The sequence below is a fragment of the Oncorhynchus tshawytscha genome, linkage group LG18 (genome assembly GCF_018296145.1).
Source record: "Oncorhynchus tshawytscha isolate Ot180627B linkage group LG18, Otsh_v2.0, whole genome shotgun sequence".
NCBI classification, from domain to species: domain Eukaryota; kingdom Metazoa; phylum Chordata; class Actinopteri; order Salmoniformes; family Salmonidae; genus Oncorhynchus; species Oncorhynchus tshawytscha.
The window spans coordinates 11,542,404-11,664,299 of record NC_056446.1 but is presented as its reverse complement, the minus strand read 5'-3'; the positions used below and the strand labels follow the sequence as shown (position 1 = coordinate 11,664,299).

Here is a 121,896-nt window from a genome sequence, read left to right as displayed (position 1 = left end):
TGTGCAGGTAGACGTCTCAGATACGGGGCTTGGAGCCATCCTAGCTCAGGGTGAAGGCAAAGCAGAGAGGCCTATTATCTTTATAAGTAGGAAGCTCAGTGATCGGGAACAGAGATATGCTACCTTAGAGAAAGAGGCCATAGCTATTAAGTGACCTCTTGATTATCTCCGGTACTACCTAATCGGGCGTAGGTTTGCCCTTGTTTACTGGCCATGCTCCCCTCACGTGGATGGCCGGTAAGAGAAACAATAACAACAGAATAGCCAGATGGGGACACACCACCTCTTGGGAATGGCCACCACGGATCCGGACGACCACCCATAGGGAGCTCTCCATGGATGGATCGTTAAGGCGGTAACACACCCGTGATTTATATTATAGTTTAAAGATACTCTCCTTTTTGTTCCTTGCCCTTGTAAAGAAGGAGATTTGTGTTTTCCTTGGGAGATCATCCTTGATAGTGTTGGAGTGTTTGAGAGGGGAAAAAAACCTCAATAGAGAACTTTGGTCAATTAAGAATACCTGCTCCTGACTCGTTTAGTCCACCTTTCCGTTTTTGAGCAACCTCAAAGTACTTGGTCCGGTCACATCTATGAAAAACCGCATATGAGAGTAGCTTTTTTGTAGGTCCACCACAGTGGCGGTTGGTGCCGTTTAAGATGAGGGAGGACAATAGTTTTTTTTAATGAGCATGGCCTTATTTCTATTACAGCATATTGGAGGACTGTCTTTCATATTCCATTCACCTAGTTCAAAATAACATTGATAGGTTCAGGCTACTGCAAATTTTCCCTATACCCATCATGAGGTTGCCACAACCTAGCCTGTGAATTAACGTTTACAACGTAGGTGCACACAGGTCCTCTCAAATTTTCCCTTGACTTGTGGACTTCAGTGCACAACAAATCAGATGTCGCCCCCCCTCCCCGATCGTCGCTGCAGGCTCTTGACTGGGGACTGTCGCTGGAGGCTCCGGACTGAGAACCGTTGCTGGAGGCTCCTTTCCCTGGATCATCACTGCAGGCTCCGTGCCATGGATCATCACTAGAGGCTTCGGGCCATGGATTTTCACTGGAGGCTTCGTGCCATGGATCATCACTGGAGGCTTTGGGCCATGGATCATCACTGGAGGCTTCGTACGTGGAGCTGGAACAGGTCTCACCAGACTGAGGAGACGTACTGGAAGCCTGGTGCGTGGAGCTCCCACAACGCGTCCTGGCTGGATACCCACTTTAGCTTGGTGAGTGTGGAGAGCTGGCACAGGACGCACTGGGCTATGAAGGCATAGTGGGTAGAGCCGGTGCAGGATATACTGGGCCGTGGAGGCGCACTGGAGGTCTGGAGCGTAGAGCTGGCACAACGCGTCCTGGCTGAATACCCCCTGTAGCACGGCAAGTGCGGGGAGCAGGCACAGGCCACACTGGGTTGTGCTGGTGAACTGGGGATCCCAAGCGTAGAGCTGGCGCAGGATAACCTGGACCGAAGAGACGCACCGGAGACCAGGAGTGCTGAGCCGGCACAATCCGTCCTGGCTGAATGCCCACTCTAGCACGGCAACTGCGGGGAGCTGGCACAGAGCGCACCGGGCAGTGAATGCGCACTGGGGACACAGTGCGCATCACTGCATAACACGGTGCCTGACCGGTCACACGCTCCCCACGGTAAGCACAGGGAGTTGGCTCAGGTCTAAACTCTGACTCTGCCAATCTCCCTGTGTGCCCCCCCCAAAAAAAATTTGGGGGGCTGCCTCTTGTGCTTGCTTCGAGGTCGCATACCCCAGTGTCAACCTTGTTCCTCCCTCGCTGCCTCCGTCTGCTCCCATGGAAGACGATCCATTCCGGCCTTGATCTCCTCCCACGTCCAGGATCCTTTACTGTCTAAGATGTCCTCCCATGTCCAGTCCTCCTGGCCACGCTGCTTGGTCCATTTTTGGTGGGATCTTCTGTAACGGCTTTCGTTGGTAGAAGGAGACCAAGGCGCAGCGTGGCAGGCATACAGTCTTTTTATTGATGACACCAAAACAAAATAACAAAGACAAAAAAAATGAAAGTGCACAGTTCTGTAAGGCTAAGAAACTAAACAGAAAACAAGATCCCACAAAAACCAAAAGGAAAAATTACAACTTCTGTATGATCCCCAATCAGAGACAACGATAGACAGCTGCCTCTGATTGGGAACCACACTCGGCCAAAAACAAAGAAATAGAAAACATAGACTTTCCCACCCGAGTCACACCCTGACCTAACCAAACATAGAGAATAATAAGGATCTCTAAGGTCAGGGCGTGACAATATCATAAATGCTACACACAGCCTATATAGTTGTCACAATATTAGCTAAAGTAACATCATAATCACATAGCTAATAGAACTAACGCGTTAGTAAACCCACTACAATCATGCAGCACCGTGTACAACTAGTAAGCAGTTTAACAGTTACACCGGCGGGCCCCGGTGGCAATAATTAGTCAAACCAAAAAGCTTACCTTGCCTGGGAAGGGTTCCGGTGTTGGATAGTCATAGCCTGCTAGCTAACATAGCATCCATCCATTTGAGCCGGGTGTTTGAGTAGGCTAAACTAGATAGTTGCATTTGATAGCTAAGTAAGTAAAAGTTTTTTTTGTACAAATTATAGCTAGCGCTCTCTCTCTTGCTCCTCCTTCATTTTTGAAGAAATGAATCTGTTCAAAACTGTTCAACGATTGTCTTTCTCTTTGAGTCAGCTCTCACCACATTTTATGCACTGCAGTGCTAGCTAGCTGTAGCTTATGCTTTTAGTACTAGATTCCTTTTCTGATCCTTTGATTGGGTGGACAACATGTCAGTTCATGCTGCAAGAGCTCTGAGAGGTCAAAGGAGGTCTTCCCGGAAGTTGTCATAATTACTGTGTATGTCCATGGAAGGGGGTGAGAACCATGAGCCTCCTAGGTTTTGTATTGAAGTCAATGTACCCACAGGAGGACGTAGCATAGCTGTCCTCCGGCTGCACCATGGTGCTACCCTGACTGCTGTTGAGGCTTCTATGTACCTTCGTTGCAAAAACAATATGTTTTAATCAATTATTTGGTGAAAATATTTTGTATAGTTTTCTCAAAATAATAACTTTTTAAATGTTTCACGATCTTTAGGAAATTCACTGAGGAGGATGGTCCTCCCCTTCCTCCTCTCAGGAGCCTCCATATTCCACTAAGGCTCTACCACAATGTCACGAATGTGTTAATGAAATGCTTAGTACTTACTTTATGTTTCGTTCAATAAATTCAATAAAGTTTTGAATTCCATCTCATAAAAGTTTGACGAGCAGACTGGTCACCCCGATCCAGAACATCAGGTACTTCTCGTTATATCTGTGTGTATAATGAAAAAAGGAACACTAGTAAATGGGTAAAATGAACAATTATAAACCAAGAGCTCATTTTTTATTTCAGCCTGTCACGGCTAACCTAGCTGTCACCTGCCGCCCACAGCCTATTAAAACATCATTTAGAGCTGTGTTGACTGTAGAGAACATTGTGGACACTCACTACAGTCTCCTGGCCCAGCCACATTTGTGATTAACCCTGCTGTCACAATACTGAGAGAGCCTCTCTCTCTATCTCCCTCTCTCTCATTGCTGAAGTGGCAGACAAGGTTGTCACGCTCTGGCGAGGCTGCCTATGGATCCAATGTCCAATTCTGTTTTTGTTCTGTTTTTTGTGTCTCCAACCGACCATTCAATTCATTCTTCCGGCTGGTTTAGGATGCAGAATAAAATATAAATTTCCACGTATATGAGGTTGGTCCACTCAATGATGACAATGGACAATGAAATGGAAATGAATCCATTCATTGTCTGTGCTTATAATCATGATTAAAGTCATAAAGAGAGCCAGCCTTATAATTCATTGCAGTTAAATATTTTTTAGATTTCTAATTGGGCAGGCTGTTGAAATCGCAGTATTTCCTGAAGGAATTTCAATCCTTCTGAGACTCTGTTAGAGTATTCTTCCCTGTGCTCAGACCCATTTTAGATGTATGCCCTTTGAGGTCAATATCTACAGAAATTGATCTTAAAGACAGACTGAAAATGTGCTATCCCACCAGCAATGTCCTTAATCAATAACATGACTGTCTGAGAAGAAACAGATAATGTACCTGAAGAATGGCAAAACATGGCCTAATGATGCAAATAGCCTAATGATAGTTTGACATGCTGTGCTACTGAGGAGGTCATTAACAGTGCTCCTATGGCCCAGTTCATGAACACACACTGACTAGGTTACAATGCATGGTCATTTATATGCAGTGTGTTCCACTGTCTTTAAAACACCCAACAGATCACCCACTGGTGGGATTCACAATCAGCTTGTTTAATCCAAGATTTTCATTCGATAATGATAGTAATGAACAATGGCTTACCAAATCAACCAAGTTAAATTTCAAGAATATTGTAAATGCCGTTTTTCATTATGACAAATCAATGACAGTGAAATGATGTGAAAATGACTGATTGTCTTATACAAAGCCTATCTGTAAGTGAACCTATTTGAGCCATAATGCACGGAACCTGTAACAGTAGGCTATGTGCAGCTGTCCTTTTGTCCAATGGCATGGGTTTTGGGGACTAAAATCCGTGTTTTTATTGTGTCTGCATGCTCCCTTGTTCTTGCACTTGACGGCACCAAAATCCCTGCACTTGGTTATAGAAATCTATGCATAGCGCGTTTCATAGCACGTGATGTGGCTTTCTAAAGCAATGCTTCATAAATACGCACAAAAAAAAACTCAGACATCGCAGCAACCAGAACTTTAGACCAGTGCGAAGGGCGCACATGAGAGCGCAGATGCCAAAGGAAATGAGCGCCCATCAAGAAACCTTATAAACCAATAAATTACCACTTAGATACTTATATAAATATATTTTCTATATAATGTTAAATGTTTTTACCTTTCCTTGTTTCGATGATTAAACGTATATTTATTTAGTCAGATACAGCGCGTCAAGGTTGGATTAATGATTGGAGACAGTTTGGGTGGAGGGAAGTCAACACCTGAGCGAGCGATGTGAAGGTAAATACATGCTTTTGTTGTATTTCATTTACCGTTTTAATTTAATAAGGAATCATTTCCCCCCAAATTACAGCGTCATGTATAATTAAATGTATTGCGATTTATTCGGCTAAAATAAATTATTTAGGCCAATGTGTCCTAATTCAGGACTCTCATTCATTTCACAGTACAAAAACGATACAAACAAAAAACATTTGTATTGACATCAACACATTAACCTAAACGTTAACGAAGCCTATACAATGGCATTGAATAGTAGATCTAGAATTAATTTGAAAAATAAAAGGTGAAACCCATTGAAAGAATAATAACCAATTTAAGGGAAGCCTATAGTGGTGAAAGTGAAACTAACGTTTACAAAGTAGGGCATTTAGCCTGTTAGTCTAATATTGTGAAATTGTAAATGCAGTTAAAAGTTAAGATAATGAATTTAGGACTCTTGAAATACATTTAGTAAAATATAAACCAACGTTATAAAGGCTTCATTCACTTTTAGATAACAGTACACCCCATCAGTATACCCCATCAGCTTCGGTATGACTGCACCTGTGTGCACCATCCTATGGCGACTGCTAAGCATGAGAACGATAGCACAGAATAACAGTAAAGGGAATGTATAACAGGAGCCGTGTTTAGTGATCTCATGTATTCAAACGTGAACAAAATCGACTGTCTCCTGTTGCACATGAGTTATCTGACAGGAGTGGCATTTTCTCTCTGTGTGACATGCAGGGCAATAGCTTATCCTTTGCCCATCCCTAATGGTTAGCATACTCTATCAACATTTTTTTTTTAAAGAAGGCTGCCCCTCAGGCTAATGATTATCATGAGATAATTATAAAGTAATATAATTTATAGAATGAGATATAGCAGGTTGGAGTTAAAACACCCTGATGATTTTGCTCATTCAAGCAATGTGAGAAAAACCCAATCTAAGACATGGTTTCATTTTGGCCACGGAATATGTGATTCAGTGCCATTCAATGCCAGTTAAACTGTCATAAAAGAGTATCAAATAACATTCAGCTCAGACACCCATACATACCCCACAAGACATGCCACCAGGGGTCTCTTCACAGTCCCCAAGTCCAAAAAGAATTCACGGTAACGCACAGTATTATTCAGAGCCTTGATCGCATGGAACTCCATTCCATCTCCAATTACTCAAGCAATAAGCAAAACTACCATTACAATTTTATTTAACAGCATCTCATGGAACGGCGGGGACTGTCAGGGGACACACACAGACACTCTAACACACACATCATTGGTTGTTGTTGTATTGTTTGTATTATTATTTTATTTGTTATTGTGTGTGTATATCATGGTATTTTTTATTTGTGTGACTGTCCTTGTCTATTAGTGCACCAGTGTTTTGTTACTTGTCATGTTCTGTGTTTTTTGTGGACCCCAGCAAGAATATCTGCTGCCTCTGCAAAAGCTAGTGGGGATCCAAAGAACAAAAAGAAAAACATAATTATGTCTGTCCACAAATATTTCTCTCATCATTTCATAGGTTAACCAGGAATCATCTTAAACCGCAGTGTTCACCTCTCAGGCCCAGTCATGAAGTCTGTGCTAGATGGTGTGGCTGACACCACCTTCCGGACTATAACATCTGGACTGCAGTACCTGGGCTCCAACGATGCCATCTATGATGACACCACCATCAACGCTGACTTCACTAAGGGTGGATTGTCCGTCCAGAAGCCTCTCTCTGCTTTCCTCAGTAACTCTTTCCCAGACAAAATGCCTGGAGATGAGGAACTCATCCTCAAAGGCATCCCATTCTTCCCTACCAATGCCACAGACCTGTTTGGCAACCGGAGTGGCTTTGGAGATGAGGGAACCGGAATCCAGTGTGGGGAGAACTTCATGGATATGGAATGCTTCATGATCCTTACCCCTAGCCAGCAGCTGGCTGTGGCGGTGATGTCACTCACCCTGGGCACCTTCACGGTGTTGGAGAACCTTATCGTGCTGTGTGTGATACTCCAATCCCGCACCCTGCGCTGCCGCCCCTCCTACCACTTCATAGGCAGCCTGGCTGTAGCCGACCTGCTGGGCAGCGTCATCTTCGTCTACAGCTTTCTGGACTTCCATGTGTTCCACAGAAAAGACAGCCCCAATGTGTTCCTCTTCAAGCTGGGCGGAGTCACCGCCTCGTTCACAGCCTCTGTGGGAAGCCTGTTTCTCACTGCTATAGACCGCTACATCTCCATCCACAGGCCCCTGGCCTACAGGCGCATCGTCACGCGGACCAAGGCTGTCATCGCCTTCTGCGTGATGTGGACTATCTCCATTGTCTTCGCAGTGCTCCCTCTGCTGGGCTGGAACTGCAAGCAGCTCAACTCGGTCTGCTCAGACATCTTTCCGCTTATCGACGAGAAGTACCTGATGTTCTGGATCGGGGTGACTAGTGTGCTCGTCTTCTTCATCATCTACGCCTACATGTACATCCTGTGGAAGGCCCATCACCACGCCGTGCGCATGCTGAGCCGCACCTCCCAGAAGAGCCTGGTGGTGTACTCGGCGGATGGGACTAAGTCGCAGACCATGCGCCCTGAGCAGACGCGCATGGACATCCGCCTGGCCAAGACACTGGTCCTCATCCTGGTGGTGCTGGTCATCTGCTGGGGCCCTGTGCTGGCCATCATGGTCTACGACCTGTTTTGGAAGATGGATGACGATATTAAGACAGTGTTTGCTTTCGCCAGCATGCTCTGTCTGCTCAACTCAACCGTCAATCCAATCATTTACGCCCTGAGGAGCAAGGACATGCGACACGCCTTCCTAAACTCATGCCAGGCGTGCCGGGGCAGTGCCCAGCAGCTGGACAATAGCCTGGAGTCTGACTGCCAGAACAGGCACATTGCTGCCAACAGGGCTGCAGAGAGCTGTGTGAAGACCACTGTGAAAATAGCCAAAGTGACCATGTCTGTCTCCACTGAGACATCTGCAGAAGCTGTCTAGCTGGTCATCATCATGTCACAGCGATATTGCGTCACGAGATGGGGATGGACCTTCCACAGGATGTAATGAATTACACACATAGCTAAATGCTTCAGCGGTTCATTACTTAATTGTTTTATGTTTACGAGGTGTGCCAGTATAGTGTTCCAGTGCCTAAGTGCCAAATAGATTTTTTAAAGGTGATGAAGACAGTGGGATGGGGACTGTTGGCCATAGACTTCATGATGATCAAACTGTTGAAGGCTTAGCATATTTTTTTGTACTGTGAATTCAGGTTCTGAACCAATGATATATTCATTCATGGGATAAGGGGCTAATTAAGTTTTTGAGATTAGAAGTATGTTTCAGTATGTTATCAAGATGTCAATATGTGTTCCATAAAGAAGATAAATCATTTAGGCTTTGAGAAGCCAGAACAGGCATTGGCTTTGTCTAGGCGTTATGTACAAATATACAGTGTTGTGTGAAGAGTTCAATTTTATTTATATAAGGGCCTAACTTTAATTTACTTAAGACATGTATGATCCATAAAGCGACAGAGGAACTGTTGCCTTTGTATTTTCTCTTTATACCGACCGGTCTGAGTTTATTTTTTTATACAGAAATAACTAACAGGAAATCAAATCTGACCTGACTTTGTGTAGACAGCTCCATTGACTGTTTGAGTCATCTTTCATATAGAAGCTGGATGAATCTGAAAACCATAGTCTTCAATTTAATGAAATAAATGTGCCATTTGAGGCCACAGTAAGCTAAATCTGCTTTAAATACTTATGAGATGTGTTCACGAAGTCAAAAATCTACAATGTCATTATAAGGTATTGTGCCTTTCATATCTTTGTCTCTACTCTTGGGTATAGTGGTATGTTTTCAATAAAAAATGAATGTATACCAAACAATTTTACAGTGTTACATACAATACAGTTCCAAAAAAATGATTTCATTATGAGTCTGTCTTTAAAACAGTTTGTCAACGCAACAACGTATTGTATGGCTAAAGCTTGAGCACAGGTCATGAAAATTGAAATCTGGTTGCAGTGTGCTGGCCACACTACCATACTAATCATAGAACTACATGCAATGGATACATTTGTGAATAACTTTACAATTTGATTTAAAAAAAAATTAAAATCTACCTTCTGTTCGACACCTCATCAAATTGTGTCAGTGTTACCGTAAACATAACTTAACTTGATTAGGATTATTTTGATATTTGAGGAGATCACAATAGCTACCCTAGAGTAGACATACAGCACAGCTTTTAGATAAACAAAACAAGAAGATAGCCTGTCTGTCAGTTTTTAGGTTGACTGCAGTTCATTCTTATCAAAGGCAAGCCTTTCATTCGTTAGCAGACAAAACATTAGAATGAGTCTCTTACCAGTGTTGATGAAAATGGTCATTTTCAATTATATTATATAGGACTTTTAATCTAGAACTATCACTCAGTTAACATTGTTCTTTAGACATTTATCTTGGTGTTAAACTACTACCGACAGCTGTTTACCAGTATGCTTTGCTGCCTCTTGTAATGTTGAGTGTTGGAAATCAAATGTGAAACTGTTAAGTGGCTTCTGTACTGTGGTGGCATCTGAGAAGTCTTTGGGGGGGGGAAAAAATCTGCGGTATTCAACAGTTTTCTTTCATATTGCAATGTAATGTTTCCAAGCTTTTGAATAAAGTCACAGCTGGTTATCATGTCTTCTGCCCAAGTTCATGATTATTTGATGAAAAGCTGTAGGCTAGTAGGTATAGTGTGTTCAGCGTACAAAAGAGAAGAAAATCGCAATAGAACAAATTTGATAAACTGTAATAAGTGACCCCAAGGTCTTGTTCGAATAGCACCCTTCCTTCCTCTTTTCTTTGAAGTAATCTCTGACAACAAGGCGTTAGATCTGTCACAAATAGGTGTAAGCAGAGATCCACTCATATAACTTATACAACCATACACCCATAGCTTATACACCTACACCAACCATGTCAGGTACGGTATGTTATTACTCCACTCAAGAAGGCAATAAAGAAAGGACACTGAACAGAAATCTATTTTTTCCCAAGAATAGAACGCTATGATGCAGCCTGCAGAAGTCAGAGAAAATACACCTTTTGGCTTCGTGGAGCAGAGCTGTTGTGAAGGAAGTTTTCAAGGAAGTGCATTTGTGTTTATACAGGACCTTCCGCACCCACCTACCATCAACCAATTATGTCAATGTGGAGCTATTACAGAGCCCTCCGCATTGTTACAAAATTTGAGAGGGCACGGTGATGCGATATGGAGCTTGATTTGGCCTCTGCACCCCTCTAGAGGCTTTGGAATCGCATCACACCCCCATACAAAGCTTATGACCACATTTTTGGATAAAGTATAAGTTGGCTTTAAAGGGAAGCATGGACTCCTGACGCTTTCCCGCCCTCTTGTGGACGATATACAACACTGCCCTCACTGTCTCACATCCACAGGATGGGAATTTCCCAGCAACTCTGCATTGTCCACTTTATAGGCCTTTTTGGAAGATAGTTAATCAGAACAGGCCTGCTGGGATTACAATCCTGCAGGATGAATAATTATAATACAGTTGTTATAATACAATACAATATAATTCAATACAATTGTTATAAACTGAGGGCTTTAGGGTTGTATGTATAAAGCACCTCCGATTGAGCATTGATCTCCAATCAGTTCCCACTCTCCATGTAATCTCATCCATTGTGATCTAAAAATGGCAAAACGTATCCTTAATTAGCACTCATACTCTAAGACGCTTGATACATAGGGCCCCCTACGTGGAACTTTGACAGTGCTAATAGCAGTGCTATGCATATTATAAACAGACAATACTTTTTTTTTTAACAGTTCAGATTTACAGATGAACAGAGACACATGAAAGAGGCAATGCTATGAACATGATTTCATAGGATGTCAGTTCAGGTATAATATCTTGTGGACAGATTTTGCATGCCAGCAAAGCCACTACACAACACAACACTAAATAATACATTAATTGCACTATAACGGTGACAAACGGTGCCCGTAAACAGTTAGGGCTTGCATACAGCTGTCCCAACAGCAGTGTCGTGTCAGTAGTCCCAACAGTTTATCACTGCTACACCTGGCTATCAGCGGAGCCTTGTCTGGCAGTGAAACAGTTCATTCAGCCTCATTTACTGCCTTTTAAAAAACATAGCTGATATGGCTGCCTTGCTTCAACAAATGTGATTTCTACTGACAATTGAGATGTACATGCTGTTCTGTACCATCACTCATTCATATATCTTTATGTACATATTCTTTATCCCTTTACACTTGTGTGTATAAGGTAGTTGTTGTGGAATTGTTAGGTTAGATTACTTGTTAGATATTACTGATTGTCGGAAATAGAAGCCCAAGCATTTCGCTACACTTGCATTAACATCTGTTAACCATGTGTATGTGACAAATAAAATTTGATTTGATTTGACAAACTATGGCATAAGGGGACAACAAGCAGATAAGAGGCAATCCGTAATTTCGATTAAGACATTATTGAACGAGCTAGGACGGACGTAGTCAATAACTATTTGTTCAGCACTTTTGAAATGTACAGCGACAGAATTCAGAACATCGGCCATTCTTACAGTGTTCTCCCTGTACACCAAGTCAGAACCGTAGGATAAATAAAGGGGGCATATAAGCAGACAATGAAAGTTCTTACAATATTCAATGATTACTTTTCTCTAAAACAGGTTATAGGCTACATGTGTACTAAGAACAGTAGGCAAAATGAAGAAGGGAAAATAGACCAAATTATTAGGGTGAGGCACATGGGCTACAAACAGCTTACTACACAACATAGTAATTAGTATTACTTTCTTAACTACCGTATACATATCTCCCTGGCATATTACATAATTTATGCAGCAGCATACATTAAATGTTTGGACTCAATGTCCAGCATTCTCTGGATTTATGGTGCTTTCAAGACAACTGGGAACTCAGAACAAAAACAAGGTTGAATCATGATGACGTCAGTGATCTTCAAGTTGTAGCTCTAGAAAGAGGCCCGGGTTCTTGACTTACAATTCCGAGTTGGATGACCGTTCAAAACGTATTTTCTAAGTCGGAGCTCATTTTTTCCCAGAGTTCCCAGTTGTCTTGAACTCACTGAAGTCAGATTTCCCAGTTCTGAGTTAACAGTTGTTTTCAGCGGGGCAGAAATCGTGCTGGATTGACAGCATGGCCAATGGTGAATGTTTATAATTTTAAGCTTGGAAAAGAGACCCTTAATCCCAGACTTGGGACCACACAGCCACTCCACTGAATAGCAGGCTAGTGATTTCTTTGCAATGCTTGCAGTTAGCTGCTGATTCCTTCCAAACCACTAAATTGTTGAATTTGCGATTTCCAACTTGTTTATGTCCAATAGCAGATGAGCACCGATACGTTTTATCTATAATTTCTCTTTGTTATTTCTCTTCATATGGCAAGGATTAAAAAGGATTTGCCAGTAGATTGTAGACTTGATTCATGATGATGACTGCTAGCTAAGATTTTGAAAATATCAAAGCTAACGTGATTTGGCATCCTTTTACCTTGAGACTTCTTGGATGGGCACTTCTAATGTAACTCTATGGCAGCACCCAAGGGGCTTGAATTTTCAAGCTCTACCCTTAGATTTGGTGGTGACATAGAGTCACCATGAGTGACAGAACACTGAGCCAATCACGTCACAACTAGTGAACATTACCACCCCCTACTCTCAGTATTTTTCGTTTGCTGCCCCACCACCACAGAAAGCACTAAGCTTGGCTGAAACACCTGCATTTTGGAGCTGCCTTACTCAAGGGAGCAAAAAAGAGACAATGTTTGTAAGTGGCTTTACAATGAATTATTATTATTTTTACATTGTTTGCAAACTGATATGTGACACGTAATAATGCTAAAATAACATGCAATCCCCCCCCCAAAAAAATATATATATTTATTTTATTCTGCCCTGAATGAGGGGTCACCGCTGCCTATATAGCCAATTTATCTTTACTCATATTTTTTTTCTCTACATGGTTGGGAAGATCACGTAAGTAAACACTACACCTGTTGTTTACAAAGCATGTGACAACTACAATTTGATTATAGTTAGATTTTTCGTCACTGGTTTCGACAACTCATGGTTTTGCTGGTGTTAGCATCTTTCGAATTTCAAAAGAGAGAACATTCGGCCTGTAATTTGCAAAGAGAGACGTTTTTGTGCTCCTCCTCGTCTCTTATTTTAACACATGAACCAGGAATTTAATCGAGCAGCTGATGTATTACGTGAGACTTTAGTTCTGGTATAACTGAGATTAGTTCAGGTATATCTGAAACTGGACATAAACAACATCTAAATAAGGAAGTGCACCTCAAACACAATTGGGCCAGTCCTAAACTGAAAGTATGTAGTTTGCTGACATGGGGATGTCCCATATGAGCGAGAAACGTTTAAGGAATATGTTACTTTGTCCAATCTTTTGAAAAGTCTGTGGGATTAGCTGTAATAATAGATTTCCTGCAAACTTCACGGGCTGCGTTTAAACAGGCAGATCTTTTTTCTCTACTAATTGGTCTTTTGACCAACCAAATCAGAGCTGAGTAAAAAAAAAAAAATCAGGATTTGGTCGCCTGTCTAAACGCAGCTCATGGTTCTTTCTTCCTGCTGGTAAATAAGTCACATTGCAGCACAGAACAATAGAGAATAGATCTAGCAAAGTACTGTTATTTACAAGAACAATAAAATAAGTTGAATCAAATATGCACATTCAGAAATGAGACAATGACTGGAGGACACGTTTTCAAACGTTCTGTTCTTCGTTAGGAAATAACTAATAACTTTATTCCAATTCTGTAAATAATTTGAAAGTATTGTGGCATTTAAATTGGTCAATGCTATGTGGAATCCTTGGGACGTCCCTACCCGAAATCCTTACCCTAACTTTAACCACTACCCTTAGCCTAACCCTTACCTAACTCTAACCCTTATCTAAACCTTAACCTTAACCTTAAACATTTCAATTTCAATGAACGTCCCAAGGATACCAGATTGCACACACCCATTTCAAATTGGCGAGTGCTTTTGGCATTCACGGTTTATGTGGGGAATGTAGTGCAAAGGCGCCAAGTATTGCATATGAACAAGTATAAACTTTATACAAAAATAAACTACATTAACTAACACGAGATTCGTTAAGTGCGCATGCCCATTAGCTCAGAATGTAAAATGAACGTTGTTTTGACGCCATGTTGGTTGTCATCGAGGAGAGAATTTGACGACGGCGCTGGGAGAAGGAAATATTTGTCCAAAATCTACTGTCATCTGGTTTTATATGATCATTCACATACAATAATTGATTGGATGAATTTCTACTAACACTATGCCATTACAGGGTCTGCGTTTTGGATGGTATTAAGACTCGAGAGGTGAAAAACGAAGCAATTTGTGCATAACCTGAATTTTCCCTTGAGCGTAGTCGAAGAAAGCCAGCGGAGGGACCCAGTCACAGGAGCTCTGGTGTGCCCTCTGATAGCGAAAACCACAGTTTTATCTCGTTTTTATAGATCCATAATATTGCCAACGGAATGGCTTGTGGGGCTACTTTGAAAAGGACTATGGATTTCGATCCATTGATGAACCAGGCGTCCCCCAAAAGGAGGAGGTGCACCCCAATGTCTCAAGCCGCCTCGACTTCATCACCCCAGAAATATCTGCGTATGGAGCCCTCACCATTTGGAGAAGTGTCGTCCAGACTCACAACGGGTTAGCAACAGTTAATAGCTACTAGATTTTAAGGCAGGAGTGGGAATCTATGAATGAAAGGTGTTGTTAGGGCACCTTGGTGAGATTAGCTATGTTAGCGTAGCTAACTACTAACTAGTTGGCTAAGCAATATCAAATACATGACTAGTAGCTACAGTAAGTTACCGATAAACTTGTAAACACTTCTTGCATTTGTTGTTGAAACCTGTGACTTAGACACAGCAGTTTGTTCAACTAGCTTGCTAACTAACGGCAGCTAGGAGGCCGGTGCTAAACCTTCAAGCTAAGCTAGCTAGCATAGGTCTTATAAATGAGCATTTTACATTTCGCCAGACATGTATCTGATAAATACTTCTTTAACAGCAACAGGATGATGGCATGGGCAATATATTAGTCAAATACTGGTGTAAAGTACTTTAAGTAGTTTTACTAAACCTAACTTTTTTTTATGGGTATCTTTACTATTTTATATTTTTGTTTACTTTTACTACACAACATTCCTAAAGAAAATAATGTGCTTTTTACTCCTTACATTTTCCCTAACACTTGTTATAGTTTGAATGCTTTAAAGGACAGGAAAATTGTGTAATTCACACACTTATCAAGAGGTTATCCCTACTGCCTTTGATCTGATGGACATGCATAGTTTGTAAATTATGTTGGGAGTGTGCCCCTGGCTGTCTGTAAATGTACTTAATATAATGAATTATTTATACTTTTGATACTTAGGCATATTTTAAGCCATTACATTCACTTTTGGTACTACTTCCATTAAGTTATCTTTTACTCAAGTATGACAGTTGGATACTTTTTCCACCACTGGTCGAACATGGCCTAGTCTGTGCAGTGGAATTACTTCCTGCAGGGGTTGGGATGGGGTTCTCATTTGCTACGGAAGTGGATAGCTCGTGTTTTGTAGCCTTTGTCCTTGAATTAAGGTCATATTGTTGTTAGTTACTTAGTGAAGTATCAAGATGACTCACAAGGTATATTGTTTGAGTATGATGTGCAATTTCTTATTTGGAATGATTGATTAGCTTGCCCTAACCACATCTTGCCCTTGTTTTCCATTCCAGAGCAAATCCTGCACAATATCAAGCAAGAGTACAAGCGGATGCAGAAGCGAAGGCACCTGGAGAACAGCTTTCAGCAGACAGAGGGCTGTTGTCCCCTGGAGTCACAACCCCATAGCTCCATCCTTAATGGATCCAGTCTGCCAGGTATGTCCAGTCTGCTTTTACTCAGGAAGGACATCAGGAGGAATAGACACATCTGAGGGGGTTCATCAAATGGAAACCATTGGTTACCTCACAACAATTGTTATCCCTTTTGTTAGCTTGCAGTTGTATGTCGCTTGGCTTCATTTAATGTCATCGTTTTTTTTGGTCAAGTTTCACATGTGGTTTTGAGAATGTTCTCTTTGGTAATGGATACTTATTCTCTATATAGGAACATCTTCTGGTGCCGTCTCCCCATCTAGAAAAGAGCAACCTCTATTTACCTTGAGACAGGTTGGGATGATCTGTGAACGACTACTTAAAGAACGAGAGGAGAAGATAAGGGAAGAATATGACGAAATATTGACAACAAAACTAGCAGGTGTGTTGGAGAAACTGCTTTTGTGACCTCTGCAGAATATATAGCACTCTATTTATTGTCAGACCTTTTTCTCTCTTTTTGCAGAGCAATATGATGCTTTCGTTAAGTTCACTCACGATCAGCTAATGCGGCGATTTGGAGAGCAACCTGCTAGCTGTGAGTAATAAACTTCCCTCTGTCAGTGCAGTGTTTCCCATATTATTTTAGCAGCATCGCACCGCCGCTGCTTAATTGTTGCCACCACACCCCAAGACTTTGACTGGGGTAGCGACTAATGTTTTGGTGGATGGAAAGGCTTTCCCAAAAACCTTCTCAATTAAATGTTAACTTGCTATAAAGTAGCCTATGCCTACCTGGTAAAATTATATCATGATTATTTCCATCAATCCAATGGGCAATTGTTTTTCAAATGCCATCACATGTGCTACAGAATCATTGCTAACCAAACAGTCCTAGGTGTGTGATGACTTGAATAAAAGGGTAACATTAAATCTAAATATCTTAATGTTTTCCAGACCTCAAAGGTGGTCTCCTGGTGTGGTTTTAGGATTTCTGTGTACTTAGAACATCCAATTGTGTTACTTTTCTATGTAAAAATAGTGATTGGCGAGTGAACCTGAACACCCCCTCCCCCTTTGTGACTCTTGCCACTGCGGAAAGAAAAAAAACACCTAGGGGAAACACTGACATGCTTCCTCCCTTCTTTATAAAGATCCCTGTCACTTCTGTATCATGCTTAATGTATTGTGAACTTTGTTCCATGAATCTGTATTCATAGCTGCTCTCTCTTCCTCCCCAGATGTTTCCTGAGTGAAACCTCATATTTGATGGATTACCAATTTCCCATTTTATTATTGCTCAAAGCTTCCCATTTGATTATCTGCCAACCGTGTTCTCCAGAGACTCACAGGCTCTATTTGGACTTGTAGCAGTGCCGTATCTCCCCTGTGGGCTTAGGATGCCTCAAGCTTCTGTCAGTGGCAACTACGTTCTCTTCAGCGACTGGTATTTGTGCTACGGCTTAACTGGCACCCAATTTACTACTTTTGGCCAGCGCCCATAGAGCTATGGTCAAAATTAGTGCACTATATATAAAATAGGGTGCCATTTTGGATGAAACCTTGGAGTGCTTCCTGCTGTCAACACATATATGGACCTCTGCTACCTATTACTCTACCAGTGGCCTCTGTTGTTTTAATTGCTGTATTGATATTTATTAGGCTTTTTTCTTAGGCCTTTTTATAAAGTGACCTGCCATTCCCAACTCTGCTAACCTCGTCTTAGATCTGTTTGTGCTCTTTCCAACTACATTGCTGTCCTTGTCAAGCTAAGACAATGAGTGACAAGGAGTTGGCATTATAGCCCAAACAGACTGGCACTCAGGCTATGACTCTGCCACCACACATTTAGATTTATTTTGTTCCATAAACATGTTTCTTTGTTTCAAAAATGACGAGACACAACTATTTTATTTTTTAATCAAATCAACTTATACAGTTGGGAGGGGTGGTCCACTACAAAAGAGCAGATAATCCAAGGAAGCTTCTGGACTGGACTCCAGGAGAGGACATCCTATGATCTATCAGCTATGGTTACATTGTAATGGTAAATGGCCTGTGTAAATTATGTCGTTTTGCCTGACCTTTGTTACAGTTATCCTTTAAAAAAAAAAAAAATCTACAAAAAAAAGTGTTTTTATTTTTTTCCCTGTTCCCTATGTAGCTTAATGGCTATGTAGCTTAATGGACTTGGGTTGGGTAAAGCTAATGAATAATAGGTTTACATTAAAGGATGTTCCATTTTCACATTGTCTTTTTCATAGTTAAAAATGCTAGAATAGTTGACATCTTTGTTCAATTTCTCTTCCAAGTGTGCCGGAGAAGGTTCCACTTCAGTGATTGCTTTTGATGGTGTTGATTTTGGGCTGTATAATCCATCTCCTCCACCATTTGAGAAGGAGTACTTTGAAGGTATTTTATCTTGTCCAAACACATAAATGTTCATAGTAGCTAGGTTTCCATCCAATTGGTGATAGATTTTCAGGTGACTATTGTATAATCTGCATAAAAACAATGTTCATTTTTCCCACCAGATGTGTTTTCATTGAATTGACTTGTTATGGATAAAAGGCTGTGCGTGATGACGTAGTGGACATACAAATGCATATTGTGGTTAAATTCCCATGTATCGAATAAAAATGTTAAAGTTAAATGGGTTTCTGTCCAAAAAATAAGAAATGTATGTCGTGGTGCTCATTGATATTGGCATGTGCGTTCTAGGCAACAGCTCGCAGATCCAGTGTGGGTGGGTACATGAGATTATTATGGACAATTTTTTTAAATAAAAAAAAAAAAACTTTATTTTACTAGGCAAGTCAGTTAAGAACAAATTCTTATTTTCAATGACGGCCTAGGAACAGTGGGTTAACTGCCTGTTCAGGGGCAGAACGACAGATTTGTACCTTGTCAGCTCGGGGATTCGAACTTGCAACCTTTCGGTTACTAGTCCAATGCTCTAACCACTAGGCTACCCTGTCGCCCCAAATGAATGAGTTTATTTTTTTTAAATTTCAAACGGAAGCCGAGCGTCTTGTGTCACCAGAATAAAACCCTCGATTTATTGAAATGGAGCATCAAGCTCATCACCTTGCATTTTCACCACCCTGTGAAGTTCATAATTAGTTTAATCTGTAGCCTAATAAACTGCAAGCTTTCCCAACCAGTCAAAGTGGGATGGGAAAGGGAGATACCTAGTCAGTTTACAACTGGATGCATTCCACTGAAATGTCTTCTGCAATTTTACCCAACCCCTCTGAATCGGAGAGGTGCGGTGGGCTGCCTTAATCGACATCCACGTCTTCGGTGCCCGGACCACCTCATTGTGTTTACTTTGATATGATTTATTATATCAATAAAAGCGCTCCATCAAAATTTCTCACATACATTTTATCAACACAAAAATATCCAACCTTGTCTAGCATAGCATTTTTTGACATTTGGAAATTTTACTGACACATTTTCTGTTTCTATCAGGCCTGTCATGACATTTTGTCATCCAACATGTACTTTACTTGTATAAAAAGGTTGGATGGAAACCTAGTTAGCGGAAGGAACATGAAGCCTATGACTTCATGTTCTCAAACATAAAACACTGATAGGCTACCCTGAAAGGTCTGTTTTATCTGTTGAGTTATTACCTACTGGTCAAATAATCACTGCTCTCATAGCAATTGTGTGGTTACAGTATCAGGTGTATTATTGACTTTAGAAATATACATGTTCTTAATTATTATTCTATGGTATTGGAACATATATCTGACCTATTTGAGCCAATTCATTTAAGTAAATGTATCACTATGAATACAAAATAAATGAAAAAGTTAGTACTGCATAAATATATCATTATTTGCAAGAGCATTTTTTTATTTTTTAAATTTTTTTACAGTTTTTGAAATATTTTTTATTAACAACAAATCAATACATAAAGCACATGAGGGAACACAAGCATACATAGATTACAAACAATGGACAATCGCGCTAGGGGGTACAATATCACATTACAATTACACAAGGACCTTAAGGGACATGCATATACTTACAATTCTAACAGCTTTTTTGTTAGTAGAGCATTTAACCGTCTTAAAATACAGTTCAATTTCTTTTTGTAGGGTACGAAAATGTGGTTTTCTGTTTGTAAATTTACATTTGTGTATATGAAATTTGGCCAAAAGAATAATGAAATTAATTACATAAAAATGATTCCGCTTATTTCTATTGTATGTAAAGAATCCAAACAGTACATCTCTCCACAATAGTGTAACATCTTCATAAATGTGTTCAATTATAAACCTACTGATGTCTTGCCACAGTTTTCTTACATGCAAACAATGCCAAAAAAGATGCACAACTGTTTCTGGGTGGTCATTACAAAAGGAGCAATTTGAGTTGATGTTTTCCTTAAATTTCTTCATATTGTGGTTGGCAGGATAATATTTATGAATAATTTTAAAGGAAACTTCCTTAATTTTGTTAACAAGTAGGTATGTGTGTGGCAACATCCAAACTTTTTTCCAACAGATATTATCAATAAATCCATTCCAATAAGGCATGACATAAGGTATAGATACAACATCCTGCTTAAACAAGGATCGTATCGCTCTGTTGTTGAATGAACCAAAAGAGAAAGAAATCTTTCCTACTGATGAGTCAACAGGGTCAATAGAAGGTAGGCTCTGGGGGTCAGGTCTTGACATGTTCCTGAATAACATAGCAACACCTGAGGGAATGGCATCTAAAACAATTGCAAAATCTTTAGGTGTTACAGGGACCTTGTAAAGTGATAAGAATTCTTTATAACTGAGTAAAAGACCCTCTGCATTTACCAGTTGGCTCACTAATAGGATATTATTTCTGAACCAATATTCTAAAAACATACAATATATCCCGATTATTCCATATATAATATCTGTGTGGAGAAAAATTGTGTTTATAAATTAAGGACCATGACAAGAAAACCTGCCGATGAAAAGCAGAAAGTTTCACTGGAACTTTGTCAATATTATAATTGCAAAACAACATGAAGTTAAGGCCACCAAAAGTAGAGAAGACATGATGAGGAATAAAATTCCAGATAGAAGTGGGTCTTCTTAGGAATTGTTTTATCCAATTGATCTTGAAAGTATTATTTAAAGTAGTAAAATCCAGAAAATTCAGTCCACCATTCTCATAAGTGTTCATTACAACAGTTTTCCTAATGTAATGGGTACGGTTTCTCCAAAGAAAGTTGAAAAGCATCTGGTCTATCTCCTTGCTTATTTTACGGTCAAGATATAAAGATAGAGCACCATATGTTAGTCTAGAGATACCTTCAGCCTTGGTTATTAGGACTCTACCTTTTAAAGATAAGTCCCTCTGTAGCCATTGATTTAGTTTCTTCTGGGTTTTTTTAATAAGAGGGTTAAAATTTAGTAAGCCTCTAGACTTCTGATCCTTTGTAATGGTTATGCCTAAATATGTAAGTTCTTCTTTTACTGGAATACCATAATATGAAGGTGTCACACAATCTTTGACAGCCATGAGTTCACATTTCTTAATGTTAAGATATAGACCAGACGCTTTGGAAAACGATTGTATCACATTGATCGATATGGGAATTTGGTTAGCGTCTTTCAGAAAAAGTGTAGTATCGTCAGCCAGCTGGCTTATAATAATTTCTTTACCAGCTATGGAAATACCTTGTACAGGACTATTATTTAAAGAATTTGCAAGAAGTTGGGTGATTAATAAAAACAGGTACGGAGAGATAGGACAACCTTGCCTAATTCCTCTCTTTAACTCAAATCTAGGTGAGGTGCCATATTTCAATTTGATAGAGCTGTTACCATTTGCATAGAGAGTCTTAATAGCCTTACAGAAAAAATCCCCAAAGCCAAGTCTCTCAAGGGAGTGGAAGAGAAACTGATGCTCTACTGTGTCAAATGCTTTATAAAAATCTAAAAATAATATGAAGCTATCCTCAGTTATTATGTCTGAGTAGTCAAGTACGTCTAATACTAGTCTGACATTGTTAGAAATATGTCTGTTCCTCATGAAGCCAGACTGTGTTTCATCAATGATTGCATCCAGGACTTCTTTAATTATTTTTGCAAGTAGTGAGGCTAATATCTTATAGTCATTATTAAGAAGACAAATTGGACGCCAGTTATCGATGAGCAGCACTTCTTTTTTAGGCTTAGGTATCAGTGTTATTAACCCCTGACTCATTGTAGGAGGGAGAACGTTGTTTTTGATACTCTCTAAAAAGACTTCAAATAGGAAGGGAGCTACTTGTTCAGAAAATAATTTGTAAAATTCTGATGTAATTCCATCAACACCTGGTGATTTATTGTTCTTTAGATGTTTGATAGACTCTATAATCTCTTCAACTTTGATGGGTTCATCACACTGTTTAGATTCTATATCACTGATAGAGTATATTTCATTTTGGTATCACAGTCTGTGTGACGACAGACGACGCCACAGAGAGCTTCGAAGTGGAAATCTAACGTGCCCACTCTTCTATGACGTAGTCGGCAAATACACCACTTCGATTGGATGAAACGTGTGCGGTTGAGTTCAAAGATCACTTAAGCAGGAAATGAGTGTTTGAATGTCATCAGCTGCAAAAGCACGCATGAATGTGATATGGAATAATCTATTTTATGACCATTGAATGTAATTTATTAAAACACGGCATTGATGTCGACGTATGCACATGGCTTGTTATTTCAGAAGAAGTATTGCATCGAAGGTAGTGCATGTGTTCTGTGTAATTTGTGTAGTTAGCTAACGTTAGCTATGTGGGGTTTCATTTCGTGCGTAGTGTTAGTATCCGCATGTTTGTGCCTGTCATTATTCTTAAGAACCAAGATGCCCTCGGTTTGTTTAAATTTATCGGCGAATTAACATTGATAGCGGAGTATTCTGAATATTTCAAGCTGGTCAATGTTGGTTATCATGACTTCAAAACATACCAATAATCTATGCTATGGGGTTCAATTGACACAACAACAATGTGTATTGCAGTTTTCATATTTGACCTCTCTTGGTTTAGCTCTCTAGGGCTTTGGGACGGTCTGAAGATGCCTTCATTTCAGCTCTCTGTGCTATCCCAGTCTCCAAAAAACAGTTAAGTGTGAGTGTGCAGTGGTGGAAAAATACCCAATTGTCATACTTGAGTAAAAGTAAGGATGCCTTAATAGAAAATGCCTCAAGTAAAAATGGAAGTCACATACTACTTGAATAAAAGTATTTGGTTTTAACTACACATAAGTATTAAAAAGTAAATGTAATTGCAAAAATATTCTTAAGTATTAAAAAATATAAGGGTGAATAATTTCACATTCCTTGTTTTAAGCAAACCAGACAGTAACATGTTCTTGTTTTATTATTTTACAGATGGCCAGGGGCACACTCCAACACTCAGACATAATTTACAAACGAGGCACCTAAATGTTCTGTCCTGCTTAGCATTCAAGATGTAACTAGTACTTTTGGGTGTCAGGAAAAATGTATGCAGTAAAAAGTACATTATTTTCTTGAGGAATGTAGTAGAGTAAAAGTCGTCAAATATAAATAGTAAAGTACAGATACTTTAAAATACTACTTAAGTATTTTTTTACATAAGTACTTTACACCAGTGTGTGTGAGAGAGGGAGAGAGATCTACTGAATGAAGTCTCAGTCCTAGTCTGGTCCTTACAGATCCCTCAATCAAACATGATTATCACTACACAGTCACCATATTTCTCAATGGTTCTTCTGATATTGTTCATCTCAGGCAATCCCCAGATTTCCGGCTGTCTGTCAACACTCTGCTGAGGAATGGGATCCTGCCAACTAATGGAGACCTCCAGGCACAGACAGAGGCTCTGGCCAGTCAGGTGGGACCAATAGCGTTGTAGTCTAGATGCAGATCTTGGGTCAGGTTAACATTTTCCACACTAATTGGTAAGGTTTTGATTGGGGGAGGAGAAACTGATCCTAGATCGTTACCTAGGGGAAACTTCACCCTGAAACGTTTAGTAGTCCGTCACATACTCACACGTTGCTGATATTTAGATTTCACCCTCCTGTCAGAATTACAGTGCATGCTATTTCCTTTCAGTTAAAGCAAGACAGTGTGGTGGAAGAAATATTTGCTGGACGGGGAGTGATACACTTTAGAGTTAGTCGGAATCTGTTAGTACAGGTGAATATGCCTTTTTCCCTACTCTTTTCATTTTGATCATGTCAGTCGGAAAACTGCAGACTCTGTTTGAAATATTTTTATCAACCAGCATGTATGAATAGAATGTATATAAATGAACAAGACAACCATCTGGAAGTCTACACATTTGTTTTTGTTTTGTTTCAGAAAGTTTTAGAGCAGTTGTGCCAAGAACGTCACAAATTTGGTGTGAAAAGTGAACTTTTCGATGGCCTCAAAAAAGGAACAACTGTGGTGGAGTTTAGGTATTGAAATATGTTCTCCTCAAACTTCCATTCGTTTGTATTATTTCAGAGTCTAGGATGTTGAGGCAAAGTGTTAAGAGGCAAGCACTAAAGAAATTAGCTACCTTCTTTTTATGAATTTATTGACAACATTTCCCTTTTGTTTTTCTTACAGTTCCCCAAATATTGCCAAGAAATTTCACGCTGGACATCTGCGTTCCACCATTATTGGTGAGACTCAGTTGAAGTTCTTTAACGTACCAGGACAGGGCAGAGTTCATTTTTTATATTGTTCCTGACCTCAGGCTAAATTCAGGATGTGTTTGAAATATTGTATCTATTGTGACTGAAAAATGCACAATGTTATTTTTTAGGTAACTTCATTGCCAACCTGAAAGAATCCTTGGGAAATAATGTCATTAGAGTGAATTACCTAGGAGATTGGGGCATGCAGTTTGGTGAGTAAAAGCAGAGAAGAAGAGCATAAAGAATTACACTGAGAAGCTTTAAAGGTAGACTCGGTGAAATGACGTTGCCGCGAGCATCAAAGCAGATATTGCGAATCGTGAGATGCAAGACTTCGCTCCCACAACATCACACACAGTGAGTGCACACACATCTGTCTTTTATTATTGGATCAGTACACCTGGGGACAATCATTAGATGGACGTCATATTGTACAATTTGTGTCTTTTGTTTTCGTAGATCTATGTTAGATGGTTGCATTCAAGACAAGGTCATATTTACTGATCTGCTTGTCAGTATCAGCAGAGTGAGCTACTAATTTGTGTCGTATTAAAAACATGTTGCTTGTCTCCAGTCATATAAAGTGTAGTAAAATTGCATGAAATGTGTTTCTAAAATGCCAAATTCTTCCCATGCAAAGAAAGGAGAAGAAACATCTCTGATTAGGCCTACTCACTGTGTGCTCAGGCATGCGTTGTTCTGAACTGAGGTATATTATTAGCCTAAATTATGACTATGCAATCACATTAGGAGTAGTAACCTATCTTGCATTATTTTGCAAATGAAATGATGGATGCATGCAATCCTTTAGTGTAAAAAATAAATAAAATTGGCCTTGATGTGACTTGATAGCTTGTATTACGCATCTATTTTACATTGGAATTTATGCACCTTTCCTCAGTTGAGTCAATTCATGAGGAGGTTGAGTAGTGGTTGACATTGTATATGCCGTTCCACAGACCTTTAAACCTAATATTGGGGTGATAATTAATGGCTGGGTTTTTTATTTATTTATTTTTCTCCAAAATATCATTTTAGAGTTTAAATTGTGTAGAAATGCAGTAAACGAGCTTCAACTTCCTTGGGGGATTTTACTTTGGGCACCTACGTCATATCACTGAGTCTATCTTTAAGCAATATAAATCTATATGTGATTTGATTACTTTTTGAAAATAAGAATGATTGTTTTTGCTGAAAGGTATAGTAAACCATTGCCTTGGGAAATGGGACCAGGTTTCCATAACCTCTTCTTTGCCTGTGGATTTTAGGTTTGCTGGGAGCTGGCTTTCAGCTCTTTGGGTGTCAGGAGAAATTGAAAAAGAATCCCTTACAACACCTATTTGATGTAAGTTGTGAGAATCATAGTAGTTCTGAGAGAGAACTTGAACCACTGCCCTCTTGTGTTGTGTTTTTTTATACAGTCATGTCAGCAGGTGTGAACACGTCTTTGGCTGCCTTCCCTTACAAGTTTGTTTGTGTGTATACATGTCCTGTAGGTTTACGTTCAGGTGAACAAGGAGGCGGAGAACAATGAGGTCATAGGACAGGCGGCCAGAGAGTTCTTTAGACGGCTGGAACAGCAGGAACACCAGGCCTTGTTACTATGGAAACAGTTTAGAGAGATCACAGTGGAGGAGTACCAACAAGTCTATAAGGTATTGACCCGGCCGGCACACCTCTGACCAACTAGCCAAAAGGCTTTTGTAGGACTAAACTTTTGCCTAAACTGTTTTATTAAATTAAAACAGTAATGTACACTACTCAAGCAAACACTGTTTGTACTGATGCCCATGCACTGCCTAACATGAACTCAGACAGGGTTGTCATTCCAGGGGAGTGCACAAGACGTCAGCGCCTTTGTAACACACCGTTTTGTTATCAGATGTCAATATTGATGCAATGTGTTTCTGTTTCTCAGCGCTTAGGGGTTCACTTTGACATCTACTCTGGAGAGTCTTTTCACCAACAACAAGCCCAGGAGGTGGTGCAGCAGCTACAGAGACGAGGCCTGCTGAAAACCACAGAGTATGTCACGGAAGCAAACATCCTTATGAGTTATGAAAGAGCATTGTGTAAAAAGTCTGTGTAAATGTCATACACTATGCAAACTGTCACCACATACCTTTAAGTAAACATTCCCACCCAACATCTAGTACTACCATGTGTTAAATTAAGCGGAGAAATAATCTATGGATTATTTATAGGTAAGTATGTAGAAATGAATAAGAAATAAAACAAAAGTGTGCATTGATCACAGGTAACAGTGATAGTATATGTAGAATAAGAGTGTCATATTAACAAACAAAAGTGATGTGTGTGTGTGTGTGTGTGTGTGTGTGTGTGTGTGTGTATATACACTGCTCAAAAAATAAAGGGAACACTAAAATAACACATCCTAGATCTGAATGAATGAAATATTATTATTAAATACTTTTTTTCTTTACATAGTTGAATGTGCTGACAACAAAATCACACAAAAATTATCAATGGAAATCAAATTTATCAACCCATGGAAGTCTGGATTTGGAGTCACACTCAAAATTGAAGTGGAAAACCACACTACAGGCTGATTCAACTTTAATGTATTGTCCTTAAAACAAGTCAAAATGAGGCTCAGTAGTGTGTGTGGCCTCCACGTGCCTGTATGACCTCCCTACAACTCCTGGGCATGCTCCTGATGAGGTGGCGGATGGTCTCCTGAGGGATCTCCTCCCAGACCTGGACTAAAGTATCCGCCAACTCCTGGACAGTCTGTGGTGCAACGTGGCGTTGGTGGATGGAGCAAGACATGATGTCCCAGATGTGCTCAATTGGATTCAGGTCTGGGGAACGGGCGGGCCAGTCCATAGCATCAATGCCTTCCTCTTGCAGGAACTGCTGACACACTCCAGCCACATGAGGTCTAGCATCGTCTTGCATTAGGAGGAACCCAGGGTCAACCGCACCAGCATATGGTCTAACAAGGGGTCTGAGGATCTCATCTCGGTACCCAATGGCAGGCTACCTCTGGCGAGCACATGGATGGCTGTGCGGCCCCCCACAGAAATGCCACCCCACACCATGACTGACCCACTGCCAAAGCGGTCATGCTGGAGGATGTTGCAGGCAGCAGAAAGTTCTCCACGGCGTCTCCAGACTCTGTCACGTCTGTCACATGCTCAGTGTGAACCTGCTTTCATCTGTGAAGAGCACAGGGCGCCAGTGGCGAATTTGCCAATCTTGGTATTCTCTGGCAAATTCCAAATTCCGGTCCTGCTGCTGGGTTGTTGCCCTCCTACGGCCTCCTCCACGTCTCCTTATGTACTGGCCTGTCTCCTGGTAGCGCCTCCATGTTCTGGACACTACGCTGACAGACACAGCAAACCTTCTTGCCACAGCTCGCATTGATGTCCCATCCTGGATGAGCTGCACTACCTGAGCCACTTGTGTGGGTTGTAGACTCCGTCTCATGCTACCACTAGAGTGAAAGCACCGCCAGCATTCAAGTGACCAAAACATCAGCCAGGAAGCATAGGAACTGAGAAGTGGTGTGTGGTCACCACCTGCAAAATCACTCCTTTATTGGGGGTGTCTTGCTAATTGCATATAATTTCAACCTGTTGTCTATTCCATTTGCACAACAGCATGTGAAATGTATTGTCAATCAGTGTTGCTTCCTAAGTGGACAGTTTGATTTCACAGAAGTGTGATTGACTTGGAGTTACATTGTGTTGTTTAAGTGTTCCCTTTATTTTTTTTATCAAATCAAATCAAATTTTATTTGTCACATACACATGGTTAGCAGATGTTAATGCGAGTGTAGCGAAATGCTTGTGCTTCTAGTTCCGACAATGCAGTAATAACGAACAAGTAATCTAACTAACAATTCCAAAAAAACTACTGTCTTATACACAGTGTAAGGGGATAAAGAATATGTACATAAGGATATATGAATGAGTGATGGTACAGAGCAGCATAGGCAAGATACAGTAGATGATATCGAGTACAGTATATACATATGAGATGAGTATGTAAACCAAGTGGCATAGTTAAAGTGGCTAGTGATACATGTATTACATAAGGATGCAGTCGATGATATAGAGTACAGTATCAACGTATGCATATGAGATGAACAATGTAGGGTAAGTAACATTATATAAGGTAGCATTGTTTAAAGTGGCTAGTGATATATTTACATCATTTCCCATCAATTCCCATGATTAAAGTGGCTGGAGTAGAGTCAGTGTCATTGACAGTGTGTTGGCAGTAGCCACTCAATGTTAGTGGTGGCTGTTTAACAGTCTGATGGCCTTGAGATAGAAGCTGTTTTTCAGTCTCTCGGTCCCAGCTTTGATGCACCTGTACTGACCTCGCCTTCTGGATGACAGCGGGGTGAACAGGCAGTGGCTCGGGTGGTTGATGTCCTTGATGATCTTTATGGCCTTCCTGTAGCATCGGGTGGTGTAGGTGTCCTGGAGGGCAGGTAGTTTGCCCCCGGTGATGCGTTGTGCAGACCTCACTACCCTCTGGAGAGCCTTACGGTTGAGGGCGGTGCAGTTGCCATACCAGGCGGTGATACAGCCCGCCAGGATGCTCTCGATTGTGCATCTGTAGAAGTTTGTGAGTGCTTTTGGTGACAAGCCGAATTTCTTCAGCCTCCTGAGGTTGAAGAGGCGCTGCTGCGCCTTCCTCACGATGCTGTCTGTGTGAGTGGACCAATTCAGTTTGTCTGTGATGTGTATGCCGAGGAACTTAAAACTTGCTACCCTCTCCACTACTGTTCCATCGATGTGGATGGGGGTGTTCCCTCTGCTGTTTCCTGAAGTCCACAATCATCTCCTTAGTTTTGTTGACGTTGAGTGTGAGGTTATTTTCCTGACACCACACTCCGAGGGCCCTCACCTCCTCCCTGTAGGCCGTCTCGTCGTTGTTGGTAATCAAGCCTACCACTGTTGTGTCGTCCGCAAACTTGATGATTGAGTTGGAGGCGTGCATGGCCACGCAGTCGTGGGTGAACAGGGAGTACAGGAGAGGGCTCAGAACGCACCCTTGTGGGGCCCCAGTGTTGAGGATCAGCGGGGAGGAGATGTTGTTGCCTACCCTCACCACCTGGGGGCGGCCCGTCAGGAAGTCCAGTACCCAGTTGCACAGGGCGGGGTCGAGACCCAGGGTCTCGAGCTTGATGACGAGCTTGGAGGGTACTATGGTGTTGAATGCCGAGCTGTAGTCGATGAACAGCATTCTCACATAGGTATTCCTCTTGTCCAGATGGGTTAGGGCAGTGTGCAGTGTGGTTGAGATTGCATCGTCTGTGGACCTATTTGGGCGGTAAGCAAATTGGAGTGGGTCAAGGGTGTCAGGTAGGGTGGAGGTGATATGGTCCTTGACTAGTCTCTCAAAGCACTTCATGATGACGGATGTGAGTGCTACGGGGCGGTAGTCGTTTAGCTCAGTTACCTTAGCTTTCTTGGGAACAGGAACAATGGTGGCCCTCTTGAAGCATGTGGGAACAGCAGACTGGTATAGGGATTGATTGAATATGTCCGTAAACACACCGGCCAGCTGGTATGCGCATGCTCTGAGGGCGCGGCTGGGGATGCCGTCTGGGCCTGGAGCCTTGCGAGGGTTAACACGTTTAAATGTCTTACTCACTTCGGCTGCAGTGAAGGAGAGACCGCATGTTTTCATTGCAGGCCGTGTCAGTGGCACTGTATTGTCCTCAAAGCGGGCAAAAAGTTATTTAGTCTGCCTGGGAGCAAGACATCCTGGTCCGTGACTGGGCTGGGTTTCTTCCTGTAGTCCGTGATTGACTGTAGACCCTGCCACATGCCTCTTGTGTCTGAGCCGTTGAATTGAGATTCTACTTTGTCTCTGTACTGGCGCTTAGCTTGTTTGATAGCCTTGCGGAGGGAATAGCTGCACTGTTTGTATTCAGTCATGTTACCAGACACCTTGCCCTGATTAAAAGCAGTGGTTCGCGCCTTCAGTTTCACACGAATGCTGCCATCAATCCACGGTTTCTGGTTAGGGAATGTTTTAATCGTTGCTTTGGGAACGACATCTTCAACGCACGTTCTAATGAACTCGCACACCGTATCAGCGTATTCGTCAATGTTGTTGTCTGACGCAATACGAAACATCTCCCAGTCCACGTGATGGAAGCAGTCTTGGAGTGTGGAGTCAGCTTGGTCGGACCAGCGTTGGACAGACCTCAGCGTGGGAGCTTCTTGTTTTAGTTTCTGTCTGTAGGCAGGGATCAACAAAATGGAGTCGTGGTCAGCTTTTCCGAAAGGGGGTCGGGGCAGGGCCTTATATGCGTCGCGGAAGTTGGAGTAACAATGATCCAGGGTCTTTCCACCCCTGGTTGCGCAATCGATATGCTGATAAAATTTAGGGAGTCTTGTTTTCAGATTAGCCTTGTTAAGAGCAGTGTATATATGTGTGTGTGTGTATATATATATATATATATATCTGTTAACAGGAAGGGGACAGGCGTGGTGGATCTCTCTTCAGCTGGAGACATGTCCAGCTACTCCACAGTACTACGCAGTGATGGGACATCTCTCTATATCACCAGGTCTGTGCTGCTTTAGAAGGTTGACAGTGTTGTTATGACTGGTGTGCAATACTTTAGTAATTATCAAGTGACACGTGAGTCTTGATTATCATTTTTGTCATGTTGTGTCTTTCCAGAGATCTTGCTGCAGCCATAGATCGAAAGGAAAGGTACAATTTCGACGAGATGATCTATGTGGTAAGCATTCGGCCAAACTGCTCTAACACTCAGCAATGGCTACAAAAAGCAGTGTTATATGAACTTTTATCTAAACGTATTATCATTTGTTTCTTTGTGAAGACAGACAAAAGTCAAGGGATTCATTTCCAGCAGCTGTTCCAGATCCTCTTGGCTATGGGACACTCGTGGGCTGAGAGGTAACGCTGTGTACACAGCTGTCACAATACAAAGAATCGATTGTTTCTACACACAGTCCCATACTAAATCTATTTGGTTTCATGGTTTTGTGTGTCCCCCCGCACTGTTATGCAGTTGTTTTATCCGTTATGTTTATCCTATGTTATATTTATGTAAACTCAGCAAAAAAAGAAACGTCCCTTTTTCATGACCCTGTCTTTCAAAGATAATTTGTAAAAATCCAAATAACTTCACAGATCTTCATTGTAAAGGGTTTAAACACTGCTTCCCATGCTTGTTCAATGAACCATAAACAATTAATGAACATGCACCTGTGGAACGGTTGTTAAGACACTAACAGCTTTGACGGTAGGCAATTAAGGTCACAGTTATGAAAACTTAGGACACTAAAGAGGCCTTTCTACTTACTCTGAAAAACACCAAAAGAAAGATTCTCGGGGTCCCTGTTCATCTGCGTGAACGTGCAAGGAGGCATGAGAACTGCAGATGTGGCCAGGGCAATAAATTGCAAGGTCCGTACTGTGAGATGCCTAAGACAGCGCTACAGGAAGACAGGACTGACAGCTGATCGTCCTCGCAGTGGCAGACCACGTGAAACAACACCTGCACAGCATCGGTACATCCGAACATCACACCTGCAGGACAGGTACAGGATGGCAACAACAACTGCCTGAGTTACACCAGAAACGCACAATCCCTCCATCAGTGCTCAGACTGTCCGCAATAGGCTGAGAGAGCCTGGACCGAGGGCTTTTTGGCCTGTTGTAAAGGCAGGTCCTCACCAAACATAACCGGCAACAACATCACCTATCGGCAAACACCCACCGTCGCTGGACCAAACAGGACTGGCAAAACGTGCTCTTCATTGTTGCGGTTTTGTCTCACCAGGGGTGATGGTCGGATTTGCGTTTATTTTCGAAGGAATGAGCGTTACACCGAGGCCTGTACTCTGGAGAGGGATCGATTTGGAGGTGGAGGGTCCGTCATGGTCTGGGACGGTGTGTCACAGCATCATCGGACTGAGCTTGTTGTCATTGCAGGCAATATCAACGCTGTCAGTTACAGTGGTACCCTTCCTGCAGGCTCATCCCAACATGACCCTCCAGCATGACAATTCCACCAGTCATACTGCTTGTTATGTGCATGATTTCCTGCAAGACAGTAATGTCAGTGGCCAGCAAAGAGCCCAGATCTCAATCCCATTGAGCACGTCTGGACCGGTTGGATCAGAGGGTGAGGGCTAGGGCCATTCCCCCAGAAATGTCTGGGAACTTGCACGTGTCTTGGTGGAAGAGTGGGGTAACATCTCACAGCAAGAACTGGCAAATCTGGTGCAGTCCATGAGGAGGAGATGCACTGCAGTACTTAATGCAGCTGGAGGCCACACCAGATACTGACTGTTACTTTTGATTTTGACCCACCCTTTTGTTCAGGGACACATTATTCAATTTCTGTTAGTCACATGCCTGTGGAACTTGTTCAGTTTATGTCTCAGTTGTTGAATCTGGTTATGTTCACATAAATATTTACACATGTTAAGTTATCTGAAAATAAACAGTTGACAGTGAGAGGATGTTTCTTTTTTTTGCTGAGTTTATATGTAGGTATTGTTTTATCTGTTTGGCTGCAGGTGCCAGCATGTGCCGTTTGGCCTGGTGCAGGGTATGAAGACGAGGCTAGGAGAGGTGGTTTTCCTGGAAGACGTCCTGGATGAAGCCCGGGCTAGGATGCTCAGGAACATGAGCCAGTCTAAGAGTAAGGACATGACATGGGATTCATTATAGAGATTTTTGGCAGCGTCCCAAATGAAACCCTAAGTAATAGGAATTTCCAGGTGAACAAAAGAGAAGGGCAGCCCCAGATAAAAGTCAATCAAAAATGTATTACAAGTTGCAACAGGGAGATGCCACCCAGCACAGAGGCAGAGAAAATGTCTATTTGGCCTTCATTATACAGTACCATAATCAACTGTTATGTAAACACCAGCCCAATAGGCTTGTAGGAAGTCAAAACAAAAGGCAGTGACTTCCTCAGCTGCTAAAGAATCGCACAACGTTTCACAGAATACCAAAATATTCAGTGAGTCCTTGTACCTCAATCACTATCAACAGATATGAGTTGAATCTATAACATACTGCATTGAGTCTAGTGACCATCAACCCGAGTGTCACAAGCAGAACACTGTAAATCATGTGTATTACAGAAAGGGAAAATATATGAATACGCTAAACTATGTACCACTCTAAACTGAATACGAACTTTATTCATCTTAAATATTCCCATTACACCCTATTTCCTATATAGTGCACTACTTTTGCCAGGTGACATAGGGCTCTGGTCAGAAATAGTGCCCTATGCGGGGAATAGGTTGCCATTTGGGATTCAGCCTAGGTGTATAGTTATTATTCATTAATAATCTGTCAGTTAACATTCTTTATCTCCTCAGCCACCAAGGAAATGGTGTATCCAGAAGACACAGCTGAGAAAGTGGGGATCAGCGCACTCATAGTTCAGGTGAACAAATTTGACCCAACCTTAAAGAATATGACATACCAACCAAACATCCTATTCTTCAAACTTACCTACCTGCTGTATGAAACGAAGGACAAACAAATGGTAAGAACACTGTGGGTCTGTAGGTGTAGCGACAGCTGTGTCTTTGGAAATAGGTTACTGAAGCATGAAAATAATGGAAGATTGCTCCAGGTTATGCTCAGGCATGACCCTGTTTTCTGTCATTCTCGTCTCAGGACTTTAAAGGGCCTCTAGGATCAGACTACAAGTTTGACTGGGACAGGATCCTCCAGGCCCAAGGTGATACAGGGGTGTTTCTACAGTACACACATGCCAGACTCTGTAGGTGAGTGATGAGGAAGCATTAATCATTTCACAAACTGCAGGACTTTCAATAATATAGAACGTTAGTACAATACATGAACTGACGCTTGATTAAGCAACTCATTGTCTGACTTCTCACCAACTGTCGTCATTTCAGTTTAATACATCGCTATGGCGACAGAGAGGAAGGTGCCTTTGACCCGTCACTTCTTCTAGATCAGAGGAGTATTTCGATACTCCAGCACCTCCTTCGGTAAGCGAATGCCCTCTAACCCCACACATAGGAGAATAGTCAGGCTTACTCTTCACTGATTACGTGTTGGGCCGGGATGGTTCCCTAACCAGGAACTATTCTGAGCCCTAATTACTGTGTACTGGAAGCCAATTAAATAACCTGCTCTCATTCCTGTTGCATTTGATGACATCATAGAGGAATGTAAGCATGTGTAGGTGGGGTACTCACAGATGAAACGGTCAGTGTCGCTAAATAAATGCAGTCACACCCGAACATGCTGTTTTCCATTGTGATCAAAATATTTATCCTACATCATTCACTATCTACTTTCAGCTATGACGAAGTTCTATACCAGTCTGTACAGGATCTGCAGCCAAAACATCTCGTCAACTTCCTTATGACACTGAGGTAAGGAGCAGGGTGTTTAATGTCTGACATCCAGGCAGTGTGGACATGATTATATTATTATATTACCTTATCATAAAGTGTCTTTGTTCTCCTGCCTGGCTAGTCACCTGGCTGCGTCAGCACACAGGGAGCTGCCAGTGAAGGGAAGCCCTCAAGCTGTTGCACAGGTAGATAAACACTGATCATTTGCTCATATATCTTATTCAATACAAATAGCCTGAGACCCAAGGTAGGAAATTCCACTATGTGCATAAGGGTCATTTCAGTCAATGGATGCATTTAGGGCCTGGTGTATTCAGATTCAATGCTATCCATTAATTGTGAATGGCCTTACTTTGGAAAATGTATTTTATACAGGCATAGCCATATAGATTACAAATCTACTTTTGACCATTTGCTAACAGGTTTTAGTACCATCCTTTTGATAAGGAACATGTTCATGATGTAAACCGTTGAGATGATGATTCAGATCATTTGTTCATCCTCGTCGATAGGCTAGGCTGCGGCTCTTCAGTGGTGTCTGCACGGTGTTGGCCAACGGGATGAAAATATTAGGCATCACACCAGTCGAGAAAATGTGACCAATCAACGCCTGCTTGATCAATGTTCCTGTGTATGTAACTACTGTTATTGAATTAATGTAAATAAATGTTGTCTTGATTTAACACTTCCACATGATAAATGACTGGTTTCTGGTTGCATCAAATCCAATTGTCTTTGCTTTGACAGGTTAGGGAACTGGCCAAATATCTGATGATATATTCCTGACAGATCTCGCTTTTGCAACCATGCTGCTGTCAATCCAACCACACTGTGCATTCCACACTGTTGTTACAGCAAGGCCTACAACAGACGATCCCTCTGAGCATTTCTCTGTACCAAACTTAATGTAATCCTCAATATGCAAAGTTGTTTGACAGCCTGTCCTACCTGTATTCCTTGTTGCCCAACCACTTAATGCAGGGTTTCCTAATTATTTGCATCTACTCAACACTAACTATCAACGCCATCACATCAGTAACGGCAGATTCTTATCGTAAGCAGCTGAGTTACTGCACACATTAAGGCGGCATTTCCCAAACTCTGACCTCGGGACCCCAAGGTGTTTTAAATTACCAACTAATCAAGCTTTGATCATTTGAATCAGCTGTGTAGTGTTAGGACAAAAAAACAAAACGTGCACCCTTTGGGGTCCCGAGGACCGAGTTTGGGAAATGCTGCCTTAATGTCTGCAGTAACTCAGTTGCTTACTAATCAGAATTACAAGTGATCTTGCCAACAAGCGGATGCATCCGGTTTTCAGGGATGCAACCGAGCTTGTGAAGAAGCCGGATGTGAAGGTCCTGGGCTGGCGTGGTCTACGGTTGAGGCCAGTTGGATGTACTACCAAATTCTCTAAAACCTGAGAAATGAACATTATCTGCCAACAGCTCTGGTGGACATTCCTGCAGTCAGCATGCCATATAAATGATCCCACAACTTGAGACATCTGTGGCGAAACAGCACATTTTAGAGGGGCCTTTTGTCCCCAGCACAAGGTGCACCTGCACCTGTGTAATGGTCAGGCTGTTTAATCATCTTGATATGCTACACCTAGCAAGTGGATGGATTATCTTGGCAAAGGAGAAATGAACACTATAGGGATGTAAACAAATGTGTGCACAAAATGAGAGAAAAGCTTTGTGTATATGGAAAATGTGTGCTCTTATTTCAGCTCATGAAAAATGGGACCAACACTATATGTTCCGTTTATATTTTTGTATTCAGTATATACATGGACAAAGACAGCCACACCAATAACATGACTTTAACATGTAACTATACAGGCACTTAGTGCATTCTGGAAGTATTCAGACCCCTTGACTTTTTCCACATTGTTACAGCCTTATTCTAACATGTAAAACAAATTATATCTACACACAATATCCCATAATGACAAAGCAAAAACTATTTTTCTGAATTTTTATAAAGAAAGAAAGCCACTCGGACATTGACTCGTTCCGAAGCCATTCCTGTGTGCTTAGGGTCATTGTCCTGTTAGAAGGTGAACCTTCGCCCCAGTCTGACATCCTGAGTGTTCTGGAGCAGGTTTTCATCAAGATCTCTCTGTATTTTACTCCATCTTTCCCTCAATCCTGACTAGTCTCCCAGTCCCTGCCTCTGAAAACATCCTCACGGCATGTTGCTGCCACCACTATTCTTCACCGTAGAGATGGTGCCAGGTTTCCTCCAGACGTGGCACTTGGCATTCAAGCCAAAGAGTTCAATCTTGGTCTCATCAGACCAGAGAATCTTGTTTCTCATTGTCCGAGTCCTTTAGGTGCCCTTTGGAAAACTAGGCGGGCTGTCAGGTGCCTTTTACTGAGGAGTGGCTTCCATCTCTACCATGAAGGCCTGATTGGTGGAGTGCTGCAAAGATGGTTGTCCTCCTGGGTGAACTCTGGAAGGTTCACCATCAGGTTCTTGGTCACCTCGCTGACTAGGGCCCTTCTCCCCCGATTGCTGTTTGGCCAGGCAGCCAGCTCTAGGAAGAGTGTTGGTGGTTCCAAACTTCTTTAATTTAAGAATGGAGGCCACTGTGTTCTTGTACTTTCAATGAGGCAGATTGTTTTGGGGGTACCCTTCCCCAGATCTGTTTCTCAATACAATCCTGTCTCGGAGGTCTACGGACAATTCCTTCAACCTCATGGCTTGGTTTTTGCTCTGACATGCACGGTCAACTGTGTGCGGATGTGTGCCTTTCCAAATCATGTACAATCAATTGAACTGACCACATGTGGACTCCAAATCAAGGATGATCAATGGAAACAGGATGCACCTGAGCAAAGGGTCTAAATACTTATGTAAATAAGGTGTGATTTTTTTATTTTCAATACATTTGCAAACATTTCTAAAAACCTGTTTTCGCTTTGTCATTATGGGGTATTGTGTATAGATTGAGGAAAATAATTAATTGAATCAATTTTACAATAAGGCTGTAACGTAACAAAAATGTGGGAAAATGAAAGCGGTTTGAATACTTTCCGAATGCACCGCAAATGCTCAAGCTCTCTCCCAGGTGAGATTCTGTCAGCTGTGTATATACATTCGGTACTTTGTCAATAGTGGAGTAGTTGACATTGACAGTGGTTCATGAAAAATATTGTTGTCCATTACTAACAGCAGTCCCACAGTAAACAAAAAAAATAAGGAATAAAAACCCAAATGGTATTTTCTATGTATACATTCTGCCTCAGCGCCACACTTCTCTTACTTTATGCTCCATCATTACTGATATAATGATTCATCTAGATTATTGAAGTTCCTTGCCGATGCTCTTATGGGACAACAGTAGACCGCAGTGTGAAAGAGGGCCTCATGGGCAGCTCCAACACAGAGGTCAGGAAAGACCATAAACCTTTGCTATTCCAGACCCAGGCTTCAAACAGTGATCAGTTTCTGCCTGGCCTCCTTGTCTGTGTCTGCTCTTGGAAGCTTGGTGGTGTCTTGTTTCGGAAGTCCATAAAGGTATATGGAGACACACACCAGCATTGCTCCACAAGCAAAAGTAGCAGCTGTATGAAAAGGGAAAATGGTTACTGAAAACCTGCCATGGACTATTGATGAATTCACTCAAAAATATTTTCAGATTTTTTCACTTCTAATCAGTGTTTCCCCTATATTCATTAATTTAGAAATAAAGATACATTTCTGCCACGGCACACAAATGGATAGTAGTTGACTTAATGACTTGAAGTTTATGGGAACAGGTAGCATATCATTGCGCTAGTAGCAATGTACCCCCCCCACGACCTTTGCCACAAAGGCTGAAAAAATATATATACTATATTAGTACGAGAGTGTTAGACACCACACAAAAGCCTAGTGGCTGAACAGTAACTTATGATAGTCCATGCCCACAAAAATGTGAATGATTTGACTCACTTATCTGTAGCCCAAACAGAGTGACGGATGCCACAGTAGAGAGAACGATGGCGGCTGCAGCAGAGAAGCCTTTCATGATATTGTCTGTGTACTTCACCACCACTGATGTGTACAAACCACCCACACTGGCCAAAACTGGAAGAAGAAAATACAAAATGTAAATGCAATGTACCGCACAAATTTAGGTTAGGACATTTTTTAATTAAAAAAAAGAAGTTATTTTTGCATTGTAGAAAATCAGGAATATGTTCATGTGTCAATATTGAATTTTGACTCACAGACTACAAAGCACACCCAAGGCGTGTAACCGTAGAAGAAGCCTTTCTCTATGACCTGAGCGCCCTCAGTCATGTAAACTCCAGCGAGGGTGACCACAATGCCAGACAGGTACATCTGGATGTTCCTCACCCATAGGGATGTGTCTGAGCTCTTTAGGACCTTCTCAAAGTACACACCTGCTCAAACACAAAAAAGGGACACCATTAGATTGATGATAATGGCAGGTAGAATATTTTAAAAAAAAAGGTATTAAGATAAAGCAAGATTACCTGCAAACCCAGAGCACAACACAGCCACAGCAATGGCCATAAACCCCAAAAATGGGTTCTGCTCCACCTAAAAATAGATTAGAACATATCGAATACACCTTACATACCAAGACATTTAGCCCCCAACCTTTTGACGCTTTTCTTTAGATCTGAAAAGGTATTGCCAGTAAACAAAGGAAAGCGTGTACTTTTAATTCCGCCAACCGACCAATTCATGATTGCGGTAAAGTTGTCTACGGCTTAGTATGAAACGTAGCCGTAATGCCAAAGCGACATTGGCACAAACTACCATAGAATTAAGAATACTAGAATGGACATGAACCTTCTTATGATGAGATGATAAAGGTCAGCCATAATGGTCAACCAAAGCTTGCCAGTGCTGTGATAAGTATAAAATAATCCATTTCTGCACTAGCCAGACAGTTTTAGAGGAACTGGCAAATGAACTGCCAATATTCCATTCAAACAACAGTCATTCTACAGGCTGAAATCAGTTGATGATATGACTTAGACAACTTGTAAATGCAACTAGTACTGATATTGTACCATATAATAGCACTCACAAATAGAGACATTTATTTGCTAGGCAGCACCCATTACTAGGCTGTAACCATCCCATCACTTCACATAGTGCATGCTTAGTGGTGGGCTGTTCTCTGAACCACACCTGGATGAATCCATTAAGAATTACTGTGGGGTTGAATACCACTGAATGACGAAAATATTGGAATAAAGTAGGCGAATGCAAAAAGTCATGTATCAAATGGCTGCTTACTGAAACTCCCCGTCATCCAATCATTATATTTACACCAGACTGATCTTAAATTGGTCAGAAATATTGAAAACATTATGGGATAATGCATCAACTTCCCCAGCTTCACATTATAGTAATCAGCATTGTGTAAGGGATAATCAACAACAAGTTGAAGGTGTGTTCATGGAGGGTGTGTTCCATGACGTCTAGAGGAGTGGAACTCACCTTCCAAGGAGTTGCATTGTTTTCCAGATAACGAGTTGATTATCCCTTTTATACCATGGCTATGTAACACATTTGCCGCTAGAAATGTGTTAAGCATCCACTGAAGTAGCTAGCAAGTTCACTAGATAGCGACAGTAGTTGCCTTGGTAGCCAAACAAACAGACTTGCTAGTTCAGCTAACAAAACCCATCAGTACTAGCTTGCTATTATGACAATCAAATTCAACAATGCCAATAATGTTTTCAATTCTACTTTTGCTTTCAAAAGCAACTCAAACATGTAAAAATGAACTATAGCCACTGAATTCTACCATGCAAATATACTGTGCATTATAGGGAAATAATAAATGCTCTAGATGGTCCTTCAAGCCAATCAGAAACAAGTATTCAACAATGCCATGATACAATTAAGTGATAATGTCCGAGAAGCTGATGTTTGGAGGATATATTGGCACGGGTGTTGTTAGTCCCGAGACAAAGTCGATGGCTGGCTGGCAAACCGGGTTTTCCAACATATTGAAAAAATGATTGATAGTTTAATTAAAAAATATATTTTGATTAATTTGTTCATACTATTTCATCCTTACACAAGATATAGTCCTGACACAAAACTAGGGTTGCTACCTAAGCTGGCTGGTTGTTCGTTCTATCGGTCCGTTTGCCAGAGACACGACCCAGTCGTTCAGTCTTTTTGTTCTATATCTTTGGACACAACCCAGTCGTTCGTTCTAAATGTTCCATTACTGTCTGGCAATGTTCTTATCCCTTGCTTGCTAGCTAGCCAACTACTGCTAATTTACAGTCGCGTCAAACAGTGCATTCAGAATAACAGTGTGATGGCGTTTGCATTTGTTGTTTAAGCTGTTTTCTAGTGACATTTATTTAGACACATCTATAACAATGAGCTAATGAGGCGTGATTTCTCCTGGCATAGAAAATGTGCTCTCTCCTCAGGACACTGTTGTTCAGAGGAGCTGGCCTACAACACATCTAATAACCTTTGCAAATTGAAACTGGAAAGACTGGAAAGTAGCTGCACTTCGTTTCGTTTGACCTTTTTTCAATTGACATTTTTTGTACACACACAAAGGTTGGAGTCACTTAGAAATGTCCTTGTTTTTGAAAGAAAAGCACATTTTGTTCATTAAAATAGCATTACATTGATCAGAAATACAGTGTAGACATTGTTAATGTTGTAAATGACTATTGTAGCTGGAAACGGCAGATTTTTTATTGAATATCTACAGGAACTCTGCTTAGAAGGCCAATTGTATTGCTTCTTTAACCAGAACAACAGTTTTCAGCTGTGCTAACATAATTGCAAAAGGGTTTTCTAATGATCAATTAGCCTTTTAAAATGATAAATTTGGATTATCTTACACAAAGTGCCATTGGAACATAGGAGTGATGGTTGCTGATAATGGGCCTCTGTACGTAGATATTCATTTAAAATTATTATTATTATTTTTTTTAAATCTTTCCGTTTCCAGCTATAATAGTCATTTACAACATTAACAATGTCTACACTGTATTTCTGATCAATTTTATGTTATTTTAACAGCATTTTTAAAATGTTCTTTCAAAAACAAGGACATTTCTCAGTGACCCTAAACTTTTGAACGGTTGTGTATATATCCATAAAAATTATGCCAGCTGATTCATGATTTTGACTGCCTGAGAAACGCTGCCTGCCTTTGTCTCGTCCCGACACGTTCATTACTATGGGACAGCTGGAGATCGAATTTGAATATTGAAACAATGTTGTAAATGTCAGGGAGACAGACAGCAAGGTGTATACAAATCTCTGCTGTTAAACTAAATGTTAGTCTCAAAGAAATGTGAGATAATGAGCAAACGAATAGATAATGTCATCTATTCATTTGCTCATCTATCACGGATCAGAAATGTTTCGCATGCAATAATGTAGCAGAAATCAAGTGTAGACCTATTAGTTTGCTCGATCGGCGTATTGGCAACTCCAAAAAGGTTGAAATGTGAACACAATGCTTTGGAAAATATAAATTGCTATTTTATTTTCTAAGGTTTCTAAAGCACATACAGGGAATCTAAATGTGTCTTGTCTGTTTAATGAACAAAATATTGATTTCATTTGCAAAGGGCAGCCATGTAGCTTATAGGCTGCACAGACCAGTAACATAATTAAACTCAAAATATGATATTCTATTCATGCCATTGGATGTATTTAAAAGGTTTATGCTGGCAATAATGTGGTAAAAATGGGCCTGTTTTGAAAGGGGGTCATAAACATTGCACTGCCCCCAATTTTTTTTAAACATTTTTACAGGCAACATTCCATAAATCCTATGTGAAAAGTGTATAAGATTCTTAATAAATAGACAAGGCAGAGAATTCCAAACCTCAGACTTGGGTTGTAAACAAGCCATTAGAACATTAGCAACGAACCAGTATACACTTTACAGGCCCATTGGCCAGGTCTCCCTTGTAAAATAGGGATTCTGACCTCAAATGGGACTTCCTGGATGAATAAATGTTAAATAAAAAGCCAAAACAGAAACACAAAGGGTACCTGGACTTTAGTGGCCTCTGCCGGTTTCCACTGGACCAGTGTGACGCCTAAACACAGCATAAAGACTGAGAACCACTGCAGCCTGCTGAGAGAGCGGTTCAGCATGAGGACCATGCACAAGGCTGTGCAAGGGATCTTCAATTGATAGGTCACCTAGGTAAGGAAGATACAGTGAGAATGAGCCAAAGGGGAAGTATAGATACAGTACCAGTCAAAAAGGTTGGATACACCTACTCATTCAAAGGTTTTTCTTTATTTTTACTATTTTCTACATTTTAGAATAATAGTGAAGACATCAAAACTATCAGTTGTGTTGTGACCAGGTAGGGGTGGTATACAGAAGATAGCCCTATTTGGTAAAAGACCAAGTCCATATTAATGGCAAGAACAGCTCAAATAAGCAAAGAGAAGATTACTTTAAGACATGAGTCAGTCAATACGCAACATTTCAAGAACTTAGAAAGTTTCTTCAAGTGCAGTCTCAAAAACCAGGCGCTACGATGAAATTGGCTCTCATGAGGACCGCCATAGGAAAGAAAGACCCATAGTTATCTCTGCGGCTGAGGATAAGTTCATTAGAGTTACCAGCCTCAGAAATTGCAGCCCAAATAAATGCTTCAGAATTCAAGTAACAGACATCAACTGTTCAGAGGAGACTGTGTGAATCTGGGCCTTCATGGTCAAATAAACCACTACTAAAGGACACCAATAATAAGAAGAGACTTGCTTGGGCCAAGAAACACGAGCAATGGTCATTAGACCGGTGGAAATCTGTCCTTTGGTCTGATGAGTCCAAATTTGAGATTTTTGGTTCCAACCACCATGTCTTAGTGAGACGCAGAGTAGGTGAACGGATGATCTCCATGTGTTTCGTCCCACCGTGAAGCATGGAGGTGGTGGTGTGATGGTGCTTTGCTGGTGACACTGTCAGTGCTTTATTTAGAATTCAAGGCACACTTAACCAGCATGGCTACCACAGCATTCTGCAGCAATACGCCATCCCATTTGGATTGCGCTTAGTGGGACTATCATTTGTTTTTCAACAAGACAATGACCCAACACCTCCAGGCTGTGTAAGGGCTATTTGACCAAGAAGGAGGGTGATGGAGTGCTGCATCAGATGATCTGGCCTCCACAATCACCTGACCTCAACCCAATTGAGATAGTTTGGGATAATGTTGACCACATGCTCAAAGAAAAGCAGCCTACAAGTGCTCAGCATGTGGGAACTCCTTCAAGACTGTTGGAAACGCATTCCAGATGAAGCTGGATGTGAGAATGCCAAGAGTGTGATAAGCTGTCATCAAGGCAAAGAGTGGCTACTTTGAAAAATCTAAAATATATTTTGATTTGGTTAACACTTTTTTGGTTACTACGTGATTCCATGTGTGTTATTTCATAGTTTGATGTCTCCACTATAAATTCTACAATGTAGAATTAAAAAAAAAAAAAAAAAACCTTGAATGAGTAAGTGTGTCCAAACTTTTGACTGGTACTGTACATCCAGCCTTAACGTGACATGTTCTGCAGAAATCAAGAAATGTGTAGTTTATACCTGATACACAGCTGCATCAAGATTGCTCAAGGCAATAAAGGCCATGTTATTCTGAACTGCATAGACCACAGAGGGAACACTCAGTTTCAGCAGCTCTTTTGGACTCCAAAATACATGTTCAACTATGGACGCTTTTAACCTGCCAAAGCTGCCAGTTTCTCTGCAAGGTGAAAATGAAGACAAACATGTATAAAAGCTGAGCTACTGGGACATTTATATTCATTCAACAAAATACTCAACACAAGGGTGTTCTACAGTATTTCTTCAAGGCAGAGACCAATGGAAAAAGGCTATCCAAGTGCATTTGGAACATGTACGGTCATGAAAACGGTAGTACATTGGATATACTTACTTGGTCAACATCCCAAGGCTCAAGAACAATTTAATACATTCCGTGATGCATACTGCTGTTGTAGAGAAGTACATAACTGTTGATGATACTGTCCTTGTGTATCGTAATACCACGGTGTAAGTTGCTGCCACCAGTGTCATCACTGACAGACAGTAGACCTTGAACATCACACTCACTGGCTCTGTAGAGAGAGGACAATGATTCTTGACAGCATGAAGTGTGAAGTTCACAGAAAGTAAGACAATGAGGCAAGGAACCGACAATCAGTGTGTACGGCCACTTACTGACGAGATTCGCATTCGTTACAAGAACAATCTATATAGCCGGGGGATAAGTTTAGACAGTCACCTAGCTAGTTGTATCTGGACTCAGCAGGTGGCTAACTAGCTACTTCGCATTGCCCTTCCGTTCAGAGAAGCTGTCTTTTTTTTTTAGCTGGATAGCAAAATACCAAAGACAATATGTTTAGTTCAGTGTATTAGGCTAACTTGTTGCGTTAAATAGTTCCCGAAACAGGAACTAGTAAATAACATTGCAAATAACGTTAAGCATAGCTAGCAGATTTCACTTACCGTTAGCCATGGTTAACTTGATTGTTGTGATCCGTTGTCAGACGAATGCTTGGGTGATCACCTACCGATGTGTCTGTCTGACGACACGCCTGAACTGAACATCACAAGTAACGATTACCAGATATGAAATCCTGAATAAGGTCTTCTTCTTTGGTATCATGGCGTTCGCACATTTGTTTATGCATGCCGCCACCTAGAGTGCGGGAGTGTGGTGGCCGCTCACGTTACATTTTGTGATACAAAAATAAAAAGGAAATAAATTGCACCACTACACCTATATACCACTATTCAGCGGTGTCAAATTAGGTTTGGGGATGTTGCTCTTGCTATCCCTCTTGCACTGGCACGCACCATCTTCGGGGAGGTAGGTTTGGGTGACATTATCCCTCCTCGTGTGAATTAGATTAGCCTGCATTGAGTGGGCCACTTTACTATGAAGATTGTCTTGGAAAAAAAACGTCAGGACATAAGACTGTTAAAAGGTTTACCTTCTTGAATAAAAAAAAGATCCAAGCAAGAAGACCATGGTAACAGTACACTCAATAATGAGCCAATTAAATCACTGACCAATTTGATTGCTTTTCTCCTCAGCTCCCACTCATTCCACTCGCACGAGTTCACAATGTTGTTTTACAACAAATATGTGTCCACCTGAGTGCTGCTGTTACCAACAGTCTCTCCCCTGACTGGATCTGCAGAGACAGAATTTCAGTGCACCGTTGGTTAAAAAAATATCGCTGCCAAGTTCTGAAGATGGAATTTAAGAATTATGATATTGTAAGTGAACATACCTCAGAATGTGGAGTGCCACGGGCAGTTGGAGGAGCTGGATAAGCTCAGGGGACCGCTTTGCTTTCTCTGCCACACGGGCTATGTACTCATCTGGTTTGGATCCAAATCTTAAACATGCCTCCTTGGAGCTGAAAACATAGTATTTCTCCCTATGTTTCAGGACTCCTATGCTTTTATTTATTTTACCTTTATTTAACCAGGTAGGCAAGTTGAGAACAAGTTCTCATTTACAATTGCGACCTGGCCAAGATAAAGCAAAGCAGTTCGACAGATACAACGACACAGAGTTACACATGGAGTAAAACAAACATACAGTCAATAATACAGTATAAACAAGTCTATATACAATGTGAGCAAATGAGGTGAGAAGGGAGGTAAAGGCAAAAAAGGCCATGGTGGCAAAGTAAATACAATATAGCAAGTAAAACACTGGAATGGTAGTTTTGCAATGGAAGAATGTGCAAAGTAGAAATAAAAATAATGGGGTGCAAAGGAGCAAAATAAATAAATAAATAAAAATTAAATACAGTTGGGAAAGAGGTAGTTGTTTGGGCTAAATTATAGGTGGGCTATGTACAGGTGCAGTAATCTGTGAGCTGCTCTGACAGTTGGTGCTTAAAGCTAGTGAGGGAGATAAGTGTTTCCAGTTTCAGAGATTTTTGTAGTTCGTTCCAGTCATTGGCAGCAGAGAACTGGAAGGAGAGGCAGCCAAAGAAAGAATTGGTTTTGGGGGTGACTAGAGAGATATACCTGCTGGAGCGTGTGCTACAGGTGGGAGATGCTATGGTGACCAGCGAGCTGAGATAAGGGGGACTTTACCTAGCAGGGTCTTGTAGATGACATGGAGCCAGTGGGTTTGGCGACGAGTATGAAGCGAGGGCCAGCCAACGAGAGCGTACAGGTCGCAATGGTGGGTAGTATATGGGGCTTTGGTGATAAAACGGATTGCACTGTGATAGACTGCATCCAATTTGTTGAGTAGGGTATTGGAGGCTATTTTGTAAATGACATCGCCAAAGTCGAGGACTGGTAGGATGGTCAGTTTTACAAGGGTATGTTTGGCAGCATGAGTGAAGGATGCTTTGTTGCGAAATAGGAAGCCAATTCTAGATTTAACTTTGGATTGGAGATGTTTGATATGGGTCTGGAAGGAGAGTTTACAGTCTAACCAGACACCTAAGTATTTGTAGTTGTCCACGTATTCTAAGTCAGAGCCGTCCAGAGTAGTGATGTTGGACAGGCTGGTAGGTGCAGGTAGCGATCGGTTGAAAAGCATGCATTTAGTTTTACTTGTATTTAAGAGCAATTGGAGGCCACGGAAGGAGAGTTGTATGGCATTGAAGCTTGCCTGGAGGGTTGTTAACACAGTGTCCAAAGAAGGGCCGGAAGTATACAGAATGGTGTCGTCTGCGTAGAGGTGGATCAGGGACTGCTTGGGTTGCAGGAAAAAACATAGTCACTTCTTTTGAATATTTTGAATAATAAAAGGGGGGAAATGTATTATTTGTACAACAATGTAGCAATATATACAATTGCCACCTCAAAAATCTACACACCTGGCCCATCCTTCACGAGTGTACTGTATAACAATGGAGACTGCTGAGGGGAGGAGGGCTCACAATAAAGGCTGGAATGGAGCCCATGGAATGGTATCAACCACATGGGCAATCACATGAAATGTGGTTGATACCATTCCATTGACTCCATTCCAGACATTATTATGAGCCCTCCTCACCTCAGCAGCCTCCACTGGTGTATAACCACAAATTCCCTTGTATTGCAGTGGTAATTTGTCAAATTCAGCTGTTATCTCAGGCAAGAGCTACTCTTGTGTTTTGATCTCAAAGGGGGTCAATATGGTTTTGAGCTAATGATAGAGATGTAAGAAACGCAGAGCTATACTGCTGGTGAATGTGAGGGTGTTAACACAGTACTTACCTGAAGACTCCTTCATTTTCTTCTCGTCGTTCTTGATCTCCGACACCAGTATGTCCTCCAACTGAACATCAGGGAAGAGCTGGGACTAAGCAACCACTAAGGGCTGCAGGTTCACCATCATGTTACTGAGGCTGCTCAACAGCACCATCTCATCCTGAAAACCTGATCAATACTTTGCTGGAGCTGTGAAATGGGTCTGGAAGAGGACATAGAGTATGAGAGTTGAGGTCTAGAGATTAAGGGCCGGTTTCCCAGACATACTGTAGGCTAAGCATAACCCTGGACTAAAGAGCACTTTCAATGGAGATTCCCTTGCTTTTTAGTGTAGGACTAGATTTAATCAGTGTCTGAGAAACTGCCCTGTAATGGGAATATTTAAGATGACTAAGTGATCAAATGTATATTTCTGTAATACACATGCTTTTCATTGTTCTGTTTGTGACATTTTAGTTGCGGGTTGATGGTTACTAGACATTATGATGAATGTTATAGATTGTTGTCATTTGTTCTCAGTTGAGCTGTTGCTCCTTGACCTTCTTTATGAGGGACAAGAAGGTCCCCAGCTCCAACTGGGAAAAGATGATTTGTAAGGCAGCTGCTAAAAACACGCACGCACGCACGCACACGCACGCGCGCGCGCACGCACGCACGCACGCACGCACGCACGCACGCACGCACGCACACACACACACACACACACACACACACACACACACACACACACACACACACACACACACACACACACACACACACACACACACACACACACACACACACACACACACACACACACACACACACACACACACACACATGAGCAAAACAGGAACAAACTGATCAATGGTGGAAAATGGGATGATTCCCAAATTGTAAATACTATCACTTCCATGGCCAGTGTAATTACAACTTATCATTTTGCGCTTTCCCTTCTTTGTGAATAGGGATACCTTAATTGAAACAATAACAAAGCATACTCCCCACCTCTGTTCTGGTAAAAAGCTTAGGGATGGGGCTGGAGAAATGTAACCACTCATAGACAGCGCTATGGGTTTAAGGATTGACCATCCATGATATCAACATTATAGTTTTAATCATGTTTTTAGGCTTTGCAGTGTTTGTTTAAATGTACTTTTATTACAAACACTGAAGAAAAACAAGCTTGTATTTTGTTTTCTGATGGGGTATGACAAGTTGAACTATGCTCATAAGGCATTTATTTTTATTCAAAAATCAATGGGTAAATATAATTAATTTATTAGTCCAAAAAATTGATGTAGCAACTAAGGATGGCCACTTTAACTTGTTGTACAAAATGAGAATAAAATAGTCCTTGTGAGTACCTGTAGCCTCTCGCACTGTTGTGATGTCTGTGGGGGAAACCAGACCTGAGCTCAGCAGAACATTACTGACAATCTTATTTATGGTAAAGGCCCTCCAGATCCTCACGTGTTTTCACTCGGCTGTCAGGGATTTCTCGACTCACTGGGCCTAGCTTCGACTGAAGTACCTACTGGTGATCCTCAAGGAACTCACCTGGGACACAAAACACGACCTTTGAGGCTAAACTGATGAATAGGTACAAGACCAGTATGCCATGTCTTTAGAAGGTACTTGACAATGGCCTCATGTCTCAACATAGATAGTGTTTAGTTAGTAGACCATATGAATAAAACGTTGGTTCACACATCCTTTGAGCATTTTAAAGCCCCCAATTCCGCCGAGACTTGTAATTCATGTCAAAGTAGGCTTGCTTCTTGATCGTGTCAAGGGCAGGGCTCCCCTGGTCCATGAGCTTGACCACACACAACTGCAAAGGAAGAACAACACTGATGACGATGAGCCCATTGCTCGAAGATCTCAGGCATGATACCAGCCAAACCTGGTTGTTATAATGAAATGGAGTGAATCTACACACTTCCAGAAGTTCTAACATGCTGGGTAAGAGTCTGATCAACTTTGAATAGAACTTGTGGGTCCAACACAACATTTTTACCGAAAAGGAAAAACATTGATATAACAAAGTAGCTTAACACTGTCACTGACACTGCTTGCCTTTATCACACAAGGCTAACTAGCTAGCCACATTATTCATTATACTGAAAATATATATATAAATGCAACATGCAACAATTTAAACGATTTTACTGAGTAACAGTTCATATAAGGAAATCAATCAATTGAAATAAATAAATGATGCCCTAATCTATGTATTTCACGACTGGGCAAGGGCACAGACATGGGTGGGCATAGGCCCACCCGCTTGGGAGCCAGGCCCAGCCAATCAGAATTAGTTTTTCCCCACAAAAGGGCTTTACTACAGACATAAATACTCCTCAGTTTCATCAGCTGTCAGGGTGGCTGGTCTGACAATCCTGCAGGTGAAGAATCCAGATGTGGACGTCCTGGGCTGGTTTAATTACACATGGTCTGCAGTTGTGATGCTGGTTGAATGTACTGCCAAATTCTCTAAAATGACATTGGAGGCAGATTAACAGCTCTGGTGGACAGTCCTGCTGTCAGCATGCCAATTGCACGCTCCCTCAAAACTTGAGATATCTGTGGCATTGAGTTGTGACAAAACTGCACATTTTAGAGTAGCCTTTTATTGTCCCCAGCACAAGGTGCACCTGTGTAATGATCCTGCTGTTTAATCAACTTCTTGAAATGCCACACCTGTCAGGTGGATTAATTATCATGGCAAAGAAGAACTCCTCATTAAAAATGTTACATTTCTTTACTCATCTATTGTTTACCTGATACCTATTTTTACTTAATAATTGCACTGCTGGTTAGGGCTTGTAAGTAAGCATTTCACTGTAAGGTTGTATTCGGCACACATGACAAATAAACTTTGATTTGATATGTTTATAATTTTTGACAGTATTGTAAGCCAGGGACCCATCAGGAAAGCCACTAACGTTTGCCGACACCATGCCCCACTATGCCCCATTCTTGAGCAATTTCTCTAATTATGTTTTTTAATGACACTTTCTGGTCGAGTATGAGACATGTTTTTAGCCTGCAAGCTATACTAGAGATCATGCAAATTCCCCACCTCTGCACCACATCTTCATGGTTGCCATGGTAATCAATGTAACACTTCATGAGCCACAGGATGTAAAAGTTGCAATGTTGTAACTGTAGTAGCTAGCATAATGCATTGATGCACATCTTACTGGCCTTCTCATTCATTTCATGTCATTAAATGCTCATATTTTTTATTTTTTTTACTTTGCATAACATTGTCATGCAGGACTGTCACACCTTCTACCGAAGTCGATGCCTCTCCTTGTTCGGGCGGTGTTCGGCGGTCAAAGTCTTCGGTCGTCTTGCCATCGCCGATCCATTTTTCATTTTCCATTTGTTTTGTCTTGTTTTTCCACACACCTAGTTCTCATTTCCCTCATTATGTGTTGTGTATTTAACCCTCTGTTTTCCCATGTCTTTGTGTGGTATTGTTTATCTGTTCATGTATGCACACATTAGGCTGGTTAAGCTGGGTTATGTTAAACCCTTATTTGTATTTCGTGTTAGTTTGTGCCGTGTGCTTTTGGTTCACCAAATAAAAGGCTCCTTTTTGCTACCGACTATCTGCTCTCCTGCGCCTGACTTCCTACAGCCCTTCACGCATATCCTGACAAGGACATAATGGAAACATACATTTTGATAAAAATATTTATTATAAAAACAGATATTACATACACAACTTGGTCTAGATGAAGGTAGCAAATCTCAAGCATGGAATGTACAGTTCAAAAAGGAGAGGCTGGAACTTCAACTCAACCTCTGACCAAGAACTAACGTCAATGAGCTGAGTATTCATCGGTCTCCATATTTTAGCCCTTGGATAAGGCCTTTCCATTTCACAGGGGTTGATTACGGACTTCCACTTAAGACCTGAGATTAAGATCACATGGCAACCCCACTTCTTTAGAGTACAAAAACACATGGCAGTTCTTAAAAAACACTGAAGAGTACATGTAAAAATGGTGCGTCAAAGACTGGGTTAAGTAACACATGAATCATACACTAGGTAGTAGGTCTACTGTCAACAAAATGGGGTTGATACTCAGGTCAGGTTTATCAAAATGCTGCAAGGTCCAAACTAATAAGGCCAATTGTGTGTCCATATGAACAGGCCATTTTTTGGAAGGGTACAAGGTAACCGTCAAATGGGAAAGTCATAGCCGCAATGAATCAACATACAACGTTCAAATCAAATCAAATCAAATCAAATTTTATTTGTCACATACACATGGTTAGCAGATGTTAATGCGAGTGTAGCGAAATGCTTGTGCTTCTAGTTCCGACAATGCAGTAATAACGAGCAAGTAATCTAACTAACAATTCCAAAAAAAAACTACTGTCATACACAGTGTAAGGGGATAAAGAATATGTACATAAGGATATATGAATGAGTGATGGTACAGAGCAGCATAGGCAAGATACAGTAGATGATATCGAGTACAGTATATACATATGAGATAAGTATGTAAACCAAGTGGCATAGTTAAAGTGGCAAGTGATACATGTATTACATAAGGATGCAGTCGATGATATAGAGTACAGTATCAACGTATGCATATGAGATGAACAATGTAGGGTAAGTAACATTATATAAGGTAGCATTGTTTAAAGTGGCTAGTGATATATTTACATCATTTCCCATCAATTCCCATGATTAAAGTGGCTGGAGTAGAGTCAGTGTCATTGACAGTGTGTTGGCAGTAGCCACTCAATGTTAGTGGTGGCTGTTTAACAGTCTGATGGCCTTGAGATAGAAGCTGTTTTTCAGTCTCTCGGTCCCAGCTTTGATGCACTGTACTGACCTCGCCTTCTGGATGGCAGCGGGGTGAACAGGCAGTGGCTCGGGTGGTTGATGTCCTTGATGATCTTTATGGCCTTCCTGTAGCATCGGGTGGTGTAGGTGTCCTGGAGGGCAGGTAGTTTGCCCCCGGTGATGCGTTGTGCAGACCTCACTACCCTCTGGAGAGCCTTACGGTTGAGGGCGGTGCAGTTGCCATACCAGGCGGTGATACAGCCCGCCAGGATGCTCTCGATTGTGCATCTGTAGAAGTTTGTGAGTGCTTTTGGTGACAAGCCGAATTTCTTCAGCCTCCTGAGGTTGAAGAGGCGCTGCTGCGCCTTCCTCACGATGCTGTCTGTGTGAGTGGACCAATTCAGTTTGTCTGTGATGTGTATGCCGAGGAACTTAAAACTTGCTACCCTCTCCACTACTGTTCCATCGATGTGGATGGGGGTGTTCCCTCTGCTGTTTCCTGAAGTCCACAATCATCTCCTTAGTTTTGTTGACGTTGAGTGTGAGGTTATTTTCCTGACACCACACTCCGAGGGCCCTCACCTCCTCCCTGTAGGCCGTCTCGTCGTTGTTGGTGATCAAGCCTACCACTGTTGTGTCGTCCGCAAACTTGATGATTGAGTTGGAGGCGTGCATGGCCACGCAGTCGTGGGTGAACAGGGAGTACAGGAGAGGGCTCAGAACGCACCCTTGTGGGGCCCCAGTGTTGAGGATCAGCGGGGAGGAGATGTTGTTGCCTACCCTCACCACCTGGGGGCGGCCCGTCAGGAAGTCCAGTACCCAGTTGCACAGGGCGGGGTCGAGACCCAGGGTCTCGAGCTTGATGACGAGCTTGGAGGGTACTATGGTGTTGAATGCCGAGCTGTAGTCGATGAACAGCATTCTCACATAGGTATTCCTCTTGTCCAGATGGGTTAGGGCAGTGTGCAGTGTGGTTGAGATTGCATCGTCTGTGGACCTATTTGGGCAGTAAGCAAATTGGAGTGGGTCAAGGGTGTCAGGTAGGGTGGAGGTGATATGGTCCTTGACTAGTCTCTCAAAGCACTTCATGATGACGGATGTGAGTGCTACGGGCGGTAGTCGTTTAGCTCAGTTACCTTAGCTTTCTTGGGAACAGGAACAATGGTGGCCCTCTTGAAGCATGTGGGAACAGCAGACTGGTATAGGGATTGATTGAATATGTCCGTAAACACACCGGCCAGCTGGTCTGCGCATGCTCTGAGGGCGCGGCTGGGGATGCCGTCTGGGCCTGCAGCCTTGCGAGGGTTAACACGTTTAAATGTCTTACTCACTTCGGCTGCAGTGAAGGAGAGACCGCATGTTTCCGTTGCAGGCCGTGTCAGTGGCACTGTATTGTCCTCAAAGCGGGCAAAAAAGTTATTTAGTCTGCCTGGGAGCAAGACATCCTGGTCCGTGACTGGGCTGGGTTTCTTCCTGTAGTCCGTGATTGACTGTAGACCCTGCCACATACCTCTTGTGTCTGAGCCGTTGAATTGAGATTCTACTTTGTCTCTGTACTGGCGCTTAGCTTGTTTGATAGCCTTGCGGAGGGAATAGCTGCACTGTTTGTATTCAGTCATGTTACCAGACACCTTGCCCTGATTAAAAGCAGTGGTTCGTGCCTTCAGTTTCACACGAATGCTGCCATCAATCCGTTCTCATCAAGTTTAGGTATTTGCTGTCAAAACACTTTTATAGTACAAAAACATGCACTTAACAGATGTGTCCCATTCATTACAAAATGTAGAACGATTTATCAATACTCGTAAGTCAGAAAAGTCTATATTGTGAACAAACGTGTACCCGAGTCAAGAATAGGTGACGTTGTGAATTGAACCAAAGGGACCCTTCACACACAAAAAAAAATGTAGGTTTAAAAGATCAATGCACATTATTTTTTATTTAACTAGGCAAGTCAGTTAAGACTAAATTCTTATTTTCATTGACGGCCTAGGAACAGTGGGTTAACCGCCTTGTTCAGGGGCAGAATGACAGATTTTCACCTTGTCAGCTCAGGGATTCGATCTTGCAACCTTTCGGGTTACTAGTCCAACGCTCTAACCATTAGGCTACAGGACTTGCGTTATAGGCCTTCATTTTGGGACATGCAACATTGAATGCGGTTAAGTGGAGAGTCGAGAGGGAAAACTCACAATGGAGAAGTAAAATGAAAACAGTCAGTCTACCATTTAGGTGTGGTGGCAGTATCAACAAACTGCACATACTCAACACTTCACCTGCATTGATTTAGCTACAGGTCTTGGAGGGGAAACTACAGTAATTTACCTTTCACCAAGTTAACACTGAAAAGATGAACATGCTCATTTTAGGTTGAAGTTATTTCAAGAAAATGAAGAAAGCTAATAAAATGCACAGAAAACTATTACAATTTGACCATCATGTCATGGACCTTGCCAAAACCATGGCATATGTAGTAGTTTCTCAGAAACGGAGAAGACTGATCAAATGGGCCTTTAAATAAAGTAGATCGGTTTTCCTACCATCACCAATATACCTGGTTCACCCCCCCAAAAAAACAATTTGAAAAGAGGAGAAAAGGGTGGGAAAACAAACTAATATTTCAAGAGACACACAGAGAATATGTTCAAACCTGTTCTGAAGCGCATACAAATCTGTAATCTTTCTTTACATATTGCCAGACCCTGATAAGAAGATTCTAAAGTAAATCTTTGGACATCCTCAGGACATCTTTGACAAAGGCATCAATTTAAGGAATGCAACCGTCTTGAATCAGGATTTATGTCACTAAGCATAAATCAGAACATTCCCAAGTATTGTCTGATCTGCCTGACAACAGTAGAACAATTTTATATCACACTCAAAGTAATAGAGCGTTGGAAGCTTCAAGCTGAAATGTCCTCTGGCATTATGCAGTAGAGCTATGTTGCACCATCCATTTCAGGACCATCCAGTCCAGATGATGAGTCCAGCTCAGAAGCACTTCCTGAAGACGATCTGTGGGCCATGTTCCTCATATTCCTCTTGGCTGATCCAGGTGAAGTCAAAGGATGACAAGTTAGCTAACACTGCACCTCCACTCCAAACAGATACATCTCTGTCCTTAGGGCTGGTCACACGCACACACACTCCCTCAAGTCTGTAGGCACCATGGTTCTAATTTCACTCTGAAGCCGCTCAGGCAGTCCAGCCAGCAGGGTATTTCCACCTTCAGAGGAAATTAGTGTCAAATGGCTACTTTTGACCAGGCTTCTTTTGACCACTACATAGGAATAGGGTGACATTTGGGACACAGTAGTAGACATGGGTGGATGAGTGGACAAGTATTCAGCAACTCATAAAGCAAAACTATGTACCTGATAGGACAATGTTCCCCAAAAAGCTCCGCCGGAGGTCAATGTCCGAAAGGAGGATTGACTTGAAAATACTCTCATGCATCCCGTAATGGTCTCGTCCAATCAGATCTGGCTTAAACAGCATCTCAGGAGCACTGTGGATGGAAGACATCACTGATTAACAGATCAAAGCTGACCCCTGGTGGCCATCCAATGGCTTACTTGGTAGTACCATAATCATAAGCTGTTGGCGGAGTTAAAACACTTGCAGTTCTTAGTCTCTATTTCCTCAATACATAGCAGCATATCACTTAACCATCACCACTCATAAGGGTGAGTGTTCTTTAAAGTGGGGATACAGGGGGTCGGTTAGAGGCTTACCTGAACCGCTCTGTGCTGAGGTGGACGACCTGTCCATCAGGCATGATATAATACATCACTGCTAGCCGACAGCCCACAGGTTAACTCCGATTCATAGTCCCGGGCCACCTGGCAGCATTTCTCCTTTATCTCTCTCACAATCTCCATCTCGGTAAAAGTGTGCATGCACACCCCCTGCTCCTGCAGAAGCTGGGACACAGGATAGCAGAAATCAAAGGTGAAAATAACTAATTGTTTTTTTGACCAAATGAGCATATTTAACAGAGTCCCTGTAAAAAAAAAATACATAAACTGTTAACATCAAATACCATTTTAAGGTGCATTGTAACATCATGGCCAGCCACTGCGTGAGGTAGACAGTATCCCTCAAACACTGGCACCCTATGACTCACTCCATCCCCAGAGTCAAACACTACACCTATTAGAAGACAAAGGCTACAATGATTAGCAATCTTATCCATTATTACAGCTAAAAATACATAATTTCTCTCCTAGATTTTTAGCAATCTCCTAGATTTGAATCTTTACTTTGAACAAGAGTGAAAGCATGCAATCCTTTACTCAGGAATATAATCACTGGATTAGATGGATTCATATATTAACTGAATCTACTGTATATTTACTTACATCAACAGAGTAGATAAAAGTTAGTTTACCTGTGGACCTCCCTGCTGTGTAGAGCGCCAGTAGTGCCTGCATGGCCACATAGGCGAGGGGAACGTTAAAGCAGTCAAACATAAGTTCCATCATGCGCTGGCGGTTCTCCAGCGGGTTCATGGCTGCCTCGGTCAATAGGACAGGGTGGTCGTCTGGATCGACCTGCAGCTTGCTGGAACGTGTGGTGCCAAATCTGAAGCGAGACCAGTGAGGTTTAAATCCTATAACCGCCAGGTACTACAGCTTCATCAGAACATCAATGGGATAGAATTATGTCAACAGTAGACAACCCTTCTCCATTTCCTCCCAGTTGCTTATAATTCCGTTGTTTCATGGGATACTTCAGTACCAGGACTCCTCTCATGTGTTGAGCCTCATGTCCAATGAAAGTCTCCCGTTCAAAGTTGCCATTCATTATTTCCTGTTGACAAAACAATAGGCAAATCAGAAAGCCAGTCTCCATGTTGGGAAACGTATGGTGGTGGCCTAGCAGATGAATAGCCACATGATCAAGGACAAACACCAAATACTTTGCTCATACAATTACCTCATATTTAGGCATTTGGAAATATAGTATTTGGGAGGTCCTGATCAGCAAACCCTTCTTTTTCTCAAACCAGATCCTGTGTCCAGCACTATTGGAGTATTGAAATTGGTCATCTGTAAATACAAGTTCAGAGAGATATAATCATTCCCATTTAACTGAAAGAACGTATAATATTCAAAAGGTGAATAACGTGAATGTCTTTTCAAACAACTACTAATCCTTACGTCTCTGGTGGTTATTTGGACATTGGGTTGATTGACAGGTGACCTAGAGATGGCCCTCCTTGCAGTCCTACACCTCTGAAACCCATCAGGGCTCTACTTCTCTCCACTCATCAGCTCCGCTTGGTTCACATGATCCAGATATCACTTCAGCAAACATACGAGGTAGCTCTTCAGAATTAAACCCAGAATGTGCCATTGAAATATCCTCAGATTTCTGGGAGAGGTTGGATTTCTGTCTGGATTTCTATCTGAACACCTGCAGAGTCAACAGGTGTTAATGTTGATTCAACAGAGGAATTGTCTAGAGAGGACTGCTCACGGGACTCCAAAGGGTTATTGCGTAATGATGCCTGTTGAGCTGTGAGGGGTTTGTTGTTGTGGATATTGCTGTGGTCCTTCACAGGTTTGAGGCTTCGGATGAGTGCTGAACTCTGGCATGACTTCTGGTGCGAGTCTAGGGTCAGGGTCTGAATCACTATCAGGGCAGAGGGTTAAATACATGGTTTCCATTGAGATGTTGAGTCTAGCCCTTTGTCAATCACAGGAAGTGATGCCTTTCTTGGTTTAGGCACTGGGGGGTTGTTATAATTCCAACTTGGGTCAAATACTCCATGTTCTGGGCACATTTCAGGTGTCAAGGTGGCCTCTTGGGGAAATTGCAAGTTGTACACCAATCTGAAATCTAAGCCTTCCTCACCATCTGATTCCAACCTCTTCAATAAATTAACTGGGATCAGAATAGCTTTGTGGTGGAGTTAAGACTGGTTGTGATGCTCTGGGCTCCATAAACTCACTGTGGCTGGGAGCATCTACTTCTACCACGGCATCACCACAGCCAGATATACTAGAGTCCGCATGTGGAGACTGACCATTTACACTTTGAACAAAGTCTTGTGATACAGGCATTATGGTAGAAAAGGTTCTATGGTCTGATATAAGATCATCGCAGAGAGCACCAACCTCCAAGTTATTCAGTTTAAAGTCCTGTCCATTATAGAGCATTTCACCACTTTCTTGGTTCTGCCTGGCCGAGTTGACATCTTTTAGTCCACTGGGTTCTTTTCTCCTCTCCACCCTATTACAGGGGCTGGGTCACTGGCTTACTGCCTCTCCTTGCACGTCCCTGGAGGGGCCCGCCACCTGAGGGGTTTTTCACTGTTGTCATTCATCCTTGTCTGAACTTGGCGCCTTGAGGTTCTCCTCCATGAGATCTTTGTGGGCTATACTCAGCCTTGTCTCAGGATGGTCCCCTGGTGGTTGAAGGGGCCCTCTAGTGGTGTGGGGCTGTGCTCCATTGGCAAAGTGGCTCATGCTGCATTTGATGCCTCATTTCACTTCCTGCCTTTGACCGCCCTGTCAGTGACCTCAAGACTGTCATCAAGGGACACCCACTTTTAAATCACTGGAGGACATCTGGAAACCAGAACAATCCTTGACCCCTCAAGATAAACAATTGTCTTGCATTAAGCCTGGTTGTTTGTTGACCAGTATTTTGTATGCTGCAGTAGTTTATGGAATCTAATTTGTAATATATGGGCAATGGGGTCAGTTTGTTATATCTGGTCCCATGATCCAAGTCTGACATACAGGAACACATTTACAGTGCCTTCAGTAAGTACAGACCTTTTCCACTATTTTATTGTGTTATAAAGTGGGATTAAAGTTTAATTGTAATTTGTCAATTATCTACGATTATAAGGTAAAAAACAATATATATATATTTTTTTACAAATGTTAGAATTTAACAATAAAACACTAATACATACTATATGACAAAACGTATGTGGACACCTACTCGTCGAACATCTCATTCCGAAATTGTTGCTCTTATACGTTTCCTCTTCACAATAACAGCACTTACATTTGACCGGGGCAGCTTTGCAGGGCAGAAATTTGATAAACTGACTTGTGACTCCAGTGTACATTTGTGTTTTTGTTTTAAGTTATTGTCCTGCTGAGGGTTGAATTCATCTCCCAGTATCTGGTTGAAAGCAGACAACCAGGTTTTCCTCTAGAATTTCACCTGTACTTAGAGCCATTGTTCATTTTTATCCTGAAAAACTCCTTAACAGTCCTTAACGATTACAAGCATACCAATAGCCTGATGCAGCCACCACTATGCTTGAAAAGAATTTGTGGTACTCTGTAATATCTTGTATTGGCTTTGCCACAAACATAACACGTTGTATTCAGGACAAAAATTGTAATTTATTTTCTGCAGTTTAACTTTAGTGACTTGTTACAAACAGGATGCATGTTTTGGAATATTTTTTATTCTGTACAGGCTTCCTTTTCGCACTGTCAATTAGGTTAGTATTGTGGAGTAACTACAATGTCGTTGATTCATCCTCAGTTCTCCTATCACAGCCATTAAAGTAACCGTTTTAAAGTCACCATTGACTTCATAGGGAAATCCCTGAGCGGTTTCCTTCCTCACCAGCAACTGCGTTAGGACAGACGCCTGTACCTTTGTAGTGACTACACCATCCAAAGTGTAATTAATAACTTCACCATGCTCAAAGGGATATTCAATGTCTGCTTGCTTTTTTAAAAATATATTGATTATTCAAAAAATTATACACCCATTTACCAATAGGTGCCCTTGTTTGCGAGGCATTGGAAAACCTCCCTGGTCTTTGTGGTTTAAATGCATGGCTCGACTGAGGGACCTTACATGTAGTTGTATGTGTGGGGTACAGAGATGAGGTAGTCATTCAGAAATCATGTTAAACGTTATTATTGCACAGAGTAAGTTCATGCAACTTATGTGACTTGTTAAGCAAATGTTTTTTTTCCTGAACTTATTCAGGCTTGCCATAACAAAGGGGTTGAATACTTAACTCATGGCATTTCATTTTTAATTATTTGTAAACATTTCAAAAAACATAATTCCACTTTGACATTACGGGGTATTGTGTGTAGGCCAATGACAAACATGTAATCCATTTTAAATTCAGGCTGTAACACAATTTCTGGGGGGAAAAAGTCAAGGGGTGTGAATACTTTCTGAAGGCACTGTATATCATCACGACCTACCAAACTTTTCTGCTCCTCACTGCCCCATGATGCCCACACTTTGCTTGAGCTCCGAGTATTCAGAAGAACATTCCACATCTGCTCCTGTGCCATCACATTCTCTTCCACCTGTACAAAAAGTGTTTACAAATGCAAGGTATTGGCCTAAGCCAATGTGATTTAGGTCACTATTACCAATCTTGGTAATGTGCAAATCTAATGCTCCGAACTATTTACTGCTTTGGCATGAAAACAATCCATTGAACATTTGAGTCAACCTGCCTCCAGTATTTCCGCCACCTCCCTGAGACCCCACTGTTCCTTTAGGTCCCAGTCATTTAACGAGACATCAGTCATGTTGTCACGTTCTGACCTTAGTTCCTTTGTTATGTCTTTGTTTTAGTATGGTCAGGGCGTGAGTTGTCTATGTTCGTTTTTCTATAATTTGGGATTTCTGTGTTCGGCCTAGTATGGTTCTCAATCAGAGTCAGCTGTCAATCGTTGTCCCTGATTGAGAATCATACTTAGGTAGCCTGGTTTCACTTTTGAGTTGTGGGTGTTAATTTTCCATTTTAGTGTCTGTGCCACACGGGACTGTTTCGGTTATTCACGTTTATTGTTTTGTTCCAGTGTTCTGTTGTGTTTGATTAAACATTATGGACACTTACCACGCTGCGCATTGGTCCTCCGATCCTTCTCGCTACTCCTCCTCAGAAGAGGAGGATGAGATCCGTTACACATGGAGCTTGTAATCCTACAAACACAAACAACATAAGTGCTAGGCACAATTAGCGGCTATGTGGACCATGTCATGAGACAAGAGCATAAATGTGTCATTACCTTTCACAGGTGTCCCGTTTGGGGTTATGGAAGTCATACGTATCCCCGGGAAGAGTGGGAATGCTCTCTGCAGTGTAGTTGGGCACGTCTCCTGCATCTGTGATGGTGCTGGAGAGGGAATTACAAGTGGGGCTCAGTTCTGACTCCTCAAAGCTGTCCTGTGCCTGTAGGATACTGTCACTGGGCTGTGCCCCTCTGCTCTGAGGACTGGTGTGTACCTCCGTCTGTGTGGGCTGGTCTCGAGACCGATTGGATAATTGGTCGGTGTGGTGGGAGCACTCTGAGGGGTTTGGGCTCTTGATGTCTTGTTGATGTGGTGAAGGGTTCTGGGTGATGGTGACCGTGTAAGAGTTCTCCAGGTTATCCACAGGCAGACTGAGCCAGGGGTTCTGGGGCAGGGTAGCCGACTGCTTCAGTTTGATCTCAAAATCTAGCGAGTCCACCGTTATTTTAGGGATAATCTGAATGCTGGCCCTGGAGGTGTTGCCCACAGAAACAAAGTCAAACTCCTCCCTACAGTCCTCCCGAGTCAGACACGCTGGAGATGTTCTCCTCGTGGATCTGGGGCTGCCTGGTGGCTGGTACCGTGGACAGCCCTTCCCATCCCTCCCTCCTTGCCCCAGTCTCCACATGGCTGCTTCCTGCTCCATCAAAGCCAGAGTCAGAGGAGCTGAGAGAGCGAGTATTCCCCACAGCTGACACAGCCCCAGAGATAGCACTGGAGGGGGACGTACCTAGAAGGACTTGGTGTTTGAGGTTAGAGAGGGAGCCATGGCTGTGCAGGTTATCAGTCTGATCTGGAACCAGAGGTTTTATGGAGACTACATAATGCCCCGTCTGGACTGTTAAAGGCCTCGGGGCCTCCACCCACACCCAGGTTAGTGTGTGGCCCAGGCCCTTTCCTGTGGCGGGCTCTCAGAAACTCATACTGCCACTGCAGTGCCAACTGGAAGTTGTTGATAGGTACTGCCCCTGGAGAAGTCAGGAGTTTTCGCAGGGTCATGCACCTGGAGAGAAGGTGGCAGGGCCAACTTGGCAGTGAACAAGTATTCAATAGAAATACTGCCATACAAGTTGCCAAATCAAATATCAAATAGAAGTTTTAACTAGTTAATACCCTCCTAAAGCATTTAAACATGATTATGCAACAGAAGTTTTCCAACACACAAGCTGGAGTTTCTCACCTTTGTGACAGCTGTTTGCCCTTCTGCTAGAGCTGGGCGTCAGGGATGACATTGGCCAGGTGAGCCAGCTGGACCAGCTCCTCTATGTCTGGGGAGGGGTTCCTTCTCAGGAAGTCACAGACCGCCTGCCTCCACACAGGGTCAGGGCCATGCATCTCCAGCGGGTGGTACCATTTGGGGAGGCTGTCACAGTTCACACCCCACAGAAGGTCTTGGAGAAAGTTCTCACACAGGACGATGCTGTACCAGCTATTGGCCTGTTGAGATGAAAGAAATTGAGTACATGACATTAGATTAAATAGACCACATTACAAGCCACATGCATGTCACGAAGAGATAAATATAAAACGTAAATGTAATTTCAATAATCTTCCTAATAATCTTCAATAATTGTTGTCAATTTCAATTACCACTTCAGTATTATATAAACATTTCTAAGTTAGCATATACACTCAGAAATCGTAAAAAGGTCAGTCCAACAGAATACCTACTTTGTTGTAGTAGTGGTCGAAGTCGGCGACTGCTCCGAGGGTCTGATGAGGGTGCTCTACAGCAGAGTGGATGTTCTCCTTCAGTCTGTCCGGATCCTGCACCCACTCTACCCTGGTCTGGGCATCACCAGGAAGCAGAGTGTCAGCTAACGTGTGGATCACATCCTCAGCACAGCGGCCTAGAGCCGGGCAGCAGGGAGAGAATACATGTAAACACAACACCGCTGTTGTTCAGGAGGATACAGCAACTTTAATACTTCAATGCACCCGTCTTAGGAGGAAAATATCAGAGTAGCCTATATTTACCATGGCAGGTGTATAGATGGATGCCTCAAATTCAGATGTTAACGTCTCAGCATTCCTCGCATCTTTAGCGATCTCGATTCTGTACGTCTGGAGCTTCTCTTTTTGATAACTGAACAGATTAAAAGCTATCTGCAAGTGGAGGTAAATGAACCAAAAATAAACAAAAACGCTTGATGGGTCATTTTCATTGGGCACCAAATGGAAGAAAAGCGCACTTAAAACAGTGAGGGACTACCTGGATATTTTGCACAAATATTTTCTGTTGCGCGCCCTAATGAACACAACCCTGCAGTAAATGTTATGTATTATAACCCACCTGCTGTGCCTCATCACACAGCTGGTAGACCTGCATCTGGAGGTGGGCCTTAGAAAAGGCCTGTTGCCACAGCAACTCTATTCTTTCAGCAGCCTCAGTTATCCTTTCAACAAAGACAAGAGACCTTAAACCTGTGGAAAATACTTATTGTAGAAGACTACTATGCTGAATCTTGAAATAGAACAGCATTATGTATCCGTTGACAGCATTGCATAGAAAGTTAGAAATGTGTGTAAAATGCGTAATTCGTCTCCTCAACAATACATTTAAACTCACACCATACTCCTCCCTCTAAATGATTGGTCAAAATGTACTAGTTAAGCACTCTACCTGGGCCTGGTTTTCCAAAAGCTACACTGAACAACAACAAAAAATCTACAGAACATGTAAAGTGTTGGTCCCATGTACATTTCTTTACATCCCTGTTAGTGAGCATTTCTCTTTTCCCAAGATAATCCATCCACCTGACAGGTGTGGCATAGCAAGAAGCTGATTAAACAGCATGATCATTACACAGGTGAAACTTGTGCTGGGGGCAATAAAAGGCCGCAGATGTCTCAACTTTTGAGGGAGCGTGCAATTTGTATGTTGACTGCAAGAATGTCCACCAGAGCTGATGCCTGAGAACATAAGCCAACTACGTCGTCGTTTTAGAGAATTTGGCAGTACGTCCAACCGGACTTACGTGTATGGCGTTGTATGGGCGAAACGCTGTCAAAGCTGTGAACAGTGTGCCCCATGGTGGCGGTGGGGTTATGGCATGGACAGGCTTAAGCTACGGACAACGAACACAATTGCATTTTATCGATGGCAATTTGAGTGCACAGAGATACTGTGACGAGATCCTGTGGCCCATTTTTTTCTTTGACGATATCTGTGACCAACAGATGCATATCTGTATTCCCAGTCATGTGAAATCCATATATTAGGGCCTAATTCATTAATTAAAATGAATTTCCTTATACGAACTGTAACTAAGTAAAATCTTTAAAATTGTTGCATGTCAAGTTCACATTTTCTCAAAACCATCGTTACCAAAGTTGCTCTTGAAAACGCTTGTTATTTAACGGCTGCTTCAGACCAGTCGTGGAACAGCTAAGCACGTCACTTGATGCTTTCTTTGGCCTTCCACGTCACTTTATACACAGAAGATATCCGCTAAACGCAAAATCAAAATGGTCATCGGTCTTTGTGACCACTGAACCAAATTTGACTGACTTACAAATAAACTTGCCCATTTTTTTGCCTAACATGGCAAAGGATATAAAGACTCTGCAAATTAAACAAGAGTTGACTGTATTAAAAGATAAACGGTATAGGCCTCAGACCTACAGTACCAGTCAAAAGTTGACACACCTACTCATTCAAGAGTTTCTATATTTTTGCTATTTTCTACTTTAAGAAATAACACATATGGAATCATGTAGTATCCAAAAAAGTGTTAGAAAATATATTTTGATTGGTTTATTTGAGATTCATCAAAGTTGCCCACCCTTTGCCTTGACAGCTTTGCACAATCTTGGCATTCTCTCAATCAGCTTCATGAGGTAGTCATTTGGAATGCATTTCAATGAACAGGTGCGATTTGATAAAAGTTCATTTACGGAATTTCTTTCCTTCTTAATGCATTCGAGCCAATCAGTTGCTTTGTGACCAGGTAGGGGTGGTATACAGAAGATAGCCCTATTTGGGCTCCCGAGTGGCGCAGCGGTCTAAGCCACTGCATCGCAGTGCAAGAGGCGTCACTACAGTCCCTGGTTCGATTCCAGGCTGTATCACATACAGCCGTGATTAGGAGTCCCATAGGGCAGCGCACAATTGGCCCAGCGTCGCCCGAGTTTGGCCGGGGTAGGCTGTCATTGTAAATAAGAATTTGTTCTTAACTGATTAAATAAAAGGTTAAATAAAAATACAAAAATTGGGTAAAAGACACATCTCAACAACAACTGTTCAGAGGAGACTGCAGCAATTCGAAGGCCTGATTCACGCAAAGAATCCACTACTAAAAGGACACCAATAATAAGAAAGAGACTTGCTTGGGTCAAGAAACACCAGCAATGGACATCACGGTGGGTGATTTATTTAGAATTCAAGGCACATTTAACCAGCATGGCTACCGCAGCGATATGCCATCCCATCTGGTTTGCGTTTGGTGGGACTGTAATTTGTTTTTCAACAGGACAAAGACCCAAAACACACCACCAGGCTGTATAAGAGCTATTTGACCAAGAAGGAGAGTGATGGAGTAGTGCATCAGATGACCTGGCCTCATCCCCATTGAGATGGTTTGGGATGAGTTGGACCATGGAGTGAAGGAAAAGCAGCCAACAAGTATTCAGAATGGGCTGGAAAGACAGTTGGAAAATAATTTCTCATGAAGCTGGTTGAGAGAATGCCAAGATTGTGCAAAGCTGTCATTAGGGCAATAGGGGGCTACTTTGAAGAATCTAAAATATATTTTGATTTGTTTGACACTTTGCTGGTTACTACATGATTCAATATGTGTGATTTCATAGTTTTGATGTCTTCACTATTACTCTACAGTGGGGAAGGATAGCAAAACAATTCTGTAGCATTGATGGTCCCCAAAAACACATAGGCCTCCATCATTCTTAAATGGAAGAAGTTTGGAACCACAGACACTCTTCCTAGAGCTGGCCGCCTGGCCAAACTGAGCAATCGGTGAAGGACCATGATCAGGGAGGTGACCAAGAACCCGATAGTCACTCTGACAGAGTTCTAGAGTTCCTCTGTGGAGATGGGAGAACCTTCCAGAAGGATAACCATCTCTGCAGCACTCCACCAATCAGGCCTATATGGTAGAGTGGCCAGACAGAAGCCACTCATCAGTAAAAGGCACATGACAGCCCGCTGGAGTTTGCCAAAAGGCACCTAAAAACCATGAGAAACAAGATTATCTGGTCTGACGAAACCAACCAACTCTTTAGTCTGAATGCCAAGAGTCACGTCTGGAGGAAACCTGGCACCATCCCTACGGTGAAGCATGGTGGGTATGTCATGCTGTGGGTATGTTATTCAGCAGCAGGGAGACTAGTCAGGATCGAGGGAAAGATAAACAGAGCAAAGTACAAAGAGAACCTTGATGAAAACCTGCTAGAGCGGTCAGGACCTCAGACTGGGGCGAAGGTTCATCTGCCAACAGGACAACAACACTAAGCACACAGCCAAGACAATGCAGGAGTGGCTTTAGGACAAGTCTCTGAATGTCCTTGGGTGGCCCAGCCAGAGCCCGGACTTGAACCCAACATTTCTGAAGAGACCTGAAAATAGCTTTGCAGCAACGCTCCCCACCCAACCTGACTGCGCTTGAGGATCTGCAGAGAAGCGTGGGAGAAACTACACAAATACAGGCGTGCCAACTTGTAGTATCATACCCAAGAAGACTCGAGGCTGTAATTGCTGACAAAGCTGCTTCAACAAAGTACTGATTAAAGGGTCTGAATACTTATGTAAATGTAATATCTATATATTTCTCTATATATCTATATTTTTTTTGTAAAAAAAATAAATCTAAAACCAGTTTTTGCTTTGTCATTATGGGGTATTGTGTGTAGATTGATGAGGGGAAAAAACAATTTAATCCATTTTAGAATAAGGCTGTAACGTAATAAAATGTGGAAAAAGTCAAGGGGTCATTCCGAATGCACTGTAAGTGATAATATCTCTAGGATCCGTCAGTATTGTGGAATCATTTGAACGTTAAGGCGAGATTGGAAAGGGAGACCATTTATTTCGATCTGACCAGTGTCAACATGCCTCGACGCACTTAGCAAACGTTCTCTCTGCGTGGCGTTTTAGGAATCGCATTCAAACATGTTTTGTTGGAAAGCTGCATCGTTAAAAAAAACACTCGTAAGCCTAAGTTCCATCGCTATCGGGAAACCGGGCCCTGCTATACAGTACAGTACCGTACCTGCTGTAGTTCTGCAGCATATTGAAAGCTGTGTGGGTGAAGAGGGCCGTCCCGGCCATTGTCTGATAGCACGAGTCATTCTCAGGGTAGCGCAGCTTCTCCACCACACGCTCACAGTGCCTTAGCAGCTCATCCAAGCCCAGCTCCCTACACCACAAAAACAGCCATTCCAACAACTTAATAAAACACACAGGCACTCGGTCAATACAGGGGCAGAGGACTTAGATTCATGGAACTACACAGGTAGATCATTCACCAGGCGTTGCAACTTGAGAGGCAGGTAACTTAAGCCCTTAAAAAGCGCCGTTACAGTAGGAAGTATGAGGATTCTGTGTTATGCACTATAGCCCGTTACCATATATGTGATTGAATATTATCTGCTGTTGGCTTGTGTGGATGTATGTATGTGTTATGCAACATAGCTGACTTGAAACATTGTTAACAGTTTCAGGGCCATGGGCCTTTCTCATGATGGAAAAATACAGAATAACATGAAGACAGGAACTGTGCAATGAGTTGGGGGGGCACATTCAGAACGTAGTGTTGCGAGAACAGATAACAGGAGGGAGATAACGGTGTCGAGCATGAGCGCATAGATACTCTACACAGCAACAGTTACATCTCTCAACTGGAGCGCCCGGGGCGGGACCAGCTAGGCGCCAACAATCAACGATCGGCTGGGTGAGTCTAAACCACGCCCAGTCTCTACTCTGACAGGCCGGCTCGGAAGCAGGAACTATTTCTGTCAGAGTATATTTATAATATCTTTGTCAAGAACAAGTCAGTTCTCTGTATTGCCCTGCGAGGTGGGACAGAGAACCCGTATATACGAAAATTGCATTTACCACTTATTGCTTAGCTAATAAAAAATACATAGCATACAATTGGTGACTCATTGTCATATTTATCCTGATACCAGATTCGAATTGACGCAACCCTGACAGAAGTGAGCAGCGCTATAGGTGCAGATCAACTCAGCTTACACCTGTACTACCCAAAGTAGGCCCTTGTCATGTCCAACTGAAAGAGAGAGCAGTGGTGAAAATGGAGACCCTCACCTCGGCAGCAGTTCGGTGAAGGCTGTAACAGAAGTCACTCAGTTCGGTGAAGGCAGAGGGCACAGGCTGTCTGGAGAGTGTCTGCAGGGTGGAAATACACGACGAGAGCCTCTGGACCACTGAGAGAAACTATTGGACAAAGGCATCAATCTCCTGCATAAACAACAGTCCAAGAAGAGACGTTAGAGGGAAAAATCAGAGGTGGATTATAAAGTAGGTAAAAAAAAAATGTATGTCAGTCCTGTTGCATCAGAAAAGCATTATTCATATACTTGTCTAAGTTGTACAACCAAAAACCAATTACGCAAAATACAACCCAAATATACAGCCATAACCTGCTAAAAATATACAGATTGTTTTGCCAAGAATGTGCAATATAGCATCCCAAAACAGACTACCCTCAAAGTACTAATGAATACTGTCAACATGGTTGAATGCCCAGTCGAACGAGTGAATATGACCAAATGGTGAGAGGGGGCTGCCATACACTTGGAAATGAGGTCAACTGATTGCAGTCTGCAATTCTGCAAGCTTCACCAAGGTAACAAACAATGGCTCTGGAGCTGCATCACTGAAACGCATGAATGGGTTAATGAATGAAAGATCTCCATGCAGGATGACAGTTGAATCACTGGCCTTTTCTCAATTGGATTTGCTCAACTCCTGTCTCCTCTCCTCAGTCCTCTCTCAGCTCCTTTTGAAAAAGGTAAATCGAGAAGAGGAAACATGGACGAAAATGCGCTTGTATGAAATGAGACTCCTTCACTCGCACGTCAGTAAATGCCATTTACGGGGTGAATCCCAAAATAAGTGTAAAGTGATTAATTAAGTTAGATGTGCAAGACATTTTAAACAATTTTCTACTTATCGTTCTAAATGTGTACATACTTTTCTCCTTAGACAAAACAAAAGAAGATTGAAAGGGGGTGTGGCAGACTTCAAAACTCTTCCACAAGGACCCACATGACTATACTGATGAAAGGTGGCTAGAGGGGAGGACTCGTCCGTTCACCTACTAACGAATTGGCATCTCTTCGACCACTCGGTTTCTACTCACAGGAGAGAGGACAGAGAGAGGGTGGAGGGCAGACTTTTTCCCCAAATGAGAAAAGGCCACTGACTGCATACTCCTCTCTCCAGATAGATTAACTGAATCTACCATGGAACACCTACCATCACAGATTGTTCTGAAATAGTTTCTATAGTTAGAAACAGAACATTAGCATTCATGCAACATTATTTTGTTAATTTAATCTCAGAAATGAAGCTACTTGATTGTGCCCATATTGGACATTTTAATGTATAGGGTTCACATAGTCATGGTCATGTAGTGTATGTGGACACCTGCTCGAAAAGATCATTCTAAAATCATGGGCATTAATATGGAATTGGTCCTCCCTTTGCTGCTATAACAGCCTCCACGCTTCTGGGAAGGCTTTCCACTAGATGTTGGAACATTGCTGCGGGGACTTGCTTCCATTCAGCCATAAGAGTATTAGTGAGATCAGGCACGGCTGTTGGGCGATTAGGCCTGGCTCGCAGTTGGCGTTCCGATTCATCCCAAAGGTGTTATGATGGGATTGAGGTCAGGGCTCTGTGCAGGCCAGTCAAGTTCTTCCACACCGATCTCGACAAACCATTTCTGTATGGGCCTCGCCTTTCCGCACAGGTGCATTGTCATGCTGTAAAATGAAAGGGCCTTCCCTAAACTGTTGCCACAAAGTTGGAAGCACAGAATCGTCTAGAATGACTTGTATGCAGTAGCGTTAAGATTTCCCTTCTGGAACTAAGGGGCCTAGCTCAAACCATGAAAAACAGCACTAGACCATTATTCCTCCTCTACCAAACAATTGGCACTACGTATTGGGGCAGGTAGCGTTTTACTGGCATCTGCCACAACCAGATTAGTCTGTCAGACTGCCAGATAGTGAAGCGTTGAGTCATCACTCCAGAGAACGTGTTTCCACTGCTTCAGAGTTCAGTGACGGCGAGCTTTACTCCACTCCAGCAGACGCTTGGCAATGGAAACCCTTTTCATGAAGCTCAAGACAAACAGTTCTTGTGCCGACGTTGCTTGCAGAGGCAGTTTGGAATGCGGTAGTGAGTGTTGCAACAGAGGACAGACGATTTTTACGTGCTTCAGCACTCGGCGGTCCGGTTCTGAGAGCTTGTGTGGCCAAACCACTTCCCGGCTGAGCAGTTATTGCTCCAAGATGTTTCCACTTCACAATGACAGCACTTACATTTGATCGGGGAAGCTCTAGCAGGGTAGAAATTTGACGAACTGACTTGGAAAGGTAGCATCCTATGACAGTGCCACGATGACAGTCACTGAGCTCTTCAGTAAGGCCATTCTACAGCCAACGTTTGTCTATGGAGATTGCATTGCTGTGTGCTCGATTTTATTCACCTGTCAGCAACAGGTGTGGCTGATATAGCCAAATCCCCTAATTTGAAGGGGTGTCCACATACTTTTGTATATATGGTGTATTCAATCAATATTATGTCTGTCAATTGTGAGGATGACCAGACTATTTTATCAAGAGCAAAAACTAGTGGGTTTTCTACCCAAAGTTGCAAAGAAAACGTGATCCATTTAATAAAGTACAAGCAACCATCAAATTTGATTAAAGGGTGTGGCAGTAGGAGGAGCAGTGGCATATATTGGGCAAAACCTGTGACTTTCACACTAATTTATGGTAAGTAATGCAAGTAACTTCAAAATGGCAAATTTCTCTGATACTGGGGTGGAAAAACATCACCAGATTCACAGGGAATACTTTACAATGGATGAAGAAGCACTACTCCAAGCCACAGCTCCATACTACTTGTCGGACAGAGAACTGATACTGTACGGTTGTTGGGGGAGTCCATGGGTGGCTTTTGGTCATTTTATTAGATTCCTTATGTCTTACTCATTATTTGGAATAATTATGGTCAAATCAAATTTTGTTTGTCACATATACATGGTTAGCAGATGTTAATGCGAGTGTAGAAAAATGCTTGTGCTTATGGTTCCGACAGTGCAGTAATATCTAACAGTTCCCCAACTACTACCTAATACACACAAATCTAAAAAGGGTGAATGAGAATATGTACATAAAAATATATGGATAAGCGATGGCCCGAGCGGCATAGGCAAGGTGCAATAGATGGTATAAAATACAGTATATATAGTTGAAGTTTACATACACCTTAGCCAAATACATTTAAACTTAGTTTCACAATTCCTGACATTTAATCCAAGTAAAAAGTCCCTGTTTTAAGTCAGTTAGGATTCCCACTTTATTTTAAGAATGTGAAACGTCAGAATAATAGTAGAGAATGATTTATTTCAGATTTTATTACTTTCATCACATTCCCTGTGGGTCAGAAGTTTACATACACTCAATTAGTATTTGGTAGCATTGTCTTTAAATTATTTAATTTGGGTCAAACGTTTTGGGTAGCCTTCCAAAATAAATTGGGTGAATTTTGGCCCATTCTTCCTGACAGAGCTGTTGTAACTGAGTCAGGTTTGTAGGCCTCCTTGCTCGCACAAGCTTTTCAGTTCTGCCCACAAATTTTCTATAGGATTGAGGTCAGGGCTTTGTGATGGCCACTCCATTACCTTGACTTTGTTGTCCTTAAGCCATTTTTACACAACTTTGGAAGTGTGTTTGGGAGTCATTGTCCATTTGGAAGACCCATTTGTGACCAAGCTTTAACTTCCTGACTGATGTCTTGAGATGTTGCTTCAATATATCCACATAATTTTACTCCCTCATGATGCCATCTATTTTGTGAAGTGCACCAGTTCCTCCTGCAGCAAAGCACCCCCCACAACATGATGCTGCCACCCCCGTGCTTCACGGTTGGGATGGTTTTCTTTGGCTTGCAAGCCTCCCCCTTTTCCACCAAACATAACAATGGTCATTATGGCCAAACAGTTCTATTTTGTGTTTCATCAGACCAAAGGACATTTCTCCAAAAAGTATGATCTTTATCCCCATGTGCAGTTGCAAACCGTAGTTTTTACCTTACACCACGCCTCTTCGGTAGCAGCTTTAATACACTTCTCCTTCTCATTTTGAAACTCAGTCATGTAATACTGGTGTATGTTTTCTCTTTTATATACAATTCAATGTGATAGCAGTCTGTAACAGATGTTTAAGCGACTATCATTGATAAGTAGTATCATTGGAGTGAATCTAATAAAGGAGGTTTGAGTGAGTACTCAACTGCTTCAGCTTTATCAGTGTTGCCAAACAAAGCTGTGAGTACGGCTTGTGGGCTCTCGCTCTCTTGCAGTTCGTTTTTCACCTCTAGACACAGGAAGGATTCTGTGAAGCTTCTATTCCCACGTTGGGAATTTCCCTTGCTCTTTGACTCTGCCCATTTTAGCTTGTACACTGGACCTCACCTCACAAAGTACATAATTATTGAAGTATTATCTCCCAACCCATAGGGTGGGATATCCTGCTCTATTTAAAACTAGCTACTGTGGAATCATCTATAGGCTTTTTATGGGCTTACCTTATTGTATTTATTCTCTAAAGTAAATTGTTGTTTCAATAGTTGAATAATAGAATCCAACAGCTATTGCCTCATTTTAACAATATTTAATAACCATAATAATTTTATACACAGATACTTTATACACAGTGCTTTCCGCCCATGCCATTTCCCCACAATAATGTTCAGGATATATTGCATATCTGATGGGATCAGTCCCATTTCGAGGTTTTCCTCCTCATGTTCTTCTCCCCTTCACTGTCAATAGCTTCATACAGCTGCTGGTCGTTATCTTTGGTGGCGTGAAGGTAGCCCAGATAGCCCACACACAAGGTGATAGTTACAAGTCCAAAGGCCATCACAGGCTTGTTCTGTAAAATAAATAAACCACAAATGTAATGACATGTGAACAACAGACGACACTGATAACAAACTCCTATGTAACTAATACAATTGTAGCCAAGGAGTTCGTCAGTAGGCCTTACTGGTCTAATGAAGAGCTCGGGGTTAACAGCTCTGAAAAGTGTGGTGGTCTTCGCTCCCCTCAGGCCAGGAATCCTGAAATTCCCTTCTTTCGGGGCATCCTTATCGCTTCCAGATGCCATTGCAAAAGTATGTTGAGTCTTTATTTATGCAAACCTAGTGTATGAAAGAGTGCAAAGCGTTTGAGGAAACGTTATTGATGATGGAAAACATTCCCGAGCAATCAAAAGCGCATGCACAAAACGTCCATTTGTTTTGAAAGTCATAACAGTCAACGAATGCAACAAGAAATGTCTGTATGATACATTTATACAGCGCCACAGCGTGGATGGAGTACACTGCTACGGCACAGGCTGGTTTCGACAGTATGTGGAACAGCCTTTGGTTCGGCATTTAGCGTTACAGTGGCCTATACCAAAGACTCAGCATAAACAGTTGTACTTTATTTCCCTGTATTCAGAAAAAAAAGTGTAATAGCTATTTAGCCTTACACAGGGAGAAAAGTGAAGACCCATTATTAACAGTCAATTCATTGGACACCTGGAATGACAAAATTTAAAAAAGACCAGTGGCCACACAGAAGTCAGCACCTGAAAGGGACATTCAAATAACAATTTAACTTGGATACAATTCTGTCTGACTTTTTTTTATTCTTTCAGCAACACAATTTGAACTCATTGACTGAATTCCTACCACTGATGTTCAGTCCATGTGTGTTTAATGTGACCATGGTTACACTCTCTGTCCCAAAACAAACTGTTGGGTTGACGACAGATGAATGCAGATGAATGGGGTGACTCATGAATGGTAGCTACAGGCTTTAAGTCTAACGGCATATTGAAAATAGACAGTGTTCAATTTAGGATGATTTTTTGTTTAGTTTTGTCACATTGCTCAACATACCTTCAGAAACAGTCTTTAATGTTAAACCTACAATCTCATAAAGATAATGATAGGCCATATACACTAACAGAAAAATACACATACAGGGTACAGTTAATTAACCATGCTAAGGATTTTTATAGTGCCGCTCGTCCGCAATAGAATACCCAAATAATAAGCCCTCTGCGTACCAAATAGGTGTGGCCTCTTTGACAGGTGTGTTTAACGTGGAAATCGACTGCAGTAGCAAGCGTCAGAAAATTGGCGCCTGAAAGAAACAGAAAAAAACTGCAATAGCCGGTTTCTAATCTGTGAGTTTATCGTTTTATTTTCTTTCAATATTGTATTTGTCTGAACATAGTGATCCTAAGACGGCTAAACCTATCTAATCTATGCTACTGGAAAATGCACACTATCACAGATCAAGTTGAGTGCTTGAAATAAATCAATGGCATTTTTTTCACTGGAGAGTAATAGAAATTATATAAGCTTTCGGTTTTTGTAAAAGGGTAACTCATTTATACATGATGCTACTGTATGGCTACCCAGGAAATACAGAGCCAGTAGAAGTTCTCATTGCAAAAAAGTGCAACACGCCTATTAAAGAGGAACATATTCCTTCCTACACAGATATTATCAACTTGATATTTGCCCTTTCCATTTTTGGGGGGGGGTTACACTTTACATAACATTGTCATTATTACACTGTAATGTGTAAGTAGCCTACAGTGTTAACAAGTATATATAATACTTTTTTCTATTTACAGTGGAGAGAATAATGGTGAATTTAGAAATGTAACCACGGAGCAACAAAAAAACTACAGTAGAACTCTATGTATGATTGTAATCGATTTCTATTGTTAGATGACTTCATAACAGGCAGAATTTAGTATTGGCCTTGTATCTACAGGGCTTTGTCCCAAATGGCAGCTTATTCCCGAGTACATAGTGCACTACCTTTGAACAGCCTGGTCAAAAGTAGTGCACTATGTAGGAAATGTGGTTTAATTTGGGACGTTATGCTGCTTTCTACAGTTTCGCGATCCTCTACAGGCTTATGTAATTAGAGAACATCAAACTGGGGGTTTCTGGAAAACATCCTGAGTGGGGTGAACAAATACGCCACAGTCATCGGGTGCATCTGGCTCTACATCGTCTTCATCTTCTGCATTCTTGTGTACGTGGCGGCTGCTGAGCACGTCTGGAAGGACGAGAACAAGGACTTTGTCCGCAACATCCAGCAGCCTGGCTGTGAGAACGTGTGCTTTGACCATTTCTTCCCCATCTCAGCATGTGGGCCCTCCAGCTCATCATGGTGTCCACTCGCTCCCTGTTGGTAGCTCTACACATGGCCTACCGGGAGAACAGGGAGAGGGAAGAGGCATCGGAAGAAGCTCTATGAGGACAAAGGCAGGACTGACCGAGGCCTGCTCTAAAACCTATATCATCAGCCTCGTCTTCAAGACTACCTTCGAGGTGGGCTCCCTCCTGGCCTTCTACTTCCTCTACAGTGGCTTTGACGTTCCCAGACTGCTTCGCTGCAGTCTGGACTCTTGCCCAAACACCGTCGACTGCTACACCGCCAAAGCCACTGAGGTCTTTCTTTACATCATGAGCTGTACATCCATATTGTGCTGAATGTCTCAGAGATGTGTACATTCCATTAAAACACTGCTGGAAGTGTTTCAGCAAGCACTACATCCCTATTGAAGAGAGGGCTAGTCGGCATTGTCGCCATCAGCAACAGTACCTCAGCCCACACTTAAAGATACAATGGGCCCACAAGATCCAGCAACAAAGGACAACCAAACCCATCCCCTCTTGAAAGATCCACTAAGCAGAAATTGCAACTCAATTTCCTGGTTGCTAAAACTCTAATAGTTTGCCTAATTTCAGTTTGTGACAAAACAAGCGAGTATAGTGTAGAGAATCACTGTACCATCTAAACCACTATATTTTACATAACCAAAGATATTGTATTTTCAGCTGTTTGAAGCTGGTGCACAAAACCAAAAGTAAAATATCACAGAAATAGCACTTGTTTGACATTTAGAAGTTACATACTGCAGCTTTTTAAATTACATTCTAATTTATTAAGTGCGATCAGGAATTCATTGAACTTTAATGATTTCAGAAACTGAAGTTATTCACCTTTAACATATACGGTTACTTATAGTATTATGGTTGTATTGAAGGCATTAATGTCTCTTCTTTGTGTGATACATGTAACTAGTATAATTTATTTGCTAATCACCTTCGGTATTATGTTTATGCTGAAATCTAAAATTGAACTTTTATGCTTCCACTTTCAGTGCTGATGGACTCCATTCATACATAGACCATGCCTTTTTCCTTACTGACATTCCGGCATTCATTTTGTGTTCATGTCTCCAGTAGAGGCTATTTACATAAATATGACTGTCTGTGTAATTCTAATCCATAAATTGGTAGATTCACTCCATTGCTTTCATCTTTCATGGGATATAGTGCCTGTGCTAGCTTTTATGATAAACAACTTTGATTGGTAGAAATATCAATATTATTGCATTTTAGGTAATGCTGTACTCTGATCTTTCATGATGAATAGACCCCCATAAAACTTCCATAAAAAATGGTATGCTTTTTAGTGTGTGATATCACAAGTCTATTGTTAAATTACATTCCTCTTTTACACCAAACACTTTTTACTGACTCTTTGCTGATTATAGGAGCTCCAGCATTCTTCCTTGTGCAATGCATCTCTTGTACTTGTGTGGTTTTACATGTGTCTGGGCCATAATATATAGTATAAATATAATATAAAGTTATTTTTTAATAGATCATTCTACCAATTTCCCTGAAAACTATTTTTCCTGTGGGGGAATATGTTTTCTAATCCCCTATAATTAAAACAAAATGACATATGACCACCTGATAAAAATAAACACCAGTGAGAAATCCAAGCTATAATAAAACGTTTATCTCAATTAAGTTAGACTGCTGGAGGCAGTAATTGATTCAAAAAAACAATATGTACACAAAACATCGTCTACATACAAATTAAAATATACAAGGCGTGTTGAAACAACATTCACAAACTATACACAAAATCACATTCCATTTTTTTTGAAAGACCATTTCATTAAATGTCCCATGGGAATAAAAACATCCTTTATGTTTTCCCCCCTCCATTTAAAATGTTGTTTGCAAAGGCCATATAATGTGCTGGGAAGCTTCATAAATACAAGCATGCTTAATTTATCCTACCCATAACATCATATAAAATGAGCTCAATATACACTGTATAAGAGGATTTTTACAGACTCAAGGTTACAGTAAATAACTTGTATTATTGTATATTTTTAAAACAACTTTCACATAGTCCACTAAAAAAATGGATTTATATTTTGCAGTGAAAAATGAAAATTCAAAGTATTATTGTTTTTGGGCACCATTCAGCTGCAGGTTGAAAACCGTTCTAATCCTGAGTTACCGTGTTTCGACAAGCAAAATCTATTTTTCTAATATCACTGTGGGTCGCATTTCCTGGAGCTGCTTTAGCAGATTATCAGCAACGTCTGAAAAGGCTTTGTCTACTACAATTTTCACATTGTTAAGAGATGTCAGCTTCTGAGGGTTCCTGAACTCAAGGGTATCAAAGCCTTTTGGGTAATGCAAATATGCATCTGACCTTTTGCACAACACTGTAGCGTTTCCTAGTTGAATCCTCTTCTTTACAGAATTTTTAGGTGGGTTTGACTGCTCTAAGAACTTCAAGAAAGACATCTCGAACCCCATGGGCTTAAAGGAGGTCAATGTTTCACTTTGATCGTTCATTTCATCCTGGGTAAGGACAGTGCTAGAGGAGTCGTAGTCAGATCCATTTTCTCCACAGCAAACTGCATTACTCCTAGTCAGTCTGGACACTCTCTTGCGTTTGACAATTTTTTCTAAATTAATTTTCCGTGGTCGCCCTCTCTTGCGTTTCACCACCACAGAGCTATCAGATACGGTTTCTGAAGTTTCATCATACGAGGGTTTGGTGTCAGACAGCCCGCCCTGCCCCCTTCTCCGTAAGGCGGGTTTTGAATACTCATCATACTCACTTCCTTCTTGGCCCGTGTCTGCTGTGTCCTCACTGTCGGATATCTCGGATGTCGTCTCGGACTTGGAGTCATCGCTCCTGCCAGACCGAGGGTTCCTACGTCGGGGGTATTTCTTGCAGAATATGAAGTGGCTTCTCTGCTCTTCTAAGTATCGCTCGGACAGTCCGTGCCCCATGTAGTGCTTCATGATGCTCCGTTCAGACTTCATCACTGAATCACAGCCCTTTATCATGCAAGGGTATTGCAAGGTGGACTTCTTTATGCACATCGCAGATGCTTCATCCTTAGTTTTCAAGGAAGGTTTTCCGTATTTAGTCCAATGATTTTTTTCCGTCTTGTCAGTTCTCTTTTTGTCACCTCCCTTCTCTGTAATCTTTTTGTTGCTCTCTATGTTTTCTTTCCCATCACTTGATTTAGTCAGTTGGTAATGGGAATTCTTGGAGCTGGGTTTCCCAAGATCTTCACTTTTCCGTTGGTTCATCAGTTGGAGTTTGTAAAGGTCATGATGCTTTTTCATGGTGTGCCTCAGCAGGTTTGACTTTGTAGCATAAGCGTGGGCACAGCCATCAACATCACACTGGAACATCCCATCCACAGATTCCATTTTGGATAGTTTTGCCTTGTCGTGTTCTTTTTCAATATGTCCTATATACTTCCAGAAAGCAGTGAAGGACGTTGTGCACCCTTGCTGATCACAACTGAATCTGCCTAGGTTGATGTTGGACATTAGAGATCCTGCTTTATCCAGGCTGAACTTGTGAAGCTGGAGGTAATGCTGTAACAGGTTGGGGACATCTTGGAATACTCTCGAACAGTCGCTCACTTGACATCGGAATTCCGTTACCTGGGTGACTTCACCCTCTGGTTCCTCATCCATAACTCTCTCCTGCTTGATGTCTTTTTTCTCAGCCGGTTCATCATTTTGATCATTTTTCATTTCACATGTGGACAGAGCAGACTGATGGACAGCCCTGTAATGAAGGATTAAATTATGCTGAATGGTGAAGGCCGCTGCACATCCTTGATGAACACAGCGATATGGCCTGTATGGACTGAAAGCATTATTTGCCTCAGACTTCTTCTCTTTCGTCTTCTTGGGAATTTCAACTTTAGGCTTTGGTCCTCTCTGCTGCTTGACTTTGGGTGACGTTTCTAGCGAGGGACCACAAACCTGAAGGGGATCTGATGAAGCCGGTGTCATTGAAGCAGCTCTGTCTGTCAGATAGCCTCCAGACTGTTGACTGTAATGACTAGGCATAGAAGGAACTGGTATGTTTTGTCCGTTTGACCATTGATCTGTATCAGGAGCAGTCATTAAGGGGACTTGGGGTATTGTTGAGCAGTGTGCATTCATTTGATATTCAGACGTTGGCATCAATGGAGTCACTGTCTGATCATGCATGGGTATCCTTTGCATTGGCTGCATTCCCATGGAGAGACTGTTATCATTAAATCTCGAGTAAGCCATGCCTTGAGAAGTCCGCTGTTCTAAAGGCTGTGAGTGGTATTCTTGCTTTGTCCTTTCTCCTGAAGCAAACAAGTTGTTTCCAGTCACATCTTGATTTTGGTTAACATCCGGGAGTGAATATTGACGTGTAATATTCTCTGTTATTGAGTGGGGAGCTGTGACCATCTGACCAGACAAAGGAGGCTCTGAATACACACTTGGTTTATCGTCTTTATTAACAAATCCAACCGTGTTGCTTGACTGGCACTTCATTTTTAGTTGAGCAATCTCCTGCTGTGTTAATCTGTGAGCTGTCTGACAGTGTGCCCTAAGGTTTGAATTTCGGGTAAAAGTCTTATCACACATTTGACAAGAGAATGGAGCAAATTTCCCATGGTCTTTCTTAATCGAATTGATCATCTCATTGGTGTAATTGTGAGTCTTGGTGAGGTGTTTTAAAATGGCACATTTTGTCATGGTCCTGTAAGTGCAGTTGTCACTCTCACAGGCAAACGGCTTCATACTGCCGTCAGGAATCTGTGTGTCCTTCTCTATTAAGACATTAGGCCTGAATGACTCATTGCAAATATCAGTGCCGTTAGCTTTTATGGAGGAATACGTTGGAGCAATATCACAGACCTGTTTGTCTAAGTCTAGCCTTTCTAATGCATTCTGAATGTCCACCATCCAGTGCTGTTGGTTTACAGGTGTTAGATTGGGACCAAGATCAACATCATTTGCAACAATACTGGTAGGTGCAGTAGCCTCATGGTGTTGAGAGGAAGCCTCTCTGAAATTAGTGAAACTCTGCATGGATGCGGCTCCGTTCACTTGGTCAGAGGACACAGAGGGGATTCCGTGATCAATCGTCGTGGAAGGCTGAGGACTTTGATGAGCTCCAAAATGTGGTACAACATTGGTTGCTGGATTGGATGACACCGGACTCAAACTGGCATTTGTGTCAGTGCTGCTTGCCTGAGATAAACTGCTTCTTCTTTGGAAGTCTCCAGCTAAAATCTGTTCACGCAATCTTTTCTTGACATTCTGTTCTGTACTCTTCCTCTGTCTCTCTGCCAGTTCACTACTTGTTGCTGCTGGACTTTGTTGAGGCGGAGGGTCTGGTGAAGTGATCTGCAACATAGGGTTTGTCATAAGATTTTGTGCCAAACTGGCCATTGCAGCCAGAAGTCCATCATTAGACAGTCCTCCTGAACTGGAGACAGAATCAGAAGTTCCCTTTACTTCTTTCATCTTCGTTAGTGTTTCCGATCTGAGTAAATGATCAATATGGTCAGTGGGAAGTCTGTGAAGTGAAACCGTAGGGTTGTTTTCTGCAAGCATCTGAAAGAGAAGCGGATCAGAGAATGCACTGCTTCCAAACCCAGGGTCACATGACTGTGGAAGATAACCATCTCTATAAGACTCATTTTCATTTTTCACTTGGATATTTCCTGTGTGCTGTATAACTGTACTTTCTGGCAAGCGCCCGACGTAGGGGCCACATGCATTTTGGAATGTTGGCTGGGGAATTGCTAAGGGCTCAAACACATTGGAAATATTTGGAGTATCCATAATTTGTTTAAGAATGTCATCAGGTTGTTCACCATCATTTGCAAATGGTGCAGTAGGGTTATACAGTGAAGATTGCGGGGGCTGAGTATTGAGAAGTTGCTCTGAATTCAGAAGATCAAGAAATGATGAAGGCAAGTCTGCTGTCAGGAGTTCAGTCTCATCAAAAGCTTTGCAGTGTGCACGCTTGGATAAATGGCCTCCAAGAGATTTGGGATTTGTAAATCCTCTACCACACCTAGAGCAAATGAATTTTCCATCTTTAATAATGGCAGGCCACTTCGTTCTTTTGTTACGCTTGACTTTTTTGCCCATCTGATTCTTTGCATCTCCAGAGTTTATCGTCCCATCTTGAGATGCACTGTTGCTTTTTGCTAGCAAGCTTCCTGCAGGGGCAAAGTGGGATTCCATGTTGGTTTTCTGCAATCCTCTACTTTTACAACCTGGATTATTTTGAGAGGGTGGTTTGTAGGAAGGTGCAGCATTTTCCAGTTGATTTGAAAGACTTGAGTCTTTCAGAATGTCCATGTAAGAGGGGAAAACAGGCTGGAGACCATTATCCATAGGTGATGGTTGGAGTGACTCTGCTGGTCTTTCCATATTAGATCCCATCATATGACGGGACGGAATAACATAAACATCCATTCCTCCACCGACAGCATCCATTTGTGGCATTCCTTGAATGTTTGAAGGGTATACTTGGGGGGCATAACAATTCTGGATTTGGTTGTTTCCTGGTGTTTGTAGCCATGGCATACTAGGTGGTGCATATTGATTGGGGTTGTTTCCTAGCTGGGAGAGTACAATTGGATCTAAGATGTTGTCCATTTGATTGGGGAAAGCCTGGCTTTGGACAGCAGCTGAATGGGAAGCATAGGAGTGGTGTGAGTTTGGGTACTGGGGTGGCTGAATGACATTCTGCCTATGAACTGGGACAACATTAGCCTGTTGATGTTGTAGTGGAGCAACATAGTTATGGCTCCCAATCAGAGGCACACTCGATGGGATAGCTTTCCTGGCCTTTTCAACTTTTTCTTGTTCCCTGATTTTCTTTTTAGCAAGTTTCCATTCAGTATAAAACTCTGGGTGAACTGCTTTCATGTGCTTGGTAACACTTTTGTAGGAGCTGTAGTTGCGATCGCATGTATCCAAAGCACAGTGGTGTCTTTCCTTCTGTCCTTGGGGTGGGGCAAGAGCCGTTGGTAATGGGTGTTGCTGTGGGGCAGGAGTGCTTGGTAATGGGCTCTGCTGTGGGGCAGGAGTGCTTGGTAACAGGCACTGTGTTATTGAATTCTCTGTTCTGCAACCAGTGGCTGGCAAATGAGTGACTAGTGGAAGAAGTGTATGAGATGCATATGGGAGAGTTTGAGGCATTGGAGTTGACAGGTAATTGGGGGTCTGGCTTGCTGCTGACATGGTAACACACATGTGTGGATGCTGTTGTTGTTGTACTTGCACTGGTACTCTGTAGTCCGAATTGTAGTTCCTGGATCCATAACTTCCCCCTTTCAGCAAACCCTGGTCCTGACCTTGTAACACATTTGGCTGTAAGGCATGGTGCAAATCCGCAGTATCTTGGTATGAAGCTAATGGATTATGTGGCTGTGATTTGGGTCTCATATAGTCATATGCAGCAGTCACTGAGGGGTCTTGGGGTCTACGTTGCAGTTCATTTGGGTCGTGCATTTGTGCATTTCTGGTCGACCGAATCACAGAGCTTTCTGAACATGGGTAAAGTTCTTTTTCTTGTGGCTCACTGTTGTTCACGTATCGTCGATCATTCTGAACAGGACCTTGAGAAGCATTCAGCAGGTGGTCAATAGAGTGCTTCACAGCGACAGATGCTGGTGGACGAGAAGCCTCATCAACATCCTCTGAGAAGGAAGCCTGATCAGAAAGCATCCTCTGGTCCAGAGAATGAGAAAGGTCAGAGTCTGTAGCTGGGTCCTCCTCCTCTTTTGTGACATGTTCCTCCTGGTGCAGATCCAACTGTGACTGAGAATGGAACACTTTTCCACAGTTAGGGACTTTGCAGGTGAACGTTTTGTAATGCTGTGACTCATGGTCATAAAGCTTATAGGCTTCATTGAAAATCTTCCCACATCTAGGGAACATGCATCTGGCTTTAAACACGACATGTTCTTCCCTGTGTACAAGCAGCTCTGTGTTGGATAGGAAGCAGGCCTTGCAGTTTAACTGTATGCAAATGTAAGGTCTGACGCCACAGTGCACTTGCAAATGATCGTTAAGGTGGGTGACATTAACAAACTGGCGACGACAATATTGACAAATCACCTTTTTGCTCTGCATTTCAAGGAAGCGCTTGGCTTCATCGTTTTCTCCATGTGCTTTCACATGGACAAGAAGATTTCGGAAATACTTGAATCCCTTTTTGCAGTTTGCAATAGGGCATGTGTTTTCCTCAGTGCTGCTTTCGGTCTTAAGTCCAGAGACTTTGGTCTGAACCATTTCTGTCTGAAGCGACTGCCCATTTTGTTCTTGAGATTCGCCATTTGCATCTTTTGTCCAAAGTTGATTTTCAGTCTTAGCTTTTAGAGCCGCTATAACAGGAGCAGCCGTTTTGGGATTCGCCAATTTTTTATTTGTTTTAATTGCAGCTAGTCTTTCCTTGCATGATAGCTTTACGTGTGATGCCACGTGTGGTTCCAATGTGTCTTTTGAGGTGAAGGTCTCAGCGCATATCGGGCAGCTATAAAGTCCATTTTTGTAGTGAGTCTGAGCATGACGTACAATCCTGTGACCCAGAAACTCCTTGTCACACAGAACACAGTACTGCATATATGCCTGCCAGTTTCTAAACCTGGCCGAGATGAACCCTTTCTCTCTCAGTTTCTTTGTCTCTCGGTTTTTCTGTCTTTTATCAGCTATTTCATTCAGTTCATGTGTGGTGTCAATAAAGCAGTCTGTGACATCTCTGAATCCTTCCTCACCCTGAGCTGTGTCCTCCTCCTCGGTGGCCTCTGGGCTCTCATTGTCATTCAGCAGGTCAATGGAGGACACAATGGAGGCCTCCTTGCCCATAAGGGTCAGGCAGTGACGCTTCAGTGTCTTCCAGTCCCAGAACTCGGGGTCAAAAGCCCACTGGGTCTTGAACACCAGCAGAAGCTCACAGCGGAGCGAGTTGGGCACGGGAAGATTCTCTTCCTCCAGCTTCTGGTCTGGTTCGTTGTAGAGAGTCTCCACGGCGTAGTAGGAGTCCACTGTGGGTTCCAGGAGGAACTCTGTCAGCTGGCAGGCCCGCTTTACCTCCAGATCAGTGGGCAGCAAACAGGAGATGGTTTTGCAAATGGTGGCCTTGGTGTTTACGTCACTTGATTCCAACTGTAGAGCCCGTATGCACATGTCAACGCACACTGACAGTCCAACCTTGTCCACCTGTAAAATAAACAAAAAGGGATATTCTTTGAGTCTCACTGGAATTCAACAAAAGAGTACATAGCAAGAAGGTGCTGAGTATACAATGTTCATGTTTTTTTTGTATCTGCATGCACAACACTGAACAAAACCATTTATGTATCTGGAATGAAGCTTACTTCTGATTGAATGACTTTGATGAGGAAGAGGATGTGGAAGACTGTTTTGGACAGCAAAGACATCTGACGACATCTGTCCAGGAAAGTCTCTTCAGACGACTCTAACCGCTTCAGCAGTTTGCTCCAAAACAGTGTCAGCTCCCTTGAGAGGAAATCAATAATAATCATGATATAAATCTATAATCCCCGATTTATCTAAAGAAAGATTATATTACAGTAAAGTACAGACAATGCTTTAAAAAAGAAAAAGAAAAGAAAAAAAGCAATTTTAAGTTAAGAAGGAAGGATTAATAACACAATATTCATACATTGCATATGTCAAACAGAGATAGGAGGGCTTCAATAAGGCGGGCTTTGATGTATGAAATGTTGCAGTGTTACCAGGCACAGTAAGTGTCTCCTTGGAGAAGCTGTCGTGTCAGAAAGGCCGAGCATAGGCTGAAGGCTCCCCTCTCATCCCCTTCTGACTCCAGGTTACAGATCATTTCTAGTGCATCGCGGCAATCCACATTGGAGAGCTGTGTAAAAATATATTTTTTTTAAAGCAAGAGTAATTGCATTCAAAACTTATTTCACTGTCCACTAGATGTCTGTGGTATTTAATAGCTTCCTTAAAGCTAAGCTCCGCATAAGGTAAAACAGCGCCACTGGTCGCCCCAGGCACATTTGTAATTATTATTTTAAAAAACATTTTTTAACAGGGCATCCTAGTAATTAAAACATTTTTTTTTTTAAAAGACTATCATAGTACATACTCTAGTTGTATCGTGTGTGTAATAGTAAATTTTTTATTTATATATATTTTTACCTTTATTTAACTAGTCAAGTCAATTAAGAACAAATTCTTATTTTCAATGACGGCCTAGGAACAGAGGGTTAACTGCCTGTTCAGGGGCAGAACGACAGATTTGTACCTAGTCAGTTAGGGGATATGAACTTGCAACCTTTCGGTTACTAGCCCAACGCTCTAACCACTAGGCTACTCTGCCGCCCCATACTCTAGTTGTATCGTGTGTGCAATAGTACATACTCTAGTTGTATCGTGTGTGTGTAATAGTACATACTCTAGTTGTATCATGTGTGTAATGAAGTCCGAGAACAATAAAATGGCTTAGCTCTTGTAATATAGCAAACAGACGTGGCAGTTTCACCGCTATGGATTCCAGCTTTAAGCTGCCATGAACATTTCAATATTTCCATGCCCTCTTGTGGATGATATCCTCAATTTCGTCCAATTTAAATCAATAGAGAAGACCGAGCAATTCTGAATGATGCAATAAAACCACGGGCCTGACAATTAAACAATGAAAAACGTTTTTCTTTTTTTACAGACTGCCCCAAGTAACCTACCTCCTCCATTAGTGGTTCCTGTGCTGAGACGGCACACAAGCAGACAAGGTACATCTGCTTAAAGTGCCCTTTTCCTTCAAACTCAGGATACTCTGCACATGCCTTTGCCAGCAGTACAGCCCTCTCCATGTAGTTCTCCTTGATAAGGTGCTTTACTCTTAGCTCCAACAGAATGGGTCCCTCCAGTTCAAGGAACTTATGAACTAAAGGGAATGATGGGGATATTCAGGTTAAAAAATAACACAAATATCATTGTTGTATAAAATACTGGTTCAAGACTTGAATAACAATGCAGGGGGTGTCCCAAACGGCATACTACTTTCTACATAGTTCCGAGAAGTATATAGGGAAAAGGGTACAATTTTAGATGCAGCATATTAAAAGAACGCTCACCTTTCTCTGTTTGTGGCGACTCGTTAGAGAGGAGACTGTGCAGGGTGCCGTTGGTCCACACACCAGTCTCCTGGGCCACGGTAGACAGGAGGGATAGCTGTGTGATGCCATTCTCCTGCAGCTGGGATTGGGCTGACTGCAACACAGGACTCACTCTGACACTTTTCTCATCACAGTAAGTACTTTTAGAAGCAATTATGCATTTAAAAATGGTGCAGCCAAGCAACACACATAATATATTATGGAGTAGATCTCTTAGACAAAATTATAATGACGTCCTGAACAGATAAAGTAACTAATTCAGAAATACAGTAATTCTACAGTAAAACAAGGGTAGCTGACAAGATATCTTACTGAATATAAAAAGAGAAACATTTCACCCTCTGTATGACAATTTTGCACTTTACCTGAACAGATGATTGGAACTCTTCCCACAAGGCACCTGGGAAGTGTTCTGGCAGGGAGAGCAGCAGCTCCACACAGCTACTGTACAATCAATAGGAAATTAAATGAGGCAACCCAAACACCTAAATTCATGATGACTAAACCCTTTGAAATCTTGAGCTGGGATTTAAACATGATCATCTGAAGAATATAGCCAGGTCTGACTTGTAATAATCAACAATAGTAAAAAAGCACATAAAAATAACTGGGAGGAGGTATTAGCTACTTTAACCAATGTTTTTATTCTACATGTAGGGTGTATAATGAGGTTCGCCTAAACAAATGACATGGGTAATAATCTCGCAAGCACACGGAGAACAACAAGCACATTAAACCCCTCCAATAAGACGAGTGTACTTACAGTGAGAGCCTTTCAAGTACGAGGGGAACATTTTCACATTGGGAGGAGAGGCAGGGGGAAGCCTGGGCATAGCTCAGCAGAGCCACTGTGTACACCTCCACCAAGGGCAGTGGGTCCTTCTCCATCCTCCATCGACCAGCATACTCCACCAAAGTCTAGAGACAGTGAGAGAGGTGGGGAAAGGTTACACCCACACAGTCAGTTTTCCTGAATGATATCATTAGATGTAATATATGAAATAAGAAAGTCATTTGCAACAGGACGGGGACAATTTGCTAAGATTAACCTATAAAAAAAAGTTTGTTGCAGCTTATGTGAAATTACAAGCAGTTCTAATGTACCTCGAGAATAACAGACTGCGCTAAGCTACCAACCACATAATGGCGGATGTGGTCTAGCACAACTTGAAACACTGTTTCGCCCATGGAACAGAAAAGGTGTCTAGCCGCTTTCCAATGCATAGAATGGAAGTTACAGCCTGTAACACTGACCACACACAGAAGATATGTGCTATTGAAATTACCACAACTAAAAAAAACACGTGAACTGGAGATATTTTTAAATCACTCATCAGAGGACAACCTGCAAAACAGTCAGCTACACTTTGGACAGTACAAAACCAAAGATATTGATCGGTTTTAAGGGGCGGCAGGGTAGCCTAGTGGTTAGAGTGTTGGACTAGTAACCGAGAGGTTGCAAGTTCAAATCCCCGAGCTGACAAGGTACAAATCTGTCGTTCTGCCCCTGAACAGGCAGTTAACCCACTGTTCCTAGGCCGTCATTGAAAATAAGAATTTGTTCTTAACTGACTTGCCTAGTTAAATAAAAAAATAAAATTGATCGCGTCATCGTGTTGACTATAAATTTTATATTAAAATTACCAATCTGCGGTAAAAAGGATTGTAAATTCCCCCCAATTCGATGTGGTCAAACCGTCAGTTTGTGTAATGTAGTAACACATACTGTCCACATCATGGAAAGTAGTAATATACAGTGCATTCAGAAAGTAATCAGACCCATTCCCCTTTTCCACATTTTGTTGCGTTACAGCCTTATTCTAAAGTGGATGAAATAAAAAATGGTTCTCAATCTACACACAATACCCTATAATGACATGTGACAACAGGTTGAGAAATGTTTGCAAATTACAAATTAAAAAAACAGAAATAACTTGAGACTATGAGACTCGAAATTGAGCTCGGGTGCATGCTGTTTCCATTGATCATCCTTGAGACGTTTCTACAATTGATTGGCGTCCACCTGTGGTGAATGCAACTGATTGGACAGGATTAGGAAAGGCACACACTGGTCTATATAAGGTCCCAGTTGACAGTGCATGTCAGAGCAAAAACCAAGACATGAGGTAGAAGGAATTGCCCGTAGAGAGCTGAGACAGGAAACATTTCTGCAGCATTGAAGGTCCCCAAGAACACAGCGGCCTCCATTTTAAATGAAAGCTGGGAACCACCAAGACTCTTCCTAGAACTGGGCAAACTGGGCAATCGCGGGAGAAGGGCCTTGGTCAGGGAGGTGATCAAGAACCTGATGGTCATACTGACAATAGAGGTCGACCGATTAATCGTCATGGTCGATTAATTAGGGACAACTTCATGTTTTCATAAGATTCGGTAATCCATGAGGAAACTGCGTGGCAGGCTGACCACCTGTTACACAAGTGTAGCGTCAAAAGGACCTTGTGGCTGAAATGAGCCAAGTTAAGTTGCAAGCTAGCATTAAACTTATCTTATAAAAATCAATCTTCACATAATCACTAGTTAACCTAGTAATATCGTCAACCATGTGTAGTTAACTAGCTTGTCCTGCGCTGCATATAATCAATGTGGTGCCTGTTAATTTATCGAATCACAGCCTACTTCAACTTTGCCAAACGTGTGATTTAACAAAAGCGCATTTGCGAAAAAAGCACATTCGTTGCACAAATGTACTTAACCATAAAAATCAATGCCTCTCTTAAAATCAATACACAAGTATATTTTTTTTTAAACCTGTATATTTAGTTAAATGCATGTTTAACAGGCAAGGGAAATTGTGTCACTTCTCTTGCGTTCAGTGCAAGCAGAGTCAGGCTATTTGCAACCGTTTGGGACGCCTGGCTCGTTGCGAACTGTGTTTCTTCCTAACAAAGACCGTAATTAATTTGCCAGAATTTTACATAATTATGACATAACATTGAAGGTTGTGCAATCTAACAGGCATATTTAGACTTAGGGTTTCCACCCATTCGACAAAATACGGAATGGTTCCGTATTTCACTAAAATAATAAAAGTTTTGTTTTCGAAATTATAGTTTCGGGATTTTACCATATTAATGACCAAAGGCTCTTATTTCTGTGTGTTTATTATAATTAAATCTATGATTTGACATTTGATAGAGCAGTCTGACTGAACAGTGGTAGGCAGCAGCAGGCTCGTAAGCATTAATTCAAACTTTACTGCATTTGCCAGCAGCTCTTAGCAATGCTTGATTCACAGCGCTGTTTGACTTCAAACCAATCAACTCCTGAGATTAGGCTGGCAATACTAAAGTGCCTATTAGAACATCCAATAGTCAAAGGTATATGAAATACAAATGGTAGAGAGCGAGAAATAGTCGACGTGTCATAATTCCTATAATATCTGTAACCTAATATTTCTTTACTGGGAATATTGAAACACCAGCTTTCATATGTTCTGAGCAAGGAACTTAAATGTTAACTCTTTTACATGGCACATATTGCACTTTTTCTTTCTTCTCCAAAACAGTTTTTGCATTTTTTAAACCAAATTGAACATGTTTCATTATTTACTTGGGACTAGATAGATTTTATTGGTGTATTATATTAAGTTAAAATAAAAGGGTTCATTGTTCATTCAGTATTGTTGTAATTGTCATTATTACAAATAAAAATAAACGTTTTTTTCTTCTTTTAATTGGCTGTTTAAATCGGTACCGGCTTTTTTTGGTCCTCCAATAATCGATATCAGCGTTGAAAAATCATAAATCGATCGACCTCTGATGGTGCTCCAGAGGTCCTCTGTGGATATGGTAGTCCTTTTGGAAGGTTCTCCCATCTTTGCAGCACTCCACCAATCAGGCCTTTATAGTAGTGGCCAGACAGAAGCCACTCAGTTTAAGGCACAACAACCTGCTTGGAGTTTGCCCAAAAGGCACATAAAGGACTCTGACCATGAGAAACAAGATTCTCTGGTCTGATGAAACCAAGATTGAACTCTTTGGCCTGCCAAGCGTCACATCTGGAGGAAACCTGGCACCATCTCTACGGTGAAGTACGGTGGTGGCTGCATCCTGACGTGGGGATGATTTTCAGCAACCCTAAGCACACAGCCAAGACAACGCAGGAGTGGCTTCTGGACAAGTCTCCGAATGTCCTTGAGTAGCCCAGCTTGAGCCCTGATTTGAACTCGATTGAACATCTCTGGAGAAACCTGACAATAGCTGTGCAGATACGCTCCTTTCCAACCTGACAGAGCTTGAGAGGATCTGCCGAGAAGAATGGGAGAAACTTCCCAAATATAGCTGTGCCAAGCTCGTATCGTCATACCCAAGAATACTCTAGGTGTAATTGCTGCCAAAAGTGCTTCAACAAAGTACTGAGTAAAGGGTCTGAATACTTATGTAAATGTGTTTTTTTTGTAATATACTTGCAAAAATGTTTACAACTTTTTGCTTTGTCATGATGGTGCATTGTGTGTAGATTAATGAGGGGGAAAAAAACGTTTAAGCAATTTCAGAATGCTATAATATAACTAAATGTGGGAAAAGTCAAGGGGTCTGAATACTTTCCGAACGCATTCATTCATTAGATATGGCAAAAATAATGAGTAAATTAAGCAGACTCAGATTTGTTAAATAACCACATATTTCTCACAAGTTTAACCATTTAGATTAGGAGAACATACAGTCCCCCCCCTAAGCACAATTTAACCAGGAGCTATAGGACTAGTGTTCATAGGGTCTGTGCAGCAGGCTGAACGTTTAACGTCCCTAATCTCATGGAAATTGCACACAATAAAAAAAAAAACATCTAGCTAAGTAGCCCATGAATATATATAAAAAAACATGTAAATCCATCAATGGAGGAGCGTGTAGCCTAGCCTATACTAGAAGTGTGTTATACCTCAGTATTGTGGAATTATTCACAATCTCAGTGCACCTTGGCATAGAAACAGTCTGTTAACGCCATTGCATTGGGTGGTTGGCTGCACTTTGTCCTAGGCGGCTCGGTAACAAAAGCCTGCAAGTGGAAAAAGCATTTGCAGATTTGTTAAGTTATTGAGAGTTCACTCTAGAGGTCGACCGATTATGATTTTTCAACGCCGATACCGATACAGATTGGAGGACCAAAAAAAGCCGATACTGATTAAATCGGACGATCGGACGAAAATGTATTTGTAATAATGACAACTATACTGAATGAACACTTATTTTAACTTAATATAATAGATCAATAAAAATCAATTTAGCATCAAGTAAATAATGAATCATGTTCAATTTGGTATAAATAACACAAAAACAAAGTGTTGGAAAAGAAAGTAAAAGAGCAATATGTGCCATGTAAAAATATGTGCCATGTAAAAAATGTTTAAGTTCCTTGCTCAGAAAGCTGGTGGTTCCTTTTAACATGAGACTTCAATATTCCAAGGTAAGAGGTTTTAGGTTGTAGTTAATATAGTATTTATAGGACTATTTCTCTCTATACCATTTGTATTTCATTAACCTTTGACTATTGGATGTTCTTATAGGCACTGCCAGTGTAACAGTATAGCTTCCGTCCCTCTCCTCGCCCCTACCTGGGCTCGAACCAGGAACACATCGACAACAGCCACCATCGAAGCATTGTTACCCATCGCTCCACAAAAGCCGCGGCCCTTGCAGAGCAAGGGGAACAACTACTCCCAAGTCTCAGAGCGAGTGACGTTTGAAACGCTATTAGCACGCACCCCGCTAACTAGCTAGCCATTTCACATCGGTTACACCAGCCTAATCTTGGGAGTTGATAGGCTTGAAGTCATAAACAGCTCAACGCTTGAAGCACAGCGAAGAGCTGCTGTTAAAAAGCGAAAGTGCTGTTTGAATGAATGCTTACGAGCCTGCTGCTGCCTACCACCACTCCGTCAGACTGCTCTATCAAATATCAAATCATAGACTTAATTATAACATAATAACACACAGAAATACGAGCCTTTGGTCATTAATATGGACGAATCCGGAAACTATCATTTCGAAAACAAAACGTTTATTCTTTCAGTGAAATACAGAACCGTTCCGTATTTTATCTAACGGGTGGCATCCCCAATTCTAAATATTGCTGTTACATTGTACAACCTTCAATGTTAAGTCATAATTACGTAAAATTCTGGCAAATTATTTCTCAATGAGCCAGGCAGCCCAAACTGTTGCATATACCCTGACTCTGCGTGCAATGACAGCAAGAGAAGTGACACAATTTCACCTGGTTAATATTGTCCGCTAACCTGGATTTCTAATAGCTAAATATGCATGTTTAAAAATATATACTTCTGTGTATTGATTTTGATAAAGGCATTGGTGTTTATGGTTAGGTACAGTTGTGCAACGATTGTGCTTTTATCGCAAATGCACTTTTGTTAAATCATCCCCCGTTTGGCGAAGTTGGCTGACTTTGTTAGGAAGAAATAGTCTTCACAAAGTTCGCAACGAGCCAGGCGGCCCAAACTGCTGCATATACCCTGACTCTGTTGCAAGAGAAGTGACACAATTTACCTAGTTAAAATAAATTAATGTTAGCAGGCAATATTAACTAAATATGCAGGTTAAAAAATATATACTTGTGTATTGATTTTAAGAAAGGCATTTATGTTTATGGTTAGGTACAAGTTGGAGCAACGATAGTCCCTTTTCGGGAATGCGCACCGCATCGATTATATGCAACGCAGGACATGCTAGATAAACTAGTAATATCATCAACCATGTGTAGTTAACTAGTGATTATGATAGATTGATTGTTTTTTACAAGATAAGTTTAATGCTAGCTAGCAACTTACCTTGGCTTCTTACTGCATTCGCGTAACAGGAAGGCTCCTCATGGAGTGCAATGAGAGGCAGGTGGTTAGAGCATTGGACCAGTTAACTGTAAGGTTGCAAGATTGAATCCCCGAGCTGACAAGGTAAAAATCTGTCATTCTGCCCCTGAACAAGGCAGTTAACCCACCGTTCGTTCCTAGGCCGTCATTGATAATAAGAATGTGTTCTTAACTGACTTGCCTAGTTAAATAAAGATTAAATAAAGGTGTAAAAATATATATATATATATATAAAAAAAATTATCGGCCAAATTGGGTGTCCAAAAATACCGATTTCCGATTGTTATGAAAACTTTAAATCGGCCTTAATTAATCGGCCATTCCGATTAATCGGTCAACCTCTAGTTCACTCCAGTAAGAACTCCCTCGTTTGTTCTTCAGGAAATAAAGGGCCAGAGCTAAGGCTAGCTAGATGCTAGAACATGACCCTATATGACACGTAAAGGGTAACAAGGTGAGAGGATAGCTGCTAGACATCAGCAGGTCTGTAACTCAACCACCACAACAAACAGTTTATTGAACCCCTTCCCACCTGTACTGATCAACAATTTCATGGATAAAATGTATTGTCTCCATGTGCATTGAGATTCATATCTCAAATTACAAAAAGCACCTTTACTAGTTATACAATCAAGGTATTGAGGGGTTCATTAGGAAGGCTTGTGCAAGGCCGACATGATTTGAGGCCTGCCAGTCAGTCACCTGCAGATGAGAAGTGCAGCCAGGGAGGTGAACTGAGCCACAAGCAGCTCCATTAACACGTTCTCACACAATGGCAAGTTGGCTCCACTGCTGAAGAATGACTTATCACCTCCAACTCAAAAAACAACATCCTGCCAACTGTAAAACTAAAAGGTTACAAATATGCAGTGTACTTAGACGCACTATAGCCCACAGTAGTTGCTTAAAAATCTCTCCAGTCTCCTGCCCTCTCTGCGCAGGTGTTAATGAAAGCTGCTTTTTAATTCACCTGGGCTCTGGTCGGCGCGAGTGGAACACAGCAGTTTATGGATCACAAACAACTATAAAAAGGCATTCAAAACAACCCTTCAGCCTGTGCTAATCTTTACTGCTAGAATATTTAGCTGATAAAAACGCTCCACATCACATGAACAGATAATCTGTAAAAACCACACTGACTGTCACTGATACACATATCAACCCACCACCACATGCTGGTAAAATGTTCTATATGAAGTGTCAGCACAGGGATATAATCCATCAACGTCAAACGTTCTGAGAGAGACAAAGTTGAAGTCAGAACTTTACATACACTTAGGTTATTAAAACTTGTTTTTCAACCACTCCACAAATTTTTGTTAACAAACTATAGTTTTGGCAAGTCGGTTAAGACATCTACTTTGTGTATGACACAAGTAATTTTTCCAACCATTGTTTACAGACAGATTTCACTTAATTCACTGTATCACAATTCCAGTGGGTCAGAAGTTTACATACACTAAGTTGACTGTGCCTTTAAACACCTTGGGAAATTCCAGAAAATGATCTCATGGCTTTAGAAGCTTCTGGTAGGCTAATTGAGTCAATTAGAGGTGTACCTGTGGATGAATTTCAAGGCCTACCTTCAAACTCAGTGCCTCTTTGCTTGACATCATGGGAAAAATCAAAAGAAATCAGTCAAGACCTCAGAAAAAAAATTGTAGACCTCCACAAGCCTGGTTCATCCTTGGGAGCAATTTCCAAATGCCTGAAGGTACCACGTTCATCTGTACAAACAATAGTACGCAAGTATAAACACCATGGGACCACGCAGCCATCATACTGCTCAGAAAGGAGACGCATTCTGTCTCCTAGAGATGAACGTACTTTGGTGCGAAAAGTGCAAATCATTCCCAGAACAGCAGCAAAGGACCTTGTGAAGATACTGGAGGAAACGGGTACAAAAGTATCTACATCCACAGTAAAACGAGTCCTATATCGACATAACCTGAAAGGCCGCTCAGCAAGGAAGATGCCACTGCTCCAAAACTGCCATAAAAAAGCCAGGATACAGTTTGCAACTGCACATTGGGACAAAGATCATACATTTTGGAGAAATGCCCTCTGGTCTGGTGAAACAAAAATAGAACTGTTTGGCCATAATTACCATTGTTATGTTTGGAGAAAAAGAGGGAGGCTTGCAAGCCAAAGAACACCATCCCAACCGTGAAGTACGGGGGTGGCAGCATCATGTTGTGGGTGTGCTTTGCTGCAGGAGGGACTGGTGCACTTCACAAAATAGATGACATCATGAGGGAGTAAAATTATGTGGATATAATTGAAGGAACATCAAGACATCAGCCATGAAGTTAAAGCTTGGTCGCAAATGGGTCTTCCAAATGGACAATGACCCCAAGCACACTTCCAAAGTTGTGGCAAAATGGCTTAAAGACAACAGAGTCAAGGTATTGGAGTGGACATCACAAAGCCCTGACCTCAATCCTATAGAACATTTGTGGGCAGAACTGAAAAAGCATGTGTGAGCAAGGAGGCCTACAAACCTGACTCAGTTACCAGCTCTGTCAGGAGGAATGGGCCAAAATTCACCGAAATTACTGTGGGAAGTTGGGTGAAGGCTACCCGAAAGGTTTGATCCAAGTTTAACAATTTAAAGGCAATGCTACCAAATACTAATTGAGTGTATGTAAACTTCTGACCCACTGTGAATGTGATGAAAGAAATTAAAGCTGAAATAAATAATTCCCTCTACTATTATTCTGACATTTCACATTCTTAAAATAAAGTAGTGTTCCTAACTGACCTAAGACAGGGAATTTTTTACTAGGATTAAATGTCAGTAAAATTGTGAAAAACTGCATTTAAATGTATTTGGCTAAGGTGCATGTAAACTTCAGACTTCAACTGTATCACAGCTGCCAGACACAGCGGAGGTCAGAGGTCATCTGTATTTAATTTAATTGTGAGCTGCCCAGTGTGCCTACTGTAAACTGTGACTGGACTAGGATTTACCCTGCTGTTCTCCTGATCAGCCAGCCTACAGGGAGGTCGTCAGTGACCTACAGTGTGGTGCCGGAACAACAACCTCTCCCTCAATGTCAGCAAGACCAAGGAGCTGATCGTGGACTACAGGAAACGGGGGGTGAGCACGCCCCCATCCACACCGACAGTGCGGCAGGGGAGCAGGTAGAGAGAGATTCAAGTTCCTCGGTGTCCAAATCACAAAAGACTTAAAATGGTCCTAACACACACGCACAGTCATGAAGGCGTGACAGTGCCTCTTCCCCCCCCAGGAGGTTGAAAAAGCTACAGCTGTACCATTGAGAGCATTTTGACTGGCTGTATCACTGCTTGGTATGGCAATAGCACCGCCCTCGTTCGCATGGCGCTACAGAGGTTTGTGCGGACAGCCCAGTATATTACTTAGGCCGAGCTCCCTGCCACCCAAGACCTCTATCAGGCATTGTGACACGAAGGCCTGGAAAATCATCAAATACCCCAACCACCCAAGCCATAGACTATTTGACAGCTCGACAGCTTCTACCCCCAAGCAATACAACTGATAAGTAGCTAACAAAATAGCTACACGGACTGAGTTCACCTTGTATCTTTATTGACCTTTTATGTCAGTATTTGCACTCTCTGTGCAATCACAGGGCCCTACACTCTCACACACAGTCACTCCAACACACACACACACACACACACACACTCACTCGTACAAAATATGCACATACATTTATACTGACTTTACACATCTGCACACCCACTCACATGAAAGCTGCTGCTACTCTGTTTATCTTACATCCTGTTGCCTAGTCACCTTACACCTATACACTCCTACCTCTATCACTCCAGTATGTAAATAAGGTATTGGAACTGACTTAAATATTTCCTGTATATAGTATGCTTACTTAAATTGTGTATTTCATATTTCTTATTCCTCGTGTTTCTATCTTTCTAGTATTACATTGCCTTTGTGATTATTGCATTGTTGGATTAAGCTATCAAGAAAGGCATTTCACTATAGTTGTGCATGTGACATTAAAATGTGTAACTCTCCATACACAGTCCCTATAAACAGAGAAAATCAAATGCACTAGCCAAAATTCATTCTAACTTGTTGTTTGCCTCATCACACATCTGTGAGACCAAATTCTGAAGAAAAATAACAAATGAAAATATCAAATGATCAATTGTTCTTATTTAGGCTATAATCTTTATTTAATGTAATAGACCTACATCCTTGTTGCAAAGGCTCATGGATGGAATACGCCTAATGTAAACTAGATACATAGAATCCTATTTACCCCTCCATTTTGACCTAGAGAAAAGAGGCAGGGGGGAGGACCTGGGCTGGCACTAGCAGACATCTGGTAGAAAGCACACACACACTGCCAGACAGTTCCGCCAGCTTAAAGGCATCCGCATGCTTCAAATCCGAAACAGTTTGTGCATATATTATGACATTTCTGTTGGTTTAGTTTATTCGGCTGTTAGTGCACACATTTTTCCTGGGGCGAGCCAAAGTGCGGTAGCCGAAGTCTACACCCCCTCGTCTGTAATAGGGCAACAGTAGGGATTCTTCAATGAAGTGTTCGTTGTCATTCAACGAGAGACTACTAATTTTCATGCACATTTTGTCACTTGAGAAATACTGCAACAAACATCTTATTTCGATTTTAAAATTGCATGACTAAGACCTCTTCTGCAAAAACGTCTAAATTAATTACAGATTTCTTGAGTAATTTTAGATTAATTCTGACTATTTTGAGGAAGTGTATGCTGGCTATGGTGTCTCAAGAGGGACAAACGTTACTATTGCTGCATTTGACTTGTTTTTCAAGCAAAGGTTTTTTAAGGGAGTATGCGAGGCACAGACATTCACTTTGGCTTAGCCGAGTTCTGCTAGGAGTAAACTGAACCTAGTATGCAGACGCCTTAACAGCAAAGTGGGATCATCCATATTCATCACTCTCCATGCTGAGACCAGGGGCAGCGGCGCGTCTCAAATGTCTCCACTCTCCAGACAACACTGGCACAGTGTATGTAAGAACCCAGCTGGGCACCTGGGGAGAACGCTCTTTCAAGGATCATTCACCAAGGTGGTGGTGCATAGTGCAGCCGAGCGTGCTAGGGTGGAAAACAAACATTTCTCCAACACAGACAGCAAAGGGAAATGCAAAAAACAATGTAGGCTGCTTGAAAAATGCTGTATTATCTTGAATCTCCAACAGAGACTTAAAATAAGAGATGTTATTTTGTAAAACACACAGCGTTGAATTCAAATGTACATGATTTAAGTGTTGAGATGAAGAACCATGTTGCTCATCTGTTCTCTCTCTGTGTCCTTACATCCTCCTACACAGCACAAGGACAGTCATTGCCTCTAGCCACAGATAATCATCCATGCTTGATATTCTACTGCAACAATGGCTGCAACATCAAAGACTAAAAAACTACACTCAGTAACACATTTCAACAGAGTAAGAAACCGGATGCTAATAAGGTCTGCTACAGTGCTTTTAAGGTGAATTTAGATTAGCCAATGCAGAAGAGTTGAAGGGATACTTCGGGATTTTGGCCCTGATGGAAGTTATAGGTACTTTTCCTGGGGCCAATGCTAACTAGCGCAATGGCTGGAAGTCAACGGGTATCGGCTAGCTGTACCCCTAACTTCCTTCAGACATAAAAATGGTATCCACAAATTAATCAAAGGCCCTCATTGCCAAAATCCTGAAGTATCCCTTTAAGTACTAGGGAGGTAATGATTCACCGATATACATCAGTCCCCGATTCAAAAGATACAAGTGCATTGGTGAAATTAGAAGACGAAAATAGAGATCCTTGGCCATGTACACCAGTGGTGGGGTTTGCATCGAAAGAAGGATTGTATTGTGCAGAAAATAATCCCATATCTATTGTAAAATAGGGTGGTGGATCTTTTAGGTTATAGGGCTATTTTGCTCCCACTGGTCCTAGGGTCCTTGTTAAGGTCAACAGCATTATTAACTTGACCCGGTAACAGGATATTTTACCCCAAAAACTGATATACCTTTGCCAGGAGGCTGAAACTAGGCCGCAAGTGGAACTTCCAGCAAGGCAATATTCCCAAGCACACATCAACATCAACAAAGAAACTGTTAATTAACCACAAAATCAACATTTTGCAATTGCCATCTCAGTCCCCGGACCTGTGGTTTGAATTTAAGAGGGCAGTCCATAAGCGCAGGCGAAGGATATCAAGGATCCAACTATGTACGAAGGAATGGTCTAAGATCCCTCCCAATGTGTTCTCCAATTTAATACAAAAAAATTGAAAAAGGCTCAGTGCCATTATCCTCACAAAGTGAGATATTGAAAACAGGGCTGCAAATAATTTTGACCCCCATCTTTAAGAAAAAAATATATCTTTCTCTACACAATTGTATTAGTATAAAATAATATACACTGATCAAAAAAATAAAGGGAACACTTAAACAACACAATGTAACTCCAAGTCAATCACACTTCTGTGAAATCAAACTGTCCACTTAGGAAGCAACACTGATTGACAATACATTTCACATGCTGTTGTGCAAATGGAATAGACAACAGGTGGAAATTATAGGCAATTAACAAGACACCCCCAATAAAGGAGTGGTTCTGCAGGTGGTGACCACAGACCACTTCTCAGTTCCTATGCTTCCTGGCTGATGTTTGTCACTTTTGAATGCTGGCGGTGTTTTCACTCTAGTGGTAGCATGAGACGGAGTCTACAACCCACACAAGTGGCTCAGGTAGTGCAGCTCATCCAGGATGGCACATCAATGCGAGCTGTGGCAAGAAGGTTTGCTGTGTCTGTCAGCGTAGTGTCCAGAGCATGGAGGCGCTACCAGGAGACAGGCCAGTACATCAGGAGATGTGGAGGAGGCCAACAACCCAGCAGCAGGACCGCTACCTCCGCCTTTGTGCAAGGAGGAGCAGAAGGAGCACTGCCAGAGCCCTGCAAAATGACCTCCAGCAGGCCACAAATGTGCATGTGTCTGCTCAAACGGTCAAAACAGACTCCATGAGTGTGGTATGAGGGCCCAACGTCCACAGGTGGGGGTTGTGCTTACAGCCCAACACCGTGCAGGACGTTTGCCATTTGCCAGAGAACACCAAGATTGGCAAATTCGCCACTGGCGCCCTGTGCTCTTCACAGATGAAAGCAGGTTCACACTGAGCACGTGACAGACGTGACAGTCTGAAGACGCCGCGGAGAACGTTCAAGCAAGACCAGTTTGGCGGTGGGTCAGTCATGGTGTGGGGTGGCATTTCTTTCCTCCATGTGCTCGCCAGAGGTAGCCTGAATGCCATTAGGTACCGAGATGAGATCCTCAGACCCCTTGTGAGACCATATGCTGGTGCGGTTGGCCCTGGGTTCCTCCTAATGTAAAACAATGCTAGACCTCATGTGGCTGGAGTGTGTCAGCAGTTCCTGCAAGAGGAAGGCATTGATGCTTTGGACTGGCCCGCCCGTTCCCCAGACCTGAATCCAATTGAGCACATCTGGGATATCATGTCTCGCTCCATCCACCACAGACTGTGCACCACAGACTGTCCAGGAGTTGGCGGATGCTTTAGTCCAGGTCTGGGAGGAGATCCCTCAGGAGACCATCTGCCACCTCATCAGGAGCATGCCCAGGCGCTGTAGGGAGGTCATACAGGCACGTGGAGGCCACACACACTACTGAGCCTCATTTTGACTTGTTTTAAGGACATTACATCAAAGTTGGATCAGCCTGTAGTGTGGTTTTCCACTTTAATTTTAAGTGTGACTACAAATCCAGACCTCTATGGGTTGATAAATTTGATTTCCATTTGATAATTTGTGTGATTTTGTTGTCAGCACATTCAACTATGTAAAGAAAAAAGTATTTAATAAGAATATTTCATTCATTCAGATCTAGGATGTGTTATTTTAGTGTTCCCTTTATTTTTTTGAGCAATATATTTTTTTTTAAATACAATATAGCTCACTATTTCAATTTATTTTATAGTCTTTTTCACTGATCTTTATCAAGGCTGCCAATCATTTTGGACATGACCGTAGGTAAATGAAAATTCGGAGAATATCGGGAGTGTGTTGGAGGCCGTTTGTTGAAATTCTCCCGGAGAATCTAATGGTTTGACTTTGACACGAGCAAATCATGAGCCAATCACCACAGAATTCGGGACATTCCAAAAGCATACTTTTTGATGCCTACCCAGGTGGACTGAAAGCTCATGCAGTGTTAAATTTAATGATTTAATGAAATTAAATTTGGTTTCTCCCCTCTGTAAAATGTTGTGGGTTACAGCGCAACGCCTCATATTTGGGGAGACCGGAGCTGTGTCACATCTTATGACTCTTTTCAACATTATTAGGAAGACCAAGGTCTTGGGTTGAAATCGGTTCCTTTTTATCCTTTAATCTTATTCCAAAATGGTAACGCTCGCAATGCCAAGGGTTGTGGTTTCGACTCCCGCTGGGGTCGCTCATGACTAAGTTGCTTCGGATGAAAGCGACTACTAAATGGCATATTATTATTATTATATTGCCAGTGATTGCCTATCAAACACACTGCACTTGAAAAAAATGTATGTAGCCTCCAGTCTTAGAAATACCCAGGCTATTTTTGATTGAACAATATTCTTTACAAAAGTAAACAGTTTATACTTTATAGACCACTGTTCATGTTTCTGTTACTAAGCAAATGATATACTATTACAGAAATCTTAGGTAAGTATTGGTTTAGCGGATTCAACAACGGTTTAGCTGATTTACCATTGTAAATACTGTGGTAAAGACCTATTTTCAGGTTTCTGTTACTATGCAAATGATTACCGTAGCAAGCTTCATGCTTACACAACAGAAAAAAGGGCGGCAGGTAGCGTAGCAGTTAGAGCGTTGGGCCAGTAATTATTTTGATTCGATATGAACGTAGAGGGATTTATGTTTCTAGAACCGTACCATAATGGAGAATATATTCAAGTTTAGATGGGGTTATTTGGCTGTTTTGGCTTCCAGAGCCAATTCGCCCTTTAAACTGAACATGTAAGGTCCTTGAAATAAGGAGTAACGTTAGGCTTCCTTTCGTCCAATATTGGGCTAACCCTGGCCGTGACCCCACTCTCCTAGTGTGTCTCAGGGAGAGTGGGATATGCCCAAATCACAGTTCCAATTCACGCAGTGCGTATAAATACACACTTGTACATTTGTGAAATAGGACAAATCTAAGCACCCACCAAATTATTACTATATGAAAGGGCCAGGAAACCAGTGAAGCACCTTCAGTACAGCGTCAGACTTGACGTGAGAATGTGTCCCACGAAATCGAAAGGATCCCTTTGAAATGTTGACATTCTCACAGTAAGGCAAACTGGTCATGAGGAGAGGGGTTGGGGGAGTTTGAGAAACAGAATAGCCTAACTAACGCTAAGAAGAAATTGATTTCATACCGCACATTTAGGAACAATTATAACGTTACCAAGCTGGGTAGCTACAGTTACATTTTTGATAATCCAAGGCGAGGCAATGCAGGGACACCGTCGCCACATTTATTTGAGACATATCAACAAAAACTGCGGTGTGCAAGGCATATCCCATTACAATAAAAGCTAGCTAATGTCGCTAGCTAGTTAACGTTACATTACTAGCTAGCTAGGTAACTACAAAAACGGACAGTCATTGTTATAGTTTTGTTTTACCAACAGCTGTATAAATCCCTGCGTAAATTAGACATGACAAAGCAAGGATAATACACCTAATTGCGCATATGATAATGAAATTATGTCGACACAAAATATGAAAAACAACTCGCTAACGTTAGTCTTATTGGCAACTATCGTTAGCTATGCTAATGTCTAACAGGCTCGAGGGGTTATTTTGGAATGACCAGCACGCACAGCGAAATAAATAACTAACCTGGCAAAAGTCTTGGCAATACTGAGAAGACGACTGAGTCGGAGATTCAGCACTGTTCTTCAGCGCGATTGCTAATTCTTGTAATTTCTCTCGAAGTGCGGTAATCGTTGCACTGCTATGTGTATGTGCGCTGCCTTGTTCGGCCTCGTCGTCCGCCATCTTCACACCCAACTCAGTCGCGTACCACTGCCGCGTACGCAAACAACATGTGACCAGAATCGTTTACGCACTGACGCAGAATCAAGTGTGGTCCATGGCGGGGCACCCTACCACTGCTACGTTGAAAGTGGTAGTAGCAGCAGCTACATGCATTATGTTTTTTGTATGTGCCTCAACTATCATAAATCAACAAAACTTCTTCAAGTGGCCAAAAAATTATGAACTGTTTCTTTACCATGAGTTTTGTAGATTAGGTTATCAGTTCAAAACATCACTAGTGATTGTATTCATCACCCCTTTGATTTCTAAGCCCCACGCTGGTCCCACAATTTGTATTTAACCAGGTAAATCAACTGAGAACACATTCTCATTTACAGCAACGACCTGGGGAATAGTTACAGAGGAGAGGGATGATTAGGTGACCATATGAGGGACAGCTTGGGAATTTAGCCAGGACACCAGGGTTAACACCCCTACTCTTACAATAAGTGCCATGGGATCTTTAGTAACCACAGCGAGTCAGGACACCCGTTTAACTTCCCATCCAAAAGATGCCACCCTACACAGAGCAGTGTGATTTTTATTTATTTTAGACCTGAGGAAAGACTGCCTCCTACTGGCCCTCCAACACTATGGTCTCCCATCCAGGGACCAACCAGAACCAACACTGCTTAGCTTCAGAAGCAAGCCAGCAGTGGGATGCAGGGTGGCATGCTGCTGGCATACCACCCTGCAGGTAAGCGACTCATCTATCAGTCTTATCGGGCCCTTTAGGGGGAAAAAATACAATTGATGGGTGCAAATGTCAGTTTCCTGTACAGGTCTTTGGTCACTCACATAGGCTACCGTCTGTAATATTCATATGTGTAAACATACTGAATTGTAATTGGATGCATTTTACCGCCATATCATACTGTGCTATGATTGGTTAAGACCTCCCAAATGGTTAGGTCATGGTCCGTTTGATCCTGGTTGGCGATACGTGAACATGCCAGTTATAGCTAGCTAATAAAAAGCTACGTTAAGAAATATCCTGTAAGTACTGCATTTTATTATTTTGTACAAAGTGTGCAAAACAAGACACCGTCTATTGAAGCCAATATGGAGGTATACCTACAGTGAATTAAGTGGAGAAAAATTGAATGTTGAGGGTGTAGGGTAAAACTAATTGAGACAAAAACATAACTAACCCACATGGCTATTTTAAAATTGATGTCAATGTACAGTCAGGTCCAAAATTATTGGCACCATTGATAAAGATGAGCAAAATAGACTGTATAAAATACATACTCCTGAGCTATATTGTATACTCCAAAAATTTGGAAAATTATATTATTTTATCCTAACACAAAGAGAGAGAGATTTTGTTTAATTAACAAGTAATATATTTTTCTCTTAAAAAGATAGAGGTCAAACTGATTGGCACCCATGTCTTCAATACTTCTGAGCCTTTTTCTTGAATGCTTTATGAGATTGGAGAAAATATTGGGAGGAATCTAAGACCGTTCCGCCATACAGAATCTTTCCAGATCCTTGACACTCTTCGTCTGCGTTTATGGACTGCCCTCTTCAATTTAAACCACGTGTTTTCCGTGTAGTTCAAATCAAAGTTTATTGGTCGCGTAGGCGCTGCGAAATTCTACTGTTACTAGCACCTAACAATACCATAAAATGTCAAACAAGTACACAGATAATAAAACAATAATTGTATTTTATATATTTGTTGATATTGGTGTTATGTAATGGCGTAACGTCATATTGATACAAAATGTATTAAAAAAACTTTATTAACAATTTTGTATGAATATAAAAATAAAAAATACGAATCCAATTAACAACCCAAGTAGCACTCTGTAACAGTAATCCAAATCCAATCTATATGTATTTATACTGGAAGAATTTACTCAAGACATACTAAGAATGATATGTACAGCAGTACTGTAGGTATGTTAGAGTGTGCTATGTCAAGAATACAGTATCTCAATAAATATGCAGTGTGTATAAACAAGTGTAACTAAAATGCAATCTACAGTAGTAAAATATTCACACCCCTTGAATTTTTCCACATTTCGTTTTTTTACAAGGTGGGATTAAAATGTATTCAATTGTCATTTTTTGTCAACAACCTACACAAAATATTATAATGTCAAAAGTGGAAGGAAAATTCTAACATTTGTAAAAACAAAATATGAAAAATAAAACACAAATATATCTTGATTAAGTCAAGATCTTGATTGAGTCAATACATGTTAGAATCACCTTCAGCAGCAATTACAGCTGTGAGTCTTTCTGGGTAAGTCTCTAAGAGCTTTGCACACTTGGATTGTACAATATTTGCACATTATTCTTTTTAAAATTTGTCAAGCTCTGGCAAGTTGGTTGTTGATCATTGCTAGACAGACGTTTTAAATTCTTGCCATAGATTTTCAAGCCGATTTAAGTCAAAACTGTAACTAGGCCACTCAGGAACTTTCAATGTCATCTTGGTAAGCAACTCTAGTGTATATTTGGCCTTGTGTTTTAGGTTATTATCCTGCTGAGAAGTTGTTTTTTTTGTGTGTGTGTGTCCCAGTGTCTGTTGGAAACCAGACTGGACCAGGTTTTTCTCTAGGATTTTGCCTGTGCTTAGCCCTATTCCCCAACAGATCCACAGATGACGCAATCTCTACTGCACTCCAATGCAAGAATGCTGTTCATTGACTGCAGCTCAGCATTTAACACCATATTCCCCTCCAAATTTATCACCGAGCTCAGGACACTGGGATTGAACACCTCCATCTGCAACTGGATCCTGGACTTCCTGACGGGTCGCGGTGAGGGTAGGCAACAACATATCCGCCATGCTGACCATCAACACGGGGGCACCTTAATCAAATCAAAATGTATTTGTCACATACACATGGTTAGCAGATGTTAATGCGAGTGTAGCGAAATGCTTGTGCTTCTAGTTCCGACCGTCAGTAATATCTAACAAGTAATTTATCAACTTCACAATAACTACCTTATACACACAAGTGTAAAGGAATGAATAAGAATATGTACATAAATATTAATGAATGAGCGATGGCCGAACGGCATAGGCAAGATGCAGTTGATGGTATAGAGTACAGTATATACAGTGGGGAGAACAAGTATTTGATACACTGCCGATTTTGCAGGTTTTCCTACTTGCAAAGCATGTAGAGGTTTGTCATTTTTATCATAGGTACACTTCAACTCTGAGAGACAGAATCTAAAACAAAAATCCAGAAAATCACATTGTATGATTTTTAAGTAATTAATTAGCATTTTATTGCATGGAATGGGTCTATGGTGTCAGGTAGGGTGGAGGTGATATGGTCCTTGACTAGTCTCTCAAAGCACTTCATGATGACGGAAGTGAGTGCTATGGGGCGATAGTCATTTAGCTCAGTTACCTTAGCTTTCTTGGGAACAGGAACAATGGTGGCCCTCTTGAAGCACGTGGGAACAGCAGATTGGGATAAGGATTGATTGAATATGTCCATAAACACACCAGGCCAGCTGGTCTGCGCATGCTCTGAGGACGCGGCTGGGGATGCCGTCTGGGCCATTGAGGCCATTGGTGATTTTAAAACAGCTACAGAGTTAAATGTCTGTGATGCTAGAAAACTGAGGATGGATGAACAACATTGTAGTGACTCCACAATAATGACCTAAATTACATAGTAAAAGGAAGAATACAAATATACAGAATAAAAATATAAAAACACTTGCATATTGTATGCAACAAGGCACTAAAGTAATACCGCAACAACAACAAAACACAGCAAAGGAATAAACACTTTGGCCTAAATGCAAACCTGTATGTTTGGGGCAAATCCAACACAACACTGCCTCCTTATTTTCAAGAATGGTGGTGGCTGCATCATGGTACGGCATGCTTGAGTTTTTCAGAAATGGGATGGAGCTAAGCACAGGCAAAATCCTAAAATCCTTTCAGTCTGCTTTACACCAGACACTGAGTTGCTTAGCAAGTTACAGATTTGACTTAAATCTGCTTGAAAATCTATGGCAAGATTTGAAAAATTCTGTCGAGCCATTATCCCTAACATCTTGACAAAGCCTGCAGAAAAGAATAATGGGCAAATATTGCACAATCCAGGTGTGCAAAGCTCTTATAGATTTACCCAAGAAGACTCACAGCTGTATTCGAAGTCAAAGGTGTTTCTAACATGTATTAACTCAGGTAACGGAATTCTTATGCAATGACTATATTTTAGTTATGTAAATTCCGTTAATCCCAAAAAATAAAAAATGTTCTACTTTGTCATGAGAGTGACAAACTGTTGTGTAATAGTCTTTTAATCCCACTTTGTAACACAATAAAACGTGAAGAAATCCAATGGGTCTGAAAACTTTTGCAAGGCACTGTATGTGAATAGTGTGTATAGACAGTATGTGAATAGAAAAGGTGTGTACAGCAGTAGTTATATAGGATGAGCCATGACTAGAATACAGTATATACATATAATGTGGGTAAAACAGTATGTTAACATTATTAAAGTGACCAGTGTTCAAGGACTCAATGTACATAGGACAGCAGTCTCTAAGGTGCAGGGTAGAGTACCGGGTGGTTTCTAATGTTCAGGGCAGGGCACTGGGTGGAGGCCAGCTAGTGATGATTGTTTAACAGTCTGATGGCCTGGAGATGAGGTCTTCTGCCTATGCAGTCTTCCTTCTCCACGAAACTCACCACTGGTGTGTGTGGCCAAAGAGCTCTATTTTCATGTCCTCCAACAAATGCAAACACCCGGAGGTCACTAAACGGCATTGGCACTTGGATTGGAACCGGTGCTATGGTCAGATGACATGAAAATATAGCTCTTTAGTCACACACACCAGTGGTGCATTTGGCATTGAAATAAGGATGCATAGGCAGAAAAGTATCTCATACCTACAGTAAAATATAGTGGTGGATCTTTGATGTTATGGGGCTATTTTGCTTCCATTGGTTAATGTTAAAGTAAACAGGATCGTGAACTTTACCCAGTACCAGGACATTTTAGCCCAAATCCTGGTTGCCTCTGCCAGGAGGCTGAAACTTGGCAGCAAGTGTCACGGCCGTCGTACGAAGGAGACCAAGGTGCAGCGTGGTATGAGTACATTCTTCTTTTATTAATGATTGAACACTGAACAAATGAACAAAATACCAAAACGAACAGTGAAGCTAATACGAATAGTGCAGACAGGCAACTAAATATAGAATAAGAACCCACAAACACAAAAGGAAAAATGGCAACCTAAATATGATCCCCAATCAGAGACAACGATAAACAGCTGCCTCTGATTGGGAACCATATCAGGCCACCATAGACATACATATTACCTAGACCTACCAAACCCCTAGACACAAAAACCCTAGACAATACACAACTAGCAAACCCACCCTCGTCACACCCTGACCTAGCCTCCCCCCAAAGGTGCGGACTCCCGGCCGCAAACCTAAACCTATAGGGGAGTGTTGGGGTGGCGGCTCCGGTTCTGGATGCAGCCACCCCTCCTTACTCTGATCCCTCCGCCTTTGCAACACCGGACCGTGGATCATCGCCGGAGGCTCTGAACTGCGGATCATCACCGGAGACCCCGGACTGGGGACCGTCGCTGGAGGCCCCGGACTGGGGACCATCGCTGGAGGTCCCGGACTGGGGACCGTCGCTGGAGGTCCCGGACTGGGGACCGTCGCTGGAGGCCCCGGACTGGGGACCGTCGCTGGAGGTCCCGGACTGGGAACCGTCGTTGGAGGCTCCGGACTGGGGATCGTCACTGGAGTCTCCGGACTGGGGATCGTCGCAGAAGTCTCCGGACTGGGGATCGTCGCTGGAGTCTCCGGACTGGGGATCGTCTGGAGTCTCCGGACTGGGGATCGTCGCTGGAGTCTCCGGACTGGGGATCGTCGCTGGAGTCTCCAGATTGGGGATCGTCGCTGGAGGCTCCGGACTGGGGATCGTCGCTGGAGGCTCCGGACTGGGGATCGTCGCTGGAGGCTACGGACTGTGGCCGGTCGCTGGAGGTTCCGGACTGTGGCCCGTCGCTGGAGGATTCGGGCTGTGGCCCGTCGTTGGAGGTTCCGGACTGGGAGCTGTCGCCGGAAGCTCTGGACTGGGTACTGTCGCCAGAAGCTCTGGACTGTGGAGGCGCACTGGATACCTGGTGCGTGGTGCCGGCACTGGTGGTACCGGGCTGGGGACACGCACCTCAGGGCGAGTGCGGGGAGGAGGCACAGGATACACTGGGCCGTGGAGACGCACTGGAGATCTGGAACGTAGAGCTGGCCCAGTGCATCCTGGCTGGATGCCCATTCTAGCCCGGCAAATGCGAGGAGCTGGAATAGAGCGCACCGGGCTATGAATGCGAACTGGAGACACCGTGCGCATCTCTGCATAACACGGTGCCTGACCAGTCACACGCTCCCCACGGTAAGCACGAGGAGTTGGCTTAGGTCTCCAACCTGACTCAGCCAATCTCCTCGTGTGCCCCCCCAAAAAACATTCTTGGGGCTGCCTCTCGTGCTTGCCTTGTTTGTTTCTCCTCGTAATATCGCCACTCCGTTTTCGCTGCCTCTATTTCTTCCCTCAGAAGGCGATACTCCCCCAGCTGCGTCCAGGGTCCAGCTCCATCCAGAATCTCTTCCCATGTCCATTCCTCCTGGCCACGCTGCTTGGTCGTTTTATGGTGGGTTCTTCTGTCACTGCCGTCGTACGAAGGAGACCAAGGTGCAGGGTGGTATGCGTACATTCATACATTCATTCGTACATTATTTTATTAATGAATGAACACTGAACAAACTAACAAAATACCAAAACGAACCGTGAAGCTAATACGAGTAGTGCAGACAGGCAACTAAACATAGAATAAGAACCCACAAACACAAAAGGGAAAATGGCAACCTAAATATGATCCCCAATCAGAGACAATGATAAACAGCTGCCTCTGATTTGGGAACCATATCAGGCCACCATAGGCATACATATTACCTAGACCTACCAAACCCCTAGACATACAAAAACCCTAGACAATACAAAACTAGCATACCCACCCTCTTCACACACTGACCTAACCAAAATATAAAGAAAACAGAGATATTAAAGGTCAGAGCGTGACAGCAAGTTGATCTTCCAGCAAGACAATAACCCTAAGCACACATCAAAATTGACCACAAAAATCTACATTTTGCAATGTCTCCAGACTGTCTCCCACCTGTGGTTTTAATTGAAGATTGCAGTCCATAAGTGCAGATGAAGGATTTCAAGGATCTGTAAAGATTCTGTATGGAGGAATGGTCTAAGATCCCTACCAGCGTGTTCTCCAATCTCATATAACATTTTAGAAAAAGGCTTATTACCTGTAAAACAAAATCTTTTTTTCTGAGCAATTGTATTAGGATCATGTCACATCCTGACCATAGAGTCCATATTTTCTATGGTAGAGTAGGTCAGGGTGTGACTGGGGGGTTAGTCTAGTTTATTATTTCTGTGGGGTTCTAGATTTGTTTTTCTATGTTGGTGATTGTGTATGATTCCCAATTAGAGGCAGCACGTAGTACGTAGCATCTCTGTAGTCACGGTTCGTTGTTTGTTTATTGTTTATTTTTGTCTTTGTTAAGTTTCACTTTATCATTAAAATTATGTGGAACTCAACATCCGCTGCGCCTTGGTCCGATATTCATTCCAATGAACGTGACAGATCAAATTCATTTTTTTTGGAGCATACAGTATACTGTAGCTCAGTATTGGTATTATATATTTACTGCTCATCTTTATCAAGGGGGCAAATCATTTTGGACCTGATTGTTTGTCTTTGTATATGGATGTGCATTTATGGGCCATGATTATTCTTGGTCAAAGTTTGTGTTTCAGCAAAGAATAAGAAGCAGATCATTAAAGACTTTTATTTAGAAACTCACAACATCACACAAATCATATAGCCAATGGACACACTGCATGTAACTTTCCCTAATACATTCTCTGATGGGACAACACTGTACGTTTAACCTGGGCCTGCAAACCTATGCATGCTCCTTTCGTCTGAGCAGTTTCTTAAAGGCCAACTTAAAATCCTCATTGAAGCTGGTGTAAAGGAGAGGGTTAATGAGTGAGTTGAAGTAGCCCAGCCAGGTTAAGAAGTCAGATACATGTGGCGTGGCAGTTATGACCTGTAAGCCTACAAGAAGCTCCTTCAGAAAGAAAGGCATCCAGCAGAGGATAAAAGCCCCGAGGATGAGGCCCAGGATACGTGCTGCCTTCCTCTCCCGGGAGGTACAGATCTGGTGCCTCTCATCTGCCGCCTCCATCTCTGTCTCAAATGAGGGGATACGGATGGTGACATTGAGCCTGTCAAACTCCAGAGTGGGGTCCGAGGTGGACAGGTCCGATACACAGAAGGTGTGTGCCACACGGCAGTGGTTTAGAGAGTTCTGGCTGCTCAGGTGCCGCGACGAGACCCGTTTCTGGTAAAGTGTCTTTGCGGCATTGTAAATCCTATAGTACAATATGAGAATAAGGGTCATGGGGATGTAAAATGCCCCAAAAGTGGAGTAAATGGTGTAGCCCACATGGTTGTGCTGTATGATGCACTGTTTTGGGCCATGGCTACCGGGCCTGTATCTCCAGAAGAGGGGCGGTATAGATATGAAGACTGAGATGACCCAGATGATGCCCACCATGACAGCTGCCCGGCGGGCCGACCTCTTGCGGGCGTACTCGATGGCCTTGGTGATAGCCCAGTAGCGGTCCAGCGCTATGACACACAGGTGCAGGATGGAGCAGGTGCAGCAAGTCATGTCCACGCTCAGCCAGGCCTCACACACCACCTGGCCCAATGACCAGGTCTCTGTGGCGATGTAGAGGATGCTGACTGGCATCACCAGGATAGACACCAGAAAGTCTGTGAACGCCAGCGAGCAGATGAGGTAGTTGGCAGGTAGGTGGAGCTTCTTGGTGGTGCAGATGGCTGTGATGACGGCACCGTTGACCAGCGCAGTGAGGAGGGTGAGGAGCCCTAGTAGAACTACCAGCACCACCATCCTGTCTGTAACCAGCACCGCTGGGAGAGCGCTGGCTGGGGCTCCTGTGCTGTTGGTGATGTTGGGCCCTGTGGAGCTGTCCCCATGGTACCTTTCCATCTCCATCTCCGGACAGGGCCAGATCTCCCCCTTCTGCTGGATACAATCTCTCCCAACGATAGGATGATCCACACTATGGGTCAAAGGCCTCTCTGTAACACACAAAAAAAGTGCATAAATATGATTTTTTTCTGAACAAATATTTTACACCATCACAGAGACCTTGGTGAAAATGTGTTTTTCACTAGGATACTTTATAAGACTTCTAACAAGCACACTAGACATCATTATATATTGTATATATTTTGCAATAGCTGCTACACAATAGAAGGCACAAAGATTATTTGCTCTGGCAAACATTAAATTAGTATTTTTCACCTGCCTTTCGAATCGAAGGCGCCCTTGGTTATTGGGGGTTGTTATAAAATAGGATAATGACTGACAATCAAGGTGAACTAGTGCAGCCCACAGCAGTAATTGAGCTTCTGAAGGTTGAAGGGTTCGGACTTATACTCTGGAATCTTTAAGCAATGTCATTTGGGAGATGAAAAACCACTTAACACAGAGAGTAGTTATAAAACCGAGGGGAGAATTCCTAAAGTAGAGTCCACACCGCTAATTATCACAGCATTTTTATTTTTTTTGTCTGTAATTAAACACTGTTCCATAAAACATTCATTTGACCCTCCAGTACTTCACTGACATATAAAGATATTTTACTGTACCAGATTTCCAATTCTATCCAACATAAAATACCCTACAATCTGACAAAGTAATTGCTTCTTACAAAAAGTTAATAAGGCGCAAACTGTTGAGACAGAGAATAAAGAGAATCATCTATGTTACAGTGAGTGAATGTAGCAATGGGGCAAGTGTAAATGAGGCATATCGCTCTAAGGCTTATCTACAGTGGGGCAAAAAAAGTATTTAGTCAGCCACCAATTGTGCAAGTTATTCCACTTAAAAAGATGAGAGAGGCATGTAATTTTCATCATAGGTACACTTCAACTATGACAGACAAAATGAGAAAAAAAATCCAGAAAAACACATTGTAGGATTTTTTATGAATTTATTTGCAAGTATTTGGTCACCTACAAACAAGCAAGATTTCTGGCTCTCACAGACCTGTAACCTCTTCTTTAAGAGGCTCCTCTGTTCTCCACTCGTTACCTGTATTAATGGCACCTGTTTGAACTTGTTATCAGTATAAAAGACACCTGTCCACAACCTCAAACAGTCACACTCCAAACTCCACTATGGCCAAGGCCAAAGAGCTGTCAAAGGACACCAGAAACAAAATTGTAGACCTGCACCAGGCTGGGAAGACTGAATCTGCAATAGGTAAGCAGCTTGGTTTGAAGAAATCAACTGTGGGAGCAATTATTAGGAAATGGAAGACATACAAGACCACTGATAATCTCCCTCGATCTGGGGCTCCACGCAAGATCTCACCCCGTGGGGTCAAAATGATCACAAGAACGGTGAGCAAAAATCCCAGAACCACACGGGGGGATGTAGTGAATGACCTGCAGAGAGCTGGGACCAAAGTAACAAAGCCTACCATCTTTCAGCATGACAATGATCCCAAACACACCGCCCGGGCAACGAAGGAGTGGCTTCGTAAGAAGCATTTTAAGGTCCTGGAGTGGCCTAGCCAGTCTCCAGAAGTGGGAGAACTTGCACAATTGGTGGCTGACTAAATACTTTTTTGCCCCACTGTGTCTCATACAATCTCTTTCATCCTCTCTGAGAGGCAGAAATATTGGGCTTTATATCTGCAAGCAGGCATGAGACTGCTGAAGGACATGTATCCCAAGTGGCACCCTATTCTGTAAATAGTGCACTACTTCTGACCAGAACCCCATGGTACTATGTAGGGAATATGGTGCTATTTAGGACGCAAACCTAAGCTAGACCAGGTAGACAGAACATTTCAATGGTAGCTGTCAGCATGGACATGGTTCACTACTGCCCCTTAATGCACCTCTTAACGCACACCTCAGCTGAGTCAATATAAACATGACAGGTGGGCCAAGCCAGGGCATGGTGTGAATTAGCCGTGTGCAAATTAGTCCTGGACATCTGTCTGTCTAACTCAACATGAGGCAGAGCAACTAAGGTCATAGACTGATACAGTTGTAAAATAACAATGAGAACTTAAGGTGAGGCACCACACCCTAATAGGGTATTTTTTCCCCTTAGTCATATAACAATTAACTTTCACCAGTTGAATATATACGTATATAGCAATAATGTTAATTTGTGGAATTTCTTTCCTTCTTAATGCTTTTGAGCCAATCAGTTGTGTTGTGACAAGATAAGGGTGGTATACAGAAGATAGCCCTAGTTCTTTATTTGATTTAGCCTGGGTTCCATACTGAAAATAAACAAAATCCTCAGTCTTGTACCCTGCTGATAACGATTTGCATGAGCCAGTAAAACAGAATGTAACTAGTTACTAAGACTATCCACTTGGTGGGAGTAGAGGGAAAGGAGAGTGGAGAGAAAAAAAAGAAAACCCCTAAATTCATAATACATCTCTATTTGAAAAATATCATCTCACTTACTTTGGAAGTACCAGTAAAACATGCCTTAGTTCGTATTACCATTTAGTCAACATTGGAGGTGTGCAGAGACCTGAAAGTTGCTTTTCAAAGAATACAGTACCTTTCAAAATTGCTTTCCACTCATCCGAAGGTGAGTCATCACAGGCTTAACCTGTCAAGCATTCTCTGGGAGAATACAGAGGTGTGTGTGTGCAATACATCCTACTGCCTCCCCCTCAGAGCCATTTCATGTCACCGCTCAGTCTGGCATCTGAAAGGCCATTTCCGCTGAGGGAAAAAGGTCTCAGCACACCACTGTCATACCATGGTAGAGCAGAGTAAAGAGACAGCACATTTTGCTTTTATCCATGGCTTTAAAAGACATCCCTGTGAGCCTGATATTTTATTAAAGTATGACTCAAAATACACTGAACAAAAAATATAAAACGCAATATGTAAAGTGTTGGTCCCATGATTCATGGAAATAAAAGATCCAAGAAATGTTCAATACAATAAAGCTTACATCCCTGTTAGTGTGCATTTCTCATTTGCCAAGAAGCTTATTAAACAGCATGATCATTACACAGGTGCCCTTGTGCTGGGGACAATAAAAGGCCACTCTAAAATGTGCCGTTTTGTCACACAACACAATGTCAAAATGTCTTAAGTTTTGAGGGAGCATGCAATTGGCATGCTAACTGCGGGAATGCCCACCAGAGCTGTTGCCAGAGAATTTCATGTTAATTTCTCTACCATAAGCCGCCTCCCACGTCATTTAGGGAATTTGGCAGTATGTCCAACTGGCCTCAAAACCGCAGACCACGTATAACGACGCCAGTCTAGGACCTCCACAACCGGCTTCTTCACCTGCGGGATCGTCTGAGACCAGCTACCCAGACAGCTAATGAACTGTGGGTTTGCACAAGCAAAGAATTTCTGTCAGAAATGTCTGTCAGAAACAGTCTCAGGGAAGCTTATCTGCGTGCTCGTTGTCCGAACGAGGGTCTTGACTGCAGTTCGGCATCGTAACCTACTTCAGTGGGCAAATGCTTGATGGCCACTGGCACACTTGAGAAGTGTGCTCTTCACAGATTAATCCTGGTTTCAATTGTAACGGGCAGATGGCAGACAGCGTATATGGCGTCGTGTGGGAGAGCGGTTTGCTGATGTCATTGTTGTGAACAGAGTGCCCCATGGTGGCGGTGGGATTATGGTATTGGCAGGCATAAGCTATAGACAACGAACACAATTGCATTTTATCGATGGCAATTAGATACGAGATCCTGAGGCTCATTGTCGTGCCATTCATCCGCCGCCATCACCTCATGTTTCAGCATGATAATGCACACCCCCATGTCGCAAGGATCTTTACACAACAACCGGCAACCACTTCTTCAAAAGACTTTTCATATTTCTTGAGAATGCATAATTGCATATTGGCACAATAAAGATATCACTCAATTGAACATGACACTCCTTTACTCTGCGTGTTGTTGTGTGTAGTGTGTACTAGAGAATAATGTGACCCATTTCCTCTCATTGACCTAGTTATGATATAATGCCATTTGAACACCCCTTGCTTTACTATACTTTACCTTCCCGGGGAAATGAAAGCATGTCTCAAACACTCCCATCACTTTGTATTGAGATAGAATCCGTAGGGCTTTGAGGGCTTCAAACATCAAAAGGTTCTCACACACCAAACAATCATTTTCCCCCTTTGGAGTATTTCCCCCTCTGATTCAAGCAAAGTTGCTGCAAGGGTGTCATTAAACACGGGACTAAAATGGGAATTAAAGACGCATTTAGTCATCCCTCTGAAGAGCACCAAGTCCCTCTCAAATCTAACGCAAAACTCTGTTTCAGTGACTGAAATAACTCTGCTTTGGACTCATTCGCTTCTACTGGGAAGGAAGTTACAACAACAAAAACCTCAAAAGGCACATATCTCTTTCACATGACCTATGCTAACCCAAGTCTATGACCTGTCTACCCGGCAAAAACAGAAGCTGAAAATATGGACCAACGCATTACTGAGGGCAGCTGCAGCATCACATATCCAATGTTATGCTGATCTTTCTAGATATGGGCACAAATCCTGCAGTTTGGCCGTTTCAGATAAAGAGACAAGAGTAGGCCAGGAAAATGGCAAATGAATGTAAATCAGAGCGCTAATACTATACCTATTTGATGAGTACATCAAGATGTATGATGTACTCATGGTGTAGTAACTTTAGACCATGGATGGGCAACTTTGGTTGAAAAAAGACCATGGATGGGCCATGGATGGGCATGGATAGACCATGGATGGGCAACTTTGGTTGAAAAAAAAAAAACTGATCACGAGGGAAGAAAAAAAAGCGAGGGAAAAAAAAAAACTGATCACGAGGGGCCTCAGTGGCTGAACTGAGTAAAATAATGTACTTTATTTGGAAAAATAAAAATCTGCCAAAATAATCCACGCAGGGATAACAAACCCTAACACAAAACGACTAACACAAACCAGGAATAATCACACACAAAACATAATGGGAACCAGAGGGTTAAATAGGGAAATAATAATAATGTAATGGGATCCAGGTGAGTACACTCAAGATATAATAAATGGAAAAAAGAAACATGGATCGGTGGCAGCTAGAAAGCCGGTGACAACAACCGCCGAGCGCCGCCCGAACAAGGAGAGACACCAACTTCGGCGGAAGTCGTGACAATTTGTTACAACGCAACAAGTAACCTGGTCTCAGAGAAAGACGTATAAAACTATACGTCCTCTACTATACATCTGCCAACGTATGATAAGTTACATCCTCCAATTCGTATTATATTGTTCGACTAGGTAAGACGTGTGATACTATACATCCTCCAATTTGTATTATATTGTATGGTTAGGTAAGACGTGTGATACTATACATCCTCCAATTCGTATGATATTGTATGACCGCTATTCCATTCATAATGCAACCTAACGTAATATATCATACTAAATGGAGGGAATATATTTACCTACCAAATCCTATGACTTGCCCAGAGACCAGTTTGTGATAGAACACACTGTCTACGTCCCAAATGGCACCCTATTCCCCATAGGGCTTGGTCAAAAATAGTGCACTACATAGGGAATAGGTTGCCATTTGGGATGTAGACATTTTCTTTTACAGCTTTGGCACATTCGAGGTAGAAGACTGATGGACGACATCTAAATCACTCACTGACTACGCTGACTGTGCTTAATTTTGTACGGAGCCAGGCAAATCACACTCAGGAAGTCGGCAAATGATGCTATTACTCAGCTATCATCTCACCAGGGAATGGATGACCTTTCAGGAGTGGAGATTGCAATGGTGATCTTGCATTATTATAAAACTGCCAGGTCCCTGTGGCTCTGTATATCAAGTTGTGGGTGAACAAACCATCATCAACATACACTGTAGCCAATAATGATCCGATTCAATCATTCAAACCCGTTAATGATCTCTTTGCTAAGCCTGTTGTTGGAAAAGGGGACATTAATAGAGATAGACAGGGGTACCTGATGAGTGGAACAAATAACAGCCTGGAGCAAAGAGATGACAGGAAATAGAAATGGAAAAATGATACAGGTGTAGGATCTTAATTTGATCACCCTGCTGTTGCAGTAGTTTGTATTTTCCACTTAAAAATTACAGACTTGATTTGCCCCAACTAAAAATGTATCAAATTAATTAATTTCCATTCATTATAATCCACATTTCCTGTTGCTGCAGGATTATTTTCCTGCTGTGAGAAACTGGTCAAATTAAGATCCCACACCTGTAGGTGAAAGGAGAGGTCAAATGTATCTCCATTTCCATTTCATATCCAATTAGATACGTTATGACATCCAGACATATTACTTGCACCTCTATTCCACCCACTAGCCTCCTGCTCTGGAATGCATTTTGACCATTAGGGAGCTGAGACACATTGTGAGTACCAAATGGCAAATCAAAAGTACACTACATAGGGAATAGAGTGCCATTTGAGACACAGAAACAGGCTCTGAATATGATGGACCATGCGAAGGGACAACTCTGCATGACAGATACAAATGGACAGGGGAGAGATCATATATTTATGGGGAAAACTGGTTAACCGATTCTTGGCTTTGGTAGAGGAAGAATAAGTGGTATTTTGGGACTCTTAAAGTTTCTGAAAGGCTGTGTATGGAGGGATGACAATTCTATTTGTCAAGAAGACAATTCATTTCCAGTTTAAATGCAACTGATGTACCCACCCACAAAAGCAACAGATCAAATGTGACCGCCTTAAACACAAAAAAATAAATAAACAACTGGCCAATAATTCACTCCTGAACCATGAGATCATGAATGGAAACACCATATTTTCTCAAGGTAGCCAAGAACAGGTAATATAACAATCAGCTGAGAGCATTTAAGATGGAACCACAGGAACAATATATTACTGTGTAAGGAGGAGGACATTGATCGATGCAGAGGCCTCTGTCCCCACATTCACCTAGTCTTTCACACAGACATTGATTGACAATTGCTTTCAGGATGTAAATCTTGGTTGGATGGAGAGTGGGACAGACAATGATATATGGAGTGCTATCCATGGTGCTGAAATCACAATGATGCCACTGCCATGGCTCTAATTTAAACACATCCCAGATCACAATCTTCAAATAGTTTGGTTTTAACTCCTGTTTCTGATCATAATAGTTTAGCTTGTCATCAAAACATCAGGTAGTAATGTCACCATATGAATGCACTGTCAAAGTTGGGGCAGAGAGCATCTTGTAATTTCCAGGGTCCGACAAGTCTACAGTACTATGTCAAATAAAATGGTATTTGTCACATGCGCCTAATACAACAGTGAAATGCTTACGTACAAGCCCTTAACCAACAATGCAGTTTTAAGAAAATACCTACAAAAAGTAAGAGATAAGAATAACAAGGGGGTACAGGTATACAGGGGATACCGGTACAGAGTCAATGTGTCAATGTGCGGGGGCACCGGTGTTGAGGTAATTGAGGTAATTATGTACACTACCGTTCAAAAGGTTGGGGTCACTTAGAAATGTCCTTGTTTTTGAAAGAAAAGCACATTTTTTGTCCATTAAAATACAGTGCCTTGCGAAAGTATTCGGCCCCCTTGAACTTTGCGACCTTTTGCCACATTTCAGGCTTCAAACATAAAGATATAAAACTGTATTTTTTTGTGAAGAATCAACAACAAGTGGGACACAATCATGAAGTGGAACGACATTTATTGGATATTTCAAACTTTTTTAACAAATCAAAAACTGAAAAATTGGGCGTGCAAAATTATTCAGCCCCCTTAAGTTAATACTTTGTAGCGCCACCTTTTGCTGCGATTACAGCTGTAAGTCGCTTGGGGTATGTCTCTATCAGTTTTGCACATCGAGAGACTGAAATATTTTCCCATTCCTCCTTGCAAAACAGCTCGAGCTCAGTGAGGTTGGATGGAGAGCATTTGTGAACAGCAGTTTTCAGTTCTTTCCACAGATTCTCGATTGGATTCAGGTCTGGACATTGACTTGGCCATTTTAACACCTGGATATGTTTATTTTTGAACCATTCCATTGTAGATTTTGTTTTGGATCATTGTCTTGTTGGAAGACAAATCTCCGTCCCAGTCTCAGGTCTTTTGCAGACTCCATCAGGTTTTCTTCCAGAATGGTCCTGTATTTGGCTCCATCCATCTTCCCATAAATTTTAACCATCTTCCCTGTCCCTGCTGAAGAAAAGCAGGCCCAAACCATGATGCTGCCACCACCAT

General features: G+C 42.0%; 8 protein-coding genes and 2 pseudogenes across 12 annotated transcripts in view; 4 read left to right on the top strand and 6 right to left on the bottom strand.

The window, feature by feature from the left end:
• Positions 1-4,736: 4,736 nt before the first annotated feature.
• cnr1 (cannabinoid receptor 1) lies at positions 4,737-9,723 on the top strand. Its single transcript, XM_024377820.2, has 2 exons — positions 4,737-5,049; positions 6,566-9,723. Exon 2 carries the CDS (start codon positions 6,616-6,618, stop codon positions 8,020-8,022), a length of 1,407 nt encoding a protein of 468 aa, XP_024233588.1. The 5' UTR covers positions 4,737-5,049; positions 6,566-6,615; the 3' UTR covers positions 8,023-9,723.
• A 3,045-nt stretch (positions 9,724-12,768) lies between these two features.
• On the top strand, positions 12,769-18,599 carry LOC112217498 (akirin-2). Of its 2 annotated transcripts, none has more exons than XR_002948475.2 (6): positions 12,769-12,867; positions 14,591-14,789; positions 15,866-16,009; positions 16,239-16,388; positions 16,451-16,544; positions 17,188-18,599. XR_002948475.2 is itself a non-coding variant. In XM_024377819.2 (6 exons), exons 1-6 carry the CDS (start codon positions 12,862-12,864, stop codon positions 17,196-17,198), a joined length of 582 nt encoding a protein of 193 aa, XP_024233587.1. In that variant the 5' UTR covers positions 12,771-12,861; the 3' UTR covers positions 17,199-18,599. The 2 variants fall into 2 exon arrangements, 1 of the variants encoding a protein (XP_024233587.1); XM_024377819.2 differs by having other exon boundaries at positions 12,771-12,867; positions 16,473-16,544.
• A 3,912-nt stretch (positions 18,600-22,511) lies between these two features.
• rars2 (arginyl-tRNA synthetase 2, mitochondrial) lies at positions 22,512-35,667 on the top strand. 4 transcript variants are annotated; one of them, XM_042300650.1, is made up of 20 exons: positions 22,512-22,676; positions 22,980-23,053; positions 23,705-23,807; positions 24,032-24,115; positions 24,281-24,378; positions 24,533-24,588; positions 24,732-24,815; positions 25,872-25,948; positions 26,100-26,258; positions 26,522-26,628; positions 31,064-31,159; positions 31,276-31,336; positions 31,439-31,515; positions 33,147-33,271; positions 33,963-34,030; positions 34,267-34,376; positions 34,512-34,607; positions 34,923-34,997; positions 35,101-35,164; positions 35,492-35,667. In XM_042300650.1, exons 1-20 carry the CDS (start codon positions 22,635-22,637, stop codon positions 35,576-35,578), a joined length of 1,743 nt encoding a protein of 580 aa, XP_042156584.1. In that variant the 5' UTR covers positions 22,512-22,634; the 3' UTR covers positions 35,579-35,667. The 4 variants fall into 4 exon arrangements, with proteins under 4 accessions (XP_042156584.1, XP_042156583.1, XP_042156586.1 ...); XM_042300649.1 differs by having other exon boundaries at positions 33,963-34,132; XM_042300652.1 differs by lacking the exon at positions 35,492-35,667 and having other exon boundaries at positions 33,963-34,132; positions 35,076-35,164.
• A 2,250-nt stretch (positions 35,668-37,917) lies between these two features.
• On the bottom strand, positions 37,918-45,620 carry LOC112217496 (CMP-sialic acid transporter). The gene is made up of 8 exons (XM_024377817.2): positions 45,475-45,620; positions 44,903-45,083; positions 44,551-44,710; positions 42,996-43,148; positions 39,470-39,536; positions 39,200-39,376; positions 38,922-39,056; positions 37,918-38,551 (listed from the first exon to the last, which is right to left on the bottom strand). Exons 1-8 carry the CDS (start codon positions 45,482-45,484, stop codon positions 38,418-38,420), a joined length of 1,017 nt encoding a protein of 338 aa, XP_024233585.1. The 5' UTR covers positions 45,485-45,620; the 3' UTR covers positions 37,918-38,417.
• An 8,962-nt stretch (positions 45,621-54,582) lies between these two features.
• LOC112217495 lies at positions 54,583-58,139 on the bottom strand (annotated as a pseudogene).
• A 1,392-nt stretch (positions 58,140-59,531) lies between these two features.
• LOC112218061 lies at positions 59,532-64,663 on the bottom strand. Its single transcript, XM_042300648.1, has 7 exons — positions 63,986-64,663; positions 63,680-63,858; positions 63,189-63,445; positions 62,005-63,011; positions 61,833-61,918; positions 61,186-61,293; positions 59,532-59,562 (listed from the first exon to the last, which is right to left on the bottom strand). Exons 4-6 carry the CDS (start codon positions 62,652-62,654, stop codon positions 61,202-61,204), a joined length of 828 nt encoding a protein of 275 aa, XP_042156582.1. The 5' UTR covers positions 62,655-63,011; positions 63,189-63,445; positions 63,680-63,858; positions 63,986-64,663; the 3' UTR covers positions 59,532-59,562; positions 61,186-61,201.
• Positions 64,664-73,879: 9,216 nt separating this feature from the next.
• On the bottom strand, positions 73,880-74,555 carry smim8 (small integral membrane protein 8). Its single transcript, XM_024377816.2, has 2 exons — positions 74,273-74,555; positions 73,880-74,158 (listed from the first exon to the last, which is right to left on the bottom strand). The coding sequence occupies exons 1-2, from the start codon at positions 74,390-74,392 to the stop codon at positions 74,000-74,002; spliced, it is 279 nt and encodes a 92-aa protein (XP_024233584.1). The 5' UTR covers positions 74,393-74,555; the 3' UTR covers positions 73,880-73,999.
• A 1,520-nt stretch (positions 74,556-76,075) lies between these two features.
• On the top strand, positions 76,076-77,059 carry LOC112217320 (annotated as a pseudogene).
• Positions 77,060-78,096: 1,037 nt separating this feature from the next.
• znf292b (zinc finger protein 292b) lies at positions 78,097-104,527 on the bottom strand. The gene is made up of 8 exons (XM_024377814.2): positions 104,329-104,527; positions 88,356-88,510; positions 87,958-88,036; positions 87,551-87,686; positions 87,158-87,360; positions 86,189-86,325; positions 85,808-85,949; positions 78,097-85,649 (listed from the first exon to the last, which is right to left on the bottom strand). Exons 1-8 carry the CDS (start codon positions 104,485-104,487, stop codon positions 78,645-78,647), a joined length of 8,016 nt encoding a protein of 2,671 aa, XP_024233582.1. The 5' UTR covers positions 104,488-104,527; the 3' UTR covers positions 78,097-78,644.
• A 7,914-nt stretch (positions 104,528-112,441) lies between these two features.
• Positions 112,442-121,896, bottom strand: part of LOC112218060 (5-hydroxytryptamine receptor 1E-like) — an 18,862-nt gene continuing 9,407 nt past the window's right edge. The window contains exon 2 of the mRNA XM_024378658.2: positions 112,442-113,721. Within this exon, the coding sequence (XP_024234426.1) occupies positions 112,514-113,635 (1,122 nt within the window). The 5' untranslated portion in view covers positions 113,636-113,721 and the 3' untranslated portion in view covers positions 112,442-112,513. The remainder of the gene's footprint in view (positions 113,722-121,896) is intronic.

Coding starts and splice junctions, on each gene's coding strand:
- cnr1 (XM_024377820.2), top strand. CDS start 6,616: ATGAAGTCTGTGCTAGATGGTGTGGCTGACACCACCTTCCGGACTATA.
- LOC112217498 (XM_024377819.2), top strand. Junction 16,010..16,238: donor TAATGGATCCAGTCTGCCAG/GTATGTCCAGTC, acceptor TTCTCTATATAG/GAACATCTTCTGGTGCCGTC. Junction 16,389..16,472: donor ATTGACAACAAAACTAGCAG/GTGTGTTGGAGA, acceptor CTCTTTTTGCAG/AGCAATATGATGCTTTCGTT.
- rars2 (XM_042300649.1), top strand. CDS start 22,635: ATGCACATGGCTTGTTATTTCAGAAGAAGTATTGCATCGAAG. Junction 24,589..24,731: donor TCTGCGTTCCACCATTATTG/GTGAGACTCAGT, acceptor GTTATTTTTTAG/GTAACTTCATTGCCAACCTG. Junction 34,608..34,922: donor ATACTCCAGCACCTCCTTCG/GTAAGCGAATGC, acceptor ATCTACTTTCAG/CTATGACGAAGTTCTATACC.
- LOC112217496 (XM_024377817.2), bottom strand. Junction 39,377..39,469: donor GTTGTGCTCTGGGTTTGCAG/GTAATCTTGCTT, acceptor GTGTTTGAGCAG/GTGTGTACTTTGAGAAGGTC. Junction 38,552..38,921: donor TCTGTTTGGGCTACAGATAA/GTGAGTCAAATC, acceptor CTTTTCATACAG/CTGCTACTTTTGCTTGTGGA.
- LOC112218061 (XM_042300648.1), bottom strand. CDS start 62,654: ATGGAGCAGGAAGCAGCCATGTGGAGACTGGGGCAAGGAGGGAGGGAT. Junction 61,919..62,004: donor AAACGGGACACCTGTGAAAG/GTAATGACACAT, acceptor TTGTGTTTGTAG/GATTACAAGCTCCATGTGTA. Junction 61,294..61,832: donor GAGGACCAATGCGCAGCGTG/GTAAGTGTCCAT, acceptor CTTTTTGTACAG/GTGGAAGAGAATGTGATGGC.
- smim8 (XM_024377816.2), bottom strand. CDS start 74,392: ATGGCATCTGGAAGCGATAAGGATGCCCCGAAAGAAGGGAATTTCAGG. Junction 74,159..74,272: donor CCGAGCTCTTCATTAGACCA/GTAAGGCCTACT, acceptor TTTATTTTACAG/AACAAGCCTGTGATGGCCTT.
- znf292b (XM_024377814.2), bottom strand. CDS start 104,487: ATGGCGGACGACGAGGCCGAACAAGGCAGCGCACATACACATAGCAGT. Junction 87,361..87,550: donor GTCGCCACAAACAGAGAAAG/GTGAGCGTTCTT, acceptor CATTCCCTTTAG/TTCATAAGTTCCTTGAACTG. Junction 85,950..86,188: donor GGAGACACTTACTGTGCCTG/GTAACACTGCAA, acceptor TTTCCTCTCAAG/GGAGCTGACACTGTTTTGGA.